At 41.8% G+C, this 121896-nt stretch overlaps 2 protein-coding genes and 2 pseudogenes across 2 annotated transcripts; 1 reads left to right on the top strand and 3 right to left on the bottom strand.

Moving 5' to 3' along the window:
- Nucleotides 1-13874: 13874 nt before the first annotated feature.
- Nucleotides 13875-75334, bottom strand: LOC105487384 (cancer antigen 1). The gene is made up of 14 exons (XM_071097674.1): nt 75180-75334; nt 72591-72808; nt 71396-71483; nt 63940-64349; nt 58427-59485; nt 55214-55363; nt 54005-54115; nt 51080-51160; nt 50745-50852; nt 41374-41478; nt 40070-40140; nt 18921-18989; nt 17034-17073; nt 13875-14108 (listed from the first exon to the last, which is right to left on the bottom strand). The coding sequence occupies exons 1-14, from the start codon at nt 75190-75192 to the stop codon at nt 14067-14069; spliced, it is 2565 nt and encodes an 854-aa protein (XP_070953775.1). The 5' UTR covers nt 75193-75334; the 3' UTR covers nt 13875-14066.
- LOC105487382 (small ribosomal subunit protein uS3 pseudogene) lies at nt 24135-25706 on the bottom strand (annotated as a pseudogene).
- On the bottom strand, nt 25884-28727 carry LOC105487381 (probable inactive 1-aminocyclopropane-1-carboxylate synthase-like protein 2; annotated as a pseudogene).
- A 95-nt stretch (nt 75335-75429) lies between the features above and the next one.
- On the top strand, nt 75430-104430 carry LOC105487429 (RIO kinase 1). The gene is made up of 17 exons (XM_071097672.1): nt 75430-75991; nt 79020-79221; nt 80984-81074; nt 82622-82691; nt 84606-84648; nt 86870-86962; nt 89486-89598; nt 89700-89780; nt 90821-90907; nt 91619-91756; nt 92124-92227; nt 92452-92558; nt 97419-97484; nt 98375-98494; nt 99929-99982; nt 101279-101431; nt 104068-104430. Exons 1-17 carry the CDS (start codon nt 75921-75923, stop codon nt 104176-104178), a joined length of 1704 nt encoding a protein of 567 aa, XP_070953773.1. The 5' UTR covers nt 75430-75920; the 3' UTR covers nt 104179-104430.
- The last annotated feature ends 17466 nt before the right edge of the window (nt 104431-121896 follow it).

Here is a 121896-nt window from a genome sequence, read left to right as displayed (position 1 = left end):
AAATTTTTGGAAGAGAGGACATCGTTCAAAGGCAAAACCATGAAAATACACAGTGGAAAATCTTTGTCTGCCCACACCCTCTCCCATGGTTAAGTAATGACAATTCTTAAAATTATTATTTTTATTTTTTTGAGACGAAGTCTTGCTCTGTCGCCCAGGCTCGAGTTCAGTGGTGCAATCTTGGTTCATTGCAACCTCCACCTGCTGGGTTCAAGCGATTCTCCTGCCTCAGCCTCCTAAGCAGCTGGGACTGCAGGCATGCGCCACCATGCCCGGCTAATTTTTATATTTTTATATTTTTACTAGAGATGGGGTTTCACCATGTTGGCCAGACTAATCTTGAACTCCTGACCTCAGGTGATCCACCCGCCTGGGCCTCTCAAAGTGCTGGCATTACAGGCGTGAGCCACTGCGCCTGGTCAGCAATTCTTAAATTTGTATGTGACATTCCAGAATTATAAGTCTGGATTTGTATGTGACATTCCTAAAGTCACCTAAACAGTGCCTGGTATGTAGTCAGCATTTGTAACTACACAATAGGTCCAGCAATGGCTGTCCAATTTTCTTTAGTTCCTTTCTCATCTATTTTGGATTTGAGTTGCTGGAGTAATATAGCAGTTCATGAAATTAATCTGAATATTAGGTAATCTTGGACTGGACCAGTGTGAGATGTCATAAAGATGAGGAAATAAATCATGTGCTTACTATTGTGTCACCTCCTTAAACTGTGCTTTTTCATTTAATTTTCTAAACATCTCTATGAGCTGGATATTATTTACTGAGGAGAAAACAGACCCAGAGAGGTTAGTAATTTACTCAAGGCTTCAAAAAGCTAGCAAATGGCAGATGCAAGATTTGATCAAGGCTATCTGTTTCCAGATTCCATACACTACTGGTCTAGGACATCTGCTGTTCTACTCCGGCATTGTTTCTGCTTCAGGTCTCCTTGTCCTGGGGCTGTAAATGCAGTTGGGAGCCACTGCCACCACTACCTACTTCTGTCTGCTAAAGTCACAGCCTGAAGGTGCTGGGCTGAATCAACCCAATTCCACTCTGCCAGGCCACCAGTGGCACCACTGCTGTGTTGCTGCTGCTACTAGGGCGCCCAGCAGAAGTGGAGGGCCTCCTCTCACTTTGTTGCTGCCTCTGCTCCTGTGCATGCTACCAATGCTGCCACTCTATGTCAGGACTACCAGGGCTGCTGACCCTGTTTTGAGATGACTGAACCTTGCTGAGTTCTCCACTGACTCAGAATAATCTCCCTCCCGTACTTTGAGGCACCGTTTCATGAGTTTCAAATGCGACCTGCTCTGAAGTTGTTGACGTCTGACAGGTGTTTTGACAAATACATCTTTAACTTGCTACTCTCTCCTAACACCAGAAACAAATTGATGGGGACTGTAATCGATGGTGAAGTTACAGACCTCATGCTGTACTCAAAATCACAGCTGCTCTCCATCATGGCACCACCGTGTCTTACTGGCTTGCTTTCCTCATTCAGAGGACTGATTACGGAAGGGGACAACGTCTCATTCTTTACGGTAAAGAGATTCCTAGTAGATCTGTCTCACGGGTTCTCAGATGTTTAGACGTAGCCTGAACATGTAAGGATAATTTAGTGTAGGCTTAACCTGGGACTTCCACTCCAACGATGATGTCATCAATCGATTACTAACAGATTTTATTTGGGACTTGAATTTTACACAACCAGCTACAACTGGTGCAGCAGGAAAAATAAAGTGTGCCTACTCTAGATATTACTGATGTGATGAATTTAGGCAAAATAAGAACATGTAAACGGAAAACAGACCTGTGTGACTGTCCAATTAGTATTTAAAAACGACAGCTGTGCTGGGTGCAGTGGCTCACACCTATAATCCCAGAACTTTGGAAGGCCGAGGCGGGTGGATCATGAGGTCAGGAGATCCAGACCATCTTGGCTAACACAGTGAAAACCCGTCTCTACTTAAAAAAATACAAAAAAATCAGCCAGGCGCGGTGGCGGACACCTGTAGTCCCAGCTACTCGGGAGGCTGAGGCAGGAAAATGGCGTGAACCCGGGAGGCGGAGTTTGCAGTGAGTCGAGGTTGCGCCACTGCACTCCAGCCTGGGCGACAGAGCGAGACTCCGTTTCAAAAAACACACACACACAAAAACAGGCAGCTGTGACCAAGGACGTAAGGGGCTAGCCCTGACCAGTGTGCTCACCAATTCTGCATCACTGTGATCCACATTCTCCCTATAAGCAGCAGCTTTTCCTTGGTGTCCACCCAGAGCTCTCTGCCCTAATTGGTTCCAATCCTTAATTTATGGAATTATGAATTCCACCTACTAATTTAACTCTTTCCAAATCTTTCCCCATGTCTACACTAATCTCTTTGAAGGGATTTATTTTCAGGGGATAGTCCATATCCTGGTGACTCTCCTTCATAGTGAGAGGTGACAACGTGCTAGCAGCCCTTGCTCTCGGCGCCTCCTCCGCCTCGGCGTCCACTCTGGCGGCGCTTGAGGAGCCCTTCAGCACGCCACGGCACTGTGGGAGTCCCTCTCTGGGCTGGCCGAGGCCGGAGCCTCCTCCCTCTGCTTGCGTGGAGGTGTGGAGGGAGAGGCGCAGTCGGGAACCGGGACTGCGCGCGGCGCTCACTGGCCAGCGCGAGTTCCGGCGGGCGCGGGCTTAGTGGGCCCCGCACACGGAGCGGCAGTGGGGCGCCGCCGCCCAGGGCAGTGAGGAGCTTAGCACCTGGGTCAGCAGCTGCGGAGGTTGCGCCAGGTCCCCCAGCACTGCCGGCCCGCATGCACCACGCTCAAATTCTCCCCAGGACTCAGCCGCCTCCCCGGGGGCAGGGTTCGGGACCTGCAGCCCGCCGTGTCCGAGACCCCCTCTACGGTGGGCTCCTGCACCGCCCGAGTCTCCCTGACGGGCGCCGCCCCCTGCTCCTTGGCGCCTAGTCCCATCGACCGCCCAAGTGCTGAGAAGCGCTGCCGCGGGTCGCGACTGGCGCGCAACTCTGCCTGCAGCCCTGATGCAGGATCCACTAGCTGAAGCCAGCTGGTCTCCTGACTCCTGTGGGGCCTTGGAGAACCTTTATGTCTAGCTAGGGGATTGTAAATACACCAATCAGCACTCTGTGTCTAGCTCAGGGTTTGTAAATACACCAATCAGTACTCTGTGTCTAGCTCAAGGTTTGTAAATACACCAATTGGCATTCAGTATCTAGCTAACCTAGTGGGGACTTGGAGAACTTTTCCATCTAGCACTCTGAATCTAGCTCAAGGATTGTAAACACACCAATCGGCACTCTGTCAAAAGAGACCAATCAGCTCTCTGTAAAATGGACCAATCAGCGCTCTGTAAAATAGACCAATCAGCTCTCTGTAAAGTGGACCAATCAGCAGGATGTGGGTGGGGTCAGATAAGGGAATAAAAGCAGGCTGCTGGAGCTCCACAGCGGTGACGTGTTTGGGTTTTCTGACTTGCGTCATGTGTGTTTCCAGGCTGCGTTTGAGCTGTGATAACGTGAAAGTCTGCAGCTTTACTCGTGAGGCTATGGAGCCCTTGTGCCCACCAGGAGTGAAACTATGAACACATCTGAAATGCATAAACTCTGGATTACCATTTTTGAGAACTGTAGAACACTCAGCCTGAGGGTCTGTGGCTTTATTCTTGAAGTCAGTGAGACCAAGAACCCACTAATTCCAGATGCAATAGAACTCAGACAAATCCTGTAGTTGATTTTCCACATCTGCCATTTGAGCAGAGCATTCTTTCTCTTTGATTACTTATAATTTCTCTTAAGTACTTACACAAATGTAAGTACTCCTGTGTTGTTTTATGCCCCCACGAAGTAACTGTGGCCAAGAAACTTCCCTCATGTTTATTTTTTTGAGATGGGAGTCTTGCTCTGTCACCCACGTTGGAGTGCAGTGGCACGATCTTGGCTCATGGCAATCTCTGTCTTCTGGGTTCAAGCGATTCTCCTGCCTCAGCTTCCAGAGTAGCTGGGATTACAGGTACCCATCACCACGCCCGGTTAATTTTTGTATTTTCAGCAGACGACGTTTTACCATGTTAAGCTGGTCTGGAACTCCTAACCTCAAGTGATCCACCCCCCCTTGGCCTCCCAAAGTGCTGGGATTACATGTGTGAGACACCACACCCAGCCGCTCATGTCCTTTTAAATCTTTGCTTAATTGTCACCTCAGTGAGGCTTACCTTGAGCTCTGCTTTAAAATTCCAACCCTCCTGCCCCCACATTCTGCATTTTCCTCTGTTCTCTTGTTCATAGCACTGATTATCTTTTCTCACAATATAGTTCAGCCTGTCTCCCGTTGGATGTGAACATCTTGTGGCCAGGGAGTTTGGGTCTTAATGTTATAGAAGGGTGCCTGATATCCAGTGTGAACTCAGTATTTGTTAAATCAATGAAGGTACAGTGTTGTTACAAGTCACATCTTTCCTCCATAAGTTTGAACCCAGGTTTGATTGTAAACCTAATAAGAAATGAAAAAACATTGAGCAAAAAACCCTAAAAACGTTACATTTATTATAGATAAGCAAAGGCTTAAGCATTCTTTCATGTAGCAAGGGAAAAAAAAAAAATTGGCTTTTGTGTACTATACCTCCAAGGAAAAAAATTCCTTTATAATCCTTATGAAAAGAGGGTACTCATGGGAAAGGAAACAAGAAATAAGAATGACTTTAAAGGGAGTGCTGGCTCTCCAGCCCACCTCCTCACTTAGGAAGGCCTCCAGTCCTTCCCCAGCACATACTTCATAGAAAAGAACAGATGAAGTCATAACTACCTGATCACTCACCACAAAATCCCCCACTTTCATCCTTATGCTCAGGCTGTGCTTTTTTTCTTTTTTTTTCTTTCTTTTTTTTTTTTTTTTTTTTTTGGAGATAGGGTCTGGCTCTGTCTCCCAGGCTGGAGTGCAGTAAAACAATCATAGCTCATTGTAACCTTGAACTCCTGGGTTCAAGTAAATTGTCCTGCCTCAGCCTCCCAAGCAGCTAAGACTACAGGCACACCACCATGCCCAGTTAATTTTTTTTTTTTTAGAGGCGGGGTCTTGCTATGTTGTCCAGGCTGGTCTCCAACTCCTGGCCTCTAGCAATCCTCCCACCTTGGCCTCCCAAAGTGCTGGGATTACAGGTGTTAGCCATCAGTCCTTTCAGTTACAATAAAACGACGTTTAGAGGCCCATCAAAGGCCAACCACCATTTGTGGTTTAGATCCCATCTCCTGCTCAAGGACATGTGATTCTGAAAATAACCCCCTCTTTTCTCCCTCACAATACATTTCTAGTTCTCTAATTCATTATTTGAACATCAACATACAAATATAATATTCCCTGTCTTAAAAAAACAAACTCTCTGGCCTCGGTTCCCCTTCAGCAATAGTCTAATTTCTCTGCTCCCTGACACAGTAAAGCATCAGTATTTTACCCCTCCATTTTCTTCGCAGCCTATTCCAACTGTGTTCTTATTTGTAACACTTCACTAAAATTTGTTAGGTCTAATGGCCCTCATGTGAGCCTTTCCTCCTCTCATTCTTGAGCAGTTGTTTCTCTAGGCTCAACGACATCCATGCGCTGCTGGTTTTCCTTCCACCTCAGCAACCCCTCCTCCTCCTCTGCTCGGCATCTAAATATAGGCCTTCTACAATGGGCACACCGTCTACTCTCTGTGTCTACAGGTTCTGTATTCTTGGATTCAACCGACTGCAGATCAAAAATATGGGAAAACAAATAAAAATCAATAAAGATACAAAAAATATAGTGTCACAATTTACATAGCATTGATGCTATGTTAGGTATTATAAGTAATCTAGAGATGATTTAAAGTATATGGAAGGGTGTGTGTAGGTTATGTGCAAATAGTATGTCATTTTTTTTTTTTTTTTGAGATGGAACCTCGCTGTCACTCAGGCTGGAGTGCACTGGCCCCATCTTGGCTCACTGCAAGCTCCGCCTCCTGGTTTCACACCATTCTCCTGCCTCAGCCTCCCGAGTAGCTGGGACTACAGGCACCCGCCACCACACCAGGCTAATTTTTATATTTTTAGTAGAGACGGGGTTTCACTGTGTTAGCCAGGATGGTCTCGATCTCCTGACCTTGTGATCCACCCATCTCGGCCTCCTAAAGTGCTGGGATTACAAGCATGAGCCACCGTGCCCCGCCAAACAGTATGTCATTTTAAGGAACTTGAGAACCTGCAGATTTGGGTATACATTGGGGGTCTTGGAACCAGTCCCCCTTGGATACTGAGGGATAACTGTACTACATAAGACTGGGAAACTCACCTGCTTATATTCTGTAAGAGGCCTTAGAGGACACTCCATTTACCCAAGCGATGAGAAATGCACCTGGTGACAGGGGCTGAGAAGACCATTGATCAGCTCTGGAGGTCTGGGCTCAGGGCAAGAGATGCTGTTATGGAACTGCACTGATAGCAGTGGGAGTGAGGATGGGAATGGAGGCCAGATGGCGTCACCTAATGGCCAGCAACAATGTGGGCACACTGCTCACAATGAGCTGCAGGGTCAGAATAGGGGAGAGGGGCTGGGGAATGGGCAAGGGGAGTAACCTGTAGAGAGCTGTGATAACACCTGATAAAACACCTTCCTAGAGGCAAGACAAATGGGCACCCAATGACAGCATTGCTTAGTTTATACAATTAAATAAATCAAGAGGCCGGACGCAGTGGCTCACGTCTGTAATCTCAGCACTTTGGGAGGCCAAGGCAGGTGGATCACGAGGTCAGGAGATTGAGACCATTCTGGCCAACATGGTGAAACCTCGTCTCTACTAAAAATACAAAAATTAGCGGGGCGTGGTGGTGCGTGCCTGTAGCCCCAGCTACTCAGGAGGCTGAGGCAGGAGAATCACTTGAACCTAGGAGGTGGAGGTTCCAGTGAGCCGAGGTCACGCCACTGCAGTCCAGCCTGGGCGACAGAGCGACACTCCATCTAAAAAAAAAAAAGAAAAAATGAAATCAAGAAAAACCAGGAGGCTGAGGGCAGTCACCCCAATAAAAAGTTTTGATACTGCTGTGGTCTGAATGTGTCCCCTAAAACTCACATGTTGAAATTTAGAGCCCAATGTGATAACATTAAGAGGAGGAGCCTTTCGGAGGTGATTGTCTTGAAGTCAGAGCCCTCATGAATGAGGTTAGCAACCACATAAAAGGTCTGGAGAGAACTAGCTAGGCCCTTTTTGTCATTCTTTTTATTTTTTATTATATTATTTTTTGAGACAGAGTCTCACTCTGCCGACCAGGCTGGAGTACAGTGGTACAATCTCAGCTCATTGCAACCTCCGCCTCCCAGGTTCAAGTGATTCTTGTGCCTCAGCCTCCTGAGTAACTGGAATTACAGGCATGCGCCACCATAGCCAGCTAATTTTTGTATTTTTAGTAGAGACAAGGTTTCACCATGTTGGCCATGCTGGTCTTGAACTCCTGACTTCAAGTGATCCACCCACCTCAGCCTCCTGAAGTGCTGGGATTACAGGCACGAGCTACTGCACCCGGCCTGCCATTCTTGCTGCCATGTGAGGACACAGCATCCATCACCTCTGGTGGCCACAGCAATAAGGCACCATCTTGGAAGCAGAGAGCTGCCTTTACCAGACTCTGAACCTACTGGCACCTCGGTCTCAGATTTCTAACCTCTGAGACTGTGAGAAATAAATTTCTGTTCTTTTTGTTTGTTTGTTTTGAGACGGAGTCTCACTCTATAGCTAGGCTGGAATGCAGTGGCTCAATCTTGGCTCACTGCAACCTCTGCCTCCCGGCTTCAAGTGATTCTCCTGCCTCAGCCTCCTGTGTAGCTGGGACTACAGGCATGCGCCACTATGCCCAGCTAATTTTTGTATTTTTAGTAGAGATGGAGTTTCATCATGTTGGCCAGGATCGTCTCGATCTCTTGACCTCGTGATCTGCTTGCTTTGGCCTCCCAAAGTGCTGGCGTGAGCCACTGCACCTGGCCTAAATTTCTGTTCTTTATAAGTTACCCAGTCTCAGGTATTTTGTTGCAGCAGCAGGAACCAATTTAGACAGATCCCCTTTCTCCACTGGGCCTGACCCAATTATCCAATTATCAATCCCAGAACTGAAGCAGAAGTCAGGCTCCTATGACAAAGAGCCCTGAAGCACCACCACAACTGCCATTCAGTACTGAATATCTCATCCTTCCTCAAAGGAACCTATGGTCATTGACACACAATCATCATATATTGAGGAAGGTGGAACCTGCAGACCTTTTGAGGATTGTTAGGCACAGGTTGGAACTGACATTTTATCTAGGACCCAAAGTGCCAACACAGCCCCTTTTAGAGTAGGAGCATTTGGAGCCAGGTAATAAGTAGAGCCCCAGCCCAGATCCAGCTAACAGTGGGTTTTTCAGTCATCAGATCCATTCAAAGCTGGTCCCCAAGTGCAGATAGGATAAATGGACATACTTGGTGGTTGAACGAACCCTCACATTAGTTCCCTGGTCTGTGGGGTAAGAACCAATAAGAGTATGAAAGGTGAAGCGGGAAGCTTCTGAAATTGCCACCACTACTCCCCTCCCCAGCCAAAATTAAAAAGTAAAAATACAACCCAATCGCATCAACGGGGAATGGTAGAGGTGTGTGTCACCTTCAAAAGGGTGGTGGTCGGTGTTAAATCCTGGTTTAATCTGCCAGCTCGTCCCTGCAAAAACTAGATAGTTCATGGGAGATGACAGCAGAATACGAAAACTTTTCCAGGTAGTAGCCCCGATGCCTCAAGCTCAAACACAGGAGTTGATCGCAGTTTGTCCTACTAACCCTTCTCTTGCATGTTCCCCAGGAAGAAGGTTGATCGGAATCCTTGAGAAACATGGGGTGGGAGCAGTGACGGACTGCGAATAGGATGGAGGAAATTTGGGGGCACGGGTGATGGAAATATTCTAAAACTAGGTTGTGGTGATTATTGCATGACTCTATAAATTTGCTAAAAATCACTGAATTGTATACTTAAAATAGTTGAATTTTACAGCACATAAATCATCCCTCAATAAAGGGAAGAGCGTATGAAATATATTAGTTATAATAACTTGTGTACTTATGTACTATGGTTTTTATGCCTCTTCTTCCAGTTACCAACACTCTTTCATTAGGGCTGATCAAATCCTCCCATCAAACAAGTGAAGACAGTGAAGACATGCCCAGTGGAGTAGCTTTGCTGTGAAATTTTGAAAATTGGAAACTCTTCTCCCAGCACCTTCTTCGGTCCTTGGCCCCATTTATAAGAATCCTCCACTGTATTATAGTGTTGAATTTTTACCATATTGTGCTCACTAGACTTTTATAAAAATATATTCTAACTGTTCTTCATGCACGCTTAACCTTGCTAAATACAGGATGATCTTTGTCCAGTTTCACAACTTACCCCTAAGGTGCAATCATAATTCATACTAATTCCCAAAGTCCTTCGCAGTTTTTTTTCAGACTGAATCTACTAGATTTGAATTATATATGTGGCTCACTCTTACCAAGAGTTGCATTTATATAGGCAAATGTTAACAATCTTTGAAAGACAGAACATAATATAGAAAACATTTATATCCTCAAACAATATTAGCACAGTCCTGTAACTGTTCTTAAACTAGAGTTACTATGAACTTGATTTCCTAAAACAGATGTTATGGAGGAGCCAGGGCTTGAATCTGAATCTTATGATTCCCTGTCGAGTGCTCTTTTTCCTATTCCATACTATCTCCCCTGCACTATAATTTAGGGAAGAATGTGCTAAGTGCCATTAAAAAGTCAGATAAAACAGAGGAAAGAGGCATTTCAGATGAGGATGAGGGTGATATCTGAATTAGACCTCAAAGGGTACAAATGTTTTAAATATGAGGTACTGCATGGTGGATGTGAAGAAAGGAGGACATTTAGTGGGCAAGGAAAATGCATTCCCAAAAAAGGAAACAATATGGGGAAAGGCACAGAAGTTTGGGCCTAGAGCACGGAAGGCAATGAACATTGACTATGGAGTAAGGATTTGAAAACCTGTCCATAAAATAGATTTAAGTGAATTATGACATGTATCCATGAAATAGCATATAGCCTTTAAAAATCAGAGTTATGAAGACTGGAGATATCGGACAATAGTTATCAGAAACACTATGAGTTCAGATAACCTACTTAGGATAGTACATGAAAGTGCCTTGCAAACTGCAAATAACAATCTTTTGGAAGGTTTATAATGGGGAGTGAAAAGAGAGGAACCATGATAGCTTTAGAAAAGAAAAGGGTTGCAGGAAGGGCTTTTTTAAAGGCTAGAGTAGGGTTCAATGAAGAGTTATAAAGTAAGGTGTGAGAAGATATAAATGAGTGACGGAGCAAATCCTCAAGGAGATGGGATGGGCCAGAGTCAAGGGGACAAGAGATCAAACAGACCAGAGAAGAAAAGAGGAAAGTGTGTAAGTCCACAGATGGGGGAGGAAACTGCGTCCCCACTCAATCTCCTGTGGTGAGATCCAACAGTTTACTCTGTGAAGGCAGAAGCTGTGGCTATTTCCAACTTTCACTTCTCTCTTTTATTCCCCTACTACAAGAAGAGAGTGACACTCCCAGCCGTTAGCTCCCTGAACTTACCACGCCATGGCTTATGTTTGCCCTGAACATGCCTGTCCTGATTTCAAAGGAAGAGATGTCCCTGTCCCTAGGCTGTGCTGTGGAGCCTAGTCCCTCTTTTCTCCTCTGACACCTTGCTTTATCAATGATCCCTGCTCTCTGGAGCCTTCTCAGCATATACATAACTGCTTATTAAATACCTCCACTCAGATGCTTCACAGCTACCTCAAACTCAGGGTATCTCTCCCTACAAACCAGCTATCCCTCTTGTCTTCTCTACATCACTCATCAGAGCTCTGCTAGGCTTCCTAGACCCTTCTCTCTCCACTCCAACAGCTAACTAATAACCCCATCCTTTCCGTTTTACCTTTGAAATCACTCAGCATGCACATCTTCCTCTTTATTTCCACTGCCACTATTTTAGTTACTAGTCTGTTTTTCTTGACTGTAGCACCATAGCAGTAGTTTAACTGGTAGTCCTGATTCTAGCTTCATCCACCATCAACCTACCCTTTCTATCATTATTAGGGCAATCGTTCAAAAATGCACTACCACATCACTTCTCTACTTGAAACCTTTCAGAGTCTCTCATCAGAATAAAGTTCAAATTAATTATTTCCTTTTTTTTTTTTTTTTTTTGAGACAAGGTCCCACTCTGTTGCCTAGGCTACAGTACAGAGTGCAATTCCAGCTCACTGCAGCATTCCCAGCCTTGACTTCCTGGTCTCAAGGGATCCTCCTGCTTCAGCCTCCCGAGTAGCTGGGACTACAGGTGTGCACCAACATGTCCAGCTAATTTTTAAAAATTTTTTGTAGAGATAAGGGTCTCACTATGTTGCCCAGGCTGATCTCAAATTCCTGGGCTCAAGTGATCTTCCTGCCTCAACTTCCGAAAGTGTTGGAATTACAGTTGTGACCACTGTGCCTGGCTAAGTTCAAATTTCTTAGTACAGCACAGAATGCTCCTCATGATCTTCTTCATCTCTGACCCTCTGAAGAGCTTGAGTTTTGGACATTAACTGTACTTGAGGGAATGTAACCGGCATCTCAGGCCTCCATGCTCTGAGCGTGCTCTTGCTCTCCTGTTGTCTTGAGATACCTCATCGGCTGTGAACATCTGGCTCAAGTGCCATCATTTCTGTAAAATCTTCCCTGAGGTTTTCCAACACAGTCCAGAGCCATTTCCTCCCACCATTACATCTTACATTGTTCTAGAATACTGATTTATCTCCTCCTTAGGATCTTCATTTTTCTTTGTATCCTTGGCATCTGACACAGAGCCTGTCCCAGTGCTTATTGAAAGTCATTAAATGTTTATTGAAAGAAAGATGGGCTTAAATGCCACATCCTTGTGCCACACACCAAGGCAGGCACGTTCATTCTCAGACAACCTCTAGGTAAAACCCCATAGGTGTCTCATAATACACACATTGCATACACCACTTATGCACACAGTCCTCTTTGCAATGTGTTAGTGCTTCCTTTCTACCTGTTTCATCACATTTGTGTGCAGATTTCTGGGGCTGCATTAGCCATCCTTCTCCTATCATATTTTCTCATTTTCCCTAGAAGATTCCATGAAACTAATAATAATATCTCTTTTTAAAATATGAGTAACTTCCAAAGCTTTCAATGTTTCACTTTCTAAAATGAAACTACACTATTAGAGCTGCAACCCACTGTGCATTTCTCATGGTTTAATTTGTCATTCTAAGTTTTAGATTTGAAAAATTAAATATTTTTGTTTCAACATTCATATAAGACCTCTCTTATAGAATTCCTCAATAAAAATGACAACAATAATAATACCTTTTATTTATTCACTACTTCCTTCAGGACCAGATATATACTCTACATTTATTTTCACCTTGTATTTATCTAATTTAAGTACGAAACTAACTTTAGTGAGATAAAATAATTTTTCTCTTCCACCTAAGGGGTGTGTGTGTGTGTGTGTGTGTGTATATATATATATAATATTTATTTATTGAGACAGGGTCTCACTCTGTTGCCCAGGCTAGAGTGCAGTGGTGAGATCTTGGTTCACTGCAGTCTCTGCCTCCCGGATTCAAGCAATTCTCCTGCCTCAGCCTCCCAAGTAGCTGGGACTACAGGCACTCACCACCATGCCCAGCTAATTTTTGTATTTTTTTTTAGTACAGACAGGGTTTCAACATGTTGACCAGGCTGGTCTAGAACTCCTGACCTCAAGTGAGCCACCTGCCTTGACCTCCCAAGGTGCTGGGATTACAGGCGTGAGCCACCGTGCCCAGTCGTAAGGCATATTTTGATCAATAGCTATACCTCCAGTCTGGTTTGGGATTTATCAAAAGGATAATATGTATGTTAAATACATTTATTTTTCTAGTGCATCTCACAAAATCAGCTATCTCTGGTTCCTTTGTTTAAATTCAGAACTAATTCCTCAAAACTATGTTAAAGTGGAAATTATAAGGGTTACGTGTTAAGAGCCAGTCCTTTCCTTTCATCTGGGTTTTTCTCTTTGTTTTGAGACAGGGTTTCACTCTGTTGCCTAGGCTAGAGTGCGGTGTATGATCATGGTGCACTGCAGCATCCTCCTGGGCTCAGGCCATCCTCCTGCCTTAGCAACTCCCCATCCCCACCTCCTTACCCCCACACCACACTCCCCTCCCCTGCCACCCAGTAAGCTGGGACAAGTGCTTGCCAGCATGCCTGGCTAATGTTTCTGATTTTCAGTAGAGATGAGCTCTTCCTATGTTGCCCAGGCTTTTTTTCTTTTTTATTTGAGACAGAGTCTCACTCTGTCACCCAGGCTGGAGTGCAGTGGCCAGATCTCCGCTCACTGCAAGCTCCGCCTCCCGGGTTCACACCATTCTCCTGCCTCAGCCTCCCAAGTAGCTGGGACTACAGGCGCCCGCTACCATGCCCGTCTAATTTTTTGTATTTTTAGTGGAGACGGGGTTAGCCAGGATGGTCTCGATTTCCTGACCTTGTGATCCGCTCGCCTCGGCCTCCCAAAGTGCTGGGATTACAGGTATGAGCCACTGCACCTGGCCGCCCAGGCTTTTTTATCTGGGTTTTAATTCCAAAGGATTTCAGAGTTGGTGTCTTTTAAAATTTGGTTGGTATTATGAAGAATATGCCTGCCTGGACAGAAAAAGGATGTCTTGCAGAGGAAATAAAAAGTTGAAGTGAAATCCATGACTATTTTTGTGCATCATTAAAGGCCTGATAATATGGGAGTGGTATTCTGTGAAAATATTTGACAAAAAACCCACTGTATGTTTATGTTAAATAGAATATATTTGATTATTCACAGGAAGACATTAGAAGTAATCGCATTTTTGGAATGTAAGACTTTACCATTTATACAGATTTTAATATATCATCTGCATGGATTGATTTGGCTAGCATATGTAGTAGTGACTCTTCCTGGAGTGGTTGACGAAAATGATTACTGTTTAATCCTCAGGCTTGTTTAATCTAAATCATTTCTATTTTCTTTAAAAACAGCTGGCATCTAAAAATGAAAGGAAAAATGTTTTATAAGTTTTGGGGAAAGACTAACATTCAGTGACAGAACCCCTAAACAGCCAATTTTTGATCACATATGGAAAAGGGGTGCAAAGTAAGCCTATAGATAAGTGAATTCCACAGATAATATGAACACTATATTTTGTTTGTTTGTTTTGAGACAGAGTCTTGCTCTGTTACCCAGGCTGGAGTGCAGTGGTACAATCTCGGCTCACTCTGCCTCCCAAGTTCAAGCGATTCTCCTGCCTCTGCCTCCCAAGTAGCTGGGATTAGAGGTGCTCAACACCATGCCCGGCTAATTTTTGTATTTTTAGTAGAGACAGGGTTTCACCATGATGGCCAGGCTAGTCTCGAACTCCTGACCTCAAGTGATCTGTCCACCTCAGCCTCCCAAAGTGCTGGGATTATATTTTTGATAGAGATGGGGTTTTGCCATGTTGTCCAGGCTGGCCTCGAACTCCTGACCTCAAGTGATCCACCCACCTCAGCTTCCCAAAGTGTTGGGATTACAGGTGCAAGCCACCACACCTGGTCTTCAACACTATATTTTAACTGTTACTTTTGTTTGTTTCTTTCAGCCTTTTTCCCACTAAGGAACACCATGAAGAACAAGGTGGACTGAATTTCATCTTCCTTGGTTTGGTTGGCAGTTGACAGAATGTAGAAAAAATAATCTGAATAATCCAAAAGTGATTTACCAGCATGGCATAGTTAAGAATTGATAGTATTGGCTGGGTGTTGTGGCTTACACCTGTAACCCCAGCACTTTGGGAGGCTGAGGCAGGTGGATCACCTGAGGTCAGGAGTTCGAGACCAGCCTGACCAACATGGAGAAATCCTGTCTCTACCAAAAATACAAAATTAGGCAGGCATGGTGGTGCATGTCTGTAATCCCAGCTACTCGGGAGGCTGAGGCAGAAGAATCACTTGAACCTGGGAAGTGGAGGTTGCAGTGAGCCAAGATCGTACCATTGCACTCCAGCCTGGGCAACAAGAGTGAAACTCTGTCTCAAAAGAAAAAAAAAAAAAAAAGAATTGATAGTATTAAGGCACCCTCTTAATTCAACTATGAGAAAAGCTGGGTCTCAATGGCAGCATATGGAGGCATGCCCTACTGAGTGCCTCCTCATCCCCAAAGCTGTGTTACAAACAGGCCACGGCATTTATGAACATATCCACGTCCTGAAACGGGACAGAGGTGGCAGCAGCTGTGTCTGCTGTTTGGGATCACGCCAGCAAGTGTAGCATTGGTCCTGGGTCCCAAGTCTAACATTCACTCCTATTCAGTACCTTTTATGAGATCGGTAGTTGAGGATATCAAAATGAATATGAGACAATTCCTGTACTCAAAAGTTCTAGTCAAGTCAAAGGACGTGCAAGCAGAGAACTGTAATGCTGTGTCATAGGTGCTATTATGTCAAATGGTACAGTGTGGGCACATGGGAGAAAGCAAGTCAGTTCCTTTTGGGAGACAGAGCAGGAAAGGCTTCAGAGAGGAGGCAGAGCTTGAGATGACAGGCGTTTGTGAGGTGGGAACTGAGTAAGTGAGAAAAAAGGAGCTGGAGAAGAACATACCAAGTAGGAGAAGCTGCATGAGCAATAAAAGGAAAGCACAGAAATAACATACCATGCATAAAGGTAGGGAGTAGAACCATGGTTATTAGAGGCTGAGAAAGGTAGTGAGGGGAGGATAGGGAGAAGTTAGTGACTGGATACAAAATTACAGCTAGATAGGAGGAATAAGTCCCAGTGTTCTATAGCACTGCAGGGTAACGAGAGTTAACAGCAATTTTTTAGATATTTTCAAATAGCTAGAAGAGAGGATTTTGAATCCTCCCAAAACAAAGAATTGATGAATGTCTGGAGTGATAGATTTGCTAATTACACTGATTTGATCATCACACGTTGTGTACATGCATGGAAATACTACTCTGTATCGTGTGTGTGTGTGTGTGTGTGTGTGTGTGTATATATATATATATATATATTTTTTTTTTTTTTAGAAGTTGTCTCTCTCTGTCACCTAGGCTGGAGTGTGGTGGTGAGATCTTGGCTCACTGCAACTTCTGCCTCTTGGATTCAAGCTATTCTCCTGCCTCAGCTGCCCAAGTAAGTGGGATTACAGGCACATGCCACCACACCTGGCTAATTTTCTGTATTTTTAATAGAGACGAGGTTTCACCATGTTGGTCAGGCTGGTCTTGAACTCCTGAACTCAAGTGATCCACCTGCCTCAGCCTCCCAAAGTGCTGGGATTACAGGTGTGAGCCACCATGCCCAGCCTGTATCCTATAAATATGTACAATTAATATGCTAACTAAAAAGAAAAGAAAAGAAAAGAAAATCACATGTTTAGAAAGCTGCAATCGGTTAGACATGGCTGATATGCATGATGAGAAGGAGAAAGCAGTGAATGGTAAGACTGGATAGGAGGGCCAGAGCCAGATCATAGGGAACTTTATACACCATGCTAAGGAGCTCAGATTTGATCCAGAATGTGATTGGGAACCACTGAAGGGCTTTATGCAAGGGAGGGGCATGAAAATATTTTGCTTTTGAAAGATCAAAATATGTCTACTCTATGGAGGATGGCATGAAGGGGACCAAAACTGAAGGCAGAAACAATAATTAGGAAGTGAGTGCAACAAGTCAGATGAGAAATGACAGGGGCTTGAAATGAAGCAGTAGCAGTGGGGATGGAGTAAAGGGGCCCTACAAGGTTAGAGGGAGGGGCTTCCAATTACAGCACCAGCTATGACAGGAGATGGAAGAACCCTCGTCTGAGGATGGAAGGGAAGGCTAGGTTGCACAGTATGGAAATGTGACTTCAGGAACTCCTATTAAATCTTGTGTTATTGTCAAATTACATGGAAATGTAAGATTATTTATCATGATCATCAAGGTGACCTACCATAGTCATGGACTTTGGATGATTTTCTAAACTTTTCGATCTGTAAGAAACAGAAAGAAAATAATGTAAAAAGGAGGAAGGGGGGACTGAAATAGTGAACATGGTGAGCAAGTATGCCATTATTTAGCATATTTTCCCCCCACTTTCAAGGAGAAATCGTCAATTAAGATAGAACTATGAGACCCTCAGAGATTAAGATCAAGCTCTTTGGTATATAACATGTGGATCATTCTCACTTCATTTAAATAAAAACAATGAGGCAGGGTATGGTGGCTCACACCTGTAATCCCAGCACTTTGGGAGGCCAAGGTGGGTGGATCACTTGAGGTCAGGAGTTCAAGACCAGCTCTGCCAACATGGTGAAACCCTGTCTCTACCAAAAATACAAAGATTACCTGGGCATGGTGGCATGTGCCTGTAACCACAGCTACTCAGGAGGCTAAGGCAGCAGAATTACTTGAACCTGGGAGGCGGAGGCTGCAGTTAGCTAAGATCGTGCCATTGCACTGCAGCCTGGGTGACAGAGTGAGACTTCATCTCAAATAAAAAAATAAATAAAATAAAAAAAAATGAGGCACACTCTCACTACATTTAACATTCCCATAGATTTACTTAAGATACGATTCTGACTGACTTGAAAACTTAATGAATTTACTTGAAAGTCATGAAGAACTAGAGGCAAAAATAAAACATCTGAGGCTGTTAAGATACTTGCTTTTATATCCTTATGTCCCACTATTTCCACTAGTGAAGAGAACTGGCAAAAGCAATGCCATAATTTTGAGAGGCTGCAGAGGTAAGCTGAAGCTTGTTTGCATGCCGAATATACCGAGATCAATTGGGCCAATCATCACAGGCTTCACAGAGGGTGGTGGCTGAAAGCTGATGTAGGTCTGGAGTTTTCTAACAAATGTCCTTCTTGGCTGGAAAGGGTTTTGAGAGCTCTTCTGCCCATCTCACCCCCGAGTAGCTGGGATTACAGGTGCCCACCACCATGCCTGGCTAATTTTTGTATTTTTAGTAGAGATGGGGTTTGGTCTTGAACTCTTGACCTCAAGTGATTCACCGGCCTCAGCCTCCCAAAGTGCTAGGATTACAGGCATGAGCCACCGTGCCCTGCCCATACTGCTGTGTTCTTAATCAACCCCACAGGGTTTGTGCATACACCTTGTAGCATCAGATATTGAGCCTCTTCTAAAATAGCAGACTGTAAGGCTTAATGTTAGTGTAAGAAAATCTGGTGATAAAATACAGAGCAGGGCAAGTAGTTTCGTTGTAGACAAAAATCTTAGCCCATAATCTTTATAGTTTCTTCCTTAGAGTGACTGTACATTCCATGAGAGCAGGGAATCTGGCTTTCCATTTCAGGTTCTACAAAAAAAAAATTAATCAAGCAACTACTTTATGCTAGGCAAAACATGAAGCACTTTCATACAATGTATCTTGTTTACCTTAAATTGAGATAAGAAATAGTTTTTTTTTTTAATATCTATCTATCTATCTATCTATCTATCTATCTATCTATCTATCTATCTATCTATCTATCTATTTTTTTGAGACTGAGTCCCACTGTGTTGCCCAGGCTGGAGTGCAGTGGCACAATCTTGGCTCACTGCAACCTCCACCTCCCAGGTTCAAGCGATTCTCCTGCCTCAGCCCCCTAGTAGCTGGGATTACAGGCACGTGCCACCATGCCCAGCTAATTTTTGTATTTTTAGTAGAGACGGGGTTTCACCATGTTGGCCATGCTGGTCTCAAACTCTTGACCTCAGGTGATCTACCCCCCTTGGCCTCCCAAAGTGCTGGGATTACAGGTGTGAGCCACCACACCCAGCTGTATTATCTATATTTTAAAGATATTAATTTAAAAAAGAGAGGGAAACTTACCTTGGTTTTCTGGCTTTTTCTCTGGGCTTTCTAATTAAATCCTCTAAATGTTTATTTCTCTTTTCCAAACTGAAAGAAGAAACAATTGAATTTTATGACTAAAACTGACTTTTCTAGACCATTATTTTGTTAGATTCACTAGAGGATTTTAGTAGATAAAAATAGGTAATCTAAGGCCGGGCGTGGTGGCTGAAGCCTGTAATCCCAGCACTTTGGGAGGCCGAGACGGGCGGATCACGAGGTCAGGAGATAGAGACCATCCTGGCTAACACGGTGAAACCCCGTGTCTACTAAAAAATACAAAAAACTAGCCGGGCGAGGTGGCGGGCGTCTGTAGTCCCAGCTACTCGGGAGGCTGAGGCAGGAGAATGGCGTAAACCCGGGAGGCGGAGCTTGCAGTGAGCTGAGATCCGGCCACTGCACTCCAGCCTGGGTGACAGAGTGAGACTCCGTCTCAAAAAAAAAAAAAAAAAAGGTAATCTAATTATCTATACACTATCCAACCACCTAACCATATAGAAACTTGGGATTCTTTCCTAGCAACTCAAAATTATTCTATCAGTTTTTCCCTTTATAGGTTCCAGTGGTGAAGAAGGAAAGTAGACAGTAGCAAATATATAAAGTAGCATTCAGATATTCTCCCATTTGCTTACACAGTGGTTCACTTATACTGATCCTTCTATCTGAGTAAATCCAATATGATCCTGAGGGTAACATGTTAAAAACAAAACTCCTGGCTAGGCGTGGTGGTTCACACCTGTAACCCCAGCACTTTGGGAGGTTAAGGCAGGTGAATCTCTTGAGCCCAGGAGTTCATGACCAGCCTGGGCAACGTGGTGAAATTCTGTCTCTACAAAAACACAAAAACTAGCTAGGCATGGTGGCACATGCCTGTGATCCCAGCTACATGGGAGACTGAGCTGGGAGGATTTCTTGAGCCCAGGAGGTGGAGGTTGCAGTGAGTCAAAATCATGCCACTGCACTTCAGCCCGCGACAGAGCTAGACTCTGTCTCAAAAAAGAAAAAAAAAAAAAAAAAAAAAAGAAAGAAAGAAAGAAAGAAAGAAAGAAAAGAAAAGAAAAGAAAAGAAAAGAAAAGAAAAGACAAAAAACCCTGAGCTAGAAACAGCTTAACACGCAAAAATATGTGACAGCATTACAGGACCATCACAAACCTATTTTTCCATCCAGGGAGGTTGTATGAGCTTCCCGTGGCTGCTGCAACAAATCAGCACAAATTCTGTGGCTTAAAACACATACATTTATTTTCTTCTGGAGGTCAGAAGTCCAAAATAAGCTTCACTGGCCTGAAATCAAGGTATTGGCAGGGATGTGCAGCCTCTAGAAGTTCGAGAGGAGAATCCTTTGCCTGGCCTCATCCAGCATCTGGAGGCTGTTCTTATTCCTGAGGGGGCTTGGCCCCACATCACACCACCTTTTCTCCCCATTTCCACTGTCAGGTTGACTCTTCTTCTTCTGTCACCAAATCTCTCTCTGCCTCCCCTGTCTTATAAGTACCCTTGTGATTGCATTTAGGGCCCACTCAGATAATCCAAAATAATCTCCGCAACTCAAGATGTAATCACATCTGCAAGGCTCTTTTGCTATATAAGGTAACAGTCACAGGTTCTCATGATTAGAACTTGCATGTCTTTGGGCCATTCCTCAGCCTACTGTAGAGGATAAATAGGCCCTGAGAGGAGATGAAATTCTACCGCAGAGGTCTAAACTCAAATGCCTATAGAAGGGTCAGGCAGGTATGTGAAATGAGCAAAGCCAGCTAAATGGTGATTCAGACAAACCAAAGCGCATACACCCCTAGGCCCTGCCTAAAAGAAGTTGCTACTTAGCTCTTGCCAAATGTTGCCATGTGAGAATGCTGCAGCCATGATTAGATCTTCTTGTCTTACTTATTTTTAAATTTTTATTATTGAGAGACAGAGTCTCACCCTGTCACTCAGTCTGGAATGTAGTGGTGCAATCACAGCTCACTGCAGCCTCAAACTCGCGGGCTGAAGCAATCCTCTCATCTCAGCCTCCTGAGTTAGCTAGGACTGCAGGTGCATGCCACCACACCTGACTAATTGTTTTAATATTTTGTAGAGACAAGAGTCTCGCTATGTTGCCTAGGCTGGTCTTGAACTCCTGGCCTCAAAATATCTTCCCGCCTCAGCCTCCCAAAGTGCTGGGATTGTAGGCATGAGCCACTATGCTCAGCCTACTCTTGTTTTTAAAGAGGAGATAGAAATCTAGATTTTTACAGAATATCTTCCCTTTTCAATTTTGGCAATTAATTTAAAAAATACTTTAAACATTATATGGACAAAACACAAATGCCCCAGAATATAACTTGTAAGTTGTCATTTTGAAATCTATACTCTTTCTTTCAGAGATATCAGGCTTTTGTTTTAAAGGGATAAAGAGAAGTTGTCAAACCCAGAAATAGAAGATAATGTGAAACAACTCTGTATAAACCAAAAGCCTGAGTCTGTCATGCTTAATTATCAGAGAAATAGCATGGAATAAATCTTCTGTATTTCTAGAATTGAAAAGAATGAGTCCAACTCCTGAAGGAGGGAGATACCTAAGGAAAGAAAGTGAAAAGTATTTCCAAGTGTGCAACAAGGCAACAGTGGAATATATTGACACTGTGCTTCTGTGTGTAGAGCTGCGGGCAAATAGCTATAATCTAAGCCTACCTAAATGGAGTCCTTGGTTTATTTTGGAGGAAGTCATGTCCTCCATAGAGGCCATGAGAGAACTCTGCTGAGAGCTAGGCAAGCAAAGCAGCACCACTGAATGGAGTATAATGAGTGCTTTGATTTGCATTTAATGACATGACTGTATTTCTTTCTTGTTTTTCTTTTAAGACAGAGTCTCGATCTGTCACCAAGACTGGAGTGCAGTGGCGCAATCTCAGCTCACTGCAACCTCTGCCTCCCTGGTTCAAGTGATTCTCATGCCTCAGCTTCCCAAGTAGCTGGGATTACAGGTGTGCGCCACCATGATTGACTAATTTTTGTATTTTTAGTAGACATGAGGTTTTGGCCGTATTAGCCAGTCTGGTCTTGAACTCCTGGACCCAAGTGATCCTCTCACTTTGGCCTCCCAAAGTGCTGGGATTACAGGCATGAGCCACTGTGCCCAGCTGACATGAATATATTTCATGTGCTTTTTTGCCATACATGTATTTTCTTGGTGGAATCTCTACTAAAATCTTTGCCCATTTTTATTGGGTTATTTGTTTTCTTATGACTGAGTTTTGAGAGTTCATTACATCTGGATAGAAGTTCTTTAGCAGATACATGATTTGCAGATATGTTCTTCCAGACTATGGCTTGTCTTTGATCTGTTAACAGTGTCTTTAGAAGAGTAGTTTTAGGCTGGGTGAGGTGGCTCACACCTGTACTCCCAGCACTTTGGGAGGTTGAGGTGGGCGGATCACGAGGTCAGGAGTTCAAGACCAGCCTGGCCAACATGGTGAAACCCCATCTCTACTAAAAATACAACAACAAAAAAATTAGCCTGGTGTTGTGGCGTGCGCCTGTAGTCCCAGCTACTTGAGAGACTGAGGCAGCAGAATCACTTGAACCCGGGAGGTGAAGGCTGCAGTGAGCTGAGATTGTGTCACTGCCCTCCAGCATGGTGACAGAGTGAGACTCCGTCTCAAAACAACAACAACAACAACAACAAAACAAACAAACAACAAAAAAAAGAAGAGCATTTTTAAATTTTGATGAAGTCAAATTTATCAAAATTTTCTCTAATGAATCATGCTTTTAGTGACATGTCTAAGAAATTATTGCCTAACCCAAAGTCATAGCAATTTTCTGTTTCCTTCTAGATGTTTTAAGGTTTTAGCCTTTATCTTTGGGTATACTATCCATTTTGAGTTTACTTTGTATGTAGTGGAGTGTATAAATCAAAGTTAATTTTTTTGAAAATGGGCAATGATTCCAGCACCATTTGTTGGGAAGGTTATCCTTTTTCCACTTTGTTGCCTTTGTATCTTTGTCAAAAATCACTTGTCCATATATGTATGGGTCCATGTCTGCATTCCCTGGTCTGTTCCATTGATTTTTATATTTTTACACCAATGCTACACTGTTTTGATTATTGTAGCTCTATAAAAAGTCTTAGAATCAGAGTTTCCCTCCCATTTTATCCTTCTTTATCAGAGTTCTTTTGGCTATTCTATGCCTTTTGAATTTCCATATGAATTTAGAATCAGCTTGTTAAGTTTATTTAAAATTGGAATTGCACTGAATCAATAAATGAACTTGGGGAAAATCTTAACAAAATGGACCCATGAAAGAGCTATACCTCTCCATTTATTTAACTCTTTACTTTCTCTCAATGATGTGTTGTAATTTTTAGTGTATGAGTCTTTTACATACTTTTGCCAAATTTATCCTTATGTAGTTTATATTTTTGGAGCTATCAGAAATGCTTTTTAATTTCTGATTGTCTGTTGCTAGTATATAAAAAGACAACTGACTTTTACATATTGATATTGGATCCTGCAACCTTGCTAATCTTAATAGTCCTGGTAACTTTTTTGTAGATTCCATCAGATTCTCTACATAGATGATCATGTGTTTGTGAATACATGCAGTTTTGCTTCATGTCCAGTCTGGATGAATTTTATTTTTCTTGCCTGATTGTACTGGACAGAACTTCCAGTACAATGTGAATGTACTGAAATGTCTTGTTCCTGATGATAAGAAAGCATTTAGTCTTTCATCATTAAGTATAACGTTAGTAAGCTTTTGTAGGTGCTCTTTGTCCTAATTGAGAAAGTTCCTTTCTTTTCCTAGGTTGTTTAGGTTTTCTCATGAAGAATGATGTTGGATTTTGTCAAACGGTTTTTCCGTCTGTCGAAATTATCATATGCTTTTTCTTTTTTAATTTTTTAAATATGCTAACTAACAATGATGGATACAATTGTTATTATATATAAAGCTGGCCCTTTTTTGCTATATAAGGTAACATTCACAGATTCTAGGGATTAGAACATGGATTCACCATTTACTTTTACCTGACATTTTTAGCAGTATATACTGTACCCAATTTGTAGTCTTTTATTCCTCACCCCCTTCCACCCTTTCCCCCAAGTCCCCAAAGTCCACTGTATCATTCTTTTTTTTTCTTTGTCTTTGTACAATATTTTATTAAAGGTCTTTACAGAGCAACATCCAGACTCCAGAATACAGCTGCCAATGAGACCCTGTTACGCTGTGGGGACTGTTTGGGGCACGGCAGGTGGCTCTGGCTCCCCACCCTTCTGCTCTGAGATGGGGGTGGTGGGCAGTATCTCATCTTTGGGTTCCATGATGCTCACGTGGTCAGGCAGGGGCTTCTTAGGGCCAGTTTTACCAGTTGGGTCCCAGGGCAGCATGATCTTCACCTTGATGCCCAGCACACCCTGTCTGAGCAACGTGGCGCACAGCAGTGTCAATGTAGTAGTTAACAGGGTCTCTGCTGTGGATCATCAGGCCATCCACAAACTTCATGGATTTAGCCCTCTGTCCTCAGAGTTTCCCAGACACCACGACCTCGCAGCCTTTAGCCCCACTCTCCATGATGAACCACAACACACCATAGCAGGCCCTCTGCACGGCAAGCCCTCCTAGGGTTTGTAATGCAGACACTCTGCCTGGGCAATGGCACACAGGCCCCTAGCGGCCACCTTTTCAGCATAAAGCTCTACACTGCCCTCTGGAAAGCCAAACCTCTTCTGAACTACAGCAGTCAGTTCCCGAGTCCCCCAGCCCTTCTCACCAAGAACATTCTGTGTTCTGGTGACTAAGGTAATGATTTCTCTTGGCTGGTGTAACTCGCACCTCAACTCCAGAGGAGCCAACTTCAGCCAGTTCCTGAGTAAGAAACTCATTCAGTTCAGCTTAGAAGATGCTATCAGTGACAAACTTCTTCTTGGAAATTTGCATGGCCATCCTGCCGCCATGCTCCGCCGAAAGGAAAGGCACTGTATCATTCTTATGCCTTTGTGTCCTCATAGCTTAGCTCCCACTTATGAGTGAGAACATATGATGTTTGGTTTTCCATTCCTGGGCTACGTCACTTAGAATAATGGTCTCCAATTCCATCTAGGTTGCTGCAAATGCCATTATTTCATTCCTTTTTATGGCTGAATAGTATTCCCTGGTATATATATATATATATATATACCACAATTTCTTTATCCACTCATTGATTGATGGGCATCTGGGCTGGTTCCATATTTTTGTAATTTCAAATTGTGCTGCTAAAAACATGCATATGCAAGTATCTTTTCTGAATAATGACTTCTTGTCCTCTGGGTAGATACCCAGTAGTAGGATTGCTGGATCAAACGGTAGTTCTACTTTTAGTTCTTTAAAGACTCTCCACACTGTTTTCCATAGTGGTTATACTAGTTTACAATTCCACCAGCAGTGTAGAAGTGTTCCCTTTTCACCGCATCCTTGACAACATCTGTTTTTTTTTTTATTTTTTGATTATGGCCATTCTTGCAGGAGTAAGGTGGTATCACATTGTGGTTTTGATTTGCATTTCCCTGATCATTAGTGATGTTGAGCATTTTTTCATATGTTTGTTGGTCATTTCCATATCTTCTTTTGAGAATTGTCTATTCGTGTGCTTAGCCCACTTTTTGATGCGATTTTTCTTTCTTGTTAATTTGTTTGAGTTCCTTGTAGATTCTGTGTATTAGTCCTTTGTCAGATGTACAGAGTGTGAAGATATTCTCCCACTCTGTGGGTTGTCTGTTACTTTGCTGATTATTTCTTTTGCTGTGCAGAAACTTTTTAGTTTAATTAAGTTCCACCTATTTATGTTTTTTTTTAAGAGAATATAGAATTTATTCGATATTGAATATAAAAATAAACCATCTAAATAGGGGCCCAGGGAGCTTCCCTTATTTCTCTAGGTGCCTCCAAGCCTTCCCACCCCAACCCCAATAAAAACATTTTGCATATATAATGGCTAGCAAAGACTAAAAAGATGCAAAACTTCCAAAGACAGCAGGCACTCAGCTTAAGGAGGGTGATGACTGGGTCAGATGAGATCTTCCTGCAGGAGCCCACCATTTTCTTAGTCACAGCACTGACGAAAATACACCCCAGCCTTCTGGACCAGAGGCTGACATTAGGGGGTCCCTGAGCAAGTGATGGGCTGGAGCTGCTCATTGGGAGGCAGACAGTCTACTCCGTCAATGCATCCTCCAACTGCTTCACTCTCAAAGCCTGCTTCTGTTCCTGCAGCACACCACATAACTGATGCATGGCCATTTTTAGCCGGGGGAGCTCATCTGCAAAGATGAGGTGGAACCGGCCTGGCTCCTTATACATGCAGGCTTTGCCACGGGATAACAGCTTGTTGTCCAGGAAGCAGCGAGAGGAGCTGTTCCTCTTCAGATGCACAGGGATCCAGGTACTTTTTCAAGTTGATCCAGACACAGAGGCCAGAGCTGCAGTTGTGAAAGGGGATCTCCAATGCCTTCAGTTTGGCAGTGATGTACTTGTGAGCTTCCCAGAGCCGGTAGTTACTGGCGGGCAGGTACGCTCTGTCAATCCATTCTGTGTTCTGGAGCAGCTGACACAGCTTGTGCCGGGCGATGCCAGAGATACTGCGGAGGTAGCCAAAGGTGCTCACAGCAGAAGACATCTCCTTGTTGTGGGTGTCAACAGAGCACCAAAGCGGAAGGCAGAAATGCCAAAATCCTTCCTGGTGTCCCAGATCACATGGGTCCTGTTGTGATCAGGCAAACTTTTCATGCTCAGGACACTGTGGAATGTGACGGATTCATCAAAAACACAGACAGCACGTAAATCTCATCTATGATCACATGTAGGTTATACCTCTTGGCAAAATCCAGGTATTCCATCGCAAGTCTGAGGAGTAGATGTCACCCAGAGGATTCTGAGGATTGATTAGCACAAGGCCTTGGACCTTTTTCCCCTCAACCCTAGCTTCAAGCAGGGCTTCCTCTAACTTGTCCACAGTGAGGTGGAAAGGATGGATGTTTGTAACAGTGATCTCACTCTCCAGGTGGACAGGAATCAACTCAACCTTCATGTACAGACAGGAGCTAAAGTCAAAGCCACTATCGAAGGGAGCAGGGACCAGGAAGGCCTCGCCTGGATTACACAGAACCATGGCCAGCGCAGAGAAGACAGAGCAGCAGCCATTTAGAACAGCCACATTTTCTGGATCAAGTCAGGCAGGTGCCTTGCACTAGTAGGTCAGGAACCGGGCCACTTCTTCTCGCAGGAACGGGTGCCCTCTCCAATCAGGGTACTGCAGCAAGATGTCCTCAATGCAGTTCATGTTACTTTTTTTTTTTTTTTGAGGCGGAGTCTTGCTCTGTGCCCCAGGCTGGAGTGCAGTGGCACGATCTCGGCTCACTGCAAGCTCCGCCCCCTGGGTTCATGCCATTCTCCTGCCTCAGCCTCCCGAGTAGCTGGGACTACAGGCGCCCACCACCACGCCCGGCTAGTTTTTTGTATTTTTTTAGTAGAGATGGGGTTTCACGGTGTTAGCCAGGATGGTCTCGATCTCCTGACCTTGTGATCCGCCTGCCTCGGCCTCCCAAAGTGCTGGGATTACAGGCTTGAGCCACCGCGCCCGGCCAGTTCATGTTACTTTCTTGCAATCTTTCAATCATCAGATCAATGCAGAGCTTGTTCTCACTGGTGCCAAGGTTAATGAAGCCTAAGGTGTTCTTGTCTTTATGATATTTGTCTTTATGATAGGCACTGTAGTCCTGGAAGCTCGACTGATAGAAGACAGAGATGTCAATCCCACAGTTGGACAGGTCACGGCTGACGAAGGCAGCTTCACAACCACTCAGTTGGGGAACTAGATCAGGCTGCCCGGGCAATTGGCCCCCCTGCCCATATCTGACATCACCCCTAGAGTCCTGGGAAGGAAAACGCACTTGGAGCTCCAGGCCACTCGTGACCCCAGACTATAGGAGCTGGATCATCTGGCACATTAAGCGACCCAGAGGGCTTCCTGCTCACAGACGGCCCGAGCGTGCCTCCGTTCTTCCAGCGGCAGGCCCTGCCTGCTGTCAGCTGTACTCGAAGTACTCCCTCATGGTCTGCCGCAAGTGCAGCATCATCTCCAACAGCTGGGTATAGATGCTCTGGTCTCTGAGGACCTGGCCTCTCGTCTGGCCAGAGGGCACAGGAAGGGTGTCTGACTGATGACTCATACTCTGGGTATCTGTAGTGGCCCCTGAAGGCTGGCTGGCACCTCTGTCTCTGTTTTCACTTATCTTCTCTCCAGCCTAAAGCCTGACTGAGGAAACTGTCCATGATTGTCAGTGCTCAGGGACCTGCTCTGTCGCCCTTCTCCTCATTGAATGTATTAATCATTGTTTTTGTTGCATTTGCTTTTGGGTTCTTGGTCATGAAGTCTTTGCCTAAGCCAATGTCTAGAAGGGTTTTCCGATGCTATCTTCTAGAATTTTTATGGTTTCAGGTCTTAGATGTAAGTCCTTGATCCATCTTGAGTTGATTTTTGTATAAGGTGAGAGTTGAGGATCTAGTTTCATTCTTCTAAATGTGGCTTGACAATTATCCTAGCACCATTTGTTGAATAGGGTGTCCTTTCCCCACTTTATGTTTTTGTTTGCTTTGTTGAAGACCAGTTGGCTGTATTTATGTCAACGTTTTTTTCGTGAAAAAATAAGCCTGGCCAGCATAGTGAAACCCCGTCTCTACTAAAAATACAAAAAAAAATTAGCTGGGCGTGGTGGTGGGTGCCTGTAATCCCAGTTACTTGGGAGGCTGAGGCAGGAGAATCACGTGAACCCAGGAGGCGGAGGTTGCAGTGAGCTGAAATGGCACCATTGCACTCCAGCCCAGGCAACAGTGTGAGACTCCATGTCAAAAAAAGAAAAAGAAAAAAAAGTCAAAGAAACACAACGGGATTGTGACTACAAATAAGGGCAGTACTAATATTTTTACTATATACTGAAATGCAGCTTTTTGTGGGATTTACAAGTTTTGGGTGTAAACAAATGTTCACCTTATTCTCTGTGATCAAGGTATAAAATCGCATGGATTTTTAAAAGAATGTTCAATCCAATCAAACTTTTTGATCATCCTGTACTCAAACTATCATGAAACTTTGAAAGAAAAATTGTGGATTTACACTGAAATTTTCTGTGATTTTTGATATGGTTTTGCATGGAAAAGCATTTACAGTGGCTTCATGTGGGTAGAAATCACAGTTGCTGTGACAGGGCAGTGAGCTGTCATTTATGAATTCAGTGTTGTCTGTAGGAGATATGGCACTGGAAGTATTCTTCTAGGACTCTGTTGGCATTCTGTGGATGGTGAATAGTAAATAAGTTAATGCAGAAGACTTTGATGAGTGACTTCAAACACTACAGATTATGATCGGGGATCACATGATGGGTAGGAATGGAATAGAAGATCACCTTGAATAACAAGGTAGCAGGGCTTGATAAAATGGGAAGCCACTGGGACATTTTTATGAGAGGATCCACCTCTCACCTGGTTGTGATGGGGACTAAGATAGATAGAACAAGTCTCACATTTTGTAGGAAGGTGTTCCAGAACCAGGAATGTTTGGAGCAGGGACTTCTACATCTGAAACAGACAGATCTGGACAAAAGTGTTAGAGAGAAAGTGGTATTCAGGAAGGAGAGATGCATGGCTACTTAAATCTCTAGCATTGTGGAAAAGCTATCAATTCAGACTCAGAGGGCAGTGAATGTATCTCTAAGGAAATGGCATTTCAGCAGATATGAAGATAGTACAAGATCATGGGGGTGAAGACAGCCTGAGCATTCCAGGTAGAACAACATGCTAAAACTTGGAGGCAAAGGGAATATGGTACATTTGAAAAAGTATAATATCTCTAGTGTGGCAAAAGCAAGTCAGGGAATGGTAAGATGAGATCAGAGAAGCAGGGAGGAGCTTGATCAGGAAGAAGACTGTAGGCCATGGTAAGGATTTTTGCTTTTACCTAAGGTGATGGAAAACCACTAAAGTTTTTTAAGATACAAAATGGCATACTGATATTTATATTTCAGAAAGATCACTCTGGTTGCATATACAGGGTGGACTTCACCAAGTAGTTTTATTTTAGTCTTTTAGAAACATAAAATGTCACCAATAGCTTTTGTAGTAAATAGCTGTTTCTAAAGTCCAAGGCCTATGCATTGAAAATTCACAGTATAACCTATGAATGCATTTGAAGAACAATACCTCAAACTCTATTAAATTTTAGCAGAATCAATAGACTAGCACCAATTTAAAAGAACATTGTTCTGATGATGTATTTGATAATTTTTTAAAAAATTTTAGTTGCATCTATAAAGTGAAGGCAAGTTTATCAAGAAAGTAAAGGAATAAAAGAATGACTACTCCATAGGCAGAACAGCCTGATGATTTTTGAAGCAGTGTATACCTTTTAATGAGACTAAAGCTAATTCACTATAATTAAACAAAAATACTGTTCTTCATGGATATAACAGACTAGATTTGATTTTTTAAAAAATAAATCAGGGCTGGGTGCAGTGGTTCATGCCTATAATTCCAGCACTTTGGGATGCCAAGGTAGGATTGATTGAGTCCAGGAGTTCAAGACCAGCCTGGACAACACAGCGAGACCCCGTTTCTAAAATAAATAAATAAATATTTTAAAAAGTCAGGTATGGTGGTGCATGCCTGTAGTCCCAGCTACTTGGGAGGCTGAGGTGGGAGGATCGTTTGAGCTCAGGAGCTGGTGATTGCAGTGAACCAAGACTGCACCACTGCACTCCAGCCTGGGCGACAGAGTCAGACCCTGTCTCAAAAAACAAAAAAGTTGGCTGAGCACGGTGGCTCATACCTGTAATCCCCCACACTTTTTGGGGCTGAGGTGAATGGATCACTGGAGGGAGGTGAATGGATCACTTGAGGCTAGGAGTGAGAGACCAGCCTGGCCAACATTGCAAAATCCTGTCTCTACTAAAAATAAAAAAAAGAAAGAAAGAAAAAGAAAAAAAAAGGACAGGGTGGTAGTGCACACCTGTGGTCCCAGCTATTTAGGAGGTTGAGGCAGGAGAATCACTTGAGCCTGGGAGGCAGACATTGTGCTACTGACTCCAGCCGAGATTGTGCCACTGCAATCCAGCCTGGGCAAGACAGCAAGACACTGTCTCAAAAAAAAGAAAGAAAGAAAGAAAGAAAGAAAGAAAGAAAGAAAGAAAGAAAGAAAGAAAGAAAGAAAGAAAGAAAGAAAGAAAAAGAAAGAAAGAAAATTCTAATAAGCAGTCACAGTTGACAATGCTTATGATAAAGCCTAAATTCAGATTTTGACCTTTGGTCTCTTCTTCAACACAAATTGGGTCAACCACTCAACTGAAATATACATCAAATTTTTTTTTTCTTTCCACCCAAGCCCCGCAGAACATTTAAATTTTTTAATTTAAAAATAACTGCGACAATCATAATGGCAGATGGGAGGCAGGACAAGATTGCAGCTCTGACTGGGTCGGACAGAGCAGTGTGTGGAGGCTCGCATCATGAATTTTAGCTCCAGAATGACTGCAAGAACAAATCAGGAATCCTGAGAGGACCAACGGACCCTCTGAAGGAAGCAGACTGCTCCTGCAGGAGCCGGGAGACACCCCAAATCCTGTGGGTGCCCAAACTGTGGAACTGGGAAAGGGAGAGCCTCTGCTCCCGAACACACACTCGCACTGAAGAAAATGAAGGTCTAGTTTGCGAGAGAAGTTTCTCACCTTACCTGGAGCTGAGTCAATCTAGAGAGCCAAGTGAAATACAGGGGTAGAGGAAGCAGTGGGAAAGGCCCTGGGAGTTCACTGGGTCCCCAAGCAGGCCATTCCTGCCTGGCTCCACAGGGACCCTTTAGGAGGGCAGCCAGAGGCCGGGGGGAAAATGCCACAGGGAGAAGGAAGTCTCCAGCTGAACTTTGTAACAATTTGAATTGAGCAAGGAGCCTCCTGGCCAGAACATGGGAGAGGGTGGGAATCTGGCTTGCAGACTCCACAGGAGGGAAAAGAACCAAAGCCCTGTTCTTTCACAGCTGGGAGGTGGGTAGCCTGGGGAAGTTCTCAAGCCCTGCTCACCCACTGCCTGGAAACAGACTTGGGACTGTTAGAGGGGCCATGGTGAGAGTGAGACAGGCCCTTTGGATTGATTGTGTGGGAGTTGGGTGAGGCCTGTGACTGCAGGTTTCCCCCCACTTCCCTAACAATTTGCATGACTCAGCAGAGGCAGCCATAATCCTCCTAGGTACACAACTCCAGTGACCTAGGAATCTCACCCCCATCCCCCACAGCAGCTGCAGCAAGACCTGCCCAAGGAGAGTCTGAGCTCAGACATACCTAGCCCTGCCCCTACCTGATGGGCTTTCCCTATCCACCCCGGTAGCTGAAGACAGAGGGCATATATTCTTGGGAGTTCTAGGGCCCTGCCCACCACTGGTTCCTCTCCATACTACCACAGCTGATGCTCTCTGGAAAGCGCCGCCTCCCCGCAGGAGGCCAACCAGCACAAATATAAAACATTAAACCACCCAAGCTAAGAACCGTCACAGAGTCCATTTCACCCCCTGCCATGTCCACCGGAACAGGTGCTGATATCCATAGATGGTTCACATCACAGGACTCTGTGCAGACAACCCCCAGTAGCAGCCCAGAGCCAGGTAGACTTGCTGAGTGGCTAGACCCCAAAGAGAGATAACAATCACTGCAGCTAGGCCCACAAGAAGCCACATCCACAGGGAAACGGGGAGAGTACCACATTAAGGGAGGAGACCACCCCTCATATTGTCTTATGCCCAATTTCTGCCTCCAAAGAAAGAAGAAGTAAAAACTAAAAGGAAGAAATGAAATCCACAAGCAGATAGCCTGGCACCACGCCTTGGACCTGGTAGTTAAAGATCAACCCCTGACCTAATCGGTTATTTGCATAAAAAAGCACTGTGAAGATCCCTGTCCTATTCTGTTCATTCTAATTACCGGTGTATGCAACCCCCAGTCACGTACCCCCTGCTTGCTCAATTGATCACGACCCTCTCACATGGACCCCCTTAGAGTTGTGAGCCCATAAAAGGGACAGGAATTGCTCAACTGGGGAGCTCGGCTCTTGAGACAGGAGTCTCGCCGATGTTCCCGGCTGAATAAACCCCTTCCTTCTTCTTTTCTCCCCCACTTCCTTCTTTAACTCATTGTCTGAGGGGTTTTGTCTGTGGCTTTTCCTGCTACAACATCAAGGGAACACCCCATGGGACAAAAGAATCTGAATGACAGCCTTCAGCCCTAGGCCTTCCCTCTGACAGAGCCTACCCAAATGAAAAGGAACCAGAAAACCAACTCCGGTAATATGACAAAACAAGGCTCTTTAACATGCCCCAAAATCACACTAGCTCACCAGCAATGGATCCAAACCAAGAAGAAATCCCTGATTTGCCTGAAAAAGAATTCAGGAGGTTAGTTATTAAGCTGATCAGGGAGGCACCGGAGAAAAGGTGAAGCCCAATTCAAGGAAATCCAACAAACGATACAAGAAGGGAAGGAAGAAATATTCAAGGAAATAGATAGCATAAAGAAAAAAATTAAAACTTCAGGAAACATTGAACACACTTACAGAAATGCAGAACGCTCTGGAAAGTCTCAGCAATGGAATTGAACAAGTAGAAGAAAGAAATTCAGAGCTAGAAGACAAGGTCTTTGAATTAACCCAGTCCAACAAAGACAAAGAAAAAAATCATAAGAAAATATGAACAAAGCCTCCAAGAAGTCTGGGATTATGTTAAATGACCAAATCTAAGAATAATTGGTGTTCCTGAGGAAGAAGAGAAATCTAAAAGTATGGAAAACATATTTAGGGAATAATCGAGGAAAACTTCCCCCGCCTTGCTATAGTCTTAAACATCCACATACAAGAAGCACAAAGAACACCTGGGAAATTCATCGCAAAAAGATCATCACCTAGGCACACTGTCATCAGGTTATCTAAAGTTAAGATGAAGGAAAGAATCTTAAGAGCTGTGAGACAAAAGCACCAGGTAGCCTATAAAGGAAACCTATCAGATTAATAGCAGATTTCTCAGCAGAAAACCTACAAGCTAGAAGGGATTGGGGTATCTTCAGCCTCCCCGAACCAAACAATTATCAGCTAGGAATTTTGTATGTAGTGAAACTAAGCATCATATATGAAGGAAAGATACAGTCTTTTTCAGACAAACAAATGCTGAGAGAATTCCCCATTACCAAGCCACCACTACAAGAACTGCTAAAAGGAGCTCTAAATCTTGAAACAAATCCTGGAAACACATCAAAACAGAACTTCTTTAAAGCATAAATCACACAAGACCTATAAAACAAAAATACAATTTAAAAAACAAAAACAAAAAATAAAAAAAACCAAGGTACACAGGCAACAAATAGCATGATGAAAGCAATGGTACCTCACATCTTAATACTAACATTGAATATAAATGGCCTAAACACTCCACTTAAGAGATACAGAACCACAGAACGGATAAGAACTCACTGGCCAGGTGCAGCGACTCATGCCTGTAATCCCAGCACTTTGGGAGGCCAAGGTGGGTGGACCACCTGAGGTCAGGAGTTTGAGACCAGCCTGGCCAACATGGTGAAACTCCATCTTTACTAAAATACAGAATTAGCCAGGTGTGGTGGTGCACACCTGTAATCCCAGCTACTCGGGAGGCTGAGGCAGAAGATTCGCTTGAGCCCGGGCGCTGAGGTTGCAGTGAACCAAGATCGCACCATTGTACTCCAGCCTGGGTGACAAGAGTGAAACTCTTGTCTCAAAAACAAACAAACAAACAAACAAAAAAAAAACAAAGAAAAGAAAAGAAAAGAAAAAAAAGGACTCACCAACCACTGTTTGCTGCCTTCAGGAGACTCACCTAACACATAAGGACTCACATAAACTTAAAGTAAAGGGGTGGAAAAAGGCATTGCATGCAAATGGACCCAAAAGTGAGCAGGGGTAGCTATTCTTATATCAGACAAAACAAGCTTTAAAGCAACAGCATTTAAAAGAGACAAATAGGGATATTATATAATGGTAAAAAGCCTTGTCCAACAGGACAATATCACAATCCTAAACATATATACACCAAACACTGGAGCTCCCAAATTTATGAAACAATTACTAATAGACCTAAGAAATGAGATAGACGGTAACACAGTAATAGTGGGGGACTCAGTACTCCACTGACAGTACTAGACAGGTCATCAGGACAGAAAGTCAACAAAGAAACAATAGATTTAAACTATACCTTTGAACAAATGGACTTAACAGATATATACAGAACATTTCATCCAACAACCGCAAAATACACATTCTATTCAACAACATATGGAATTTTCTCCAAAATAGACCATATCATAGGCCATAAAACGAGCCTCAATAAATTTAAGAAAATTAAAATTATATCAAGCACTCTCTCAGACCACAGTGGAATAAAACTGGAAATCAACTCCAAAAGGAACCTTCAAAACCATGCAAATACATGTAAATTAAATAACCTGCTCCTGAATGAGCATTGGGTCAAAAACAAAATCAAGAAGAAAATTTACAAATCCTTTGAACTGAACTACAATAATGATAGAACCTATCAAAACCTTTGGTATACAGCAATGGCGGCAATAAGAGGAAAGTTTATAGCCCTAAGCACCTACATCAAAAAGACGGGAAGAGCACAAACTGACAGTCTAAGGTCATATCTCAAGGAAGTAGAGAAATAAGAACAAACTAAACTCAAACCTAGCAGAAGAAAGGAAATAACCAAGACCAGAGAACTAAATTAAATTGAAACAAAAAATACAATACAAAGATAAATGAAACAAAAAGCTGGTTCTTTGAAAAGATAAATAAAATTGATAGACCATTAGCAAGACTAACCAAGAAAAGAAGAGAGAAAATCCAAATAAGCTCATTAAGAAATGAAACAGGAGATATTACAACTGACACCACTGAAATACAAAAGATCATTCAATGCTACTATGAACACCTTTACACACATAAATTAGAAAACCTACAAGAGATGGATAAATTCCTGGAAAAATACAACCTTCCTAGCTTAAATCATGAAGAATTAGATGCCCTGAACAGACCAATAACAAGCAGCAAGACTGAAATGGTAATTAAACAACTACCGACAAAGTCCAGGACCAGATGGATTCACAGTAAAATTCTACCAGACATTCAAAGAAGAATTGGTACCAATCCTTTTGACGCTATTCCACAAGATAAAGAGAAAACCCTCCGTAATTCATTCCATGAAGCCAGTATCACCCTAATACCAAAATCACGAAGGAACATAATCAAAAAAGAATACTACAGACTGATATCCCTGATGAACACAGACACTAAACTCCTTAACAAAATACTAGCTAACAGAGTCCAACAACATATCAAAAAGATAATCCACTATGATCAAGTGGGTTTCACACCAGGGATGCAGGTGTGGTTTCATATATGCAAGTCAATAAATGTGATACATTACATAAAAAGGATTTAAAACAAAAATTATGTGATCATCTCAATAGATGCAGAAAAAGCATTTGACAAAATCCAGCATCCTTTATGATTAAAGCTCTCAGCAAAATTGGCACACAAGGGACATACGCCAATGTAATAAAGGCCATCTATGACGAACGCACAGCCAACGTAATACTGAATGCGGAAAAGTTGAAAGCATTCCCTCTGAGGACTGGAACAAGACAAGGATGCCCACTCTCACCACTCCTCTTCAGCATAGTACCGGAAGTCCTAGCCAGAGCAATCAGACAAGAGAAAGAAATAAAGAGCATCCAAATTGGCAAAGAGGAAGTAAAACTGTCACTATTTGCTGATGATATGATCATTTATCTTGAAAACCCTAATGACTCCTCCAGAAAGCTCCTAGAACTGATAAAAGAATTCAGCAGGCCTGCCGGGCACAGAGTGGCTCACGCCTGTAATCCCAGCACTTTGGGAGGCCAAGGCAGGTGGATCACAAGATCAGGAGATCGAGACCATCCTGGTTAACAAGGTGAAACCCTGTCTCTACTAAAACAATACAAAAAATTAGCCAGGCATGGTGGTGGGCACCTGTAGTCCCAGCTACTCAGGAGGCTGAGGCAGGAGAATGGCGTGAACCCGGGAGGCGGAGCTTGCAGTGAGCTGAGATGGCACCACTGCACTCCAGCCTGGGCGACAGAGCGAGACTCTGTCTAAAAAAAAAAAAAAAAAAAAAAAAGGATTCAGCAAAGTTTCCTAATACAAAATACATGTACACAAATCAGTAGCTCTTCTATACACCAACAGCAACCAAGTGGAGAATCAAATCAAGAACTCAAGCCCTTTTACAATAGCTGCAAAAAAAAAAAAAAAAAAAAAACCCAAAAAAAAGAAAGAAACAAACAACAACAACAACAACAAAAATCCTAACCAAGGAGTCGAAAGACCTCTACAGAGAAAACTACAAAACACTGCTGAAAGAAACCGTAGATGACAAACAAATGAAAACACATCCCATGCTCATGGATGGGTAGAATCAATATTGTGAAAATGACCAAACTGCCAAAAGCAAACTACAAATTCAATACAATCCCCATCAAAACACTACCATCATTCTTCACAGAATTAGAAAAAACAATTCTAAAATTCATATGGAACCAAAAAAGAGCCTGCATAGCCAAAGCAAGACTAAGCAAAAAGAATAAATCTGGAGGCATCAAACTACCTGATTTCAAACTATACTATAAGGCTATGGTCACCAAAACAGCATGGTACTTGCATAAAAATAGGCAAACAGACCAATGAAACAGAATAGAGAACCCAGAAATAAATGCAAATACTTAAACAGCCAACTGATCTTTAACAAAGCAAACAAAAACAAAGTGGGGAAAGGACACCCTTTTCAACACATGGTGCTGGGATAACTGGCTAGCTGCATCTAGGAGAATAAAACTGGATCTTCACCTCTCACCTTTTACAAAAGTCAACTCAAGATGGATTAAGGACTTAAATCTAAGAGCTGAAACCATAAAAATTCTAGAAGATAACATTGGAGAAACCCTTCTAGACATTGGCTTAGGCAAGGATTTCATGACCAAGAACCCAAAAGCAAATGCAATAAAAACAAAGATAAATAGTTCAGACTTAATTAAACTAAAGAGCTTTTGCATGGCAAAAGGAATAGTCAGCAGAGTCAACAGACAACCCACAGAGTGGGAGAAAATCTTCACACTCTATACATCTGACATAGGACAAATATCCAGAATCTACAAGGAACTCAAACAAATCAGTAAGAAAAAAATAAACAATCCCATCAAAAAATGGGCTAACGACATGAATAGAAAATTCTCAAAAGAAGATATACAAATGGCCAACAAACATATGAAAAGATGCTCAACATCACTAATGATCAGGGAAATGCAAATCAAAACTATAATGCAATACCACCTTACTCCTGCAAGAACAGCCATAATAAGAAAATCAAAAGACAGTAGATGTTGGCATGGATGCGATGATCAGGGAACACTTCTACACTGCTGGTGGGAATGTAAACTAGCATGTAAACAGCCATCACGGAAAACAGTGTGGAGATGATTCCTTAAAGAGCTAAAAGTAGAACTACCATTTGATCCAGCAATCCTACTACTGGGTATTTACTCAGAGGAAAAGAAGTCATTGTATGAAAAAGATACTTGCACACTCATGTTTACAGCAGCACAACTCACAAGTGCAAAATCGTGGGACCAACTCAAATGCCATCAATCAACGAGTGGATAAAGAAACTTTTATTATATATATGTATACACACACACACATCTATATGATGGAGTACTACTCAGCCATAAAAAGGAATGAATTAATGGCATTTGCAGTGACCTGGATGAGACTGGAGACTATTATTCTAAGTGAAGGACTCAGGAATGGAAAACCAAACATCGTATGTACTCACTGATATGTGGGAGCTAAGCTATGAGGACGCAAAGCCATAAGAATCATATAAGGGACTCTGGGGACTTGGGAGGAAGGGTGGAAGGGGGATGAGGGATAAAAGACTACAAATATGGTGCAGTGTATACTGATTGGGTGATGGGTGCAACAAAATCTCACAAATCACCACAAAAGAACTTATCTAACCAAATATCACCTATACCCCAATAACCTATGGAAAGAAAATAAATAAAAAATAAAATTAAAAAATTAAAAATAACTGAGGCAAAGCAGTAAGACCAAAATGATAGTTTGATACTATTTTAAAAATATTAGTTTTTTAATTTTGATATTTCATTAGCCTATGATGATTGAGCACTGGCTGAATTTCCGTAGTTATAAGCTGAAGAGGAATCAAATTTTACATTTCCTGAGTATACAACATCCTCTCCCCTCTTCAAATTTAAAACTTGCCTGCATTAGTTTGAAAAAATGGGTAACTTTTTTGACATTTGTTCTGCTTATAACAATTGTGAAAACCAAAAGCAAACTTTCTAAGATACAAATGCATGCACTTTTAATTATTTTGGGTGAGGCAGGCTTATAGAAAGCTCATATTTGGGGGGATCTGTCTCTATAAAATTAGACCTTTTGTTAAGCTCCAGTGATAGCCAGCACAGCATAAATGAAATTGGGGGAAGGATGGAAGCAGCAGCATATTAGAAACGAGTATAATGAACAAATAAGAACTATGCAGAGTTTAGGAACACAAATTTTGCAGTGTTTCATGCTGAATCCCATTCTCATGAGAGAATTTATTTCCTTCTTGATATATGTATGAATATCTTTAATTTGGTGTGCATTCAATATCTTTTTGTGAGTAATTTCTAAGCACTGCAAGATTTTACTTGAATACTATGAAAATATCCTCTAAAATTGTTGAATGTTTCTTATTAATTCCTTCATCAACCCTTTAAATCAAGGGGGAGCTCTGAGAAAGGAAGATGAAAATCTGGTTGCTTAACTGTTGAAGTAGTCCAGACATTAAGCAGTCTACCTCTATTAATAAAGAATGAACCTAATTCATAAAACTGCACATTTTTCTTCTTTCTAGGAGTCTGAAAAAAAGAATTTAGAATCCAAAGACTAAGGTATTAGTAAATATTCACAAAATTAAGGATTCGTTTTTTCAACTTACTGTGCAATCTGGGAGTGGGATATTGCAAGCCTTTGGTCAGCACATTCAATGATTTCTTCATATGATGTAACCTTGAAAAAAATAAGCTAAACCAATTATTTTTCATTCTAGAATTTTAATTTTTTTTCCTTTTTTATTACTACAAATTGAAATTTAATTATTTGACTATTAATGAAACTTTCACAATAGGCAAAACAGATTCCTTACATTTTGAAATCAGGAATATGAAAAAAATTATTATAACGTGCCCATTCATTATGAAGGAAACGTGAAGTGCCAAAAAATGGACAACAGTAGTGAGTCAACTATAATCCAGTTGTCTTCCAAATAAGCACTATATGCATCAACTAAGGGTTGTAGTTCATTTGGTTAAAGTTAATGCAGTTTTAATAAGGTAAACTAGAACACTAAGTTGGCAAGATTTAGAATTATCCTGAAAGCGAAGTAGCAATACTAAGATTTCAAATTGCCAACAGCAGAATGGAGAGACGCACACAACAATCTTCGATAGCTTTCAGCTAAAAGGATAATGGGGGTGTTTTATAATGTCATTATGAAGTAAAAGGGATTAATATAAATGTGCTACATCATCCCACAGACTCTTTTTAGCTCTAAAATCCTATTAATATTTGGCATAGTTTTTCTTTTTTTTTTTTTTTTTTTTGAGACGGAGTCTCGCGCTGTGTCACCCAGGCTGGAGTGCAGTGGCGCGATCTCGGCTCACTGCAAGCTCTGCCTCCCAGGTTCACGCCATTCTCCTGCCTCAGCCTCCGAGTAGCTGGGACTACAGGCGCCCGCCACCACGCCCGGCTAGTTTTTTGTATTTTTAGTAGAGACGGGGTTTCACCATGTTAGCCAGGATGGTCTTGATCTCCTGACCTCGTGATCCACCCGCCTCGGCCTCCCAAAGTGCTGGGATTACAGGCTTGAGCCACCGCGCCCGGCATATTTGGCATAGTTTTTCAAAGGCACAAATATTTCTGTAAGACAATTTGTACCAGGCCAGGAGCAGTGTCTCAGGTCTGCAATCCCAGGACTTTGGGAGGCCGAGGCAGAGGGATTGCTTGAGACCAGGAGGTTGAGAACAGCCTATGCAACATAGTGAGGTCACATCTCTACAAAAAAAGTTTAAAAATTAGCCAGGAGTGGTGGCACATGCCTATAATCCCAGCTACTAAAGAGACTGAGGTAGGAGGCTTGCTTGAGCCCAGGGGGTTGAGGCTGTAGTTCGCACTGCACTGTACTTCAGCCTGGGTGACAGAGTGAGATCTTATCTCAAAAAACAAAGGAACAAAAATGTGTACCTTCTTTATTAAGCTGCCTAAATGTCTTTGATACTTGTCATTTTCTTCAATGAGTCTGTTGCAGTGGCTTTCTTTTGACTCTAGGAGACATCCCAATTTTGTGATCTATGGAGAAACATCAGTAAAAACACTAACCTGGAATCTGCCACGAAAGCTATATATGGATGCCAAGAACAAACAAGAAAAGTGAGCAATACTTTATTCCAATATTCTTCTAAACCACAGGTGAAGCATGAGAGGCTATGAACCAGATAATGGTTAGACTGCACTTAGAACAGATAAACAAAAATTATAATGGGGTTTTACCTTTTCTCTTTATACTATAAAACAGCACTGCAAACAACTGAACACCTATTGGTACACACAAATATTTATCAGCCCCTTATCATCTTTCCTTATATAGCCAATGCATAGGCATATTTGACTCTACATGAAGTAAAGCACTGATGTTTTCAGGTTTGAGAAATACTCTCCCTTGCATAAATGACTGCAAGTTTTTAAAAAGGTTCAGCTTAATGTATTCCATTTTCTGACCTATGGTCCAATTTTTATTTGCAAGAAAGCCATTAAAAATGAAAAATTATGTGACATCTAAAATTAATTATCAGGAAATAGTATTCACAAGTTTCCCTAGCAGTTACCTTAATTTTCAAAGCAGTTATAGAAGAAAAACTATAAACATGAAAAAACAATGTTAGATGACTTTTAATCATCTAATGTTTTATTTTTTATTTTATTTATTCATTTGAGATGAAGTCTCGCTCTGTTGCCCAGGCTGGAGTACAGTGGTGCTATCTCAGCTCACTGCAACCTCTACCTCCCAGCAACTCTCCTGCCTCCTGAGTAGACAGGATTACAGGTGTGCGCCACCATGCCCAGCTAATTTTTGTATTTTTAGTAGAGATGGGGTTTCACCATGTTCAGGCTGGTCTTGAACTCCTGAGCTCAGGTGATCCACACCCCTCGGCCTCTTAAAGTGCTGAGATTACAGGCGTGAGCCACCACGCCCGGCCTAATGTTTTAAATACACTTACGTGTCTGTAGTGAAGAACCCTAGAGGAATCGATAACAGAGCAAATTTGCAGCAGAAACAGCAACTTACTTTCTCTTATATGAATAAAGTAATGAGGACAATATCAAATCAGTGGTCCCACTTCTCTAACAACATACATTATTTAAGGTACTTAATCCAGTTGTTATTACTTCAATTTAACAGTTGGAACCAAAGTGAAGATAATTTAAAAGATTTTTGAAGTAGAAAATGCTAGAATCCATATTTCTCAGCTATTAATGTTAGGCTCTTTTCATTGCATCTCCTCACTACGTCCTGGAGGGGGTGTTCCACTCTGCTTCATGACACTTGACTGAAGCAATGTGGAATTCCTTCTCAGTTTCTATTTTTCATCATAGATTTCATGGTACACTTTGAATTATTTAATAGCTCTCAAGATCAAAATAACAACCCTTTTAAGTCTGCAGATTGATTTTTTAAAAATTTGCTAGCCTCAGATTAAAGAAAGAATAGCAAAAGCTTCCTTACAGAATAATATTTATTTTAGAGATAAAGGAATTGCTCTGCAGAAGCCGGGTTTTTAGAGTATCATGAAAAGAAATACAACATTGTAAGTGTCTGCTAAAGTACAAATTTTAACTGCTTTAAGGGTGTAAGTGACATATGATTAATAACACATATTTAAGGTGTACGGTTTCGTAAGGTTTTGTTGTTGTTGTTGTTGTTTGTTTTTGTTTTTGAGATGGAGTATCGCTTTGTCACCCAGGCTGGAGTGCAGTGGCGCAATCTCTGCTCACTGCAACCTCTGCCTCCAGGCTTCAAGTGATTCTCCTGCCTCAGCCTCCCTAGTAGCAGGGACTACAGGTGCATGCCACCACACCTGGCTAATTTTCGTATTTTTAGTAGAGGCGGGGTTTCACCATGTTGGCCAGGCTGCGGTTAGGTAAGTTTTGATATATATATATATATATATATATCAAATATGCTTCCAAAACCATCACCATCATCAAGATAATGAGCCTACCCAGCACCCTCCACAACCGAAGTTTCCTCTTGCCACTCAGCAACCCCTCCCTCCTGCCCATCTGCCTTCCTTGACCCCCACACACTCTGCCAGTCCCAGGCAACCACTGATCTGCTTTCTGTCATCATAGATTACTTTGTATATTCTAGAATGTTATATAATGGAACCAAACGGTATTTACTCTTTTTTTGTCTAGTTCTTTTCACTTGGTATATTTATTTTGAGGTTCTTCTATGTTGCATGTGTTTCAGTAGTTCATCCTTTTTTTATGACTGAGTAGTATTTTCACTGAATGAATATATACAATGGATTTACCCATTCACCTGTAGACAGACATTTGGGTTGCTTTCTGATTTGGGCTGTTTATTATAAATAAAGCTACAAAGACCTCATACATATTTGTATGAACATAAGCTTTCATTTCTCTTGGGTAAATATCTGGGAGTAGGCCAGGCACAGTGTCTCATGCCTGTAATCCTAGTGCTTTGGGAGACGGAGGCGGGAGGATTGCTTGAGCTCAGGAGTTTGAGGCTGGCCTAGGCAACAAAGCAAGACTCTAGCTCTACAAAAAAAAAAAAAAAAAAGTTTTTTTAATTAGCTAGGGCTGGTGATGTACACCTGTAGTCCCAGATATCCTGGAGGCTGAGGTGGGAGGCTGCAGTGAGCCAGGATTGCGCTACTACACTTCAGCCTGGGTGAGAGAGAGATACCCTGTCTCTTAAAAACGACAACCAAAAAAAAAAAAAAAGAAAACTAGCAGTAGAATAATGGTAGGTGTGTGTTTAACTTTTAAAGCTATTGCCAAAATGTTTTCCAAAATGGTTGGACCATTTTACATCCCAACCAGCAGCGAATGAGAGTTGTATTTGCTCCACATTCTCTCCAAGCCTTGGTACGGTCAGTCTTTTTAATTTTAGACATTCTAAAAGGGGTGCAGTGGTATTCTTTGTGGTTTTAATTTGCATCTTTTTTTTCTTTTTTTTTTTTTTCTTTTTGAGATGGAGTTTCGCTCTTGCTGCCCAGGCTGGAGTGCAGTGGCACGATCTCGGCTCACCGCAACCTCCACCTCCCAGGTTCAAGCGATTCTCCTGCCTTGGCCTCCCAAGTAGCTGGGATTACAGGCATGTGCCACCATGCCCAGCTAATTTTGTATTTTTTAGTAGAGATGGGGTTTCACCATCTTGGTCAGGGTGGTCTCAAACTCCTGACCTCAGGTGATCCACCCACCTCGGCCTCCCAAAGTGCTGAGATTACAGGTGTGAGCCACCTTGCCCGGCCTAATTTACATCTTCAGCACCTCCTTTCCTGAGTGGCCTGTCCCTGTGTGCTACAGCACAGAGCGGAGACACAGACCCACAGAAGTTGTGATGGGCCTCGCTGACTGCCTTGAAGATGCAGGCTCTAAGGGCAGGGGTGAGTTAGGCAGAGGCTGGACACCCATGTTGGGTCATGTTCACAGCAACAGACATTTGACATAGCAGAGGAGGAAGTCCTCTTGGAGAGCTGCTCCCTGGGCAGCATGGATGACAGCCAGCGAGAGGCAGAGAAGCCAAGATGAGGTTCACTCGGTCCAGGTAAGACTGCTCAGTCATGAGCCCTCCAAACATATCCTGGGTTTGCTCCTCTCTGTATCCCAAATTCGTGGACACAGTTCCAAGTTAATAATATATTAATTTGCTTCAATGTATTATGAGGCAGTGAAATCCAAATCACTAAAAAACTGAGGTCAATACATCTTGTATTCACTTTCTGTTGCTGCTCTAACAAATTACCACAAACTTAGTGGCTTCACACAACACAAAGTGATTATCTTATAGTTCTGTAGGTGGGAAGTCTGGCATAGGTCTCACTGGGCTAAAGTCAAAGTGTCAACAGGGCTGTGCTCCTTTCTGGAGGCCTTAGGGGAGACTTTCCAGCTTCTAAACACTGCCCACATCTTTGGCTTAGGTCCCCTCTCTTCATCTTCAGAGCCAGCAAGTGTTATAGCTTTGAATATTCTTTAGTAGTCATATCTCCCTCTGACATGTCTGGGAAAGGTCCTCTACTTTTAAGAACTCATGATTACACTGGACCCACCCTGACAATCCAGGATAATCTACCCCTGAATCTCAAGGCCCTTGATTTAATCACATCTGCAAAGTCCATTCTGCCATGTTCTGGAAACTATGGTGTGGAAATTTTTGGGGGTGCCATTATCCTGCTACCACACACCTTTTATGAGGTTCACTGAGGCCCTCCATGATTTGAGGTGCAGGTGGCCTGGCTATATGGTGAAGCCAGGGTATTTAGCTCTATCTAGGTTGTAATTCAAGGTTTGCTAAGAGGCTTTTACTTGCATTAACACACTTTCCTCATATAGGGTTGTCTTACATTCTGGTAGTGTCAACTTAGAGGGAAAGTATGTCAAGGTACACATAACATTCACCATGAACAGTGGATAAATCAGCCATCATTATTAATAGGCTTGCAGATTGAGATATGGGAAGAAAATTGACTGATTGAGTTTCCAATTCTCCACATAAAGGTTTTGAGGTTGTGTACATACAATACAATATAAACCTGGCTGGGCGCAATGGCTCATGGCTGTAATCCCAGCACTTTGGGAGGCCAAGGTGGGCGAATCACCTGAGGGCAGGAGTTCAAGACCAGCCTGTCTAACATGGTGAAACCCCGTCTCTACTAAAAAATGCCAAAAAATTAGCCGGGTGGGGTGGTGCATGTCTGTATTCTCAGCTACTTGGGAGGCTGTGGCAGGAGAATCACTTGAACCCAGGAGGTGGAGGTTGCAGTGAGCCACGATCATGCCACTGCACTCCAGCCTGGATGACAGAGCAAGACTCTGTCTCAAAAAACAAACAAACAAATACAATATCAATCAGAAACTAAACATTAAGCCAGAATATATAGAGCAGGTGAGGAACAACATGCAGATATGAAGCTAACTAAGACCTACACTCCAGTGCCATATTTATTAATGAACTTCTTCATAGCTAAAACGAAATGGAAATCTGGTCAGTTACATAAATAATGATGAATCTGGTTGTCATTATTTATGTGATGAAAATATACCTGCTTCTAAAGGAGAAGCTTGTCCTAGTGCGCCCGAGATCTCTAAGGAAGTTCTCACCCAAGTGAAACAACCACGTCTCCATAGAAAATGAGAAGGATGTTTCCTCGGATTGTTGAGGGTCTAACATCAGAGCACGGCTCAGTAAAGGCAATTCTGTGAGGGCCAAGATAGCATGTTCCAAGCAGCAGCTTTCAGATCATGAACATGATTCAGGATATGACTCTTTACTAAGTGGTAAAATGAATTTATGACCAACATAAAAAAAGAAATGGAACAGAAAAAAAAAGAATTTTAAAACCCAATGTTTTAGCTGTGTGTGTGTACATATAAGAATTCCATCAAGATGTAAAATGTATTTTTTCTAAACTGAGGATTACTACTAGAGGAACAAAAGAACTGCAAAGATTATCCTTCAGAGATACAAGAGCTCTTAAGCTCTTGCCAAGAGCTGGTCAGGAAATAGATTGATGTGATATCCTTCAGCAAGGATCTATGGTGCAAATATTGTTTCCCACTCTTGCTTTAGAAAGGAAATTAGGAAAATCAGAACCAGGAAGGTGAGGGAGAGGGTCAGAGTATCAGAAGAACTACTGTAAAATGCCAGGATGCTTGAGAGAACAAGAAAACAGATGGTAAAGTTGACATCTATGTAAACTAAGAATTTAAGATTCCATCCGGCAGGACAGCCCTCCCACCTGTGTGACCCAAGTTCTAGTGATGACTCTAGTCTCTTCCTTAGGAGGCTGGTCAGTGGCAGAGAGGCTGGCAAACTATAAAGTATACTCAAGGTAACACCGTGCCAAATTCAGATACTGGCAGGTACCTTCTGTCGTTCAAGTGGACCGCAAGGTACTGGGTTTTGATTGTTTTCTTTTGGTTCACTTGGAAAATTTTTCCTAGAGCAGTAATTTTCCACTTTGCCTATTCCTTTCTTATTCTTGTGACTTCTTTACAAATTAACAAACTATTAATTTTAAAGGCTACCAAAATAATAAATTAGGTAAATGTTTTATGTAATATATGATTGCCATATTGAAGTGGTATGTTTTAGGACAGATTTTGGTTTGTAAATTTTAACTACTCGACAATACTAGTGAGAGGATATCTCATTTGTATTAAAAGGTATCTATTTTACTGAAGATGGGCTCTAGGAGGAACTTACTATAAGCCTATTTGAACTCTGAACATCAATACCATTAAATGGACTTTTGCCTTGTTCCCAGTGATCAAATCTCTGACTGTATCAAGGTCTTCCTGGACCAGGAGACATTTTGCACTTGACAGTTAAACACCCAGGATGCTCGAGCCAGCAGGAAGGCAAAGCTGAAGTCAAGGACCCTGTCTCAGGATGGAGGAGGACAGGCTGTAAATGGAGCAGATGGCAGGGTCAGAACTGTGAAGAGGAGCCAACAGCAAGGGGTCAGAAGGACATGAGGGAAGCACACGACGATGTGCCAGGGGAAGCATGAGCATCACCCTGCACTCCAGCGGCCACACCTTGCTGGCCCAGAGTTCCTTAGAGAATGAGGTGTGAATCTTCTGGAGTACATTCTGCACTTCCAAACAATAAAAACAAAACCCTTTTTATCTTGAAAACTTTCATGCAAGTCTAAAGAATAACATAATGGACCTCCATGTTTCCATCACATAACTTCAACGATTACCAACATTTTCCATTACTGTTTTATCTTTCTCCAACTCTGCTCCTACCCCTACTATGCCACCTTTTTGTTCTCCTGGAGTACTTTAAAGCAAACCTTGTCATCATATTAATTCATTCATAAATACTTTTCAAAATATAATACTAACAGGATGGGTGTGGTGGCTCACACCTGTAACCCCAGTACTTTGAGAGGCTGAGGCGGGTGGATCACCTGAGCTCAGGAGTTCATGACTAGCCTGGCCAATATGGCAAAACACTGTCTCTACTAAAAATACACAAATTAGCTAGGCATGGCGGTGGGCGCTTGTAATCCCAGCTACTTAGGAGGCTGAGGCAGGAGAATCCCTTGAATCCCGGGGGCAGAGGTTGAAGTGCCACTGCACTTCAGCCTGGCAACAGAGCGAGGCTCCATCTCTAAAAACAAACAAGCAAATGTAATACTAACAGAGAAGGGCTTTTAAAAACACAATGATACCACTATCACATCTATTAAAATCAACAATATCAACAATAATTTCGTAATATTATCTAATATGCTGAGTTCAATTTTCTATTATCTCACAAATGTCTTTTTATAGTGGTTGGTTGATTTTCATACACTGCCTCTGGCTGATTTGTCCTTTAAGTCTCTAGCCTCTCTTAGTCTATAACAGTTATTCCCCTCTCCTTCCCTTCTCTTGTGCCAATTATTTATTTATTAGAGTCCTCCGCATTCAGGATTTGTCATTATGGTATGATCAAGTACATTTCTTTACCCACTGTAGTTCCTGTCTGCTGGTAGTTAGGTCTATACGCTAGCTTTTGGATTCAGCAGTTTTGGTAAGAAGCCTTGTGGATGGTGTTGTGTGCTTCCTCTGCACCATGTCAAGGGGCACAGGTCTGCCTGTCTCACCATTAGTGGGGTTGAGATTCATCAGTGGGTTCAAATTTTGGTCAATACGACTCATTCATTAAAAACTCCTTATCAATCTTGAACCTAAAGGTTTTAGCAGCCATTATGATAGCTGCTTACATTCCTTAATCTATTCAGGAGTGCAAAATATAATTTTCTAAACTTATCTTTTCTTCGGCTTTTAATAGCTTACATTCTTCAATAAAGAACTCTCCCTCATCAATTATTTGGATACTCTGAGATAGGGTTTGTACAGCAAAGCCCACAGTGCATTTTAAAGGTGATATGGTGTGTTTGACACTCTGCCATTTGTGACCTTGTTCCCATTCCAGTTCCCACTGCTGGGAACACTACCTGTCACTCTCATCATCATCTTTGTATCACCAGGGCCTGAAGCATAGGTACTGCTAATGGACAACAGAATGTATTGTATGCTGTCCTCTTGGTTCCCTATGCCCAAATTTTACTGGTCTTTAAGACCCAACTGCCATCTCCTTCATAACCTGCACTTAGAAATAACCTCTTCTAGTCCTCAGACAAGTATCCACTCTGTTAATGCCAGTCATTGTACCTCTTCTCTAAAAACTTTCCCCTTCCTCCTGATAAACAGTTATTTATGTATCTTATCTTCTTTTCTAGACTCCTTAGTAGCAGGGTTTATGTTTTGTTTCGCTTTCTAGCTCCTTAGCGATTAGCTTGTTTAATCTTTTCTGAGAAGTCAATAATAATTACTATTTTTTAGGCTGGAGTGCAGTGGTGTGATCTCAGCTCACTGCAACCTCCGCCCTCTGAGTTCAAGCGATTCTCCTGCCTCAGCCTCCCAAGTAGCTGGGATTACAGATGCCTGCCACCGCGCCTGGCTAATTTTTTGTATTTTTAGTAGAGATGGGGTTTCACTGTCTTGGCCAGGCTGGTCTTGAACTCCTGACCTCATGATCCACCTTCCTCGGCCTCCCAAAGTGCTGGGATTACAGGCGTGAGCCACTGCACCCAGCCAATAATTACTTCTTAAATGAAAAAAAAAAAAAAAAATTAGAAAAGAGGAAAGCTTTGAAACTTCATGTTATTAGACAGTTTCTTTTCTATTAAAGGTGAGTTGTATGTAATGAATTTGGTATATAATGCTGCTTTTAACCATTTAAAAAATATGATGGTAGACTTATCTAATTAACTCCTATAAAAATTCCTTATGTTAATTAGACGTTTTCATTTTAGTGAGATCCAACTGAGTTCCAAAATTTCTCTATAACTATCTAGATTCTAAGATCACATTTTCATTTTCTTTTAACATATTTTTCCTATTTTATCTGCCTTTATCTTTACAATACCATCTAAAGTACGTTATGAGTGTTATTGCCTAAAGCACACCTTAACCATGGTTGTTGTCCACAGCTATTACTGTAGCATATGCAACAGTATTAGTGTACTTAATCTACTATGAAAAAACAGCACTTTTTCTTTTAATTTCTGCATTTGGAAGGAGATAAATCTGATTAGTCTTAACAGAAACGAGGTGGGACAATATTTAAGATTTCAAAACCCAAAAATGCAAACTTCAATTCTATATTCTTGTGGGTAAATAATAATGCCATGATGTCAGCCTGTGACCATTTTAATAAGCCAGTTTTTTGAAGGACAATTTCTTAAACTTGTTAGTAAAATAATGTTGTGTATAAAAATAATAGCAAGGTAACAAAAGGTCTTTCTTACCAGGAAATCAAGCTCCTCATTTAGACTGTGGTACTTATCCAGTTTGGCTCCCAGAAAGGTAGGTACATCTCTGATACTCTTGGCTTCATCTGAATCACAGTCTGTGACCTGAGGTTAAATATATTTGTTCTCACTTTCAATCATTTCATACTCCTTGGAATACTTGACAATAAATACTTATTAGTTTAAAAATCAAAGAGATTATCAGTGGCTGAAATAATAAAAGTGTAGAACTTAGAACTAGAAGGACTTCAACAAATTTACCAAAAGAGCATAAATATCTGAAAATGTATATTTTTATGTTAAAGATAGTACATAGTAAATATTAAGCTCACCTTAATAGCATGATCTTGAAATGCTTTTTCCTTAGCAATTAAATCTCTAAAGGTTGTGATTCTATCTTTATGTTTCAGTAGCTAAGAAAAGGAAAACATTCTGTATTTTAGAGAGGAAATACAACTACACTCTAATATTTATAATAAAATAATCAAACCGGGCCGGGCGTGGTGGCTCACGTCTATAATCCCAGCACTTCGGGAGGCCGAGGCGGGTGGATCACCTGAGGTCAGGAGTTCAAAACCAGCCTGACTAACATGGTGAAACCCTGTCTCTACTAAAAAATACCAAAATTAGCCGGGCATAGTGGTGGGCACCTGTAATCCCAGCTACTCAGGAGACTGAGGCAGGAGAATTGCTTGAACCAAGGAGGCAGAGGTTGCAGTGAGCCAAGATGGCGCCATTGCATTCCAGCCTTGGCGTCAGAGCGACACTCTGTCTCAAAAAAAAAAAAAAAATAATAATAATAATAAAATAAAATAAAAAACCATGCACAGTCTAACAGTCTTCAAAAAACATACAAAAAATATATTTTTACAGCTCTTGTGAGGAAAATAATTCACACAGCAGGTCCAAGACTGAGAGGCTTAGAGAGGCCTGCTGGCAAGGCTGCCCTGTGACTGGCATTTGGAAAGTTGGACTGTGGGAAGTTTTCCACCGTTCTCTGATGTAAATGGCTTATGGTGCTTAACCTACTTGCCCAAAGCATGGGACTTAAGCTAAGCATCTACTTTCCTTCCAGGGATCTGGAATTTTGGCACGTACTAGGCAGAGGGTGCTTGTGTGAACTGCTCCCGATAAAAACCCCGGGCACTGGGTCTCTAAGAAGCCTCACTGGTAGATGACACTTCCACACCTGTGGTTGTAACTCATTGCCGGGGGAATGAAATGCATCCCGTGTGACTCCATGAGGACTCTTGGAAGCCTGAGTTTTGCTTCCTCTAGACGATGCCCCTGTGCTTTTCCCTTGGCTGATTTTGCGTTGTATCCTTTGCTGTGGTAAGTCATAGCTATGAGGACGACTCACAGTCCTTTAGCTAATCATCAAACCTGGGGGTGGTCTTGGAGTCTCCCAGGAGTTATCCTAACATACAGTTGTTGTTACAGTCAGGCTACTAAAATTTTTCCTTAAAGAAAAAAAAAATAGCCAAATCTGGGTGTAATTTATAATCATTTCTTATTTGTTCCTTCAGTATAATAATCATCTTAATATCCAATATTCAAACTGATTAGTGAAGTGTGGTGCACGGAATATTTTTTATTCTTTATTGTGAACATTTTCCAATATTTAAAATAGAGAAGAAACTTTAATGAGCCCCATGTAACTATCATTCAGCTTCAATAATTAACAGCTAATGGTCAATGTCATTTGTATCCTCAATCACTGCCCTCTTCCGTCCATCCCCCTTCACTGAATCAAACTGCAGACATCATATCACCTGTCAATACTTCAGTAATTACATAGAAATTAACCAAAAGAACATAAATATCTGAAAGAAGTATTTTTGGGTTTTTGTTTTGTTGTTTTGCTTTTTGTTGTTGTTGTTTGTTTGTTTTGAGACAGGGTTTTGAGACTTGCCTCACCACAGCTTCGACCTCTCTGGGCTCAGGTGATCCTTGCACCTCAGCCTCCAGAATAGCTGGGACACAGGTGTGTGCCACCACGCCTGGCTAATTTTTGTATTTTTTGTAGAGACAGAGTTTCCCCATGTTGCCCAGGCTGATCTCAAACTCCTGGGCTCAGGCCATCTGCCTGCCTTAGCCTCCCAAAATGCTGGGATTACAGGCATGAGCAACTGTGCTTAGCCTGAAATTGTATTTTTGTAATATCCTCAGTTGGGCTTATTTTTGAAAGCTGTTTAGAGAAGTGGATGCCAGTTGTTTCTCTGCGTGGCTATGCTCATACCTTGGTCCTGTCCTTTACAGGCTGGCTACGAGGCAGACAGATTCTTCAGGATACCCGCGAGACGTCAGTTCAGAGAAGTGCTACAGAACTGAATTTGTTATGATCCAAGATTCCAGGTCTGAATATATTTTGATTCCTTAGCCAGAAAAAGTTGTCATTTCTGCATTCCTCTCAGATTCAAAATGGTACAATTTGACATCCTGTTATCACCTTCCCTATTTAATTCTCTTCATTTTATCCTTCAATCTCTATTCTGCAACGCCTAGAAAAGCATACTTGAGGCCGGGTGCGGTGGCTCACGCCCATAATCCCAGCACTTTGGTAGGCTAAGGCAGGTGGATCACCTGAGGTCAGGAGTTCAATGGTCGCATTTCATTAAATTTGGCCTGGCCAACATGGTAAAACCCCATCTCTACTAAAAATACAAAAATTAGCTGGGCGTGGTGGCACATGCCTGTAATCCCAGCTACTTGGGAGGCTGAGGCAGGAGAATAGCTTGAATCTGGGAGGCGGAGGCTGCAGTGAGCCAAGATCATGCCGCTGCACTCCAGCCTGAGCAACAGAGCAAGACTCTGTCTAAAAAAAAAAAAAAAAAAAAAAAAAAAAAAAAAAAATTAAAGAAAAGAGTAACTAAACAAAATTCAAGAACCTCTGCACTCACCCTTCACCCACCTGAGAAATAAAATTGTTTTAAATGTTTCTATTATTCCAAAGGATGAAGTTTGAAATCGCTATAGGAAAATCAAAATAAATGAGCCTTCGGGAATCAGTAGTGCCATGCAAAAATGAAAAAAATTATCATACTAAATTTTTTGTAGGTTTTCCAGTATAGATAAGCAATAAAACAAGTCAAATGTTGAACATTTTATCTCTTTAGTGAGGGGCACAGTAAAACTAATCTAGTCCCCCAAAATAATGTTTTAAATCATTCCACCTTTAAGAGTTACTTCCTCACTACCTTTTAACTATTTTTTCGCTAAAAATAATATACATTTTAGATGAAGAATAAATATAGTACCTCTTTATCTAAATTTTTCTTTTTAAGATGGAGGCTCTTCAATTTTTGCAGCATTATATCACTAACCTTCTCACTCTCTTTGAAATGTTCAGCATCAGAATTGGTGATGTCCTAAGGATAAGAGTTTCAGAAGCTAGATGAAAAAGTTTTTACTAAAGCTAAAAGGAAGTAAAAAACATGCATATGAAACAAAAATAAATCTCCTTTCAATAAGTAAGCAAATCAAAAGAGGTAAAATCATATTGCACTCTATTCCTCAATTACTCATCAGAAGGCATCTAATAAAGGGTTAGTATGGAAAGACTTCATTGTTTTAATTTTAATTTTAATTTTTTTTTTTTTTGAGACAGAGTTTTGCTCTTTTGCCTAGGCTGGAGTTTAGTGGCGCGATCTCTGCTCATGCAACCTCTCCCCCCGGGGTTCAAGTGATTCTCCTGCCTCAACCGTCCAAGTAGACGGGATTATAGGCACCCACCACCATGCCCAGCTAATTTTTGTATTTTTAGTAGAGATGGGGTTTCACGATGTTGGCCAGGCTGGTCTTGAACTCCTGACCTCAGGTGATCCGCCTGCCTCGGCCTCCCAAAGTGCTGGGATTACAGGCGTGAGCCACCTGGCTGTGCATGTCCCTTCATTGTTTTTTTCATTAAATGCAGTGTTTATAAACTCCCAGGACAGAAGCATCATTTCCCCATCTTAAAGATAAAGAAACTGAAGTGGAGGTTAGGTTACTTGGTCAAGTCACACAGCTAGGAAATGATAAGCCAGCATCTGAACTCCTCTGACAGCAACTTCACTTTTCATTGGACTGCCCTTCCCCGGCTCCTAACCAAAAGTGGTATTTCAGATTGGGCAAACAGCTCATTAATGTGAATAATCACTAATCACTAGGCACAGACTGACCAGAGCACAAGACTACTGCTCTGGGAAGGCATTCCTAAAATGTGGGAAGTACTTAATAAAGGGGTTCTTTTTATCTTATTACATTTTATCTTTCTGTACACTTGTGAGGATTAGGTGTTCAAGAAAGATAAGCAGAAAGAAGACATGGGGCAAAGAAGGGCTGGATGGATGGCTTAGGGGTCTGTATTTTATCTTCAATTCTTCATTTTCTTCTTCCACAACTTAATTCCTTTTATTGCCTCTCTTTTAGTCCAACCCTATTATTTATTCCTCCCCTACTAAAATATCTAATATATGTTTTATTACCTGGCACTTGAGAAGTCCCACCATCAGAGCCAGAAGACTGTGCATTTCGGAGGCCAGTTGAGAAGATCTTCCTATATCTGCAGGATTCAGGCTCTCTTCTTCACAAGGTGAGCAATCCAGAAGCAGATTAGAATGTGTCATTTTTGTATCCTATATACACGTAATTCAGATTTGTCAAAAAATGACAAAGAACCTGAAATATCTTTTAAGTAAAATGCTGTATAAAATGCCACTCTTAAAAACCTTGGTTGATAGTTCTCAAACTTCTTGATCTTAGGATCCCTTTAGAAATGAAAACTGAGAATATTTTAAAATATTTGTTTACTAATTCTTTTAAAGTAGCAATAAATCCATTTGTATAAACATAAATAACAATTTATTTCTTTATTTATTTTTGAGCCAAGGTCTCAGTCTGTCACACAAGCTGGAGGGCAGTAGTGTGAACACGGCTCGCTGCAGCCTCAAATGCCTAGGCTCACACAATCCTCCCACCTCAGCCTCCCCAGTAGCTGAAACCACAGGTGCATGCCACCACATTTGGCTATTTTTCATATTTTTTGTAGAGATGGGGGTCTCACCATGTTGCCCAGGCTGGTGTTGAACTACTGGGCTCAAGCACTGTTCTTGCCTTAACCTCCCAAGTGCTGGGATTGCAAGTGTGAACCACTGTGCCCAACTAATAACAATTTTTAAATAGAACAATTACCACATTTTTCAAAACAAAACATTTGTGAAAAGAATGGCACTGTTCTGCATTTTTTTCCAAATATTTTTAATGCTGGCTTAATTGAAGATAGCTGGATTCTCATATTTGCTTCACACATTCCATCAGCCATGAGAGCAATTACATCATCACATATCGTGTGGCTTCTGGAAAACTCCACGGTACACTTGTGAAAAAATGAGAGTAAAAAAGGTGATAATGTCTTAATATTACTATAAAAATACTTTTGACTTCACAGATACTCCCAGGCCATACTTTGAGGAAACAGAACTAGAGTTCGTGAAAAGCAAAACTATAAGCAGAGTAAGTATGAATTCAGAGTGTTAGAGAAATTGATTAATCAAAATAAAATAAGGAACTTAAAAAAAAGGCTCAAGAAGAAAATTATATACCATGCTAAATTTCTGTACAATTAAACTAACTCATTTAGAGCTTACCCATTCAAAATGCATCATGATTTGGTTAGGAGCTCCAGTTAAGATGGCTTAGGTCAGTGGTTCTCAAAGTGTGACTCCAGGACCAGCAGCATCAACAACTGGGATCTTGCTAGAAATGCACCTTCTCAGGCCCCACCCCAGAATTACTGAATCAGAAACTCTAGGGTAGGGCCAGCAATATGTGTTTTAACAAGCGTTTCAGGGAATTTTGAAGAATGTTCAAGTTTGAAAATCACTAGCTTAGATAATCCTTTTTTCTTAGATCTTAGAATTTTTTTTTAATTTAGGAAAAGAATATTTTCCTAAGAATCCTTAAAAACAGTAAAATAATTTACTTGTAAAGAAAAATTAAAATGATTACAGATTCATAAAAGAGGGCCACTAACGACATCTTAAGGTAACATTAGCTCAGTTCAAGTTGTTAAAACAAATACAAAAGTAGGCCGGGTGTAGTGGCTCACGCTTGTAATCCTAGCACTTTGGGAGGCCGAGGAGGGTGGATCACCTGAGACTGGGAGTTCCAGACCAGGCTGGCCAACATGGTGAAACGCTGTCTCTACCAAACCTACAAAAAAAAGTTATCTGGGCTTGGTGGTGTGTACCTATAATCCCAGCTACTCGGGAGGCTGAGGCAGGAGAATCGCTTGAACCTGGGAGGCAGAGGTTGCAGTGAGAGGGGATCGCACCACTGCACTCCAGAGTGGGCAACGGAGTGAGAGTCTGTCTAAATAAATAAATAAATAAATAAATAAATAAAACAAATACAAAAAATTAACTTACACATTTTTCTAGTTCAGATTTGCCTTCTTTCTAAGTAATCAGTTAATAAGAGTTTACTATACATACTTTAAGACAGGCCTACACAACGGAAATAGATGTGCTCTGTCTTGTGAAAATTATCACTTCTGCAGTGTGTTTCCAGGTTCTTGGCTGCCAAAAAAAGCCTTTTGAACTACATATAATAAAGGATTACAGGTTCTCCAAACATATTGATATGGTTCTGATGCTGTTCTTAAATGCATAAAACTAGCATATGATATAGGTTTGTTTTGCCTTGTAAACCAAACATGCAATTGTATTATTTTGTTTTGTTGATGAATAGGATTGAGAGATGACTTTGAAAATCTTTTCTCAAAGGAACCCTGGCGCTGGACATGGTGGCTCACACCTGTAATTCCAGCACTTTGAGAGGCTGAGGCAGGTGGATCACTTGAGGTCATGAATTTGAGACAAGCCTGGTCAACTTGGTGAAACCCCATCTCTACTAAAAATACAAAATTAGCAGGGCATGGTGGCGCATGCCTGTAATCCCAGTTACTCGGGAGGCTGAGGCAAGAGAATCACTTGAACCTGGGAGGCAGAGGTTGCAGTGAGCCACGACAGCGTCACTGCACTATAGCCTGGGCAACAGAGCAATACTGTCTCAAAAAAAAAAAAAAAAAAAAGAGGTAACTGCTGGGAGATGCTGTTGATTACTGGCAATGAGTACCCACAAAATTCCCAGGTTAACTGCCACCTCTACCAAAATAATCACAAGAAGGCAGGAATAGCTGTTCTTTGAACACTCATGAACCAAAAGAAACTTCTCCAAACTTGTGGTGTATTTTCCTTTCCATATCTGTTTTTTGTTTTTCTTTCTTCTTCCTTTTTTTTTTTTTTTTTTTTTGAGACAGAATCTTGCTCTGTCACCCAAGCTGGAGTGCACTGGCACAGTCATAGCTCACTGCAGCTTCAAATTCCTGAGCTCATGCAATTCGCCCGTCTCAGCCTCCCGAATAGATAGGACTACAGGTGCACATCACCATGCATGGCAGATTGGCTGATATAAAAAATGTTTTGTAGAGATGGGGTCTCACTATGTTGCCTAAGCTGGTGTCAAACTCCAAGCCTCAAGAGATCCTCCTGCTTCAGCCTCCCAAAGTGCCGAGATCTGTTTCTTTCCTTAATAATTATTTCTGCAAACAAATATAAGTGCCACATCTAAATATGCATCACCAGACCACTAGAAACTCTTGAAAATCCGCATTAGAGATTTAGAATGTGTATCAATACCTTGGTAATATCTGACTTCATGACTTCCTCTAATTGCTCCTTTAACTGAGCTGTCTCAGATTTAGGGACATAATTTTGCTCTTCACTCCTTGCAACGTGCTGTTTAAGTTTTTTATTCTCATTTTTTACTTCGTTGATTTGCTGCTGAAGTTTTATATTCTTAGCTCTTTCATTTTCAGACATAAATTGCAAATTTTTAACCTGAGTGAGCAATTTCTCAAGTCGAGATTTCAGTTTCTGTCTTTCTTCCAGGTTTGCCTTGTCACGTTTCTGGAATTCCTCCTGTAAAGACAAGAACTCTTGCTCTTGGGTCTCTTTTTCCCGTTTCAACAAGTCCAGAGCAGAAGCTGTGACCTTTTCCTGCTCTTTTCTGAGTTGTTGTAGTCTCTTTACCTCTTCCTCTTTCTTGCTTAAGGTTTTGTCCATCTCTAAATACTGACTTACAGATTTATTTTTTTGTTGCATTTCAGTCATGTACCTTTCCTGTAAACGCACATAATTAGCCTTGATCTTCTTAAATTGAAGCTGTAACATTTCCTTGTCATTCCTGGATTCCTGAAGATGTTTTTGGGTGTTAGCTAAAATCTCTTGCAAATTCTGTAGTGTCTTTTTAGTATCATTTTTCTCTAGGATTATTTTGTATTTTTCTTCAATTAATTCTTCAACATTCTCCTTTAGCTTATCGATGACATCAATGAACACTTGCTGTTTGGTAGTCTTCATCTGTAGTTCTTTAACTCTCTTCTCTAAATACAGGTTACTACACTGGAGTTCTTGGATTCGCGCCTCCTGCTTTCTGTTAGTATGTTTTAATTTCTTCAAGATTTCATTTAAAGCCATGTCCTCTTGAACAGGTTGTAAGCTTTCAGCACTTTGCTCCATGTCAGGCATCTCACAGTTCTCCTGAGATGCTTTACTCCTCCAGGAGATGCCTGCCGAAGACCAAGTTGAGACAATTTCTGGCCTCTCCACACCCTCTGCTGTGACTTCCTTTGCATAACTGACTGACATCTCAGGAATCTCCCCATAATTCTGTATTTCTTTCGAAGGAACTGCAGTCTGTAAATTATAATAAACAAAGTAAATGTGAATGCGTAGAAAGATCATGAACTTTCAAGTCAGATAGGGCTGGCCTTGAATTCTGTTAGTAGATCCCCTGTTTGGTTTCCTCTACTATAAAGTAACGATAGTACCTACTTCCAGTAATAATGCCTATTAACAAAAGTTAATACCTATGTATTAATTGCTAAATGTTTGTACAGCACCTAACAGCACAGCAGAGCACAGGCAGTAAGTATATGACAGATATATATCCCATTTACTTTGACAAAAGGAAAATTAAACTTTTGTCCTCTTACCATTTTCTATTATGCAAACTTCCCTGCACACATATAAGATGCTTTGACTTCAAATGAATTCAGACAAATAAATCTATCAATTACCTTATAGACTGCAAGGTCTCTCTCTTTTTTTTTTTTTTTTTTTTACATTTTATTATTGGGCCAAAAGTTTGGATTTTTAGGGAAGGTCTCTTCTCTTTTGAATATTTTTTTTCCACATTTAGACTGTTTTCTAATTATTCTGTGACTCTTAGGAACATTAGAATGGCAGAAGAACATGCCTCATGATTGACTTTATGCTGACAGTACAGGTTTTGGGGAGGTTACAAAAGGACAGTAGGCCGGGCAAGGTAGCTCATGCCTGTAATCCCAGCACTTTGGGAGGCCGAGGTGGGTAGATCACTTGTGGTTAGGAGTTTGAGACCAGCCTGGCCAACGTGGTAAAACCCATCTCTGCCCAAAATACAAAAATTAGCCAAGCGTGGTGGCACATGCCTGTAATCCCAGCTACTCAGGAAGCTGAGTGAGGCAGGAGAATCACTTGAACATAGGAGGCGGAAGTTGCAGTGAGCTGAGATTGCACCACTGCACTCTAGCCCGGGCGACAGAGCGAGACTCTGTCTCAAAAAATAGTAATAATAAAATAAACAAAAATAAAAAAGACAGTACATTGTGGTAAGAAATGGTGAAATGAATATGACATTAAAAACCCAGGGCCAGGTGCAGTGGCTCATGCTTGTAATCCCAGCACTTTGGGAGGTTGAGGTGGGCAGATCATGAGGTCAGGAGATCAAGACCACCCTGGCCAACATGGTGAAACCCCATCTCTACTAAAAATACAAAAATTAGCCGGCTGTGGCGGTGCACACCTGTAGTGCCAGCTACTCAGGAGGCTGAGGCAGGAGAATTGCTTGAACCCTGGAGGCAGAGGCTGCAGTGAGCCGAGATCATGCCACTGCACTCCAGCCTGGGCAACAGAGCGAGACTCCATCTCAAAAAACAACAAACAAACAAAAAGCAAACCCCAGGCCAGGCACAGTGGCTCATACCTGTAATCCTAACACTTTGGGAGCCCAAGGTGAGAGGATTCCTTGAGATCAGGAGTTCGAGACCAGCCTGGGTAACATAGTGAGACCCTATCTCTCCAAAAAAATATTTTAAAAATCAGTCAGGTGTGGGGGCACGTGCCTATAGTCCTAGCTCCTTCGGAAGCTGAGGCAGGAGGATTTCTTGTGGGCCATGGTCACACTGCTCTCCAATCTGAGTAACAGAGCAAGACCTCGTATGTAAAAAATAAATAAATAAAAACCCAGTAAAAGGGAGTGGTGCGCTGTATAATTCTCTGGAATTTAGAGACAAGGACTTCTGTATTTTGTTTTTTGAGCTCATCCTTCTGCAGAACCTTGCATCTTAATGGTTTTTCATTGTTCTGGGATAAAGATAACTATCATTACTGAGACCTACAAGGCCCTAATATCTTGCTCTTGATATCTACTATGGTTTAAATGCATTCCCTAAAGTTCATGTGCCAGAAGCTTAATCCCCAATGCAACAGTGTTGGAAGATGGGGCCTAGTAAGAGGTGAATAAAAATGACTAAATGTTGTTATCGCAGGAGTGTGTTAGTTATCACAAGTGGATTTATTACAAAAGTGAGTTGGGGGCTGTGCGGTGGCTCACACCTGTAATCTCAGCACTTTGGGAGGCCGAGGCGGGTGGATCACAAAGTCAGGAGATTGAGACCATCCTGGCTAACACTGTGAAATGCCATCTTTACTAAAAATACAAAAAATTAGCTGGGCGTGGTGGCACATGCCTGCAATCCCAGCTATTCAGAAGGGTGAAGCAGGAGAATCGCTTGAACCCAGGAGGCGGAGGTGGCAGTGAGCCAAGATGGTGCCACTGCACTGCATCCTGGGTGACAGAGCGAGAATCCATCTCAAAATAAATAAATAAATAAATAAATAAATAAATAAATAAATAAAAGTGAGTTCAGCCTCCACTTGCTCCCTTGATCTCACCCTCTTTTGCCCCTCCACCTCCCATCATGAAATGACAGCACAGAGACCCTTGTGTGATGTTGGCACCATGGACCTAGCCTCCAGAACCGTGAGCCAGATAAATTTCTATTCATTATAAATTGCCCAGTCTGTGATATAGCTGCAGCAGTATGAAATGAACTAAAGCAGTAGCTGGCCCGTACCACCTGTCTTCATCTGCTATACCCCTCCTCCTTCCTCCAACTCTGATCTTCCTGTACTCAGGGCTTCCTTCAGGTCCCAGTAGGTACCATGCTTCCTGCAGCCACAGGATCTGCAGACGTTATTCCTTCTGTATGGCATGTTCTCCTACCCCTAGCTGCCCAATTCACTCCTACTCATCCTTTACAGCTCAGCTCAATGATCATTTCTTCAGGGATGCCTTCCCCAGACTCCCTGATCAGGGTGGTATCCTAATCATAGATGCCCATCCTACTTATATTTGCAGCACTTACCATAGTTGCAAGTTTATACGTAACTTTATATAGCATCATAGCATATATAGTAACTTTATATAACATGCTCTACATATACTTTGTATGTAACTTTATTCACATAACTTATTGATCTTATCATAGTTGCAAGTTCACATTTATTTGTGTGATTATTTGATTAATGACTACCTCCTCTAGTAGGATGTTGTTTTCATGAGGACAAGAACTGCATCTTTTTGTCTGTTTTCTAACCATTACCTAATACGTAGTACAGACCTGGCATGTAATAGATGCCTAAAAGTATCTTTTGACTGAATGAAAAACAGCTAAATGCAATGGAAAGAGGAAAGAACAATCTTGAGAAACCCTATTTAGGCTGATTTTTAAAATGTTGTTTTCCAGAAATCAACATGGACAAAGAAAGTTCTTTTAAGTACTGTCAACTACTTTCAAAAAAATGAAAATGCTCATACTTGTAAATAAGGCATTATAGTCATAGTATTTCCCATCAAACTCACATTGAAAAGGTATTATTGGCCAGGTGCAGTAGCTCACACCTGTAATCCCAGCACTTTGGGAGGCCAAGGCGGGTGGATCATTTGAGGTCAGTAGTTCAAGACCAGCCTGGCCAACATGGTGAAACTCCGTCTCTACTAAAAATACAAAAAAAATTAGCCAGGTGTGGTGGCACATGCCTGTAATCCCAGCTACGCAGGAGGCTGCAGTAGGAGAATCGTTTGAATCCAGGAAGCAGAGGTTGCGGTGAGCCAAGATCGTGCCACTGCACTCCAGCCTGGGCAACAGAGTGAGACTCCGTATCAAAAACAAAACAAAACAACAAGAGAGAAAAGGTATTACTTATACTATTCGTGAATTTTATCTATTTTCCCATACCAATTCCTAGTATTTTTAATTTTTTTGTTCAGAAAGTGCACAGAATATATACTGTCAGTATCTTCAGTGTTCTGAGGATACTACATGTGTGCTCGGAATCAATAAACCAAATGATAAACTAATATTTTCACTTTAGTAGAAAAATTAGTATTTTTTGCTTGTCAATAGAAGTCCAATATGACAGAGAAATCTTGTTTTTCTTGAAAAATTAATTAGTGCTTCAGCACTCCTTCCTCTTCTTAACCTTTCCATTACTGTAAACTCTGCTACTGCCAGCCAGTTTGATTCAACAAATATAAAAGCTTATTATATTCAGGCTGCTCTGTCTACACGGCAGCCATTCTTTTGTTTCTTTACTTCTCTAATATGCTTGCTTTCGATGGAAAAAATTATAGTAAAAAAAGCTTATTACATTCAAGGAACCATATAGACACTGTGGTGCATAACAGGGTAAGACAGAGTCCTGAGCCTTAGAGAAATTACCATTTGGTAGAGCTAATCCTCAAGTATGGACTTGAGGATTATTTTTCTTTACCAGAAAAATTTATTTCTGAATTGGCTAAGATCTCAGAATGCATTTTCCCCGGAGAAGCAAAGTCCCTTATGCTAACTAGGTGATTTAGCACTGCTTGGAAAAGTCTCAGATTTTATATATATATATATATAATTTTTTTTAACGAATCCTTTAATACTCCACAGGCTTTACTGACCATCACAATCGTACTTCCTCTGCTTTATAATTAACTCTCAGATGAACTAGGTTAGAACTATTCTCTTTATAAATGGTTTTACAATATTATTGTGTACACTTTCCTTACACACGAAGCTTGGAGGTTGGCTAGGGTTGAGGGCAGATTCCTTGGCAGTACTTTTAGCCAGTGATTTTTCTGGAAATTTCAGGGTCTCTCCACTGCAGTGGATTAGAGGCGGGCTTCTAGGAGGAGGCTGTCTAAAATACTCGTTACCAAGTTGGTCTGTACTTGCAGAAACACTAGTTTCCATTGGATTTTCTTCCCTAAATGAGTCTTGCTTTATATTGTTGTCTTTTGCATAATTATACACTTGACTTTGAAATTCTGGTTTCTCTGTCATTTCATCATCAAATGCTTCTACACAGTGAAATTTGCAAACGATGTCAAATTGTCTCAAGGAAGATATGCTGATGGTGTCAACTGGCTGAGTTAGTACATTCTTTGAGTAATTTTCAATGTTGTTGTCTCATAAGAAAGAGAAAGAAGGAAATAAAAACGAGTAGATCATGAACTTGGATGGTAACAGTTATATTTATATTTATCAAATAAACTGCTGTAGCCACTTACAAATTAAGTATTATTTCAACCTTATTTACTGTGTGGATTTTAGCATGGTTTTATGCTAGCAAACAAAACAAAACTTTACATGGGGGAAAGAAGTCCCCAAATGACTGCTACAAAAAAGTTTGTTAGCCGGGCACGGTGGCTCAAGCCTGTAATCCCAGCACTTTGGGAGGCTGAGACGGGCGGATCACAAGGTCAGGAGATCGAGACCATCCTGGCTAACACAGTGAAACCCCGTCTCTACTAAAAAAATACAAAAAACTAGCCGGGCGAGGTGGCGGGCGCCTGTGGTCCCAGCTACTCCGGAGGCTGAGGCAGGAGAATGGCGTAAACCCGGGAGGCGGAGCTTGCAGTGAGCTGAGATCCGGCCACTGCACTCCAGCCTGGGCGACAGAGCCAGACTCCGTCTCAAAAAAAAAAAAAAGTTTGTTATATGTAATTCTGGTCAAATACATATCTTCAAAATTATTTTGTTGTACTATAATTTTAAGATGTTTTAAAGTACAAAATCTTTCAAAAGGACAGGGATAGTATAATAGAAAACACATATAAACTTGCTTAATCTCACAAAAATCCCTTGATGTCAGTACTGTTATTATCCCTATTTTACAGATAAGGAAACTGAAGTACAAGAGATGTTAAAGTCACTTGTCTAAGGTCACGGAGCTGCTAAGCAGTGCTGCTGAGATTCTAGACTACTACTTCTAAATGCTATGCTGTACTATTTTTCAATATGACAAATTATGCAGGTGTAATGTTTTTTAAAATCAGAAGCAAATAAGAATCAACATAATCATTATCAACATAATCATTCCCAAAGAATAAAGTTCCCAGATTTCTTCATTTTGTGACACCCTTAAAGTCTCAGTACTTTTTTTCACAGTACCTCTGGACCAAAGGAATATTTAAGTTCCATTTAGTAAATAATTAAGTTCAAACTAGTATTTGTCCTAAGTTATTAGCTGTTTGAAAATACATATAAACTAAAAGAAAAATATAATATTTTATTCTTAAACAACCACACTTTACTACTTGGATGTACATTGTTAGGCATAATACAGCACCTCAAACCGTGGAATCAGATTGGAGACCACCACTCTCACTTCCTATTCCACAATGATTTTCATGCAGGACTTGCTTTTTATTATAGCAACCTCCAAAAACCTACCTTTACAAATAAGACATCACAGGAAGGACTATAATATGGGTTTATAGTGAAAACTACAGCTAACAGATTGTGGGGGTCTGATAGATGTCCAGTGTCACTGTTTCCCTCAAACTCCAAAATACCCTGCAACACTTTAGGTGAATGATTAATATATAGCATTGTTTTATGTGCTTTTATATTTTACATAAATAGCATATCACTATATCTATATCCATATAAAAGTCTTGTATGCAGTGGTTTATACCTGTAATCTTAGCACTTTGGGAGGCTGAGGTGGGTGGATCACCTGAGGTCAGGAGTTCGAGATCAGCCTGGCCAACATGGTGAAACCCCGTCTCTACTAAAAATACAAAAATTAGCAGGGCGTGGTGGTGCATGCCTGTAATCCCAGCTACTTGGGAGGCTCAGGCAGGAGAACCACTTGAACCTGGGAGACGGAGGTTGCATTAAGCCAAGATCATGCCACTGCACTCCAGCCTGGGTGACAGTGCAAGACTCCGTCTCAAAAAAAAAAAAAGTCTTTATTTCACACAAAATTTTGCTTTCGAGGCTTAGCCATATAAATACATACATATGTAGTTCATTATACTGAAAGACTACGCTTTATTCCTTTCTTGTTGGCTATTTAAGTTGCTTCTAATTTTGCCCTTAAAAACAGCATTGCAGTGAACATGTTTCCTTCTATGCCAATGTAAAAATTTTTGTCTAGGCTCTGAGGATACACCTCGAAGTGAAATTGCTGGATTATAGAAAATACATATCTTCAACTTTACTAGATATTGCAAAATTACTCTCCAAAGTGTTTGTACCAATTTATGCTTCTACCAGTAGCCTCAGGGTTCCTTTGCTCTACACATCCCTCCAAAACATGTCAAATTCATATGTATGAAATGGTATTTTACTGTGATCTTCTTAATGTACATCCTTTCATGTATTTAATGGTCTTACAGGTTTCCTTTCTGTGATCTGCTTGTTGTATACTGTTATGGGCTCAATTGTGTGCCCCTAAAATTCATATGCTGAAGCTCTAATCCCCAGTACCTTAAAATATGACTCTTACTTGTAGATATGGCCTTTAAAAAAGTAATTGAGCTTAAAAGAGGTCACAAGGGTAGGCCCTAATCCAGTATGACCAGTGTCCTTGTAAGAGGAGGAAGAGACAGCAGGAAGGCGTACACACAAAGACAAAAGGTCATGTGAGACACTGCAAGAAACTGGCCATCTGCAAGCCAGGGAGAGAGGCCTCAGGAGAAAGCAACCGTGCTGGCACCTTGATCTTGGACTGCCAGCCTCTAAGAATGAGAAAATTAATTTCTGTTGTTTACACAGCCCAGTTTATGGTGTTTTGTTATGGCAGCCCTAGCAAACTACTAATACATATACTTTGCCTGTTTTTCTATTATGTGATTTTTTTTTTTTTTTTTTGAGACAGAGTCTCTGTCACCCAGGCAGGAGTGCTGTGGCACGATCTCGGCTCATTGTAACCTCCACCTCCTGGGTTCAAGCAATTCTCATGCCTCAGCCTCCCAAGTAGCTGGGATTACAAGCATGCACCACCATGCCCAGCTAATTTTTGTTATTTTTAGTAGAAATGGGATTCCACCATGTTGGCCAGGCTGGTCTTGAACTCCTGACCTCATGTGATCTGCCCACCTCGGCCTCCCAAAGTGCTGGGATTACAGGTGTGAGCCACCATGCCTGGCCTGAGTTATGTGACGTTTTCTTTTTTTTTTTTTTTGAGACGGAGTCTCGCTCTGTCACCCAGGCTGGAGTGCAGTGGCGCTATCTCGTCTCACTGCAAGCTCCGCCTCCCGGGTTCATGCCATTCTCCTTTCTCAGCCTCCCGAGTAGCTGGGACTACAGGTGCCCACCACCACACGCGGCTAATTTTTGTATTTTTAGTAGAGACAGGGTTTCACCGTGTTAGCCAGGATGGTCTTGATCTCCTGATCTCGTGATCCGCCCATCTTGGCCTCCCAAAGTGCTGGGATTACAGGCATGAGCCACCGCGCCCAGCCATTATGTGCCTTTTTCTAAGTGACTTGTAGTTTAGATACCAAATCTTTTGTCAATTATATTGCATGTATCTTCAGTCCATGCTTTTTACTTTATTATACTTTGGCCATACAGATGTTTTCTTAATGTAGTCAATGCACCAATTATGGATTGCAATTCTCATGTCTTTTTTGTGAGACGGAGTCTCACTCTATCACCCAGGTTGAAGTCAGTGGTGTGATCTCAGTTCACTGCAACCTTTGCCTCCTGGATTCAAGTGATTCTCCTGTTTCACCGTTTCAAGTAGCTGGGACTACTGGCATGCGTACTATGCCCAGCTAATTTTTGTATTTTTAGTAGAAGCAGGGTTTCACCATATTGGCCAGGCTGGGTTTGAACTCCTGATCTCCTGATCCGCTTGCCTCATCCTCCCAAAGTGCTGGGATTACAGGCATGAGCTACCGTGCCTGACCCTGCATTTCTCATGTCTTAAGAAATCTTAGGCGGAGCGTGGTGGCTCATGCCTGTAATCACAGCACCTTGGGAGGCTGAGGCAGTCAGATCAGAAGATCACGGGTTCAAGACCAGCCTGGCCAACATGGTGAAACGCTGTTTCTACAAAAATACAAAAAAATTAGCCAGACATAGTGGCAGGCGCCTGTAGTCTCATTACTCAGGAGGCTGAGGCAGGAGAATAGTTTGAACCCGGAAGGTGGAGGTTGCAGTGAGCCGAGATCGCTCCACTGTACTCCAGCCTGGGTGACAGAGCAAGACTCCATCTCAAAAAAAAAAGAAAAGAAAAGAAAAAGAAATCTTTTCTGTTGTCACAAAGGCGTTTGATATGGTTTGGCTCTGTGTTCCCACCCAAATCTCATCTCCAGTTATAATCCCCATGTGTTGAGGGAGGGACCTAGTGGGAGGCAACTAAATCATGGGGACGGTTTTCCCCATGCTGTTCTTGCGATAGTGAGTTCTCACAAGATCTGATGGTTTTAAAGTGTTTGGCAGTTCTCCTGCCCCTCCTGTCGTCATTTAAGACATGCCTTGCTTCCTGTTTGTCTTCTGCCATGATTCTGTTTCCTGAGGCCTCCCAAGGCATGTGGAACTGTGATCCAATTAAACCTCTTTTCTTTATAAATTACCCAGTCTTGGGGAGTTCTTTATGGCAGGGTGAAAACAGACTAATACAGCATTTTCTACACTTCTTTTATAAGTTAGAACTTTGCAGTTCACATGTAGGCCTTTATCCATGTGCACTTTATTTTGTATTTGGTGTGAGGTAAGGTTCTAATCATTTCCTACATTGAGAGAGCCAACTGTTCCAGCACAACCAAATGAAACCCCCCACTGGTTTATAATGACACCTCTATCAAATACCATGTGTCCTCATACATAAATGGGTCTACTTTGTCTTTTATTTATTCCACTGGTTTGTTACCCTTCTGCCTATAATACATCATTATAATTACTATAACTAATAACTCTTGTAATCTAGCAGGATAAGTTTCCACATCTTCTTTTTCAAAATTGTGTTGGGTATTTTTTTTAACTTTTTCACTTCTGAATGGGAATGTTAGGATTAAGGTAGGATACACGAAATTGCATTAATTAATAGACTTCAGGAAAACTGACATCTTTACAATCTGAACATGAAACATTTAATTATTTATTATGGCCTCCAGGAAAGTTTTATAATATTTTTTAATGGAAACTTACACTTTTTGTTAGATTTATTCTTAGGTACCTTAGTTTGTGCTGCTACTGATAATAGTAAGTTTTTAATAATTACTGTTTTACATCTGTTGTTGCTAGTACATTGGAATGTTATTGGTTTTTTAATATTAATTTTATATCTAGCTTTCTTCTAAACTTTATTAGTTTTAATAGCTCATCTGTAGGTACTTATGACTTTTCTATGTAGAAAAGTACATATTTGTAAATAATGATAATTACTTCATTACTTCTCTTCCTTTCTAATGCTTATAGCACTTTTCTCCCTTCCTTCCTTCCTTCCTTCCTTCCTTCCTTCCTTCCTTCCTTCCTTCCTTCCTTCCTTCCTTTCTTCTTTCTTTTTTTTTTTTTTTTTTTTTTGAGACGGAGTCTCGCTCTGTCGCCCAGGCTGGAGTGCAGTGGTACCATCTTGGCTCACTGCAAGCTCTGCCTCCTGGGTTCACGCCATTCTCCTGCCTCAGCCTCCCGAGTAGCTGGGACTACAGGTGCTCGCCACCATGCCCGGCTAATTTTTTGTATTTTTAGTAGAGACAGGGTTTCACCGTGTTAGCCAGGATGGTCTCGATCTCCTGACCTCGTGATCCACCCGCCTCGGCAGTACTTATTTTTCTTGTACCTGCAGGTATTAAATTCCATAATTTCAATAAGCCTTGTCAAATCTTTTCATTTTAGTATTACTTACAAGTATTAAAAATAAAGACATTTGTATACAGCATTTAGATTTGCTTTAATAAACATGATCAATGGAGGGCCCGGTGTGGTGGCTCACAGCTGTAATCCCAATACTTTGGGACACCGAGGCAGGAGACTCACTTGAGCCCAGGAATTTGAGACCAGCCTGGGCAGCACAGTGAGATCCATTTCAAAAACAAAACCAAAAACATGATCAAAGTATCTCATTATATGATTAAATCCCACATAGCTTTCATGTATCAATTTAGGATTAGAATAACAGATTTGGAGTTACATCAACACACAGTTCTCTTTTTTTTTTTTTTTTGAGAGAGGGTCTCATTGTGGTTGCCCACGCTGCAGTGCAGTGGCGTGATCTCAGCTCACTGCAGTCTCAGCCTCCTGGGCTCAGGTAATTCTCCCATCTAGGCCTCCAAAGTGGCTAGGACTATGACACCTGGCTAAGTTTTTGTATTTTTAGTAGAGGCGGGGTCATGTTGCCCAATCTGATCTCAAACTAGTGAACTCAACCAATCCTTCTGCCTTGATCCCCCAAAGAGCTGGGATTACAGGTGTGAGCCACTGTACCTGTTGCTTTTTGTTTTGTTTCGTTTTGTTTTTGAGATGGAGTTTCGCTCTTGTTGCCCAGGCTGGAGCGCAATGGCGTGATCTCAGCTCACTGCAACCTCCACCTCCTGGGTTCAAGGGAGTCTCCTGCCTCAGCCTCCTGAGTAGCTGGGATTACAGGCATGCACCACTATGCCCGGCTAATTTTGTATTTTTAGTAGAGACGGGGTTTCTCCATGTTGGTCAGGCTGGTCTTGAACTCCCAACCTCAGGTGATCCACTTGCCTAGGCCTCCCAAAGTGCTGACATTACAGGCGTGAGCCACTGTGCCTGGCCCTTTTTCTTTTTTTTTTTAAGAGACAGGTTCTCCTTCTGTTGCCCACTGGAGTGCAGTGACATGATCATAGCTCATAACAGCCGTGGACTTCCTGGCTCAAGCAATCTTCCCACCTTGGCCTTCCAAAGCACTGGGATTATAGGTATGATCTACCACACCCAACCTCAATACACATTTAAAGATACTTGTATAGTAGAAAATTTTTGTGTCTGAGACTGGGACTTGATTACGGCTCATTCATTTAAAGCTACACAATCCTGGGCAAGTTACTCTCTGAGTCTTATTTTCCTTATCTGTAAAATGAAGATAAAAACAGCCCTTATTTCAATTTTTTAAAAGCCTTATTTCAATAAGATTGTGGATTAAGTGTGATGATATATATAAAGTGCTTAGCACAATACCTGGCTATTGTTATTATCACAGAACACACAAAAAAAGTTTCTCTCTTTTGCATATTGCTAACAAATAGATACTTACCATTTAACAAATTGTCTAGTGTGCCATAAGCATCTTCACAAAGTGTGGATTCATACTCATTTTCCCTTTCAAAATTCTTTATTTCATTCTGTATTAATAAAAAAGGCATTAATACTTCAAGCAAACATCATAAGCTTCTTCTAAAGGTATTTGCACATTGTTATGTAATTCTGCTATTAGAATATTTCATTACACAGATAAAATGTGCTTTCTGGTATCTTTCCCCAGCATATATTTGGCTCCCTTTTAGTAAAACTATGCTAACAGAGTCCCAATATTAAACAACAATGTAACAAATAGCTTGCTATTTTAATATTTTGGTTTTTTGGTTAGTCAAATCATGTGACTATAAACTTAGGAATACATGATAGCATATTTATGTATTGATAATTCTTTGATGTTTATTAAATCTAGTCTAAACAGCATTAAGATGGTTGTTATTCTAATCTTTTAACACTGAAGATATATAAAACAGGCATATATCTGTGACGTATTTTTATAAATTCCTATTTAGTGGAATCAGATGTCACTGACTATCAAATGTTTAGAACAACATTCATGAAGATATTGGGACATTACAACCTTTTATTTTGTAATAAAAGGAGCTAGGCATCTTCATGAAGATAGGAAAGTTGTCATTTACATGCAGGGTGCTGTCAATGTCATTATGAATGACAACTGAATTATTTGCATACTGACATAAGTGGAAGATGCATTAGACTATAAGCCAGGTTCCTTGGGCTCTTGTCCTGCCTCTGTGCCTGAATTGTTGTGGTCATGTCCCCTGGCTGCACTCCTGGGACTTCATGAGGCTAGAAAGGATCAGTTTTAATGCTGTGTAAAAATGTACCTCGCTCTCTCGCCCAGGCTGGAGTGCAGTGGCACGATCTTGGCTCACTGTAACCTCCACCTCCCGCGTTCAAGTGATTCTCCTGTCTCAGCCTCCAGAGTAACTGGGATTACAGGTGCTCGCTTCCATGCCTGGCTAATTTTTATAGTTTTAGCAGAGATGGGGTCCCACCATGTTGCCCAGGCTGGTCAAAATGTAGCTTACGCTAGTGAAACTGGGAAAACCAGACCGTGTATTCCCTTCCTTTCTGTGTCCACTGAAGATTGTTTTATTGTTCCTTATATTTTTGAAGAAATTGAATTCTGAATACATCTGAGCCTCCCAGAACTTATAAGCAATGCACACCTGAGGCAAGTCACAAGTGGTACTGGTAGTTTCCATACAGATGGGAGAATCTGAAAGCATTATGCCTTGAGAAAGATTGCTGACATTCATGGTATCCGATTCTGATATGCTTTCTACTTTTTCATGAGAAGTATCCACTTCAAAACGTACAGGATCTGAAGGTGATGGCCAAAATATTTGATAGTCCTTGTTCATAACTGTTGAATAATGGAAGGCTTCTTTAAAAAAAAAAAAATTGTGTCTATTAGTAGGTGCAAACAAAAAGCTTTTTCCCTATTCTTCTCATTAAGTAGAAAAAGTTCACTGCCCTTGTTTGAAATGTCATTTGTCAAGTTATTAGAAAAATTAAAAATTTTAGTCTGAGTATACCATAATTTGATATGGTAGTAAATACTGATTTCGAGAAAAACAAATAATATTGGCTACTATCCAATAATTCCCTAGGCGGCTTTGGACCTAGAAGGCGAAGGGATCGCTATGTTATTTAATCAAAGGATATTTACAAAATATTATCAGAGACCTATTAGTTTCCACAAAATGCTGGATTTCTATTTACTTGATACCTGCCACTTGAACACCTCACTACCAAGTCAAAAACAGCATTGTAACTCAGTTTTCCCTCCTCACTTTCCCATACTGCGCCTATTCCCTCAGGTACTAGTGTTTGCAAATTGGAGTTGTCGTGGCATCCCTCTACCTCATCATCCATGGCTATTCAGATACCAAGTCTCGTCCATGTCTCCTTTAAAAAAGGCTGTCAGGGCCAGGCGTGGTGGCTCACGCCTGTAATTCCAGTACTTTGGGAGACCAAGGTGGGCGGATCACAAGGTCAGGAGATCGAGATCATCCTGGCTAACACGGTGAAACTCCGTCTCTACTAAAAATACAAAACAAAAAAAAAATTAGCCGGGCCTGGTGGTGGGCAGAGGCAGGAGAATGGCGTGAACCCGGGAGGCGGAGCTTGCAGTGAGCCGAGATGACGCCAGCGCACTCCAGCCTGGGTGACAGAGCGAGACTCCGTCTCAAAAAAAGAAAAAAGTCTTTCAGTAACCTGTGCTTTCTTTCTATCCCATGTTGCCACACTGGTCCACATTCTCCTGACTTCCTCAGGCCTCTCCGGGGCTGAGTGGAAAGGATGGCCACTCACATTGAGTCTATAAATTCTTCTTGTCCTTCCAGGCCATGCATAGCCTGGAGTGATATTACCTACCCAGTACTCCCCTGCTCTACTCAGATCAGGCTCATTTCCCTGCAAACAGATAATGTTCCTTACGAATTAAGCTTCAGTCATCTGCCCTGGCACGTGCTTCTCTTCCTAAAACCTTCTGGTCTACCCATTTATCTATTTTCAAAATTGCTTCAATGTCTTCAGCCTCTAAATCTCTATCTTACAATTCAGTACTTGGTGATTTCGTTTACTGTTCTAGAGCTTCACCACTGTTTCAAGGGTGTTAGTGTTTGTATTTACAGATCATAAACCGTCTGAAGAGGAGTAGACTTACGGCTTTCCAATATCCCCTACTGCAAATGGACCGGTGCTGTCTACACAGCAAACATTGATTGAAGAAAACCTGCATTCTAATGATTTATTTCTATCAAGCTCTCTCAATTTATAGTCATTACTCATCTGCCTGGATTCTTTTATTGAAGGTCTGAATGAATAGTTTATTGAAAATTAGTTGTTTTCGGCCGGCCGCGGTGGCTCAAGCCTGTAATCCCAGCACTTTGGGAGGCCGAGATGGGCGGATCACGAGGTCAGGAGATCGAGAGACGATCCCGGCTAACACGGTGAAACCCCGTCTCTACTAAAAAATACAAAAAAAAAATAGCCGGGCGAGGTGGCGGGCGCCTGTAGTCCCAGCTACTCGGGAGGCTGAGGCAGGAGAATGGCGTAAACCCGGGACGCGGAGCTTGCAGTGAGCTGAGATCCGGCCACTGCACTCCAGCCTGGGTGACAGAGCAAGACTCCGTCTCAAAAAAAAAAAAAAAAAAAAAAAAAAAAGAAAATTAGTTGTTTTCAAACCTATGTCATCACTCGGTAAAAGACAAAAAAGTAAGCCAAGCAGACTAGTCAGGATCAGTGAAAGGCCCAACTTCATGCTCACCTTTCCCTTGTCTTTCAAATAATGCTGCCTGGATTGTGGTGAGATCTGAAAAATTCTTGCTTTGTTTTCTCAATGCAAAACAGCGCAAAGGACTTGTTTCTTAAGTTTTCTTGTTTGTGAACCCAGCACTTCCGATTACATTTCTACAACTTTGTTTATCCCTCATATGGCACTGCACAATCTGCCAGTTTCTTTTTAATTTAAAGTTAGGCTATTTTTTCCATCTTTCATTTGTCCTTACAGGTTTATGTTGGATTTTTAACATATTTATCAAATGTTTGAATAGATGTCCCAGACATTCTAAAGCTGTTTTAGGACAGGAGTTAAAAGAGGTGTCACGGGCGTTACTGGCAAAAACTATAATCTTGTTTAAACGCTTTTTCAGTTGTACGACAAACTTTACCTTTTTAAAAAGCACTTATCTCATTCATTTTTCACCTCAAAACGAGACACCAAACTTTTTAAGACACAAAAGTGTGCTCACTTCCAGGATCCATAGAGTTTCTTGGACCCACGCTACGGACCTGGCGCTCCCTCCCTCTGCACCGGGTTTTGTGGGAGGGAGAACGCTTTCCAACCTCCTCCACCGAGGACTCTCACAAACTCGCAATGGAGCTCCCGGAGTGCTGGAACGCCCCTGTGTGACGTCCGCCCGCGCCCGGGGATCTCCGCGGGGACCGGCGCAGCCCGCGAGTTCCGAACCACTGTGGGTGCGGCGGGGGACGGCCTCGGGTCTGTCTTCCCAGAGAGTGGTGAAATTGGGAGGTTACGACCCCCTAGGCCGAACAGCCTGCGGGCTAGCTGGCGCCTCCTGCCGCAGTAAACACAAAGTGGGGGAAAAAAACCCCAAAACTCCGATAAGAAACGGCCAGCACGGGCCTCGCTGGGCCAGCTACTCAACACGCCTGCCCGGGAGCACAAAACACCCACAAGCCAATACCACCCGGCATTCAGAGCGAGCGCCGGACTCTCAGCCCGGCGCAGGGGCAGGACTTCCGCTCAAGCCAGACTTCCGGGCGAGGCGGCGCGGGGCTTCCGGTTGGGGTGGTAGGGTGGTGGACCTGTTGGTCCCGTTTTCCCGTCGCACGTGGTGGCCACTGTTGGCTTCTGAATGCTTTACAAGGCGGAGATCCACGCCGAGGCCGTTGGATCGGCCGTGGGTACATCCGTCTGAGCCGTTCCTGTCCCAGCGCAGAGCGGCGGCCTCCGGCGGCGCCCTGCAGCCATGGACTACCGGCGTTTTCTTATGAGCCGGGTGGTCCCCGGGCAGTTCGACGACGCGGACTCCTCTGACAGGTAGGCGGCCGTACAGTGCCCTGGCTCTGGTTACTGCTCTCACCTTGTCCGCCCCCTTGGGGCGTGGATTCTTGTTTGTAGTTTAGAGGGAGACTAGTGGTTCATCACTCAGCGTCTCTCTTGACAACCTTTTGCCTGTTTCTGCATCCCCACTGGGTCTTTCTCCCCGTTCACGCGGCAGTTAGTGAAAGCCGCTTGTCAAGGGAGTCTGCGGTTTTCAGGTCGGTTAGCGTCACTGGAAGGCAGAGTTGGGGATAGCGATTAGGAAACATGGGTTTTTGCGCTTTAACCACATTTAGCGTTCAACAAATACTAAGCACTTAATATGTACCTCGTTCTGTCCTGGGCGCCGGAGATGAACAAGACGAACCAACTTCCTGCTGTCATGGAACTTTACCTTCTACGTGAAAGAGAGGGCACACCATTTAAAAACCAAATAATGATGTAGACTATGCAAATCGTTTAATATACCAAGTGCTGACTGAATGGGTAGGGAAAGGTTAAGTCCAGATTTGAATGACGAGGAGCTAATCTTGGCAAGAGCAGAGGGAACAGCATTTCACACAGAAGGGACAGCAAGAGCAAAGGCCCCGAGGCCAGAGTGCCTAGAGCACAGTGGAGGTAGTTGAGAAGATTGGTAGGGTGATGATAGAGAAGTAAGAAGGAGGGCCAGATCATGGAGACCCTTACAAGTGATAGCGAAAAGTTCAGATATTAATCTGGGTCTTACGGAAAGCCATAGGAGGGATTTTAGCAGAAGAATGACATTAGTGATTTAAAGGAATCATTCTTCTATGTAGATGATGTTCATGGAGGGTGGGAGTGGAACAGAGAGACCAGTTTAAAAGTAATAAGGTAATCAGATTCAAAGATGGTGGGGACTAGAGCTCAGATCCTGAAGATATGTCTTGGAGGTAGAAGTGGCAGGGTTTGGTGGTAGATTGGAGGTGGGGTCTGGGGAAAGAGGAATGAAGGATAACTCCTGCCTAAAAGCAAAATGAAACATATTGGAGTTATTTTGGAATTCCAAGAAAACAGTTTATACTTTATGTTTACAGTAAGGATTCATTACATGTAGATTTTATTAATTATTGGGGATTTTTAAATAAATATATGTATGTTGACTGCTTTCTGTGTGTCAGATCTAGTCTTAGGTCGTAGGGAGGCATTGGTAAACACCCTCCTGAATGACACAGAGCTTGCACCCTAGCAGGGGATACCGATATTATTAAATAATTAGGCTATTTGTATTCGAATTGGGTAAGTAGTGCAAAGGAGAAGTAGGTGAAAAACAGGGAAGACTTCCTTGAGCAAGTGATAGTGAGCTGATACCTGATGGATGAGTAGGGGTTAGCCAGAGAAAGAGGAAGGGCATTCCAGTTTTATGGTTACAGAAAAGTGTACAAAAAGCCTTAGGGAAGAAGTTAAGCAGCAGAAGAAACACAGCCAGCACAGCTGGTGGGTAGTTAATGGTAATAAGAGGACACTAATTTACCATTCACCCCAGGGTATTGTAAGGATACACCAGTGATTTTCCATCAGGGAAGATGTTGCCATCCGGACTTCTACCCAGGGGACTTTTGGCAATTTCTGGAGACGTTTTTATTTGTCACAACTGGGGGTGGTGGTGCATTAGTGGCATCTGGTAGGTAGAGGCCAGTGATATGCTGCTAAACATCCTACAATGCAGAAGACACTCGCCCACAATGAAGAGCTATCTGGCAAAGTTATAACTTCAACATGCCACTCTAGGCAATTATGTATCAATCTATGGAGCATATGTATGAAGTCCTGGTAAATAGCAAGTGTTTGATGATTATCTGTTCTCTTCCTCCACATGTCCATGGGGAGCCCTCAGAGCCATGGCTAATTAATTAATTGGATTAATAATCTGACTTTACTTAAAGTTATGTATGTTTTTCAGGTGGTATCTCCTATTACCAGCTGCTTTTTTATGGTTTCTGTCCTTATTCTGTACGTGAGAGGTAAAAACTGAATTTGGCCTCTGTTGAATTTGGCCTGCAGATATGTTTTGTTTGGTATGCACAGTTATTTGTAAAAATTGACTATGCCAATGAAGGGATAGATTTTACACAGAAATCCAGACTTATAGCTTCTCTTGAAAACTTAAGATCTGGTAACACTAGGCCTGAATTCTAATATGGCAAAAAACAAACAAACAAAAAAGCCCTTACTAGTTGTGCTCCCTTTACCTTGGATCTCTTCTCCCAGTTTGCCAGTCCCCGCTTCTATCATGCAGCCTACTTCACTCATTTGTAGTGCCTGGCCCCTGTATTCACCGTTTTTTCCCATCATGAACAGGGTTGATTTGGATTTCTTTGTGGGGCACAAATCTTGATGTAACTTCTTTTGTTGCAAAGTGTTATTGAGTTCAAAGTAAGGCTGCCTTAGACTTATTCCCAAATTTTTTGTCAGAAAGCTTTTTTTTTTTTTTTAAATTACAATTTTTTTTTAGAGACAGGGTTGCCCAAGCTGGAGTACAGTGGCACAATCATGGCTCACTGCAGCCGTGAACCCCTGGGCTCAAGCAAGCCTATGACCTCAGCCTCCCAAGTAGCTAGGATCAAAGGTGTGAGCCATTGCACCAGCCTTTTTTGCCCCTCTCTCTTTTTTCTTCTTTTACAGAAAGATTTTCCTCTCTCTTAAAGCAGCTCTGTGAATCATTTTCCTAGAGTCAAGTCTGGTATACTGGTCTGAGTTGTGTATTCAATAGAGAAGATAACAATGTAATTTCTAAGTTCACCAAGGCAGAAGCAGATTTAACACTTGATGTGCTTCTTCAATAGTAGGATTTGGGCATGGAGAATGAGCAAACAACTGCAACAGAACTGGAAAACAGGAGAACATGGTTTTAAGGAGATGGAGCTTATCAGAAGGTGTATTGTATATAAATATATAATCTATTCTAGATTTATCAATATTTTAATATCTTACATCATAAATATGTGAGATCAGTTAGGGCATGTGGAAATATTGTTATGAAATAATAAAACATTGTTATTTCTAGTGAAAACAGAAACTTGAAGACAGTCAGAGAGAAGGATGACATTCTGTTTGAAAACCTTCAAGACAATGTGAATGAGAATGGTGAAGGTGAAATAGAAGATGAGGAGGAGGACGGTTATGATGATGATGACGATTGGGACTGGGATGAAGGAGTTGGAAAAGTCACTAAGGGTTATGTCTGGAATGGAGGAAGCAACCCACAGGTATTTTATAAAGGATCCTGCACATCTTTATGTAGTCTGCTTAGGTCTTCTTTTTTAAAAGGCTGTTTTGTGATTCTGAAATTGAATAACTAAAAGATTTTCTTCGTGTTATGCTGTCCTGTAGCCTCAGCCTTTACTGATTTTCACTTTTCATCCTTTCCATATTTCTGTTAATTTCCTGGGTGTGGATTCTTTCCAGAATCTGTAAATGTAAGAAGAGTTATTTAAGGTTTCATAAGATTGTGAGCTTAAAATCTTCATGGGAAAGGGCACGAATTGGCAGTTTACTACAAATAGTTAAGAAACATGTTAAAAAAAGTTCAGCCTCATTAGTAACTAAAGAAATGCAGATTAAATTTGTAGAGATGCCATTTTTTCACCTATGAAACTGTTAAAGACAAAACATATCATTGATGGTCGAGTACATAGGTGCACTTACTTGCAGGATAAGCTGGTACGTGATAAAAACTTTTAAAGCTTCAAAATACTTCGACTTAGCAATTCTGTGAGTGTGCCAAGACTTAGTTACAAGAATGATCCTCCAAGGTTGTTTATGGTAGAGGAACGTTGGAAACAACCTTGAACTGGATTAAACCTGCTATGGGACTGATTCGCACAATGAGGCATTATACAGCCATAAAAGATGTTGTAATGGAAGACTGTATTAATGAGATAGGAATATGTTTATGATTATTTACCATGTACAAAAAACAAGTGACCAAACCACGTACAGCTGCTTCTCATACTGGAAGTACCAAGTGTGTTAGGCGTTTAGAAGGCCATAGGATTAACATGGTACATCTTCCTGGAGCATAAAGGTTAATCCAACAGTCTTCCTTTGACTATTGAAACAGCTGTATTGGCTGGGTGCAGTGGCTCACACCTGTAATCCCAGCACTTTGGGAGGCCAAGTGGCGGGGATCACCTGAGGTCAGGAGTTTGAGACCAGTCTGGCCAACATGGTGAAACCCTGTCTCTACTAAAAACACAAAAATCAGCCAGGCATGGTGGCGGGCACCTGTAATCCCAGCTACTTGGGAGGCTGAGGGTGGAGAATCGCCTGAACCCAGGAGGCAGAGGTTGCAGTGATCCTAGATCATGCCACGACACTCCAGCCTGGGCAACAGAGCGAGACTCTGTCTCTAAAAACCAGCAATAATAAAATGGCTGTATCATGGACCAGAATGTATGCATTTTAAAATGACCACATTGTGAGTAACAAGAGATTTTACATCTTCATATCGTCTTGTTTTGGTGACTCCTTCATTGATTCGTAATGAAGCTTTGAGCAATTTCATTATTTAAGTTTGTGCATGGCACCAGTCTAAGTGCTAAGCCTCGTACTTAATATTTCCCTCTCTTGAGACGTTGGGCCCAAAATGAAATTCTGAACCAGCTTAGTGTTGGTCTTAGCTCTTTATTATAAACTTTAGAGGTAAATGAACATTCTCAAATTTTAAGTCTATAAACCAGTCAAATTAGAAAACTACATTTAATTTTAATCTGTTACTTATAATAAGAGGAATCATAGAGAAGTTTAAAAAAATGGATTATGCAGACTCTTTTAGTCATTAATTTTAACCTTCTGTTTCAAAAACTCTTTAAAAATTTTTTTGAGCCAATTTGATTGACTCTTACCTTTCCTTAAGATACTCCTCTAAGTATTGATGCTTGAATACCTAACTATGAACTAAGGAAATGTGATGATGAATCTTAGGTTTGTATTTCAACTAGTGCCTTAGACTCTGGAATTCTCTTCTAGGCAAATCGACAGACCTCCGACAGCAGTTCAGCCAAAATGTCTACTCCAGCAGACAAGGTCTTACGGAAATTTGAGAATAAAATTAATTTAGGTGAGTTTACAAAATACATCATTGGGCTAAGAGGACATTTTTCTAAAACCATGAAGTGTTGTATAATTTTATTAGATTAAGAAATGAAGGCTTACCATGGTGGCTCACGCCTGTAATCCCAGCACTTTGGGAGGCTGAGATCAGGAGTTTGAGACCAGCCTGACCAACATAGTGAAACCCTATCTCTACTAAAAATACAAAATTAGCTGGGCGTGGTGGCGCATGCCTGTAATCCCAGCTACTTGGGAGGTTGAGGCAGGAGAATCACTTGAACCTGGGAGGTGGAGGTTGCGATGAGCCAAGATTGCGCCATTGCACTCCAGCCTGGACAATAAGAGCAAAACTCCATCTCAAAAAAAAAAGAAAAGAAAAAATAAATGAATGTATTCAAGTGTTACTGACTCAATAGTGTTTACAGAACATTAAAATACTAGTAATTTAAAAACATAACCTTAGGAAAAGACTTAAACTTATGCTATTTTGGTTGTTTTCCCCTTGCCATAGGAATGTAATGTTACAAAAACCCATTTAAGTTATCGTCTGTTCTGTTTTAGGTGTTTTTTTGAGACAGGGTCTCACTCTGTCACCCAGGCTAGAGTGCAGTGGCATGATCTTGGCTCACTGCAACCTCGATTTCTGGGGTTCAGGCAGTCCTCCCACCTTAGCCTCCCAAGTAGCTAGGACCGCAGGTGCACACCACCACACCTGGCTAATTTCTATTTTCTGTAGAGACGGGGTTTCTCCATGTTGATCAGGCTGGTTTTGAACACTGAGCAGCTCAAGTGATCTGCCCTCCTCGGCCTCCCAAAGTGTTGGGATTACAGGCGTGAGCCACTGCGCCCAGCCTGTTTGAGATTTTGTAATAGGGTTATCTCATAGTAGGATGCTAAAAATACTGGGGTATTGAATATAGTTACATTTTGTTTCACTAGAGGTTTTTAATGTAGGTGTTAATTATTTAGTGACCTGTTCAATGCCAGGCATCAGAATGTTGATTTGAATCACCACCTCTTAGCAAATGCAGGAGAGGGATGGAGGGACGGAAGGAAGGAAGGCCGTCTTTCTTTTCTTGTGGATCTTCACTCTAAACCCAGCACAGTGTCTCATATAAGCTGTCAGTACATGCTAAATTAATATAAGTATTTTAGGGCCTTCTTTGCCTATCATAGACTTATAACTTGAAGTGAAACAAGTTTTTAGAATTAAACTTGAAATTCAGGCAGTTATATTAGTCATGTGAAATACTAGCAATTGTCTAAAATTTATTATGCAAATTAGTATTTTTGAAGAATTTCTGCATCTAGAATTCTGTGGCTCAAATATTACAGCTGTAGTGATGAAAGTGACAACACTTATCAAGGAAACACAGTTTAGTGCCTACTTTTAAAAACATGATATTGTTTTCATTACTAAACTGTATTCTGTCTACAGTAAAATATTTAGAAAGTATAGAAAAGAAGGAAGGGGGAGAAATACCCTGTTCAGCAACTCTGTTAATGTCTTTTTGTGTTACGTATTGTTTACATTGTGGGTTTCTTGTATTTTAGATAAGCTAAATGTTACTGATTCTGTCATAAATAAAGTCACCGAAAAGTCTAGACAAAAGGAAGCAGATATGTAAGTAATATTTTAATAATAAGCATGGGTGATAGGGACTAGTCTAGATTAAGCAGCACCTTGATCATAATTCATTTACAAAAGTTGTTCATTTGTATACTTAAACCAGTTATTATTTTGGGGTGTGTGTGTGTGTGTGTGTGTGTTTTCCTTAGCTTAAATGAGGATAGCCTATGCCTTTGTGAATTAAAAATATTGATGAATCTTGGCTGGGTTTGGTGGCTCATGCCTGTAATGCCATCACTTCAGAAGGCTGAGCTGGGGGGATCACTTGAGGCCAGGAATTTGAGACCAGCCTGGCCAACATGGTGAAACCATGTCTCTACAAAAAATACAAAAATTAGCCAGAAGTGGTGGTGCACGCCTGTAATCCCAGCTACTCGGGAGGCTGAGGCATGAGAATCGCTTGAACCTGGGAGGTGGAGGTTGCCATGAGCCAGGATTGTGCCATTACACTCCAGCATGGGCCACAGAGCGAGACTCCATCTCAAAAATAAATACATAAAATAAAAATTAATGAATTTTAAGAAATACATAGTAAAACTAGAATCTCATGACATTTACAAATGTGTTCTCATGAGGGGAACAGTGTTTGTAGATTTCAGTTTAAACTAAAATGTGCAAAAATGTTCCCTTAAAATTTATTAAGAATTATTCTTTCCCATGAAGTATTTTTAAAAATTTAAGGGAAGACTATGAACTAACGATATAACTGAGAACTGTTTCTGCTTACACTTCTGTACTCAAAGCCAATTGTTTAAGATCTGGCTCACTTCTCTTATATGCTACTAACTCTGAAGTATTAACACTATATTATAGAAAAAGACACTAAGATCATACAACTAACTGTGAGAATTGAACTTAAAAGCCAACTTTCTTCCGATTTATTATGTCCAAGAGGTATCAGCTTTTTGAGCTACACCATAGTCATTTGTTATTTCACTGGTATCTGTTTGAATCTTTGTGTTTAAACCTTTATTAGTTTAGGTTAGTGTGCTAGGTGGAGTCACTCAGTGTATGAGCAGAAGCAAATCAGAGTCTGCATTTGAAAACTGTCTTGAAATGATTTTAAAAAACAAAAAAACTGCCGGGTGCAGTACCTCACGCCTGTAATCCCAGCGCTTTGGGAGGCCGAGGTGGGCGGATCACAAGGTCAGGAGATCAAGACCATCCTGGCTAACAACGTGAAACCCCGTCTCTACTAAAAATACGAAAAATTAGCCGGGCATGGTGGCAGGCACCAGTAGTCCCAGCTGCTCGGGAGGCTGGGGCAGGAGAATGGCGTAAACCCGGGAGACGGAGCTTGCAGCGAGCCAAGATTGCGCCAGTGCACTTCAGCCTGAGCAACAGAGCAAGACTCCATCTCAAAACAAGCAAACAAACAAAAACTTGTGTCTTCTTAGAAAATGACTCTAAAGAGAAAGCCTTGTAAATGACTAACTCTATGTGGAGGCTGAGGCAGGAAGAATACTTGAGCCAAGGAGTCTATGTCTAGCCTGGGCAACATAGTGAGATGCTGTCTCTTTAAATAAAAGAAGACAAGACTTTAATTCGTGCTAATAGAATCGTTAAAGATTTGAAGGACAGTATAAATATACTAAATGTTTTCTCTTTTTCAGCATTGTTCACTTTACCCTGGCGGCTCTTTGATGCTTCTGAAATAGGAATAGATTTTTCTTTTTACTGCATATGTACTCCTTTTGCCAAAATACAGAATTGAATTTTGCATATTCAGGGGAAATGAAGAAAGTTTCACTGAGTAGTGAAAAATATACAATCATATCATAAAATCTGTTATTTAAAGAAACTACTTACTTAGGAATTTTCATGAAATTATCTACATTTAGAAGCTTTTTATTTTGGCTTCTCACTGAATTTTGAATGTGTCAACTATATGTTTTTGTTTTTGGTTAGGTGTCGCATCAAAGATAAGGCAGACAGAGCAACTGTAGAACAGGTACAATTTAAATGTGTTGCAAACTCTTCTTTTTAATTAGCGTTTCTTTTCTCTTTGAATTGTAGTTTGCTTTTATCCTTTTTGCTTAATGCTAATGTTACCTAAAATTAGTCCTATATACAATTACTCCTTTTTATAGTTTCGAGTTTAGAGACATATTTTGCTTTTATAGGACTATTGGATGAATTAGGGTCATAGTCCTTCAGTGGCCTTGCAGAGCCACCATGCAATGCTTTCCCTTCTTGGAGAGATTATCAGACCAGCAGTCTTTTAGAAAAGGTCCGCAGGAATCTTGTGAGCTTTCCCAGAAGATAGGTAGGGTATCTGCCACAAAGCAGAAAGTGTGGGTGTAAAAGAGAGAGGGGCAGATAAGGTCTTCAAATTTCCAATTAGGAATCCTTTGTTTAGAAATTATGCTTGTTTTATTCTTTCTATTCAAGAATGGGGAAAAATTGACCCCTAATTTTCCCACATTCAGAAGAATGTGATTGAATATTAGCTTTGGCCCAGATTTTTGATGTGAAGAAAGTGATAAAAAGAGTCAAAACATTTGCCTCTGCCACCTACCACTCCTCTCCACCCCCAACCCCCACCCCCATATACACAAACACATGTTCTGAATTCCACCGTTAGACAGAAGCCGGGTCTGGGGTCTGTGTCTTCATTGTCCTCTAATTTATTTTGTGATTTATTTCTGTAATTGAAAACAAAGTATGGTTCACCTCAGAAAAATGAGATAACCTTAAGTTTCAAAGACCCTACATAAGTTTAGGGTTATTTTTGGCAGGACATTCTTTTTCAAAATTAATTTTGAATGATAGAGTACACATCTTGAGTCTTCAGCTGTCTGTGTAAAATATATGCTTGTGTATACATTTATCATTTCTCTTTCCTTGTTTTGTTCTTAAGCCATTTAGTTTGTTACTTCTTCCTATGCCCCTTACTTGTCTGACTACTAACTTTGCAGAAGTGCAGTTCTGTACCTAGAGACCCATACTCAGCCAGCTGACTTCCCCTCTTTGCTTACCTGTGCAGTAGAGAAGGAATGGAAACTAGTGCCTTTTCATTCTTCTGTAGTTGCAATGGTTGTGATTTGGCTTTTAGTCTTGTAGTCTTCCCAGGTGGTTTTGTTTATATTAACCTTAGGTTTCTAGTGTGACCCCAGCCACTTCATTGAAGGTGGACCCTAAAGTATAGTTGGGTTTGGCTAGTTTATAATACTGTCTCACCCCATGGGGGCTAGAGGGCCTGCCTGAGCCACAAGGAGTTATTGTTTGGTATCCTTAGAAATTGCATACAAATATTTGGCTGCTCTAGTTTCAGAGATGAACAAGAACAGCCTTTAAATTCACTGCCTTCTGTTTGTTAGAGAAGGCTTTGAAATCCTTTTTTCTCAAGATTGATTACTCTGGCTTGAAGCAGACTCTTGCCGTGATTTACTCATCTGTAATGGCAGGGGTCTGCAGACTCTTGAAAGGGCCAGCTAGTAAATAGATGCGAGCATTGTGGCTCACATAGAATTTGTTTTTTGTTGTTTTTTTTTCAAAGCAATCCTTTAAAAGTGTAAAACCCATTCTTAGCTTGCAGGCTAAGGAAAAATAAGCTGTGGCCTGATTTGGTCCCTGGGCCAGAGAATGCTGACCCTTGATTTAAAGCTGCCTGTCCATGGCAGTAGCCACTGGGCACTTGAGAAGTGGCTAGTGTGAATTGAATGTGCTGTAAATGCAAAAGACACACCGGAGTTTGCAGACTTAGTGTCAGAAACAAGGACTATCTCACTGATGACTTTTTATATTGATACAGGTTGAAACGATAGTGTTTTAGATATTTTGAGTTAAATAAAATATATTAAGATAATTTCACCTGATTCTTTTTACGCAGTGTAGTGACTAGAACATGTAATACTATTTATGTAGTCTGCATTATATTTCTATTAGCTAATAGCCTAGAGTTCATTTCTGTTTCCCGTGGACTTGGTAGCCTTTGAATTCCATGACTGGATGAACCTGTTAGTTGGTTACCTTTGGTTCCTTTGGCCTTTACCTGACATTTTACTGATTAACAATTAGAGTGAATAAAAGTGCCAAATAGTGACTCTCATTTAGTCAACCAGGATAGCATAATACAGTTAAGCTCTGCTGTTTATTAATTGCCAGAGATTTTAATGAGGAAAATTTGGTACTATCTTTTGGAACTTTTTAATTTTTGCCTTTCTTTTTAGGTGTTGGATCCCAGAACAAGAATGATTTTATTCAAGATGTTGACTAGAGGAATCATAACAGAGATAAATGGCTGCATTAGCACAGGAAAAGAAGTGAGCTCTTCTTTGGATGATTGAATATTTAGTTTTCTTATTTCAGATACCAAATGAAACTATGGCACTTAGTACTACATTATGCCTTTAAGAAGAAAGAAAAACAAAGTCATACACATTAATATTTATGGTTAGAGAGGAAATTGTACATATAACTATGCCCTTTCACTACCACTGCTGCATTGTGTCATGGAGTCTAACTAGTTGTGCCCAGTAGTAAGGCAGATGGTCAGATTATTACAGGCTTGAGTTCTAATCAAATAAATTACTCATGGGGCCAGGGGCTTATGGTATGTTTCTATGAGTCAGCAAGTCTTTCTTATTTTTTTTCTTTACATATGGATATACTGCCTTCTGTTTGTTAGAGAAGACTTTGAAATCCTTTTGACTCAAAATTGAGTACTCTGGCTTGAAGGAAACCCTTACTGTGATTTACTCATCTATAATGGCAGGGGTCTGCAGACCCTTGAAAGTGTAAAACCCATTCTGCTGGAAGCAATTCTCAGTAAAATTCAACTTATAAAACATTGGATTTTTAATTTTTTTTTAAACAGAGCCTTAACAGAGTCTTTTTTTTTTTTTTTTTTTTTTTTTTTTAATACAGTCTCCCAGGCTAGAGTATGGTGGCATGTTCTCAGCTCACTACAACCTCTGCCTCTCAGGTACTAGCAATTTTCCTGCCTCAGCCTCCCGAGTAGCTGGGACTACCGGCATGCACCACCACACCCAGCTAATTTTTGTATTTGTAGTAGAGGCAGGGTTTTGCCATGTTGACCAGGCTGGTCTCAAATTTTTGGCCTAAAGGATTCACCCGCCTTGGCATCCCAAAGTGCTGGTATTACAGGCATGAGCCTCTGTGCCTGGCCTGAATCACTGGATTTAAGAATGTCGTTATGGCAATAAAAGGCAAAATTGACAAATGGGACCTAATTAAATTAAAGAGCTTCTGCACAGCGAAAGAAACTACCATCAGAGAGAACAGGCAACCTACAGAATGGGAGAAAATTTTTGCAATCTACCCGTCTGACAAAGGGCTAATATCCAGAATCTACAAAGAACTTAAACAAATTTACAAGAAAAAGTCAAACAACCCCATCAAAAAGTGGGCGAAGGATATGAACAGACACTTCTCAAAAGAAGACATTTATGTAACCAACAAACACATGAAAAAATGCTCATCATCACTGGCCATCAGATGAATGCAAATCAAAACCACAATGAGATACCATCTCACACCAGTTAGAATGGCGATCATTAAAAAGTCAGGAAACAACAGGTACTGGAGAGGATGTGGAGAAATAGGAACACTTCTACACTGTTGGTGGGACTGTAAACTAGTTCAACCATTGTGGAAGACAGTGTGGTGATTCCCCAAGGATCTAGAACTAGAAATACCGTTTGACCCAGCCATCCCATTACTGGGTATATACCCAAAGGATTATAAATCATGCTGCTATAAAGATACATGCACATGTATGTTTATTGTGGCACTATTCACAATAGCAAAGACTTGGAACCAACCCAAATGTCCATCAGTGATAGACTGGATTAAGAAAATGTGGCACATATACACCATGGAATACTATGCAGCCATAAAAAAGGATGAGTTCATGTCCTTTGTAGGGACATGGATGAAGCCGGAAACCATCATTCTCAGCAGACTATCGCAAGGACAGAAAACCAAACACCGCATGTTCTCACTCATAGGTGGGAATTAAACAATGAGAACACTTGGACACAGGAAGGGGAACATCACACGCTAGGGCCTGTCGTTGGGTGGGGAGACAGGGGAGGGATAGCATTAGGAGATATACCTAATGTAAATGACGAGTTAATGGGTGCAGCACACCAACATAGCACATGGATACATATGTAACAAACCTGCACGTTATGCACGTGTACCCTAGAACTTAAAGTATGATAAAAAAAAGGTCTTTAATTATTTTCCATATACTTGAGATATAAAAAGTTTGAAACCACTTCTCACCTATATTTAAATTGGATTTTACTGTACAGTCTTGCATTGCTTAATGAAGGGAATTCTTTCTGAGAAATCCATCAGGCAAATTTGTCATTATGTGAAGAACATTATAGAGTGTACTTACACAAACCTAGATAGTATAGCCTGTTGCACTCTCAGGCTATATGGTAGTTCCCAATCTGTATAACAGGTTTCTGTACTGAATACTGGAGTAATTGCAGCACAATGGTAAATATTTATCTAGACATATAAAAAGTACAGTAAAAATACCTGTTATAATCTTATGGGATCGTCTCATAAATACAGTCAGCCACCTGTCAGTGACTAAAATGTTATGTGGTACATGACTGTATTTGTATATTGGAGCTATATTTACTGTCCTTTTGATGTAATGTTTTATATTTTAATTCGCATCTTCAGAAGACAGTGGTATTCCTTAATGCATGTTATTTCAGTTCACTTGACTTTTGAGGTTAGAATCAAATATATTGAAAAAGTAGTTATTTAATGTAAACTTCATTTTTGTTTTTGACTTAAAATAGGCTAATGTATACCATGCTAGCACAGCAGATGGAGAGAGCAGAGCAATCAAAATTTATAAAACTTCTATTTTGGTGTTCAAAGATCGGGATAAATATGTAAGTGGGGAATTCAGGTAAGTTCAGATTTTTCCCTCCAGTTGGTTTAATTTCTGTTTCCTAAAACATTAAGACAATAATGGAATACTTGAAATAATAAATATTTTTCTTATTCAAGATTTCGTCATGGCTATTGTAAAGGAAACCCTAGGAAAATGGTGAAAACTTGGGCAGAAAAAGAAATGAGGAACTTAATCAGGTGACTGTCTGGGATGTGTGTATGTCTGTCCTGTGCCTTGCACATGAACATCAGTCCTTCCTCTCAGCAGATCCCAGTGTGGTTCTGCCCAAATGCAGGGACTTGTTAGGGCCTTCATTTCTATTAGGTCTGCTGAAGTAAGCACAAGAAACACATTTCTGGACAAATAGAGATTGTTTCCTATTCTGTTGTTTTCTATTCTGAGAATCCATTGCAGAAGAATACTGCTACAATTCATATTTATTCCACAAAGCTAGGTCATTTGGAAGGCCTCGTAAGCCATTGAAAACATTTGCAATTTATACTGAGGACAATAAGGAACTGTTAAAGGATTTTAGCAGGAAAGTGACACAATCAGGTGGTTATAATGCTCTGTCATGTTTCATAGGTATTGCAGTTTTGGGCTAATCTTGTTAGGTTGTGAACTCTTTGTTTGTCGTGGCTTCCTTTTCTTATTTCAGTCCAGTTTTGGACACTTTTATATATTCTTTGTTTGCACTAAGACCTTTTTATCAGGTAAAGGCCTCATCTAGTTGAGATCAAGTTTTCTGAAAAGTATGGAGTTTTTAAAAATGTCTTATAACTTTTTATATGCTGTACACAGGTGACACATTGGATAGTGTAGTATTGAGTAAGTACTACTCGTTTTGAAAGTCTTTTGTGTTCAACAAGCTATTAGGTGTGAGTCCAACTATTTTTATTAAGCATTTTTCAGGCTAATCAACGCACATTGTGGACATATCTCCTTTATTTCCTCCATTGTAAGATGCACATTTTTTTTCAGTTTAACATCTCTGGAATTGCTTTGGCTATTATAGGTTATGGGATGTAATAGTCGAGTTGCTAGTGTTTTGTCATTCTCAGTGGTACATAATGGTGCCAGTTAACATTATCTTAGAGTTTATGAAATATTATAATACAGTTGAGAGGCCTTGGTGCTATTTCTTAACAGCCATATTAATTTTGTGACCTGCAGTTGTAATTTATTTAGATGCCTTTTCAACTTTTCAGCTGTCCTTTTATTTGTTACAATGTCACAGGCTAAACACAGCAGAGATACCGTGTCCAGAACCAATAATGCTAAGAAGTCATGTTCTTGTCATGAGTTTCATCGGTAAAGATGACGTGTAAGTATGTGGAAGCCCTAATAATTGCATTCTGAGAACTGTATTTTTAAGTTCTTTGAGTTTATCCACTATGTGAATATTTCCCATTTGAATAACTTCTTTTATGAATCTTTCCCACTATATTAGTGAATACATGTTATCAATGTATTCTAGCTTTTCAAGTCTGAAAATGCTTCAGAATGAGGAGCAAGTTAGTCCTATGTTGGAGGGTGGTCTTAGACAGTGTGTTGGGAAAGCATCTATTTGCTGGTACCTTCTTGGTTTATCTGCAGTGAGGCAGATTGTCCCACATGCAGCTCACATGATGAGTTGTAGAAGAGAAAGGCATGTAACAGTATAGTAAGAAGCAAGAAAACTTGTTCTTGGTCATTTTTTTTTTCTTTTTGAGATGGAGTCTTGCTCTGTCGCCCAGGCTGGAGTGCAGTGGCCGGATCTCAGCTCACTGCAAGCTCTGCCTCCCGGGTTCATACCATTCTCCTGCCTCAGCCTCCCGAGTAGCTGGGACTACAGGCGCCCGCCACCTCGCCCGGCTAGTTTTTTTGTATGTTTTAGTAGAGACGGGGTTTCACCGTGTTAGCCAGGATGGTCTCGATCTCCTGACCTTGTGATCCGCCCGTCTCGGCCTCCCAAAGTGCTGGGATTACAGGCTTGAGCCACCATGCCCAGCTGTTCTTGGTCATTTTGTCTTAGTTCATTTTCTTTTCATTCAAGGCCTGCACCACTCTTGAAAAATGTCCAGTTATCAGAATCCAAGGCTCGGGAGTTGTACCTGCAGGTCATTCAATACATGAGAAGAATGTATCAGGATGCCAGACTCGTCCATGCAGATCTCAGTGAATTTAACATGCTGTGAGTGTATTTTGTCTCTTAAGAACTGCCTGTAAGTTGTTTTGTGTCCTTTAAAATGATAAATGACAAACAAAATCCCACTCCAAGAAGTCACACTAACATCTGAAGTTTTATTGTTGGCTTCCAAATGGCATAAGATAGGATTCCTTTTTTCAGTGACCTTAGTCACAGAATTGACCGCTTGGATCATTAACAGTGAATGGACTTTGGAAATTCTCCCAGCTTTCATCTGTTAGTCAGGATGGCCTCATCTTATCTACCTTGGTCATTTTGTGAATTACTTCCCTTGCTCTTAAGAGTAGAATTTATTTTAAACAAAAAACAGTAAAGTAGTACCATCCCACAGCTTCTGTGTCTCTGGCCATAGGTACCACGCTGGAGGCGTGTATATCATTGACGTTTCTCAGTCTGTGGAGCACGACCACCCACATGCCTTGGAGTTCTTGAGAAAGGATTGCACCAACGTCAATGGTGAGTAGAAACGGGAATTTTCGAAACAGCTCGTTGGTCTGTTTTGGTTTTGTACTCAGTTAAGCTGTTGGCATAAAATGTTCTCACTAAATTGTTTGGTGCAGTGACGCTTAAACCATTTGTGGGGAGATGGTATGTAGTTTTATCTCCTTGTTTCTCTATAAGGTAGTTGGAATACTAACCTTTTTCCTCATAAAAGCTATCAACGTTTTTCCTTCTGACAGATTTCTTTCTGAAGCACAGTGTTGCCGTCATGACTGTGCGGGAGCTCTTTGAATTTGTCACAGATCCATCCATTACACATGAGAACATGGATGCTTATCTCTCAAAGGTAAGACAGGGAGAGGAAGGAGGAATAAAAAATAGCAGTACAGGTTCAGTATCTCTTACCTCAAGTGCTTGGGACCAGAAGTGTTTCAGATTTTGAATTTTTTCCAATTTTGAAATATTTGCCTTGTACTTACCCTAGTTGAGCATCCGAAATACCAAAATCCAAAATCGTCACTGCTCCATTTGGCATTTCATTTGAACATCATGTTGGTGCTCAAAAAGTTTTGGATTTTGGAGTATTTTAGATTTTTGATTTTTGGATTTGGGATGCTAACCAGTAATTGCATTTGCTTGACACTTCTGAGGGACCCAGATTGCATAGTGTAGTTTATTCATTTTGACAGCTTCCTGACACCTTTTCCTTCTTACTTAACAGATGAAGAATCCAAAATATAGCAAAACAGCCAACAGCCAATGGTAAAGCCAGGTTTTTTTTTTTTGTTTTTTTTTTTTCCCTTTCCTCTCCTGAGTCAACTTGATAGCCAAGGTTTTTTTACTTTAATTATCTGGCAAGATTACATAGACTGTCAAAGTTTGTGAAAGTTTAGTAAGAAAACTCAGTTTTTTGGTCATTAATTCTTTTCCCTTGTTTCTCAGAGGCCTTTCTTTTTCTTTCTTTTTCTTTTTTCTTTTCTTCCTTTTTTTTTTTTTTTTTTGAGACAAGATTCCGCTCTGTCACGCAGGCTGGAACATGGTGGCAAAATCTTGGCTCACTGCAACCTCTGCCCCGCAGGGTCAAGTGATCCTCCCAGCTCAGCCTCTGAGTACCTGGGACTATGGACACATGCCACCACACCCAGCTGATTTTTGTATTTTTTGTAGAGACAGGGTTTCATCATGTTGCCCAGGCTAGTTTTGAAATCTTGGCCTCAGGTGATCCACCTGCCTCAGCCTCCCAAAGTGCTGGGATTACAGGTGTGAGCCACAACTCCCGGCCTCAGAGGCTTTTCTGAATATATAATTTTTTAGAATTCTGGTAAAAAACATAATATAAAAATTTATTGCTTTAACCATTTGAATGTATGGTTCAGTGGCATTAAGTACATTCACATTGTTGTACAAACTATCACCACAATCTGTCTCCACACCTGTTGCATCATCCCAGAGGGATACTCTGTACCCATTAAGTAACAACTTCCCATCCTCCAGCAATCACCATTCTACTTTCTGTCTTTGTGAATTCACCTACTCTAGGTACCTCTTATAAGTGGAATCATATAGTATTTGTCTTTTTGTGTTTGACTTATATCACTTAGTATGATAAGGTTCATCCATGTTGTAGCATGTGACAGGATTTCTTCTTCTTTTTTTGTTTGAGACAGGGTCTCACTCTGTTACCCAGGCTGGAGTGCAGCGGTGCAATCTTGGCTCACTGCAACCTCCACCTTCGGGTTCAAGCGATTCTACCACCTCGGCCTCCCCAAGTAGCTGGGACTACAGGTGCAAGCCACTACACCCAGCTGATTTGTGTACTTTTGGTAGAGATGGGGTTTCACCATGTTGGCTAGGCTGGTCTTGAACTCCCGGTCTCTAGTGATCTGCCTGCCTCGGCCTCCCGAAGTGCTGGGATTACAGACATGAGCCTACCGTGCCCAGCCTAGGATTTCTTCTTTTAAGGCTGAATAATAGTCCAGTGTATGTATATACTACATTTTGTTTATCCTTTCATCTGTGGATGGACATACAGGTTGCTTATACCTTCTGGCTATTCTGAATAATGCTGCTATGAACATGGATGTATAAATATCTCTTCAAGACCCTGCTTTTAGTTCTTCTGAATATACACCCAGAGGCAGAGTTGCTGGATCAAGTGGTATTTCTATTTTCAAGTTTCTAAGGAACCCACCATACTGTTTACTATAGCGGCTGCACCATTTTACATTATCACCAGCAGTGCTCAAGGGTGTTAATCGCTCCACATCCTCACCAGCACTTATTAATCTCCACATCCTCACCAATACCTATTATTTTGTTTCTTATTTTGTTTTGACAATGAGAGACCCCCTAATGAGTGTGAGGTGTATGTTATTATGGTTTTGGTTTGTGATTCCCTGATTACTAGTGATGTTGAGCATCTTTTCATGTGCTTCTTGGCCATTTGTATATTTTCTTTGGAGAAATGTCTTTTTTTTTTTTTTATTTAAGAGACAGGGTCTCTCTGTCACCCAATCTGTAGTACAGTGGTACAATCCTGGCTCACTACAGCCTCAACCTTCTAGACTCAAGCAGTTCCCCTGCCTCAGCTGCCTCAGCCTGCTGAGACTATAGGCGCACACCATGACACCCAGCCAGTTTTTCTTTTTCTTTTTCATTTTGTTGGGACAGGGTCTCACTGTGTTCAGTCTGGTCTTAAACTCCTGGGCTTAAGTACTTTTTCCTCTCTCGGCCTCTCAAAGTTCTGGGGTTATAGGCATGAGCCACAGTGTCCAACCCCATGTCTTTTTTTAATCGGGTTTGGGTTTTTTTTGTTGAGTTGTAGTTGTATTTTCTGGATATGTCAGATAGGTGATTTGCAAATATTTATTCCCATTCTTTGACTTGTCTTTTCACTCTGTTGATTACAAACTTTGATGCACAGAAGTTTTAAATTTTGATGCGATCCAGTTTATCTATTTTTATGTTTGTCTGTGAATCACAGTTTTGAACACATGGCATGTATGCCCCTCCATAGGTTTTCAGGTTTGTTTGTTTTTGGGACGGTGTCTCATTCTGTTGCCCAGGCTGGAGTGTAGGGGTGCAATCTCAGCTCACTGCAACCTCCACCTCCTGGATTCAAGTGATTCTCCCACCTCAGCCTCCTGAGTACTGGGATTACAGGCACCTCCCATCAAGCCCACCTAATTTTTGTATTTTTGTAGAGACAGGGTTTCACCATGTTGGCCATGGCCAGTCTCAAACTCCTGACCTCAGGTGATCCACCTGCCTCGGCCTCCCAGAGTGCTGGGATTACAGGCGTAAGTCACCGTACCTGGCCAGGTTTTCAGGTTTTATCCTGTCTTTTCCTCTTTTTCCATTTCCTTGTAATACCTTCCCATTTCTGCCTTTGCTCAACTTTGCTCTGCCTTGTGAACTTTAAAATTCCGGTTAGAAAGCTCTTTGGAGGGGGATTTCAGCAGAAATTGTTTTCATAGGTATAGTCTCATATAGCTATAATAGAAGTAGTCACATTGTGTCACTTATTATACTAAGTTCTTAATTCTGTCACCCTCAATTGTGAACTTTTATGAAACAGGAGTTTCATGTATTGCCAAGTACCCAATATCTGGCCCATAGTAGGCAATCACATCTTTAATGGAATAAATAAGTGTGTCATTTTTATTCCTCAACTTGTTTTTCTTTTTTTTTGGAAATGGAGTTCCCTCTTGTTGCCCAGGCTGGAGTGCAATGGGGCAATCTCCGCTCACCACAACCTCCGCCTCCTGGGTTCAAGCGATTTTCCTGCCTCAGCCTCCCGAGTAGCTGGGATTACAGGCATGCGCCACCATGCCCAGCTGATTTTGTATTTTCTATAGAGATGGGGTTTCTCCATGTTGGTCAGGCTGGTCTTGAACTCCCGACCTCAGGTGATCCACCCACCTCGGCCTCCCAAAGTACCGGGATCATAAGTGTGAGCCACTGTGCCTGGCCTCTTTTTTTTTTTTTGACGAAGTTTCACTCTTGTCACCCAGGCTAGAGTGCAGTGTGCAATTTCGGTTCACTATAATCTCCATCTCCTGGGTTAAAGCAGTTCTCCTGCCTCAGCCTCCCCAATAGCTGGGATTACAGGAGCCCACCACCACTCCTGGCTAATTGTGTGTGTATGTGTATGTGTGTGTTTTGAGATGGAGTCTCACTCTGTAACCCAGGCTGGAGTGCAGTGGCACGATCATGGCTCACCACAACCTCCACTTCCTGGGTTCAAGCGATTCTCCTGCCTCAGCCTCCCGAATAACTGGGATTACAGGTGCGTGCCAGCATGCCTGGCTAATTTTTGTATTTTTTAGTAGAGATGGGGTTTCGCCATGTTGGCCAGGCTGGTCTCGAACTCCCGACCTCGTGGTCTGCCCGCCTCAGCCTCCCCAAAGTGCTGGGATTACAGGCGTGAGCCACTGCACCTGGCCTAATTTTTGTATTTTTAGTAGAGATGGGGTTTCACCATATTGCCCAGGCTGGTCATAAACTGTTGATCTCAGGTGATCTGCCGGCCTCAGCCTCCCAGAGTGCTGAGATGAGAGGCGTGAGCCACCGCGCCCGGGTAAGCACTGATTTTCATGTCTAAACTTAAAAAAAAAACTCTGCTCCCACAATTTTTTCCTTTCTTCTATATAGAGAAGAGAACAGACACTCAGTTTTACAAACCAAAAGAACCCTTTGGAATCTTTGTCACCCTCGTTTCAGTCATTGTTTGCTCAGAGAGCTTCTTTGGTGGTTTATACTGCAGCAGCAATAGAGTTGTATATTCAGGATTTACAGCCAGCCAGCCTTCTTTGCAATTCCCTTTGCCCACTGCTCAGGATTTAAGGAATGGTTCTTTCATTCTTTAGGTCTCTGTATTCCTTTAGTAAATGCTAAAGCTTTTACTAAATGCAAAAACTAATTATTTAAATTTAGTAAAAGTACCATAACTTTTGAAAAAGGGGAAGCTAGGGATTCCCCAGACTAGAAGAGCTTGATTTATTGTTACTTTTGGGTTGATGGCAGCCTTTTTGGTGAGGTCTGTGCTAGAAAGGTAACTTATACCATTAGAACTCACTAAATGCTTTCATAAGTGTGAGGAGGTGATACTTATAAAGACTGCAACAAGTTTATACCAAAACTGGAACATGGATATGTTTTCTGCAGTTGGAATGTAAAAGAAAGTCATTTTTATTTTCTTTCCAAGGCCATGGAAATAGCATCTCAAAGGACCAAGGAGGAAAGGTCTAGCCAAGATCATGTGGATGAAGAGGTAGAATTTATTATCTGTTCACAGCCTTTGGAAACACTTGTGTTTTGAGGTTTTTTTGTTTGTTTGTTTTATGTTGCTAGAGCATAAACTTGATTTAAATACATAAGCAGCTTTTTCAAATGATGGTAATATTTCCTTGAGATGTATTATGGTAAATGATTTAAGTGAGCCAAGTTGGATAGTTTACATTTCACTGTATTGGTCCACTCAGCAACCTGTTAGCCCGTTGTCCTAGATGGAGAAAATTTTTTAAGAGCCTGTTAGAATGTAGGAGTCAAGAAGGAAAAGCCTGTTTTTAGTTTGCAAATGTGAGTTTTTAAATGAGTTAAGTATTGATTCTAGAAATGTTGTAGATTTTAAATATTATGCTTTGATAAAAATGAGTCAGGGTGTTTTTTTGTGAGGGAGTCATAGTAGCCTTTTTAAAAAATTCTCACAACTCTTAATGGTTGACTCTGAGGAGCCCTGTGTTTGTCGGCAGCTCTCCACCTTTTTCACTGCAGCAGCTGGGTATGTTTTGTAAGGCAGAGCCAGTCAGCGCTTGCCAACTGTAATTCCACCCCTTTCCCTCCTGCTCAGAAAAGCTTTTTGGAACACAAATGAAGGAGAAGTGTTATTCTAAGGATAACCTTGAATCAGCTCTAATGTTGTTTTTTTCCCCCTCCTTAAAATAAGTCATATGCAAAATTTAGTGTTCTATCATTAGTAGTGTTACTTTTGGGACACCACATCGCAGATGGGACACCAGTGTGTGCAGACAGCTTGGCTAAGCATCAGCGTTGGGGATGAATGAATATATAGATTCCCCTGTAACCTGATGAAGGAGTATGCTGTGTGAATGTGAGAAGTATATGAATAACAGTTTTGATTTTGCTTTTCCTCTCTGTTAGGTTTTTAAGCGAGCATATATTCCTAGAACCTTAAATGAAGTAAAACATTATGAGAGGGATATGGACCTAATTATGAAATTGAAGGAAGAGGACATGGCCGTGAATGCCCAACAAGATAATGTAAGTAGATTGGTTGGTGTGTAGCAAGCAGCTCTTCAAAAGTAGTAGGGGACTGTCCCAAACCTATTCGGGCCTTTTAAGTTCCCCTAATCTTGGATGTTGGCTTCTAGCAAGATGACTAACTGTGTTAACTTGTGTGCACATTGAATGTAAAGGGAATTCATTGGAATTTATGAGAGGAGGTAACACATTTGAATGAGTCCAACAAGTTATAATTGTAGAAACAAGATTCAGATACAAGTTTAGGCTATTAATGGTTATTATATGAGGTCCATTAACATATATTTCTTTAACATACATCATTCAGGAAAAATTTCTTTTTGGTAAAGGGCCAGATAGTAAATATTTCAGGCTTTGTAAGCCAAGAAACAGAATTAAGGTGATTCCATAGGTCCTTATGTAACAAGAGAGAAAAAACTTCACCCTCAATTTGTATTCGTGAAATTAGAAATACTTTAATAATAATTGAATACACTTGTGTAATACAAGTATACTAAAGAAGAGTGCAATTATTCGATGTGGGGCAGATAATATTTGGCTTAATTGGGGCTGAAATTTTGTGTTTGCTATCTTCAAATTGATGGCAAATGTTTATCTGTAAAAACTACCAGGTAGGCTGGGCGCAGTGGCTTACACCTGTAATCCCAGCCCTTTGGGAGGCCGAGGTGGGCAGATCACTTGAGATCAGGAGTTCGAGACCAACCTGGCCAATATGGTGAAACCCCGTCTCTACTAAAACTACAAAAATTAGCCAGGCATGGTGGCGTGCTTCTGTAATCCCAGCTACTGGGGAGGCTGAGGCACGAGAATCACTTGAACGTGGGAGGCGGAGGCTGCAGTGAGCTGAGATTGCACCATTGAACTTTAGCCTGGGCTATAGAGCAGGACTGTCTCTCAAAAAAAAAAAAAAAAAAAAGGCTGGGTATGGAGGCTCACGCCTGTAATCCCAGCACTTTGGGAGGCCGATGTGGGTGGATCAGCTGAAGTCAGGAGTTCAAGACCAGCCTGGCCAACATGATAAAACCTCGTCTCTACTAAAAATACAAAAATTAGCTGGGCATTGTGGCGGGCGCCTGTAATCCCAGCTGCTCAGGAGGCTGAGACAGGAGAAACTCCTGAACCCTGGTGGCAGAGGTTGCAGTGAGCCAAGATCATGTCACTGCACTCCAGCCTGGGCGACAAAGCAACACTCTGTCTCAAAAAAAAAAAAAAAAAAAAAAAGAACAACTATGAGGTGGCTGGTTGAATTTGGCCAGTAGATCTGGTAGACAGAAATAATATAAACTTTCTGTGTTACAGTGAGATTAATTTTAGATACCTTTGTATAATCATAGGAGATGTTATTTAACCCACATTGTTCTTAGTAGTACAATATGCATATTTCATTGTCTAGTTTTATGTTGATCCTTATTTTTTTTTCCTTTTGGTTATAAGATTCTATACCAAACTGTCACTGGATTGAAGAAAGATTTGTCAGGAGTTCAGAAGGTATGAAGAACATGTATTACTGTTCGTTTATGTGAAAACACTTATAAAGGATATAAAACTCTAGTCATATTGTTTTTATTATTTAATATTATTAGAACTAAATTAATGCTATTTTATATTGTTAAAATTTTATATTTGCTTTCAAAGTCTGTGGACATCTTCAGAAATGCCATTTTTATGTTCTTTCTAAACATAGCACTGAAATTTGGAAATTATTTTTCTGTCTCTGAATTGTTCTGTAATTGCAGGTGAGGTATTTATCTTTTTGTATTCTAGTTGTCATTTGTGGAGTTATTAATGATAGCCATTGTGCTTCTTGATGGTTTTTACAACCAGCTTAGGAAAACTGTGGAATGTGGTCTCCTACCAGGATATTACTTGTTAAAGAACAATCTCATGAGTTCAGCAATCCTGCTGTGCTGGATTCCTGTAATGTTCTTTTTTCTTAAAACAATCTTGTTTTGTTTTACATTTTAGAAGGACAGGGATTAAGTAATTCTAACTTAGGCAGTCATAAAAGCAGTCTTTATTTCTTCAAATCTTCCTAATTGAAGACTTAAAGGATCACAGTTTGCTTTCTTAAAATCATGTCTTTTCTGTGGAAAGAATTGAATTAGGGGAATTCTGGTATTTTGCATTTCTGAGTTATAATAACAGGTGTCATAAGGAAGTTATGCTTTGGATTCCAGAGCATGAAGATTTTATTGCAGCAAGCTAGAAAATCTTGTACAATTGACTTCTAAAGATCTGTTTTTTTCCTTATAAAAAGGAAACCTCACTCTTAAAAACTGCTGGGAAGCACTGTATTAGACAACTGCTAAATTTCAGGAAGTAGTGAAAATTTCTCTTCTTTGAATATTGTTTTCCCTCTCAATTGGATTAGTTTATTGCTAGAAATGTGGTTCACAGGAAAACAGCTGTGAAGTTATCCGTATAAATCTTTATTTTCTACCTCTATGTATATTTCGCCTCCTTCCCAGTCCCAACTAAATGCCCCTGATCAGCTGAAAGAAGCAGAACGGTTTTGTCGTTGGTCTAGGTCACGCAGTAAAACCCTGGTTCCTTCATTTGGGTATGTTCTTGAGCCTTACTTGGAGTGGCTACTTTCATATTTCCCTCCTGATGTTCATTCTGGTGTTTTAATGTTTCAGTACAGGATGTTAGTTTTTAACATGTATTTGCGAGCCTAAAATCTGAATTCTGGCATTAACACATTTAGCAACAACACATAACTTGGTTTATGTGTTGTTTAGAATTACATGGTTTAGAATAACATGGTTCTTTAATAATTTCAAGGTCCCTGCACTCCTAGAAAATCAAGTGGAGGAAAGGACTTGTTCTGATTCAGAAGATACTGGAAGCTCTGAGTGCTCTGACACAGACTCTGAAGAGCAGGGAGACCATGCCCGCCCCAAGAAACACACCACGGGCCCTGACGTTGATAAAAAAGTAAGCAATGAGATACATTCCCCTTTTCTTTAGTGTGGGAGCACGGCGGCTCTTGTTTCTCTTTGCTCAAGGATCTAGCTAGATTGTGATGGCTGAAAACATTATTGATAAGTACCTCTAATTACAGTTTTAATACCTAAGTGTGAACTTGACTTTTGGTGGTAACGTTATCTCAAGATTGGACTGCTCATCGGAGCACCTTGGGCATTGCCTAGAGAGCACGCACTAAATTCCGTACATTTCGTATGAAGTACAAGTGATGTTAGAGTTGACTCAGGGTAAATACTGAAGAGCCATTTCAGGGGGACTTATAGCCCAGCTTGATGTTTCTGGAATCTGAAAGACTGTATAATAGTCCCCGCTTCCATGCTTTCACTTTCTACTGTTTCAGTTCCCAGCAGTCAGCCTTGGTTTGCAAATATTAAATGGAAAATTCCAGAAATAAACAATTTATAAGTTTTGAATTGCTCACTGTCCTAAGTAGTGTGATGAAATTCATGCTGTCCTCCTCCATCCTGCCTGGGATGTGAATCACCACGTGGTCCAGCGTCTTCACACTGTCGACACTCCCCACCCATTAGTCATTTAGTAGTCTTCTTGGCTATCGGTTCAGCTGCTGTGATGTTGTGGTGCTTGTGTGCAAGTAACCCTTACTTTGCTTAATAATGTCCATAAATTACAAGAGTAGTGATGTTGGAAGTTCAGGTGTGCTTTAGAGAAGCCATAAAGGTCTTCCTTTAAGTGGAAAGGTGACCATTCTTGACTTAGCAAGGAACTCATGCCTGTAATCCTAGCACTTTCGGAGGCCAAGGAGGGCAGATCACTCCAGACCAGTCTGGGCAACAGAGTGATACCCTGTCTGTTAAAACATTGGTGATGAGCACCTGTGGTCCCAGATACTTGGGAGGTTAAGGCAAGAGGATCCCTTGAGCCCAGAAGTTTGAGGTTCTAGTGAGCTGATCATGCCACTGCACACCAGCCTGGGTGACAGAGTGAGATTCTGTCTCAAAAAAATAAATAAGAAAAGGAAAAGAATCATATGCTGAAGTTGCTGAGATCTATGATGAGAATCTTTTATCCGTGACACTGTGGAGAAGGAAAAAGATGTTTGTGCTGGTTTTGCTATCTCACCCCAAACTGCAAAAGTTAGGGCCATAGTATGTGATAAGTGCTTAGTTAAGATGGAAAAGGCATTACATTTGTGGGTGAAAGATGTAAACAAAAACATCTTCCAGTTGACCACACCATGTTGCACCGGAAAGCATTGAGCCTATACGAAGGTTTCAAAGGTTTCAGCAAGAGTTCCCCTGAAATGAGTGACACCAGGCCATTTACTGTAAGGAACAGTTAAACAGATTCAGGAATAGGTTTGGACTAAAAAACAGAAAAATTACCAGAGAGGCTGCATCTGCCAATGAATAAGCTACTGTCACATGAGTATGATACTGTGGGATATTTTGAGAATGAGAAAGACCACATTCAAATAACTTTTATTATAGTATATTGTTACTATTCTATTATTAGTTATTATCTCTTACTGTGCCTAATTTATAAATTAAACCTCATCATAGGTATGTATATATAGGAAGAAACATAGTATATATAGGGTTTGGCACTATCCACTGTTTTAAGCATCCACTGGGGGTCTTGGAACATATATCCCCCATGGATAAGAAGGGACTCTTGTATTTCTTTAATTGCTAGCCATAGACATAAGAGACACTGCTGACTGAATGCTATGTAACTATTATTATTCCATCTTAGTCTAATCCTTTAAACCATATACAATGTGGGTCCCAAGACTTCTGAGGGACATACTCAGCTGCTAGCATATTTTCTCATATGTCTACTAGAAATACATATTTTGTCTCTTTCCAATGTCTGTTTCTGTTAGAATATGGAACTTGTAAAGAAAAGTATTTGCAAACATTTAATAACATTCTTAGGGATATTTCTGTTTGGCTGTCTTCACATTTCTATTAAGGAAGCTCAAGGCCAGTTATGGTGGCTCATGCTTGTAGTCTCAGCTACTAGGGAGGTTGAGGCAAGAGGGTTGCTTGAGCCCAGGAGCTTGAGGCTGCAGTGCACAATGATCCTGCTACTGCCCTCCCGCCTGGGTGACAGAGTGAGTCCCTGTCTCTAAAAAGAACAAGCTCAAAGACAATTTTCACCCCAAGTTCTCCACCAACCCATAATCATTTTCTTTTCTTTGTTTTACATTACACTCACTTTTATTCTTCTGTGTGTATATTTTATTTAGTTATAATAATAAGAAGAATACTGCAGGTGGGTGCTCATGCCTGTAATCTCAGCATTTTTGGAGATTGAGGTGGATGGATCACTTGAGCCCAGGAGTTCGAGACCAGCCTGAGCAATCTGGTGAAGCCCCATCTCTACCAAAAAATACCCAAAAAAACCTAGCCAGGTGTGGTGGTGTGCGCCTGTTGTCCCAGCTACCCAGGAGGCTGAGGTGGGAGGATTGCTTGAGCCCAGGAGGTGGAGGCTGAAGTGAACCATGATCATACCATTGCACTCCAGCCTGGGCGACAGAGCAAGACCCTGTCTAAAAAACAAAAAACAAAAAAAATGCATACTCCAAATGAATGAAATTTGGCTTTTTTGTTTGCTTTTTACAGGAAAGAAAAAAGATGGTCAAGGAAGCCCAGAGAGAGAAAAGAAAAAACAAAATTCCTAAACATGTGAAAAAAAGAAAGGAGAAGACAGCCAAGACGAAAAAAGGCAAATAGAACGAGAACCATATTATGTACAGTCATTGTCATCAGTTACTTTTCTCGCCTGAACTCTAAGCTGCGTCTGGAAGATGGCTTATTGATTTTAACCAAATTGTCATCATGTCTGTCTGTGAAGACGGATTCAGTGTTTTCATGTAATTATGTAAAAAACTCTAAGCTCTAGAGTCTAGATCCAGTCCCTGACTCTGGTGTTGACAGAGGATTTATTTAAGCTATTATTTTAATAAAGAACTTTGTACATTTTTATTTTTATATGTTTTTCTCTTACAAATATGTTTTCAGAAGCATGATAAATATTTAAATGTCAATATCTATAACTCTTACGTGAGTGTCCAGAGGCATTCATGGGAAAATTGGTTTTGCTTTCTTTGTACACACCAGAGACCCATCTGAGGTCATCTGATTATAAGGCCATGTTTATGTAAAGGGAATTTCACTCACAATTCAGCTGGCTGTTGATTTAATCATTCACTGCAACTCTGCCCTTGTGTATATTGGTGATCATTTGTAATGCTCTTACACTTCATCTTTAATGTTCTTTTTGGAGCTAGGACCTCTCAGTTCATCAAGTTTTTTACATTCAATCATTTGGCATATTCATTCATTCATCAAAAATTTGAGTATTTTAGTTGCTGGGGATACAGCAGAAAACAAACTAGGCAAAAATTACTACCTTTGAGTAGTTTACATTTTGATAGGAAGATAAGACATTAACCAAAATAAGTAAAAAGTGGTGTATCAGCAGATGATAAATTATATGGAGAGAAATAATGCAGAGATGAGAGGGCGCCTATTTTGCAGGAGTTTGCAGTTTAAAATAGGGTTCCTGGAAAGGCCTTACTGCGGGCCGATACTTGAGCAAATACTTGAAGAAGGTGAATCGTGTGCATAACAGGAAGGAAGAACATGCCAGGCAGAGCAACCAGCAGTTGCAAAGCCCTGAGGCAGGAGTGTACGTGACAACTTCCAGAAACAGAGCTGAGACATCATCATCAAGGGAGAAAGTAGTCGATGCAATCAGATAGTGTACGGCTGTGGTAGGGTTTTGGCAGGGAGTGATACGATCTGACTTCTGTTTTAAAAGGATTACTCTGGCCTCTGTGGAGAATCGACCAGGAAGCAAGGGTAGGAGACCCGTGGGTATGTTCATTGAAGTAAACCCAAGCAAGAGACGCTGATGGCTTGGTATAGGATGGTGGCTGACATGAGAGAAGCGGTTGCACATTCTAAGGGAAGAGATGAGATTGTGAGGAGTGAAGGGTAACTTCAGGGTTTCTGACCTGAGCAGCAAGTGAGATGACTGGAGCTGCCACTTACTGTGATGGGAAAGACTGTGGGTGGGAGCAGGGTTGGGGAGGGTAGGAGGGTGAGATAAAATCTTACACTGCAACATAGCACAGATACTAAAAGAAATTACCATATAGTTTTTTTAATGGTACATTTTATGTTAGAAGTGACTATTGTAGTCATTGCATTTAGAAATAATTTCCAAAAACCAACCCCTAGTTTTCACTGAAACTGAAGTTCAGTCCTGCTTATTTGACTGGGTTATTGGGGGAAATCATTTGAGCTCTTTATTGTGTTTATTTTGACTTTAAAGTTCAACATGTGAAATATAATTTCAATGAAACACAGAAATAATCCCTGTGAAATAGTCTACAGTTAGCACAATGAAAGAAAAAGCAAAAGCAGACATGAATCCTGCACACCTCTGGGGAGTTTATCTTCAGGATCTTCCAGTTCCTGTGTTTGTTTCGGTCTTACTCTCTGACATGGTATGTTTGCCTCAGGAGGTCAAGCTCCTCAGCGCTATCTTTTGCTGAATCACGCAGTTTCCAAGCTTGGAATCAGTGCCACTTGGCCGGATGTAGCAATGGCAGGATTGTGGGGCAGTTCATTCTCTTACATTGCTACTGGGAGGAAGTGACTTGTAAAACATCAAGAGTTGGTCATGAAGATTCTAACCTGGGAAAAGCTTTTTTGATACCCCTCTCGCTGATACGGCCGTATCCTTGTTTGGATTCTGGGTCGTAAGGCTGTGGCTGGTTTAGCCACTCATCGTATTCTTGCCAACCTTGTCTGAAATTATTGTCCTCATCAGAAGGCTTAGAAGGAACCTAATCTTAGGCAGACAACTAGCAGGGCTGCTTGCTGACTTTGATAACAATTGACTTTTGATTGTTTGGCAGGTTTTAGGTTAATGGATTATTGGTTGTACAGTTACTTTCTATTTGGAAAGGTGAGGTTTGGGTCTCTTGGCCCAAAGCTGGGGACAGTATTTTGTTGGTTGTAGTTATATCTGATTTCATATGTTGTTGATGATTCTCATTCATCAAAATAATGCAGATGTTTCTAAAAGTTTACTATGAGAAATCTAGATAACTTCTTTGAAGCACAAAATGACAGCTCTTTCCTATGCTGCTATCACTCATTCTTCCTTTGATAAACCTGTTTAGGAATAGAACGTTTCTCAGCCGGAAAGTACCACCATTTCTTTTTTGTTTTTTGTTTTTTGTTTTTGTTTTTTTGAGATGGAGTCTCGCTCTGTCACCCAGGCTGGAGCACAGTGGTGCGATCTTGCCTCACTGCAACTTTCACCTCCCAGGTTCAAGTGATTTTCCTGCCTCAGCCTCCCGAGTAGCTGGGATTATAGGTGCCTGCCACCACACCTGGCTAATTTTTGTATTTTTAGTAGAGACAGGGTTTCACCATGTTGGCCAGGCCGGTCTCAAACTCCTGACCTTAGGTGATCCACCTACCTCGTCTCCCAAAATGCTGGGATTATAGGCGTGAACCCCCACTCCAGGCCAGCACCACCATTTGAATGTGGTCTTTTAGTGGAGAAATGAGAATGGTGGCAGATCTTTGCCCAGGTCTGTCTGATCAAGTATGAATCCATGGTTCTTGGCTAACATCAGGTTTTCTTCAGCTTTATCGCTAACTTGATGAAGACAGATCCAAGATGTTGAAAAACTTTATAACTTGGCACTAAGAGTTGTTGAGATCTTTCGTTTTCATGAGTATTCTGTTTAATTCTGTGCCAGCAGCTTGTTTCTTGGCTGTGGGCCCATCCTGTTTTGTGACTGATTTCATTAACCTTTTGGCTCAGAAAAGGAAGAGATTGAATAAAAGTTCTTCCAGATGCAGGTAAAAATGAAATTTAAGGACATCTCAAATGTCAGGCTCTGAATGCTATCTCTGAAAAATCCTTTTCATTTTCAAAAACTTGATAAGCTCTCTAATCTCTAGTGGTCTATACACATCGTAAATAAAGACCTTGAGTGTTCAGAGCTTTACTTTGATTTCTGAGGTTTACTTTTTTGATGGAAGAGCTAAAAGAATTGGCAGCGTGAGCACATTCTCCTTAAGTATAGTTTCCCATGAAGATTTCAGGTACAGGGATCAAAACCAAGAACTCTCCATATTCTGTCTCCTAAATGGGATTACGGTGTCACATTCCCTGCATTTTAGTTGGAGTATTTAACTTTCATACCCTTTGGGTTTGTGTTGCCTTGCACATCAAGGCTTTTAAGTGTTTCAGGGGAAACCATAATATTGGTGTGAAATCATTAAAGCCAGTTTTATAAGGAAAGAATTACTGTCTTGCATCTATGCCTTCCAGAGATCTTAGTCCCAGTTGATGGTGTTGTAGAATCCTCTGAATTTGGAGAATATTGACTGCATTTGTGGAAATCTTGACTTTGGTTTTCAGCTTGCTTCTTTTTCTGTGTGACTGCACGTCCTGCTTTGGTTACTGGCTGGTCATGGTCGTGAGGAGGTGGCCCTTATAGCTAGAGCAGCCTCACTGCCACAAAATCCTTTTTGACTTTTTTTTTTTTTTTTTTCTTTCAGAATGATGAGTTTCTTCTGGCATAAAGCAGAGCCATCTCCAGATCTCGGAGACAGGTTTCCATTGCCTTTTATTGGTGCTATGTTTGGGTTTGTTTAAAGGCTGATTAACTTTTGTCATCTTTGGATGAACTTGTAGCCATTACCAATTCTGTACAGTATATATCTGGCATAAGTCATATAACTTGGCAGTGAAAAAGTAGTGACTTTGGGGCCAAAACATTGTTGGAGTCAGGATGCTAGAATGCTAAGTTGGAGAGGCTGCGGTGAGAGAATGGGGTGTTGGAAGTTGTAGTATGGAAGTTGCCCTTGCTGGCGGTGTCTAGGATACAGCCACAGGCGTGAGTGCCTGTGGTAGGGTAGCAGATAAAAGCACTGAAGGCCAGAAGGGCAAGGACCGAGGCGGAATTGTGGAGAGTCATTCGAGTTCTGATAGGCATGGTTTGAGAGTATCGGAGACAAGCTGGAAATGTTCAGAGTGAGGGGTAGTGCGCTGCAAGAGGGGACATCACCCATGCCCATGATGGAGGGGAAGTGAGTGGCGTCTGATGACACAGGGCAGAAGAGGGCAGGAGGGAAGAGGCACCCGAGAGGAGAGCCAGAGTGTAGATGCAGTGAGGAGGAGGGAACCCTCAGAAGAGAAGTTGGGAATAAAGGGTTTTTTTGTTTGTTTGGTTGGTTTTTTATGGTATGTTACCATGAGCACTATGGGAGTGTTTCAGGAATCAGAAAGGTGAGAAGAGGGGGTCTATTTTTGTTGTTGTTGTTGTTATTTAGTTTTTATTTCATAATCATAAACTTAACTAAACTCTGCAATCCAGCTAGGCATGGGAGGGAACAAGGAAAACATGGAACCCAAAGGGAACTGCAGCGAGAGCACAAAGATTCAAGGATACTGTGAGCAAATGGGGTGGAGGGTGCTCTCCTCAGCTACAGAAGGAATGGTCTCAGGGCGAAGATAAAACACAAGTCAAACTTATTAGAGTTGTCCACAGTCAGCAGTGGTGATCTTGCTGGTCTTGCCATTCCTGGACCCAAAGCGCTCCATGGCCTCCACAATATTCATGCCTTCTTTCACTTTGCCAAAGACCACATGCTTGCCATCCAACCACTCGGTCTTGGCAGTGCAGATGAAAAACTGGGAACCATTTGTGTTGGGTCCAGCATTTGCCATGGACAAGATGCCAGGATCTGTATGCTTTAGGATGGAGTTCTCTTCAAATTTCTCCCCATAGATGGACTTGCCACCAGTGCCGTTATGGCGTGTGAAGTCACCACCCTGACACATAAACCCTGGAATAATTCTGTGAAAGCAGGAACCCTTATAACCAAGTCCTTTCTCTCCAGTGCTCAGAGCACGAAAATTTTCTGCTGTCTTTGGAAACTTGTCTGCAAACAGCTCAAAGGAGACGCGGCCCCAGGGCTTGCCGTGGACAGCAATGTCGAAGAACACAGTGGGGTTGACCATGGCTAATAGTACAGGGTTTTCCTTGGCAGCGGCGTCTGCAAAGCTAAAGAGGGGTCTATTTTTTATTGGACCTCAGGTGCAGCTCCCACTGTGGGGTTGGGTGCATCAGGGTCTCAGACCCTGACACCATTAAGAAGGCAAATGCTGTAATCACTGTGGAAGTAATAGCAGTACCTCCCTCATAGATTATTGTGAAGGATACTGAGAAGAGCTGGTGGGGAACTTCGCAATGGATGGATCAGGCTGATAGTACCCGAACCCTTTGCTTTGTCATTAAAAGTGGAGCAGCCAGCCCGGTAGGTGCTCCTGTTGTGATGTAAAAGGAAGTATATAGAACCATCTACAAAATACTTCACCTGCCCCTAAAAACACTGAACCTGAACTATGTGGTCACTAGATATAACTAGGTGTTTACAGGAAATACAGGACACAGGAACAGGATAAATGATCCTATGAGGACACAACCAAATCTGGAATAAGGAAGAGTCCATAAGGGGGGCAAAAAAAAAAGGGAAGGCCAGACGCAGTGGCTCACGCCTGTAATCCCAGCACTTTGGGAGGCCGAGGCTGGCAGATCACAAGGTCAGGAATTCAAGACCAGTCTGGCCAACATAGTGAAACCCTGTCTCTACTAAAAATACAAAAATTAGCTGGGCATGATGGCACGTGTCTGTAATCTCAGCTACTTGGGAGGCTGAGGCAGGAGAATCGCTTGAACCCAGGAGGTGGAGGTTGCAGTGAGCCAAGATCGCGCCACTGCACTCCAGTTTGGGCAACAGAGACTTCATCTCAAAAAAAAAAAAAAAGCACAAGTGGTTTCAGACCACATATCCCCATGCTGTGTACTGCATTTGGATCCTGATGAAATCAAACCAATTGTAAAAAAAATTGGGGTGGTGTTTTAAAAATAAGGAAAGTTAAAAATGAAATATATATTAGATGGTAGTAAGGAATTATCCATTTTATTGGATATGATAGTGATATTGTGGTTACATTTTTTTAAAATGTGCTCCTTCCAAGTATCTATGAAGTCTTTACGAATAGGATGTCTGGGATTGTTTTAAAATACTCCACCCTCTCTCTAAAGAAAAGTGGCAGTAGATGAAGCAAGATTTGCAGAATGTTAATAATTGCTAAAGCTGGGTAATGGATATGTGGGGATTCATAATACTGTTCTCACTCTTTTTGTATATAAAAATTTCTCTAACAAAAAGGTTTTTAAAAACAAATTTTAAGAGCATCTCACTCTCTTGCCCTGGCTGGAGTGCAGTGGCACCTTCTTAGTTCACTGCACCCTCAACCTCCTGGGCTCAAGTGATCTTCATGCCTCAGCCTCCCTCAACTGTCTGGGCTCAAGCAATCCTCCTGCCTCAGCCTCCCAAAGTGCTGGGATTACATCCACCACACCCAGCCAATAAAACGTTTTCTAAAAATGTGTTAAAGTATATTGAGCACTCAATATGGCTTATCACATAGTAGTGCTATATTATACAAGTGTCTATATATTTGTTATTTTACTTACTACTTTTAGGTAACTTCTTTTGCCTAGGCATCAGGTTTAACCATGTGGGCTAAGAAAATAGGTCTAGGCAGAATTATAATGCCAGTAATGACCTAGCTTGGTGTCATGAAATGCCCTTTTGGTTCTGAAATTTATATCCTATTAGTGGGTGCAGTAAGAGAACTTGTATATTGAACAAATGCAGATATAATTCATTTTGCCAACCTGATCCTTGTTTTAAAAGACAGTATCAGCCAGGCACGGTGGCTCATGCCTGTAATCCCAGCACTTTGGGAGGCCAAGGAGAGTGGATCACCTGAGGTCAGGAGTTCGAGACCAGCCTGGCCAACATGGCAAAACCCTGTCTCTACTAAAAATACAAAAATTAGTCAGGTGTGGTGGTGTGCACCTGTAATCCCAACTACTGGGGAGGCTGAGGCAGGAGAATCGCTTGAACCTGGGAGGCAGAGGTTGCAGTGAGCCGAGATCGTACCACTGCACTCCAGCCTGGGTGATAGAGTGAGACTCTGTCTCAAAAAAAATAAATAAAATAAGGCCGGGTGCAGTGGCTCACGCCTGTAATCCCAGCACTTTGGAGGCTGAGGCAGGCGGATCACGAGGTCAAGAGATTGAGACCATCCTGGCAAACACGGTGAAACTCCATCTCTACTAAAAATAAAAAAAATAAAAAAAAATAAAAAAAACTAGCCGGGCGAGGTGGCGGGCACCTGTAGTCCCAGCTACTTGGGAGGCTGAGGCAGGAGAATGGCGTGAACCCGGGAGGTGGAGCTTGCAGTGAACTGAGATCGCACCACTGCACTCCAGCGTGGGCGACAGAGCAAGACTCCATCTCAAAAAAAAAAAAAAAACTATACCACTTCTGTGAGACCTGTCCTAACCACTCTATTTGAAATTGCCATCCTGCCTACTTCCCGAAGGCCCCACATGTCTTGTCAGATCACTGGCATTATTTTTCTACAGCTCTTCTAACAAACTAATCTCACATGTTGAATTTACTTATACATACCTTGTCTCTTTCCTCACCTTCCACCTCTGTCTACAGTGTAAGCTCCACAAGGGCAGGGATTTCTGTCTTTGTTTTCTCTTGTATCTCTGCTCCTAGAATAGTGCCTGAAACACAGTCAATGCCCAATAAAGACTTAACTGAATAATATGTTGTGTTTCCTAAACAAAGATCAGGCTATTCGATCCATGGATCACACCCCTCACATTCATAAAAATGAAAATAAGGAGTCGATGTGGGTTGATCTGCACCTTCTAATCACGCCATCCCTGTGACCAGCGGCCATGTTTTCCAATGGCAGCTGGAGTCCGGTCTGTGGGCTCAGGTGCTACGCCCTGCAGCAGAGCCTGTTTTGTCATTGACCCTTGGTGCGGGAGGCACTCAAGCCAATGGAACTGATTAGACGATGATTCAATTAGACTAAGATAATCGAGGAATGTTGCTATTTTAATCTTGACCATGTGAGACCATTTGACTATCATCCAAAGGGCTCAGTCAAAAAAAGATTGCCTAATGAGTTAATTCTAACTCACCACAAAATATGAGAAAATGGGGCTGGGCACGGTGGCTCACGCCTGTAATCCCAGCACTTTGGGAGGCCGAGGCAGGTGGATCATCTGAGGTCAGGAGTTCAAGACCAGCCTGGCCAACATGGTGAAACCCCGTCTCTACAAAAATACAAAAATTAGCCTGACATCATGGCAGGTGCCTGTAATCCCAGCTACTCAGGAGGCTGAGGGGGGAGAATCACTTGAACCCAGGAGGCAGAGGTTGCAGTGAGCAAAAGAAGAGAAAAAGAAAACAAAATGGAAAAATGGGAGGCCTTTTTTTTTTTTTTTTTTTTGAGACGGAGTCTCGCTCTGTTGCCCAGGCTGGAGTGCAGTGGCGCAATCTCTGCTCACTGTAAGCTCCGCCTCCTGGATTCACGCCATTCTCCTGCTTCAGCCTTCCGAGTAGCTGGGACTACAGGTGCCCACCACCACGCCCGGCTAATTTTTTTTGTATTTTTAGTAGAGACGGGGTTTCACTGTGTGAGCCGGGATGGTCTCGATCTCCTGACCTCTTGATCCGCCCGCCTCAGCCTCCCAAAGTGCTGAGGTTACAGGCGTGAGCCCCCGCGCCCGGCCCGGAGGCTTTATGAAATCAAGACATGTGTTCACACGTCGTCATCTCTTCCCAAATGTTATAGCTGAAAAATTTAAAGAGCTATTGATTCCAAGAGATGGCCCTGAGTTTAAACAAGACCTCTGCCTACTTGACAGCCTGACAAATTCCCACAGTGACACTGCCATGATCCTTTCCTCCAACAGGGCGTGAAATACTGCCCCAGCCCCACGGGACTGGTGTGATTGTTAGTGGGTACTTAGTCTTGCCGAATCTAATTTTTCCTTAAATAGTACCAATATGACAGCAATGTTGGGAGGTTGTCTCCTGCTGCCTCTGCATGTAGACATTGTCAACCTTGCTCAAGGGAAATGGGGTTGCTGGCTTTAGTCCAAGGTTCCTCTCTTGGCTGTTACTGGTAACATGCCATGGAACTGGGCAAGCCTCTTTCCTTTCGGGTGAAATTGCTCATCTGTAAATTGAGAGAATTGGGTTATCTAGTCCAACTTGGTCTAGATGGTCATAACATTTCTTCTTTAAAATTCTGTTATTAAAAAAAATAACAAATGATTTGGAACGGCCAGGTTGGAATTACAACTCCTGAAAGGACTCGTTCATTAAAAATAAAATAGCCAGGCGCGGTGGCTCATGCCTGTAACCCCAGTACTTTGGGAGGCCGAGGCGGGTGGATCACGAGGTCAGGAGATCGAGACCATCCTGGCTAACAAGGTGAAACCCCGTCTCCACTAAAAATACAAAAAATTAGCCGGGCGTGGGGACGGGTGCCTGTAGTCCCAGCTACTCGGGAGGCTGAGGCAGAAGAATCGCATGAACCCGGGAGGCGGAGCTTGCAGTGAGCCGAGATCGCGCCACTGCACTCCAGCCTGGGTGACAGAGCGAGACTCTGTCTCTAAATAAATAAATAAATAAATAAATAATGGGTTGAAAATGCCGATGATCACACAGATCAGGTACGCTTTTTCTATGAATCATAATCTCATAAGGCAACTTTTACTCTGTGCTGTTTTAATTTTGCGATAGGAATTGTTCATTGGTCTTGCAATAATGTTTGCTCCTCTAGAGGGTGGTGTGCTCTTGGGTTCCCATTATTACCTTGTACTCAAGCAAGCGGAGAGGCTGCTGAGGGCCAGAACTGTAGACTGTGCAGGACAGCAGGCATTCCCCTCAAAGAAGGATTACATGAACAGACCCTGATGATAGTGGGGTCATGTTTGGTGGCTGATTTTTTATTTTTTATTTTTTATTTTTTGACACCACGCCTGGCTAATTTTTGTATTTTTAGTAGAAACGGGGTTTTACCATGTTGGCCAGGCTGTCTCAAACTCCTGACCTCAGGTTATCCGCCCACCTTGGCCTCCTAAAGTGTTGGGATTACAGGCGTGAGCCACCACGCCCGGCCTGTTTGGTGGCTGATTTTATAATTAATCCTCATTAAAGAACTCCTGAGGAACTAACTCCTCAGTAACATTTTTCAGAAGTTGTCGTTCATCCAATCAGGATTTGGTTTACTTTAAAATAAGCTGGGTGCAGGCCGGGCGCGGTGGCTCAAGCCTGTAATCCCAGCACTTTGGGAGGCCGAGACGGGCGGATCACGAGGTCGGGAGATCGAGACCATCCTGGCTAACACGGTGAAACCCCGTCTCTACTAAAAAAATACAAAAAACTAGCCGGGCGCGGTGGCGGGCGCCTGTAGTCCCAGCTACTCGGGAGGCTGAGGCAGGAGAATGGCGTGAACCCGGGAGGCGGAGCTTGCAGTGAGCTGAGATCCGGCCACTGCACTCCAGCCTGGGCGGCAGAGCGAGACTCCGTCTCAAAAAAAAAAATAAATAAATAAGCTGGGTGCAGTGACCCACACCTGCAATCCCAGCACTTTGGGAGGTTGAGGCGGGCGGATCGCCTGAGGTCAGGAGTTTGAGACCAGCCTAACCAACATGGTGTAATCCCGTCTCTACTAAAAATACAAAATTAGCCAGGTGTGGTGGCACATGCCTATAATCCCAACTACTTAGGAGGCTGAGGCAGGAGAATCACTTGAACCCAGGAGGCGGAGGTTGCAGTGAGCCAAGATGGCACCACTGCACTCCAGCCTGGGCAACAAGAGTGAAACTCTGTCTCAAAAAATAATAATAATAATAAATAAAATAAAATAAAATAAAACACATGCTTTAACAAAAGAATAACAATAACAAAAATAGATGTCTAAAGGGCCTTAGACTGGGAGTGTGCATGCTAATGAACTTGCTGAGGCTCACGTCATCTTTCTGGGCCTCAGCTTTCTCATCTGTAAAATGAAGATATTGAACGGATAAAGCCTCTGGCCTCTGGCAGGTCCAGAGCTGCCCTCTTCAGTAGGGAGTCAAGAGCCACATGTGACTACTGAGCGTTTGCATGTGGCTAGTTTGGATTGTAAGTGTAAAATACACACTGGGTTATGAAGAGAGTATGAAAGAAACATGTATAGAATAATTTTTAAATGTTGGGTACATGTTGAAATGGTAATATTTTGCATATATTGGATCAAATAAATATTTACATTAATTTCACCCACCTTTTGATGAGATAGGACATTTAAATTCCGTTAGTGGATATGTGATATACAGGATAAAAGAGCACACAGAGGAAGGAACTTTCCCCCAGAATCTGTCCAAGTTAAACTTATATAAGATACTTTTTTTGGCTGGATGCTGTGGTTCACACCTGTAATCCCAACACTTTGGGAGGATGAGGATCTCTTGAGGCAAAGAGTTCAAGACCAGACTGGGTAACAGAGACGCACCACCTCTACAAAAAATTTACAAATTAGCTGAGTGTGGTAGTGAATGCCTGTAGTCCCAGCTACTTAGGAGGCTGAGGTGGGAGGATCATTTGAGCCCAGGAAGTCGAGGCTTCGTGAGCAGTGGGCGACAGAGTGAGACCCGGTCTCACACACAAAGATTCTTTAAAATTTCACATTCAGGAATATTAATCCTGAAGAACAAAAACAACAAAAAGTTAAAATTGCCATTCCAATTGGTTTAAATACAGATGATATACAGAGTATGGGGGAAAATGAGACTTCTTGAGAATACATAAAAGGAGACATAAAATACCTGTTTTTTTTTTTTCCCAACAATATTTTGTTAGCTTATTAGTTTGTTCCTCAAACTTTTCTGCCAAAGATGGAACATCACTGAGCTGCTTCTACTCCACCTCGAGGCATAACATTTCTTTCAAATCTCTTGTTTCAGCTTTAAAAAAAGTCCATGTGAATTTTTCATTCCACTTCATACTAAATTCCTGTTAAATTGTTTTAATTTATTTTTAAAATTGATACATATTAGATGTACTTTTTTTGGTACATGTGATAGTTTGATATATTCATATAGTCAAATTAAGGCAATTGGGATATTTATCACCTTAAATCTTTATCTTTATCTTAGGCCAGGTGCAGTGGCTCATGCCTGTAATCCCAGCACTTTGGGAGGCTGAGGCGGGCAGCTCACTAGAGGTCAGGAGTTCAAGACCAGGCTAGCTAACATGGTGAAACCCCATCTCTACTAAAAATACAAAAAGAAAAAAAAAGAAAAAAAAAATTGGCCGGGCACAGTGGCGCACACCTGTAATCCTAGCTACTAGGGAGGCTGAGGCAAGAGAATTGCTTGAACCCAGGAGGTGGAGGTTGCAGTGAGCCTAGATCGTGCCACTGTACTCTAGCCTGGGGAACAGAGCGAGACTCTGTTTCAAAAAAAAAAAAATTTTTGTTTTCTTTACCCTGGGAACATTTGCATTATTCTAGCTAATTTTGAAATATACAATCAATTAACATTAACTATAGTCACCCAACTGATCTATCAACACCATATCTTATCTCTTCTATCAGCTTAAAACAAAATTCATGTGAATTTTTCACGCCGGTTCATAATAAATTTCTGTTATTTTTGAAGTTTTAAACTCCCATCAAGTAATGATGCTCCAGAAAGTAGTTCCCCACATTTAACCTGTAGTTTTCTTGAGGCACATCAGGATGATCATAATTGTATTGTATATTTTGTTGCTCCTAAAAAGAATATGGCAAGATTTTTGTCAATTGGAGGACAATGGTATCCATTATATTGCAGTTAGGATTAAATGAGATATAATGCAGGCGTGTCATTTAGTACACAATACACGTTAATCAAAATAAATACTGTTTACTTTTCTCATTTGGTTCCTAACAGGTGCGGTTCCATATAAAATGAAGGATAAGGGCTACAGCATTTTTTGTCAGACTTGGACAATGTTGAATGTACTAGAGAAGCATATTTTAAGGTATAATAGTACATGGAGGCTGCTACAGGACCATATAGGAACCCATTCATTTACAGTTTTGTTGTTGTTGTTGTTGTTGTTGTTTTTCTTGAGACGGAGTCTCAATCTTGTCATCCAGGCTGGAGTGCAAACGTGCAATCTCAGCTCACTGCAACCTCTGCCTCCCAGGTTCAAGCAATCCTCCTGCCTCAGCCTCCCAAGTAACTGGGATTACAGGCATGTGCCACCACGCCCAGCTAATTTTTTTCTATTTTTAGTAGAGACGGGATTTCACCATGTTAGCCAGGCTGGTCTCAAACTCCTGATCTCAGGTGATCCACCTGCCTCAGCCTCCCAATGTGCTGGGGTTGCAGGTGTGAGTCACCGCGCCCAGCCTACAGTTTCGTTAATACTTATGCAGGTGTTAGTAGGCAGTCATGTGCTGTAACTGAAAAGTCCCAGATTTGAGTTAAGAGAACCTGATTCTAGCCCAGGATCTGCTACTCCTTTTTAATTTTTTAAAAATAATGTATACCTTGCCTATTAATAATTTTTAAGGCCAGGTATGGTGGCTTACACCTGTAATGCCAGCACTTTGGGAGGGTGAGGCAAGAGGATTACTTGAGCTCAGGAGTTCAAAACCAGTCTGGGCAACACAGAATACCTCATCTCTATTAAAATAAAACTAAAAAAAAATTAGCCAGGTGTGGTGGCACGCGACTATGGTCTCAGCTATTCAGAGGCTATGGTGGGAGGATCGCTTGAGTCTGGGAGGTTGAGGCTGCAGTGAGGCGTGATGGTGCTCCAGCCTGGGTGAGTGAGATGCTGTTTCAAAAAAAAAAAAAAAAAAAGAAAAAAAGAAAGAAAGAAAAAGAAAAACAACACAAACCAAACACCAAAAATCAGAATTTTTAACTAGTCTTCATTAAGTAACATTCTCAATACTATCAGTAAAAAGATCAAAGCCATTCAGAGGAAGGGAGAAGGTGCTATAGCCAAAACCAAATAGGCTGCCCTAGTTGGTGCTTAGCTGAATTTCCTGAGTTGCTGAGCGCAGGGTCACTGAGCTTGGGGAAGTCATCTGACATTTCCCTCCTGGCCTGGGTCCGCTCACCTCCACAGTGTAGAGGTTGGATGCTGCTTCCTGCAGTATTGACTAACTGGTGAATGTGGGCAAATCCAACTTTCTGAACACACTCCCTCATCTGAAATGAGGACGGTGAGGAAGGTGAATGTGCTGCCAGTGAAAGCTCAAAGCTTGACATCAGGAAGCACTCAATTAATGCTGGCTTCCCCTGCGAATTCTCGGAGTCTAATACAAATTCACTTGCGGTGTCATTGTGTCGTTCTGTTACCCTCTTCCAAAATGAGGAAGTGAGTGTTCTTGTACGAACGGGCTCCTTTGGATTTAAAAACAGCACTCCAGGGCAAAGTGGTCTTTCCATCCTTAGCACAGCCCGTGGAGAAGGAAGGGGGATCAACTGTGGAAATGGTCCTCACCTCCCACGCGGCTCCTGGGAATATGTCTCAAGAGCAGATGAGGGCTTTGACCCCAATGGCAGATCAGTTCACACTACATTGTAAATGGCTCATATGCGTAGAGCAAAAGGTGATGGGTGGAGGGCAGTGGAAGGGGCGCGGTGGGAAGTCCAGAGAGAGGTCCAGAAAAGAGAGGGTGGAGAAGTCCAAAAGCCAAACTTTTTTTTTTTTTTTTCTTTTTTTTTTTTTTTTTTTTTTTTTTTTGAGACAGAGTCTCGCTTAGTCGCCCAGGCTGGAGTGCAATGGCGCGATCTCGGCTCACTGCAAGCTCCGCCTCCCGGGTTCACGCCATTCTCCTGCCTCAGCCTCCCGAGTAGCTGGGACTACAGGCGCCCGCCGCCTCGCCCGGCTAATTTTTTGCATTTTTAGTAGAGACGGGGTTTCACCGTGTTAGCCAGGATGGTCTCGATCTCCTGACCTCGTGATCCGCCCGCCTCGGCCTCCCGAAGTGCTGGGATTACAGGCGTGAGCCACCGCGCCCGGCCCCAAAAGCCAAACTTACTGACTTCACAGTTTTACCTGGGCCAGCCCTGCCCTGGCCTAAGCCGGGAGGCGGGGGTGAGGGGGGAACTGGTTCGCTTTCAGGGCCTCCTCATCGCGTCAGGAAGCCACGCCCTGTTTGGGACATGGGACCACACTACACAGCTTGTGGGCTCAGGTGGAGCTGGAAACGGAGCTGCGGCCCACACCGGGCAGCCTGAGTCCCAGAGAGCGGGACAGCAGGGCGGGGTCTGTGGCACCTGCCGAGCTCCCGACCCCGCGCCATTTGAGAACCCAGATTTCCTCTGGCATGTAAGCCAAGGGGTCATTTGGATTCTGGAGGAGAGCCAGGTTGTCGTTTTGGGTGCTTATGTTTGTTTTGTTCCGTTTGTTTTCTGTTCGTGGCAGCCTCGTGGAGCATCTAGTTGCCCAGCTTGCCGCAGTGTGGAGAGCCCGGAGCTGCGGCTCTGCTGGAAAGCCGGCTCGGGTTAGGATCTCCAGCAGCGTCTTCGCGGCGGTGGTTTCTGCAGAGGTACACCCGTGCTTGCTGCCTTCAGTCTGTGGCCGGAGAAGAAAGTATCTTGACCACAGAATCAGCCGGGAGTCCTGAGGCATTCGCTGGATTGCTCTCCCAGCATCTCTCTAAAATATCGTGACCTTGGGAGCGGTTCTGAGTCCTGGGGTGGCCGAGAGGGCTTACATTCTCTCCTGCCTCTGGAGGCAGCGGGTGGGGAACAAAGAGAAGAATCTCTGGGGCCGGCTTTCCAGAGAGGTAAAGTTTCCAGAGGTGTCACAGAGACAAAAATCCAGCCCTCTGACTAGATGGGCTTGCTGCAGACAAGGCTGTTCTGGAAACAAACAAACAAAAAATTTCAAATAGGTTAACAATGGGAAAATATTTTTGCATTGAAGAAAAAACAAGCCCCTACGAGAAGGCAGGTCCAGAAAAGATCGCTGCATGATTGTATTTTGGGTTTGAAATTTCAGCTGCTTCTATATTCAAGCCAAAGGGAGCCCCACCCCCAGCCTCGGTGGGCTCTCCCTGGTCGCAGGGTCACATCAAAGGGGCCTCACCCCTTTTGGTATGGGCTTTGTGCCAGCCACTGTCAGCATCCCAGCAAGCACAGCATTTGTTTCCTAGAACGATGTTGTTTTGAAGGGGAGAAAGCTTATATTCGGCACATTATGGGGGCTCTGGATCCTGCGGGTGGAGGCTGGGTGCAGGAAGGGCTGGCTGTGTTGTGGGAGGCCCAACTGCTGCCCACTGGAGCTGCAGGGGTGTGGAGGCAAGGTCCGCACCGACTGTGCTAGATGGAAAACAAAGTGTCTGCAAATACTAACAGATAGGAAAGAAGGCTGCGCAGCGTGTGGAAACGGGGGTGGATGCTGGAGCCATCGGAACCCTGTGGCTTTTAGGAATGTAGATGGCCAGTGCTTGCAGATGTTCACAGAGTGGAAACTGTGAATGGACCAAGAGGCCAGACCTCACAGCTTGGGTTGCCCCTGGGAGGGCAGCTGAGAGTCAGGCAGCTCTTGGGTTTGATGACGCGTACCCTTGAAGGGCTGCTCTTAACGTTCGTGTCTCCTCCTCAGTTAACACCTGGAAGCAGGACAAGGAAGGCCCAGAGGAGCTCCTTTGGTGGTTTCTCAGCTTAGGGGCAGGACTGTCATCTGATCTGTGCCCTAGATGTGGAAATGGGATCCACTTTCTGATGGCCTATTAGGGCCTTTCTCTGTCACACACAACTTCAAGAAGAGGAGGGGAAATTGAAAAGTGGTAGCCTTGACTGTCGGCATCCTGCCCTAGTGTGGAAGTCAACAGTCTGTCCTTCCCCGGGAGTGGCCAGTGCTGCTCTGGGGCTGCTTCCTGCACCCACAAGCCGTAGAACTGCAAAGCCTCTCGGCCTCCCATGAGTGTGCTCTGATTTATTTATTTACTTATTTGTTTGTTTGTTTGTTTTGTTTGAGACAGTCTCGTTCTGTCGCTTAGGCTTGAGTGCAATGGTGCTATCTTGGCTTAGTGCAACTTCTGCCTCCCAGGTTCAAGCAATTCTCGTGCCTCAGTCTCCCGAGTAGCTGAGATTACAGGCGCACGCCACCATGCCTGGCTAATTTTTTGTGTTTTTAGTAGAGATGGGGTTTCACCACGTTGCCCAGGCTGGTCTGGAACTCCTGAGCTCAAGCAATCCACCTGCCTTGGCCTCCCAAAGTGGTAGGATTACAGGCATGAGCCACCGCACCTAGCCTGAATTTTTTTTTTTTTTAAGTAGAAAATGTGAACAGCAGAATGAAATGCCACCCAGTTAACCCATTTATGCCAGAGGTTGTTGCAAATTTTTTTGTGTGAAAAATCAGACCTTAGCGATGACCTTGAGCAGTAGAATATAAATAACTCCCATAAGCTTGGCATTCCAATAATGGAACACTAGGCATAAATGGGCTAATGATCTCTTTCCTTCC

The sequence above is a fragment of the Macaca nemestrina genome, chromosome 5 (assembly GCF_043159975.1).
Source record: "Macaca nemestrina isolate mMacNem1 chromosome 5, mMacNem.hap1, whole genome shotgun sequence".
NCBI classification, from domain to species: domain Eukaryota; kingdom Metazoa; phylum Chordata; class Mammalia; order Primates; family Cercopithecidae; genus Macaca; species Macaca nemestrina.
Note: the sequence above shows the minus strand (reverse complement) of the source record. Positions and strands in the feature narration are given on the sequence as shown.

Bases quoted from the DNA above. Each gene is read 5' to 3' on its own strand.
- LOC105487429 (XM_071097672.1), top strand. From the start codon at position 75,921: ATGGACTACCGGCGTTTTCTTATGAGCCGGGTGGTCCCCGGGCAGTTC. The intron at 75,992-79,019 runs GTAGGCGGCCGT...TGTTATTTCTAG, and splicing joins GACGCGGACTCCTCTGACAG to TGAAAACAGAAACTTGAAGA. The intron at 101,432-104,067 runs GTAAGCAATGAG...TGCTTTTTACAG, and splicing joins GCCCTGACGTTGATAAAAAA to GAAAGAAAAAAGATGGTCAA.
- LOC105487384 (XM_071097674.1), bottom strand. The intron at 71,484-72,590 runs GTGTGCATTGCT...TTATTAATACAG, and splicing joins CCACTTGTGACTTGCCTCAG to AATGAAATAAAGAATTTTGA. The intron at 40,141-41,373 runs GTACACATTTTT...ATTTTTTTCAAG, and splicing joins TAGGCAGCTTAATAAAGAAG to GTTACATCATATGAAGAAAT.